General features: G+C 43.5%; 10 protein-coding genes and 1 long non-coding RNA gene across 20 annotated transcripts; 6 read left to right on the top strand and 5 right to left on the bottom strand.

Annotated features, from left to right (window-relative positions):
• Positions 1-2,482: 2,482 nt before the first annotated feature.
• On the top strand, positions 2,483-7,867 carry LOC123482261. The gene is made up of 3 exons (XR_006657640.1): positions 2,483-2,823; positions 5,372-5,525; positions 7,797-7,867. It is a non-coding gene; the product is annotated as an uncharacterized LOC123482261 (long non-coding RNA).
• Position 7,868: 1 nt separating this feature from the next.
• LOC123482260 (ubiquitin-associated protein 1-like) lies at positions 7,869-16,128 on the top strand. The gene is made up of 4 exons (XM_045209335.1): positions 7,869-8,404; positions 9,796-10,011; positions 15,004-15,105; positions 15,453-16,128. The coding sequence occupies exons 1-4, from the start codon at positions 8,021-8,023 to the stop codon at positions 15,585-15,587; spliced, it is 837 nt and encodes a 278-aa protein (XP_045065270.1). The 5' UTR covers positions 7,869-8,020; the 3' UTR covers positions 15,588-16,128.
• A 1,094-nt stretch (positions 16,129-17,222) lies between these two features.
• LOC121582980 (kelch repeat and BTB domain-containing protein 13) lies at positions 17,223-20,139 on the bottom strand. Its single transcript, XM_041899174.2, has one exon. The coding sequence runs from the start codon at positions 19,917-19,919 to the stop codon at positions 18,381-18,383; it is 1,539 nt and encodes a 512-aa protein (XP_041755108.2). The 5' UTR covers positions 19,920-20,139; the 3' UTR covers positions 17,223-18,380.
• A 1,130-nt stretch (positions 20,140-21,269) lies between these two features.
• On the top strand, positions 21,270-32,813 carry LOC121582981 (ras-like protein family member 12). The gene is given in 7 exon segments (XM_041899175.2): positions 21,270-21,413; positions 21,663-21,783; positions 22,081-22,137; positions 22,455-22,528; positions 22,993-23,183; positions 31,209-31,456; positions 31,459-32,813. Coding segments are annotated over 6 exon segments (780 nt in total). The 5' UTR covers positions 21,270-21,413; positions 21,663-21,671; the 3' UTR covers positions 31,557-32,813.
• A 390-nt stretch (positions 32,814-33,203) lies between these two features.
• On the bottom strand, positions 33,204-37,973 carry LOC121582982. Of its 2 annotated transcripts, none has more exons than XM_041899177.2 (6): positions 37,852-37,973; positions 36,930-36,996; positions 36,381-36,776; positions 35,846-35,974; positions 35,119-35,209; positions 33,204-34,712 (listed from the first exon to the last, which is right to left on the bottom strand). In XM_041899177.2, exons 2-6 carry the CDS (start codon positions 36,967-36,969, stop codon positions 34,358-34,360), a joined length of 1,011 nt encoding a protein of 336 aa, XP_041755111.2. In that variant the 5' UTR covers positions 36,970-36,996; positions 37,852-37,973; the 3' UTR covers positions 33,204-34,357. The 2 variants fall into 2 exon arrangements, with proteins under 2 accessions (XP_041755111.2, XP_041755110.2); XM_041899176.2 differs by having other exon boundaries at positions 37,856-37,972.
• Positions 37,974-41,286: 3,313 nt separating this feature from the next.
• On the top strand, positions 41,287-45,793 carry LOC121582984 (methionyl-tRNA formyltransferase, mitochondrial). Of its 3 annotated transcripts, XM_041899180.2 has the most exons (10): positions 41,287-41,644; positions 41,693-41,825; positions 42,024-42,221; positions 42,583-42,705; positions 43,614-43,716; positions 43,970-44,045; positions 44,205-44,296; positions 44,537-44,615; positions 44,894-44,967; positions 45,156-45,793. In XM_041899180.2, the coding sequence occupies exons 1-10, from the start codon at positions 41,569-41,571 to the stop codon at positions 45,357-45,359; spliced, it is 1,158 nt and encodes a 385-aa protein (XP_041755114.2). In that variant the 5' UTR covers positions 41,287-41,568; the 3' UTR covers positions 45,360-45,793. The 3 variants fall into 3 exon arrangements, with proteins under 3 accessions (XP_041755114.2, XP_045065524.1, XP_045065525.1); XM_045209589.1 differs by having other exon boundaries at positions 41,287-41,825; XM_045209590.1 differs by lacking the exon at positions 42,583-42,705 and having other exon boundaries at positions 41,287-41,825.
• si:ch73-314g15.3 (uncharacterized protein LOC368688 homolog) lies at positions 45,745-54,061 on the bottom strand. Its single transcript, XM_041899179.2, has 12 exons — positions 53,832-54,061; positions 53,593-53,681; positions 53,196-53,314; positions 52,614-52,716; positions 52,246-52,343; positions 51,847-51,996; positions 48,256-48,423; positions 47,821-47,890; positions 47,440-47,518; positions 46,992-47,145; positions 46,634-46,738; positions 45,745-46,274 (listed from the first exon to the last, which is right to left on the bottom strand). The coding sequence occupies exons 1-12, from the start codon at positions 53,936-53,938 to the stop codon at positions 46,242-46,244; spliced, it is 1,275 nt and encodes a 424-aa protein (XP_041755113.2). The 5' UTR covers positions 53,939-54,061; the 3' UTR covers positions 45,745-46,241.
• Positions 54,062-55,044: 983 nt separating this feature from the next.
• prc1b (protein regulator of cytokinesis 1b) lies at positions 55,045-64,491 on the bottom strand. Of its 5 annotated transcripts, none has more exons than XM_041899186.2 (15): positions 64,216-64,474; positions 63,572-63,704; positions 63,094-63,216; positions 62,289-62,522; positions 61,661-61,831; positions 61,152-61,301; positions 60,591-60,738; positions 60,209-60,345; positions 59,286-59,381; positions 58,939-59,085; positions 58,475-58,585; positions 58,109-58,222; positions 56,485-56,596; positions 56,241-56,281; positions 55,045-55,590 (listed from the first exon to the last, which is right to left on the bottom strand). In XM_041899186.2, exons 1-15 carry the CDS (start codon positions 64,224-64,226, stop codon positions 55,519-55,521), a joined length of 1,800 nt encoding a protein of 599 aa, XP_041755120.2. In that variant the 5' UTR covers positions 64,227-64,474; the 3' UTR covers positions 55,045-55,518. The 5 variants fall into 5 exon arrangements, with proteins under 5 accessions (XP_041755120.2, XP_041755118.2, XP_041755121.2 ...); XM_041899184.2 differs by having other exon boundaries at positions 56,408-56,596; positions 64,216-64,473; XM_041899187.2 differs by lacking the exon at positions 58,109-58,222 and having other exon boundaries at positions 56,408-56,596; positions 64,216-64,491.
• Positions 64,492-64,604: 113 nt separating this feature from the next.
• On the bottom strand, positions 64,605-77,404 carry vps33b (VPS33B late endosome and lysosome associated). 3 transcript variants are annotated; one of them, XM_041899183.2, is made up of 24 exons: positions 77,348-77,404; positions 75,601-75,745; positions 75,181-75,261; positions 74,988-75,049; positions 74,817-74,866; positions 74,119-74,186; positions 73,970-74,015; positions 73,789-73,883; positions 73,460-73,564; positions 73,027-73,117; positions 72,715-72,792; positions 72,427-72,500; positions 72,248-72,334; positions 71,943-72,033; positions 71,389-71,463; positions 71,212-71,276; positions 70,883-70,937; positions 70,731-70,777; positions 70,194-70,326; positions 68,357-68,430; positions 65,768-65,869; positions 65,591-65,666; positions 65,323-65,445; positions 64,605-64,975 (listed from the first exon to the last, which is right to left on the bottom strand). In XM_041899183.2, exons 2-24 carry the CDS (start codon positions 75,694-75,696, stop codon positions 64,896-64,898), a joined length of 1,854 nt encoding a protein of 617 aa, XP_041755117.1. In that variant the 5' UTR covers positions 75,697-75,745; positions 77,348-77,404; the 3' UTR covers positions 64,605-64,895. The 3 variants fall into 3 exon arrangements, with proteins under 3 accessions (XP_041755117.1, XP_041755116.1, XP_045065526.1); XM_041899182.2 differs by having other exon boundaries at positions 75,601-75,988; positions 77,348-77,394; XM_045209591.1 differs by lacking the exon at positions 77,348-77,404 and having other exon boundaries at positions 75,601-76,240.
• Positions 77,405-87,589: 10,185 nt separating this feature from the next.
• On the top strand, positions 87,590-91,113 carry LOC121582988 (guanosine-3',5'-bis(diphosphate) 3'-pyrophosphohydrolase MESH1). Its single transcript, XM_041899189.2, has 4 exons — positions 87,590-87,811; positions 88,461-88,516; positions 88,750-88,990; positions 90,851-91,113. The coding sequence occupies exons 1-4, from the start codon at positions 87,700-87,702 to the stop codon at positions 90,979-90,981; spliced, it is 540 nt and encodes a 179-aa protein (XP_041755123.2). The 5' UTR covers positions 87,590-87,699; the 3' UTR covers positions 90,982-91,113.
• A 13,443-nt stretch (positions 91,114-104,556) lies between these two features.
• LOC121583586 (guanosine-3',5'-bis(diphosphate) 3'-pyrophosphohydrolase MESH1-like) lies at positions 104,557-107,266 on the top strand (the record flags this gene model as incomplete). The annotated part of the gene is made up of 3 exons (XM_041899695.2): positions 104,557-104,631; positions 104,867-105,107; positions 107,004-107,266. Coding segments are annotated over 3 exons (447 nt in total), but the record flags the coding sequence as incomplete, so codon positions are not given.
• Positions 107,267-141,831: the final 34,565 nt, after the last annotated feature.

Raw genomic sequence — 141,831 nt, forward strand, 5'->3', positions numbered from 1 at the left:
ACATTGTAGGATTTGTAATGAATTTATTTGCAAATTATGGTGGAAAATAAGTATTTGGTCAATAACAAAAGTTTCTCAATACTTTGTTATATACCCTTTGTTGGCAATGACACAGGTCAAACGTTTTCTGTAAGTCTTCACAAGGTTTTCACACACTGTTGCTGGTATTTTGGCCCATTCCTCCATGCAGATCTCCTCTAGAGCAGTGATGTTTTGGGGCTGTCGCTGGGCAACACAGACTTTCAACTCCCTCCAAAGATTTTCTATGGGGTTGAGATCTGGAGACTGGCTAGGCCACTCCAGGACCTTGAAATGCTTCTTACGAAGCCACTCCTTCGTTGCCCGGGCGGTGTGTTTGGGATCATTGTCATGCTGAAAGACCCAGCCACGTTTCATCTTCAATGCCCTTGCTGATGGAAGGAGGTTTTCACTCAAAATCTCACGATACATGGCCCCATTCATTCTTTCCTTTACACGGATCAGTCGTCCTGGTCCCTTTGCAGAAAAACAGCCCCAAAGCATGATGTTTCCACCCCCATGCTTAACAGTAGGTATGGTGTTCTTTGGATGCAACTCAGCATTCTTTGTCCTCCAAACACGACGAGTTGAGTTTTTACCAAAAAGTTATATTTTGGTTTCATCTGACCATATGACATTCTCCCAATCCTCTTCTGGATCATCCAAATGCACTCTAGCAAACTTCAGACGGACATGTACTGGCTTAAGCAGGGGGACACGTCTTGCACTGCAGGATTTGAGTCCCTGGCGGCGTAGTGTGTTACTGATGGTAGGCTTTGTTACTTTGGTCCCAGCTCTCTGCAGGTCATTCACTAGGTCCCCCCGTGTGGTTCTGGGATTTTTGCTCACCGTTCTTGTGATCATTTTGACCCCACGGGGTGAGATCTTGCGTGGAGCCCCAGATCGAGGGAGATTATCAGTGGTCTTGTATGTCTTCCATTTCCTAATCATTTCTCCCACAGCTGCTTACCTATTGCAGATTCAGTCTTCCCAGCCTGGTGCAGGTCTACAATTTTGTTTCTGGTGTCCTTTGACAGCTCTTTGGTCTTGGCCATAGTGGAGTTTGGAGTGTGACTGTTTGAGGTTGTGGACAGGTGTCTTTTATACTGATAACAAGTTCAAACAGGTGCCATTAATACAGGTAACGAGTGGAGGACAGAGGAGCCTCTTAAAGAAGAAGTTACAGGTCTGTGAGAGCCAGAAATCTTGCTTGTTTGTAGGTGACCAAATACTTATTTTCCACCGTAATTTGCAAATAAATTCATTAAAAAATCCTACAATGTGATTTTCTGGATTTTTTTCTCAATTTGTCTGTCATAGTTGACGTGTACCTATGATGAAAATTACAGGCCTCTCTCATCTTTTAAGTGGGAGAACTTGCACAATTGGTGGCTGACTAAATACTTTTTCCCCCACTGTATGTTCTATATAGAGCTGACTCGAATCCCTATTCTATATGACAGATATAACCAAATAAAATGGAATTTGTCACGTATAACTGGTGTAGACTTTACTGTGAAATGCCCTTCAGAAAGATGCAAAATAAAACAAATAGAAATAGTAACACGAGAAATAAAATGCACAAGAATGGAGCTATATACAGTGAGTACCAGTACCAGATCAATGTGGAGCTATATACAGGGAGTACCAGTACCAGATCAATGTGGAGCTATATACAGGGAGTACCAGTAGCAGATCAATGTGGAGCTATATACAGGGAGTACCAGTAGCAGATCAATGTGGAGCTATATACAGGGAGTACCAGTAGGAGATCAATGTGGAGCTATATACAGGGAGTACCAGTACCAGATCAATGTGGAGCTATAAACAGGGAGTACCAGTACTAGATCAATGTGGAGCTATATACAGGGAGTACCAGTAGCAGATCAATGTGGAGCTATATACAGGGAGTGCCAGTACTAGATCAATGTGGAGCTATATACAGGGAGTACCAGTAGCAGATCAATGTGGAGCTATATACAGGGAGTACCAGTACTAGATCAATGTGGAGCTATATACAGGGAGTACCAGTAGCAGATCAATGTGGAGCTATATACAGGGAGTACCAGTAGCAGATCAATGTGGAGCTATATACAGGGAGTACCAGTAGCAGATCAATGTGGAGCTATATACAGGGAGTACCAGTAGTAGATCAATGTGGAGCTATATACAGGGAGTACCAGTAGCAGATCAATGTGGAGCTATATACAGGGAGTACCAGTACTAGATCAATGTGGAGCTATATACAGGGAGTACCAGTAGCAGATCAATGTGGAGTTATATACAGGGAATACCACTACCAGATCAATGTGCAGAGGTACGAGGTATTTGAGTTAATGTGTTATGGCTTGGGACTTATCATATCTGTTCTACCAAATATATTTATATCTGAACGCTCTGTAATTTTTCACCCTCCTTAACAGACCCTGGGTAGTCCCAAATGGCAGCCTATTCCCTATATAGTGCACTACTTTTCAAACTTGTGCACTATATAGGGAATACTGGAATAGGGTGCCATTTGGGACGCGGTTACAGTGTAATGGTAGTGTTGTTTTCCATGGGTCTTTCCAGTCGACATGTGCCTCGGCAGCAGCAGGTAAGCTGCTGAAGTCAGTGTGTTATATCAGTAACGTAGTGGTTCAGGAGGGTTAATCCTCCTGTATCCTCAGACCTCACGCCCACTGCTCTTAATTGCCAACAGGTTGGGAGAGTCAGCAGCAACACACACCACATCAGTAACCCACGCCTGAGAGAGGAAGGACGCACTACAGAGAAGAGAGGGACTGCTCACAGAAACAAGTACAGGTACGTAAACAAATACATTTATTTGAGTAGAAAATGTTTTGTAATGACTTATGGATTTGGTTGAGTTTGAGTATTTACTTGATGGTAGCGCCTCATGTCACGCCAACTTGTTTTTTTCACATAAGGATGTTTTGATATGCTTGTGCTATCATTTTGAGTAGCAAATGCTTTTCCAGAGGTTCATTGTAGGGATGGAGTACATACTGGATGATAGTTCCTCTGGTGATGAGAATAGTTACCATGTGGCAGGGAATGCTGCTGGGTGATATTAGTCAGTTATTTTATTGTGATTGGAATTATCTTATTTTTACTAGCCTACTTCATATTACCCTTCATTGTTAAGGTAGTATCTAGTAGAAGTAACCACTAGTTTTCCTCTTGCTTCTTTTGGGCAACTGTAACTTACTGAACCCTTGTTCATCAGTCAATGTCCAGTGTATGGCACTATTGTCGTCTTGGTACATAATACCTGTAATAGCGTTATGTGTTTCTCGTGTGTTTCTCATATTTCTCACTCACCTTTGCATGATGGCCATAATAGGCCTACAAGTGTTGAACAATATGGAAGGTGTTTCCCCACTCTCTGGAACCATACAAAATATTTGCTGAATAGGTTATTCATTTAAAAGGATAGATAGATAGTCCTACTTAAAAGAAACACAACATTTAGAAAAGACAAAGCATTTCCAGTGGTGTAGTTTAACAAAGGAAACAGACGACTATACTGTGCAATGTAGGTCTACTGTCATTGGCTTCTTGAACATTCCATTGTCTCGCTCTTTGTGCGCTTAAAAACAAGTTGATGAGCTTAACCGGCATCTGTCTGTTTAGGTCTCCAGCCTGGTCATTAGTCCAGCTCCATTTGAAGCTAGAGGGGCAGCCATAGAATTAAAACAAGTGGAGCTAAAATGGGTACAACCCCTCAGACCACAATTTGACTTGTCCACCCACCCATTGTGGCATTATTGACTTGAATGAGGACATTCATTCTACTTGTTATAGTTCTGTGGAGCAGACATTCCCATTCAAATTAACATCTCGTGGTGGGTACGTCGGTGGCCATATTGGTGTACCATTAGGAATGTTGGATCAATCGAGGCTTCTCACTTCAGGGCCAATGCCAATATTCATAAAGCAATCTTGGATCAGGTCCCGCATGTTCACATAGGCCTAATCTTATTCATTATGATCTTAAAGGCAAAACTGATCTTAGATCAGTACTCTACCCTGAGACATTTTATGAATACGGGCCCAGAATTCTGTGCTACATAAAAAACAAATATTTGCAACAATCATTTTTTTCAACATTTTGGCCATGCCTTAAATCACAATCTTTGATGTATTCCCTATATAGTGCTCTACTTTTGACCAGAAATAAGTAGTGTACTGTATAAAGAATAGGGTATTATTTTCCTTTCTAATCATTCTAATTCTACGGCAGCAGCCATATTGAGGTTGATGATCAGCTGTGGTGGTGGGAGGGACTTAGTGGTGATGACGCTTTAGCCTCGTCATAACACCTTCTGTCTGCCATAGGAGGGTTTACTGGTGTGTGTACGTGTGCATCTGTTTGCGTTCTTTCTTTCGTACGGCAGTGTGTGTGCAGGCGTGCATGCTTGCTTTCTGCCTTGCGTGCGTGTGTGTTTTCCGTCCCTTTCAGCCAATAGGAGAGGAGCATCAGGTGTTGACGACTGAGTGGGTCAGACGTGGTGCCTTATCATCCTTAATCCTCTACCCCCAGACTTCCCTCTCCTGGATTGTGTAACAGAATCTACCGATATAAAAAGGAAAAAGAGCCTGGGATTTCTGAGAACCAAGAGGAGAGTCTGTTTTGGTCTCTTCGGAGTTCCGATCCAATCCTGTTTAAATGTGACAGAGATACCAGGCAATTTATTTCAGGAGAGGCAATATAGCTCACTTGTCAAACCTTACCACAACACTTGGGGTGGATTTGCCATTACCAGTGGAATAGATGTCTTTAGACTGGCTGTTCAGTATTATATTAAACCTGTTCTGAAGTGCAACATGTAGCTCAACAATGGTTGTAGTCTCTCAGTACCAGACCTCAACACCGTATTCTAGTTACTAGAACAGCTGGAGTCGAGGTTACAATGATTGACAATAGTAGACTGTGTTGAAAACTGATATCTCTCTCCTCTCTCCCTCCTCCTCTTTCTCTCCCTCCTCCTCTTCCTCCCCATCCTCCTCTCCCCCTCTTCCTTCTCCTCTCTCCCTTCTCCTCCTCTCTCCCTCCTCTCTCCCTTCTCCTCCTCTCTCCCTCCTCCTCCTCTCTCCCTCCTCCTCCTCCTCTTCCTTCTCCTCCTCCTCCTCACCTCCTCCCTCTCTTTTCCCCTCTGTCCCTCCTCCTCCTCTCTCCCTTCTCCTCTCTCCCTCCTCCTCCTCCTCCTCCTCCTCCTCCTCCTACTCCTCCTCTTCCTTCTCCTCCTCCTCTCTCCCTTCTCCTCTCTCCCTCCTCCTCCTTCTCCTCCTCCTCCTCCTCCTCCTCCTCCTCTCTCCCTCCTACTCCTCTTCTCTCCCTCTCCACCAGTGACCAGAAGAGCAGCAGGAGGATGTCCTGTCTGGACGATATTCCCTTTAAGACCCTTCTGGGATCTCTGGAGGGGCCCAGGGAAGAGGTGGAGCTGATCACGGCCCCAGACATCACTGTCCCAGACTACCTCACCATACTGCAGGAGACAGAGGTTGGTGTGTGTGTGTGTGTGTGTGTGTTTGTGTGTGTGCGTGTGTGCGCAATACCGCGCAATACCACACAACCCCCCTCATACTGCAAGAGATTGAGGGTAGAATACACATCACTACCATTCACTTTTATCACTCCACATTATCACTGATCATTGCAAGGAGCTGTTTAGTATGATATGAAGTCAGAACAACACAGACCCTCTGCCATTAACACCTACTTCAGATCTCTCCCTGCCATCCAGTTCTGTTAGTTCAGTGATTATGACAGGTGAGATGTATAAAAAAGGCTTTTCTATACTGGGACAAAGACACAAAGCCTATCATTTATTTATTTGTCGATGACACCAGAAAGCTTTATTGCCAAACTACACATGGTTGCAAGGACTTTTTCGCTGTGTTACACAGGAGACAAAAACATAAACATCAAAACAGATAGAACATAACACATTTTTAACAAGGGGGTGGTTTAAACACGCTGTTTTCCAATGTTGTCATCGACTTTTACTGGGTAGAAGTTGAAGCCATGGTAAAATGGCTGACGTCTCCTACTCTTGTCTTAGTGTAATTAGGACTATTATGATACTGGGTGGCCTTTGACCCGTCCACTGCTACACTGCCAGATCTAAATCCCACAGTGACCACCGACATGGTTGTGTATTTAACGGTGAAGGGAAAATATCTCTCTTCGGTTCAGTTGTCAAAACCTTGGCCAAGCTTTCTCCTTAATTGTGTTAGGGTTTGAGTATGGTTAGTTTCTAAATTCCCAGAGGCCTCAACACACAGAGTGTGTAGGATGTTCTCCTACATAGCCCATAGGCTATAACATAGCTTAATACTGGGGCCAGAAAAACTGCTGGGAAGTTTTTTTTTTAAATCAATACCTTTACGGCATGGCCTTTATGTAATTAATTAAACATCAACAAAAATGGTGGTTTCCTGGTCCCAGTTCTGTTTGTGCTATACTCGCCAACTTCTATGGTCATTGGCAAGTCAGCACAATCAGATCTGAGAACAGGCTAATTTGTGGAAGTATTTGGTTGGATTTGAATTAATTTCATAGGTATTGTCCTAAATAAATACAAATCTATTAACTTCTGCCTTTGCAATGCATATAGTACGTACATTAGATGGCATTGTATACCTTAACATCTCTCTGACTTCTCTTGAAGCCCCAGTACTGCAAGTCTCTTTATTCTTCCAGCTGGTGGGAGACAGAGCATAGATCCCAAATGGCACCCTATTCCCTATATAGTGCACAACTTTTGACCAGAGGCCTATTGGCCCTGGTGAAGATTATTACACTATATAGGGAATAGGCAGCCATTTGCAACGCATACAGAATCTCCTCATTGTTAATATTACCCTAAAGCCATAGTCATTATGGTTTATGATCTGATAAACCCAGTGTGATTATTATAGGAGCCTTATTTGGAGATTTTCTGATTTTACTTTCACCTCCTCTGATCTGGAGAGAGTTGAGTTTGACAGCCTCATCCATCCAAAGCCAACAGAACCTGGGTTGTGTCCCAAATAGCACCCTATTTCGTATGTAGTGCACGGAATATAAAGGGAACAGGGGTGCTATTTGGTAAGAACTACTAGTCTGGGAATTGGAATTGTGAACACACACACACACACACACACACACAGACATACGCAAATGTGAACGTGCACACACACACCTCTATTGCAAGTGCCTGTGGGATCAATTCATTCATCTTGTTAACAGAGAGAATAGCTTCAATCTGATGTATGGTTTTGTGGTTTTTGGCATCACATGCAAGGCTATTTCCTACAGTCTGGGAAATTGATTGGAAGGCAAACAAAGCCAAAAATGTAGACAAAATGAAGGAATTGATTGTGAAACATTTGCTGTGATGCGTCCTTGGCCTTATTGGATCCTTCCTTCCTCACTTCCTTCCCTTAATCACATGATATTGGATAAGTGAAAGACCAAGTCGCTAAGGGAAAGCTGAGTGGGTGTTAGACATTGGCAGTCGGTGAGTCGATGAGGTGCGTGACACCTTAACAATGTGAAGTGCTTTGAGGGAAGAAGGAAGCATTTGCTAGACTGACTGCTTACCTTATTGATTGTTTGATTGATTGTTTGATTGGTTGGTTTGCCATTTGATTGGTTTTTATTCGAAAATATGTTAGTGACAATATAACATGATTCAATGGTTCTCTTAAAGTACACTCCATTTATCCATCCATCCACCCACCCATCAACCAACAACCATTGACCAACCCATCTTCACCTCTGTCTACAGTACATGTTCAGCTTGGAGAACTGGGTGCTCCAGGGCCTCCAGGGAGGTTACCCCAGCCAGCCCCAACCCCCGGCCCCAGATCCCCATCCGAGGTGCTCCCCTCCAGCCCACCCTACTGGCACCTCTTCAGCAGCCCCCAGGAGAGCCGCCTGGCCAGCCGACACAGCTCTGACTTCTGGGAGCCCAACCCCCGCCAGCGCTCCCACAGCCTGAACCCGGTCGACATGCGCACCCGGGTCAAGTTCGTCATCTCCGACTCCGAGGAGGAAGAGGAGTGCTCTTCGTCGGGAGAGGGTTCCTTGGAGTCCGGTTCAGGGTACGTGTCGGATCAGCGTGTTCCTGGGGTGAGGAACCCACGGCAGACCTGCACCCCTAACATCCTGAACCTACCTGTCTCTCAGAGCGGTCTGGTGACCTACCAGCGTAGGAAGAACCTCCGCCAGTCCTCGCTGTCCGTTCTGGAGACCTCCAGAGAGTGTAGTCAGGGGACACCCTGCCCCCCAGGAGGACCCAAGCCACCACCCTCCTCATCCCTGTCCAGACACCCATTGACCAGGGCCAACACGGAGCATGTCCCCTCCATCAGACACCACAAGCCAACATATCCGGTACGGACATGACCTCCTATTAGGAGAAATATAGTAGATAAATGGTATTGAAGGCTCAGAATACATTATTATTGTTAGATAGTTAAAGGGATAGTTCCCTGACATGACAAAATTACGTATTTGTTTACTTGCCTTGAAATTGCTTTGGATTGGTTTACCTAGCCACTGTCACCAACGTTAGTTAAGTTCTTTAGCTGTACACATTCATGAATTCGACACACACAAAAACCAGATCAGAGTCTCTTTGGATAAAAGTGTCCGTTTTACATTATTATTGTCCAACTGATGAGCTCAATATTATCTGGCATAGTAGGCTATTCTATTCCACAATCCCTTATTTCATATTTCTAGGAATTAGTAGCAATGGGTTCAGTTACACCCGGGTATGCCTCTATCAATAAGTGGGAATGTTTTCCCATTTCTTAAAAAAACATTTTCTCTAGGATGTGTAGTTCAAGTCCCCACTTCCTAGTTCCCATGGGCTATCTTTAAAACTAAAGCCCCAAACCAGATGTCCTCGGTGAGCAGAGTATGACGGTACTATAACTGGCTCTGCCTCGGAGCAGCGTGGGCCTGGAAAAAGATGAGGGAGTTATTTAAACCCCCACACTAAGTAACAGACCTATTCTAATGCCAACCACAGCTCAACAAGCTCATGTGGGATTTGCTCAACTTTAACTCCAGATACAGTAGATATTTTGAATGGAAATATGCGAGATTGTATTTCAGATTAACTTCATACTTTGAAATAGATTTGTAAAATACATTTTTACAAAAAAATATATGAAATTCATATTTTTGTAAAGCGAATTGTATACAGTATGTCAGTTGATAGAGAAAACAGATCCTCCTGAGTATATTAAGCTTTTTTTCCAATTTACATTTCTCAAATGTTTCAAGGGATGTGCGCTCTAAATATAGCTAGTGTAAAGTCTGTCCTTGGAATCGTCTCAAGTTATTACAATTTCATCAGGATTAGCGAGTGGAATTACTCGGGGAAATGTCTTTCTCAGCAAAGCAGTGTTTCAAGGTTAGCCAGCCATGTACGTTTCGGTGCTGTCATGCACTATAAATGTTGCCCTCATGTTGCGTGAATGTTGCCAGTTCCACGTACAGGCTGTCAGTCAGGTTGTCAGTCTACAGGCAAATAGAGAGGCATCACAGTCAGGCTGGGGTTTCAGGCTGACCCTCTCCCTGCATGGTGTTTTCTGACTTTCTTTCTGACTTTCTTTCTTTCTTTCTGACTTTCTTTCTGACTTTCTTTCTGACTTTCTTTCTGACTTTCTTTCTTTCTGACTTTCTTTCTTTCTGACTTTCTTTCTTTCTTTGTCAAACTCCCCACCTCCCCTCCCCTCACACTCTCTCCTCTGCTCTCCCCCCCGCGTGTGCAGTCCCTGAGTCCGTACTTCTGCCTGCCGGCCCTTCCCTCTGTGACCTCACGACCCCTGGGTTCCCACGCCACGTCAGTGCTGGACTCCTCGGTGGAGCTGCTGTCCGCGCTGAGCCCTGAGGAGAGAGAGCTGCTGCAGGCCATCACAGAAAGGGGCTATCCGCTCCGCACCGCCATCATCGCCCTGCAGAAGACCGGCCAGCAGAGCCCAGAACAGGTCCGTCTTAAAACACAGTCACAAACATTTCATAGACATATGAATTTGACCAGTTTCTAGAATGTAAGTTTCTCTGACCAAGATGGCCGTCCTGTAGTTGTGTTGCTGGGATGCCAATGTCCGCTCTAGTGCTCTATTTAATTCTGTGGTCAACACAACACTATGGACATTTAGCAGAGGCTTTTATCCAAAGTAATGTGTGTTGTGTTTTTACATGACATCATTGACACACCGGACAGAGTGATATGTTGATGTAGCAGCGTAATGTGTTCTAGCCTAAAAAGACATTGCCATCAAGTGTAGTTGAAACAGATCTCTCTCCGATCCCGTCAGCCACATCTCTCTGTTCTCTTTTTCAATAGCGCAGGTGCATAAAGATGGCGGCCCCAAATCCCTTGTTTTGCTAAGTTCGCCTTCATGTGTCCTTCTTCATGTGTTAGTATATAGACAAACAAAATAAGGATAGCAATTCAAACTATAAAGGCGCTTCTCATCTCAACCATATTGCAAATAATGTTGCACACTTGATTCATTAACCAGACATTCTATGCTTTACACTGAACATGTAAAGGGGGTAGATGTTTCCCACATTACCAATGGAGGTGGGTTGGGAAAGAGGGATTTGAATCTAGATCCGTCTCTAATACACAACAACAATATGTGTCCTGGAACTAGTATGTGTAGTCAGACTAGTGTAAAAAGGCCCTTAGCTCAGGCTTAGCGGTCCTGTCTCTAAGTAAAAAGAGCAGATCACTAAACATCCCTAATCCTCTGCTGCTTCAGCAGACGTGGTTCAAAGAGTCCACCATATCCCTTTATCCCCTGGATGTGTCTGTGTTATTCTGTTCAAAGCCAACCAAGTCTGATATCCCTAATGCTGCATCACAACTGGGTTCACATACTATTTGAAATCTTTCAAATAGTAATAGCGTTGCTTTAGCCTGCCTGGAATGCCAGATGGGCGGGGATTGTACTTTTGTGACTATTCTATTGGTTCCATTGCACCAAGCAAGCTCAATCAAGCCCAGCTAAAGTATTTGGAATAATTTGAAATAGTATGTCAACCTAGCTCTGTGCTTCATATTGTAAAGGTACAATCGCTCCCGACCCGTGTTATGAAATGTAATGTAATATTTTTTATTGTATATATACTGTAACTGCATGAATGTTGCTGGACCCCAGGAAGAGTAGCTGCTGCCTTGGCAGGAACTAATTGGGATCCTTAATAAATTCAAATACATACAACCAAAAGCCCCACGTTTATGTAATTTGCTACAGTGCCACATTTCTGAGCAATGAGCCCACGTAGCTGGACATGCTGCCAGCACTCTCAACTTTTCCCCATCCGACAGTGTGCATCTACCTCACTGTTGGCTTTGGCGTTAACGACCGAGCAGAACATATGGTTTTAGCTCCCCGCAGCCCGGCTCGTATTTGATGCCATTTGCCTATGAAGAGGGAGAGGGGAGGAGGGTAAAAAACACAATTGTAAAAATAGATACCAGATCCTCCAAAGTTTCCACAACCTGCTCAGTATTATGTGTGTTCTCAGCAGAGTCACATATACACTACCGTACAAAAGTTTGGGGTCACTTAGAAATGTCCTTGTTTTCGATAGAAAAGCAATTTTTTTGTCCATTTAAAATAACATCAAATTGATCAGAAATACAGTGTAGACATTGTTAATGTTGTAAATGGCTATTGTAGCTGGAAACGGCTGATTTTTTATGGAATATCTACATAGGCATACAGAGGCCCATTATCAGCAACCATCAGTCCTGTGTTCCAATGGCACGTTGTGTTTGCTAATCCAAGTCTATCATTTCAAAAGTCTAATTGATCATTAGAAAACCCTTTTGAAATTATGTTAGCACAGCTGAAAACTGTTGTGCTGATTAAAGAACAATAAAACTGCAAAGAAAAAGCCATATCTCAGACTGGTCAATAAAAATAAAAGATTAAGATGGGCAGTCTGAGATATGGCTTTTTCTTTGCAACTCTGCCTAGAAGGTCAGCATCCCGGAGTCGCCTCTTCACTGTTGACGTTGAGACTGGTGTTTTGCGGGTACTATTTAATGAAGCTGCCAGTTGAGGACCTGTGAGGTGCCTGTTTCTCAAACTAGACACTTTAATGTATTTGTCCTCTTGCTCAGTTGTGCACCGGGGCCTCCCACTCCTCTTTCTATTCTGGTAATAGCCAGTTTGCGCTGTTCTGTGAAGGGAGGAGTACACAGCGTTGTACGAGATCTTCAGTTTCTTGGCAATTTCTCACATGGAATAGCCTTCATTTCTCAGAACAAGAGTAGACTGACGAGTTTCAGAAGAAAGTTATTTGTTTCTGGCCATTTTGAGCCTGTAATCGAACCCACAATTGCTGATGCTCAAGATACTCAACTAGTCTCAAGAAGGCCAGTTTTATTGCTTCTTTAATCAGCACAACAGTTTTCAGCTGTGCTAACATAATTGCAAAAGGGTTTTCTAATGATCAATTAGCCTTTTAAAATGATAAACTTGGATTAGCAAACACAACGTGCCATTGGAACACAGGACTGATGGTTGCTGATAATGGGCCTCTGTACGCCGATGTAGATATTCCATAAAAAATCAGCCGTTATAGCCATTTAAAACATTAACAATGTCGACACTGTATTTCTGATCAATTTGATGTTATTTTAATGGACAAAAAAATTGCTTTTCTCTAGAAAACAAGGACATTTCTAAGTGACCCCAAACTTTTGAACGGTAGTGCAGTTTCAGGAGCTGCCTCTGGCTCCTCTCCCTCAGGGGCTACCTCTGGCTCCTCTCCCTCAGGGGCTGCCTCTGGCTCCTCTCCCTCAGGGGCTACCTCTGGCTCCTCTCCCTCCGTGTGATGCATGGTCCAGTGGGCAGGGCCCTGGAGGGGGGCTTTGGGAAGCAGCGGAGGGGGAGTGGATAAACAGGACCTTATCAAAGTGTCCTTGACCATGAATCAAGTGACACATTCAAGTTAGCTGGGCTAAATGGTTTAGAAAGTTGCCTAGCCTGCTGTGTGGAGGTTGTAGCCAGGGTTCAGCTCTTCTCTTAGGCCCCCCCTCTCTATGCCCTCTTCTCTCTCTCTCTCTCTCTCGTCAGCCCTCTCTCTACACCGCCCACCCCCTTTGCTCCTATCTATTTCTCTCTCCATCCTTCCTCAACCCTCTCTTCCATTTTATTTTTATCTCTCTCTCCTTCCATCTCTCCCTCCCTTCCCTCTCTCCTTCCATCTCTCCCTCCCTTCCCCCTCTCCTTCCATCTCTCCCTCCCTCCCCTCTCCTTCCTCTCTCTCCTTCCATCTCTCCCTCCCCTCTCTCCTTCCATCTCCCTCTCTCCTTCCATCTCTCCCTCCCCTCTCTCCTTCCATCTTCCCTCCCTCTCTCCTTCCATATCTTCCTCCCTCCCCTCTCTCCTTCCTCTCTCTCTTTCCATCTCTCCCTCCCTCCCCTCTCTCCTTCCATCTCTCTCTCTCTCCTTCCATCTCTCCCCTCCCTCTCTCCTTCCATCTCTCTCCTTCCATCTCTCCCTCCCTCCCTCTCTCCTTCCATCTCTCCCTCCCTCCCTCTCTCCTTCCATCTCTCCCTCCCTCCCCTCTCTCCTTCCTCTCTCTCCTTCCATCTCTCCCTCCCTCCCCTCTCTCCCTCCCTCTCCCTCCTTCCATCTCTCCCTCCCTCCCCTCTCTCCTTCCATCTTTCCCTCCCTCCCCTCGCTCCTTCCCCTCTCTCCTTCCATCTCTCTCTCCCTCCCTCCCCTCTCTCCTTCCTCTCTCCCCTTCCATCTCTCCCTCCCTCCCTCTCTCCTTCCATCTCCCCTCCCTCCCCTCTCTCCTTCCATCTCTCCCTCCCTCCCCTCTCTCCTTCCATCTCTCCTCCCTCACCTCCCTCCCTCCCTCCCCTCTCTCCTTCCATCTCTCCCTCCCTCCCCTCTCTCCTTCTTCTCTCTCCTTCCTCTCTCTCCCTCCCTTCCCTCTCTCCTTCCATTTCTCTCTCCCTCCCCTCTCTTCTTCCATCTCCCTCCCTCCCCTCTCTCCTTCCTCTCTCTCCTTCCATCTCTCCCTCCTTCCATCTCTCCCTCCCTCCCCTCTCTCCTTCCTCTTTCTCCTTCCATCTCTTCCTCCCTCCCTTCTCTCCATCTCCTTCCTTCTCTCCCAGTCAGAGTGTAGAAAGAAGGCAGCTGGAGAGTTACATCAACAGGGATCAACTCTTTAATCAATTACCTATTTAATCAGTGTAATCCCCCCGCCCTCTCTCTCTCTCCCTCCGTGCTCCTCATGTTAAAACAGGGCCATGGGTCACCCTGCTCTCACACATATTACCTTTCACTCTGCTGATCTCAGATCAGTTATTCTCCATTTCAGAGTGATGTCATTAGCACAAGATTGGCTTATCAGATTTTTTAAAATATATATAATGTGTCTATAGACTCACCTAATGTGTCTTCCTCATCCTGGTGTGTGTGTGACACCAAGTTGTCACTGCAGAAATATGATCTGACTTAATTATCATCGTTATAGATACTGCTGTGTTAGGAGTAATTGGACTCTTGCCATAATGGCACACATATTGATATAGAACACCACAGAGCACAGTGCCAGATTCACAAGAACCACATCAGTTAATACTCACAGTTACACTGAAACATTTACCCTTTTCACACTACCAATCTGTAATGCACTGACATGGTTACGCATCCACCATAGTTACTGAAGCCGTGCTGGAAAGGACAATATGAAAAGAAAATATCTAAGTCAGCACAGTACAGTTGAGATCAGTGTGATGGTGTGAAACGGGTATTCTTCTAATCATCTTGTCAACCATATTTGTGGCTGCTTTGTGTCTAATGCTCGTCACTTGAATATATTTTGTTGACAGACTGCTGTTGAGTGCAGAGACAGACAGTTACCCAGGCAACTGTTTACCTGCTAGCGACAGTAATGCTATTAGTGGTAGTAATCCGTGGTGGTGTGGTGGTTGTGTGCAGATCCTACGCTATCTGGTGGCCTGCGATAGACTGTGTGAGCGGGGCTACGACGAGGCGCAGGTGGAGGAGGCCCTGGAGATGTTCCAGAACTGTGAGACCAAGGTAAACATAATTGATTATTTATTTATTTATCTTGGTATTCTCTTTTACCTCACAGCTTTCCTCTAATGAACAACAAATCAATTTGAATTGAATTGTACTGCTGGATTTAAAGGAATAGTTCACCCAAAATACAAAATTACATATTGGCTTCCTTACCCTCTGAATGCTAAAAAGTAAGCAATTGGAGACAGTGGCCAGCTAAACAAAACCAAAGCATGGATTGGTGTCTTACCTTGTCCATAAACTACTTACAGGGTAAGGAAACCAACATGTCATTTGGGTGAACTATCCCTTTAACTGTAAAAGCTGCTCTATCATCTGATGGTTTCTCTCCTCTCTCCCCTCAGGCTGAGGAGTTTCTTCACCTGCTGGCTCAGTTCAATGAGATGGGATTCCAGCAGAACGCTATCAAAGAGGTTCTGTTAGTCCACGAGAACCACCGCGAGAGGGCCCTGGAAGAGCTGATGATGCGTGTGACGTGACAGGGCCAATGTCTACTCCCACAAAAAATTACCTTGTAGGCGACATACATGCACGAACACAAGCACAGTTCCTGTGTTGCCTGTTTACTACAAACATTTTGTGTTAGCTAATGTATCATATTAAAGGGATAGTTCACTCAAAAACTATATTTTACTATTTCGTTTATTAGTCCACAGTTAATTCAATCCCCATAAATGGTGCATGTCACCTGTGACGTTTTCAAGATTGAGCACTTTCAGTCCAGAGCAAAAACAGTGATGATGACTTTTCACTATCCCTTTTAATGATATGTCATTTTCAAATTGCAATTCGCATGTTGAAACAATGTTGATTCACTGGAGCACACTAAAACTATACATTCTAGCAAATCAGGAAATGAACAGTGGCCTTCTAGGCAAAGTAAAACTTAAACAATACCATTTACAGACAATCAATTTATTACATAGATTTATTACATTTCAGATTTGGACAAAATGTTTGTTATGTGATTTGCCCATTTTTGTCAATTTCCTTTGTCAATTTCAAGTGTCATAGCAATTGTCATAGTATTTTTTAACATAAGTTCGATCTGTAATGAATTCTTTTTTTCCAGTAAACTATTGTTGCATCCCAAATGGCACCCTATTCCCTTTATAGTGCAATACTTTTGACCAAGGCCCATAAGGCGCTGTTCAAAAGTAGTGCACTATATAGGAATAGAGTGCCATTTGGGATGCAACCTATGTTACTGGTCAGTCATATTATAAATAATAATAATATTATCTGTATTTGAAGGGTGTGTGTACGGCGTGAAAGATCGAAACCTGAAAGAAACTTGTCAATCTTTTTTTATATGGCAGGTTGCCTGAAAGGACCCACTTGAAGTTGTACATACTGTAACTTGCACTTTAAAATTAACTGAATGTATTTTGTATTTATTTGTTTTGTTTTTGCCTATGATACAGAACTATTGTATACAGATCAAATGCATATGAGAATTGAGATTTCTGTTTTCAGATGTTACAAAAAAACATTGACGATTAATATAAATGCAATAAACTTGTAAATCCTACTCATGTCTCATGGTACCCACATCATATTAGATCTTGATTTGTGTGGGAGACACTTCCACATTTTTGCCATGCTTTCCCCGCCGACGTGTGCTCATTTTGGATGGGGTTAGCACAATACAGGTTTGTTATTTGACTATCAAAGCCACGGCAGAACTTAGATGGGAGCAGCGAAGCGAATGGAAGAGTCGGCATCTATTAAAGATGTGTATCTTCTGTTGATGGACCGGGAAAGCTTTAGAGAACCACTATGTTTGTTCAGGAGAGCATTTCTTTTATCACTTTGCTATTAATGAACTTCACTCATAGACTGTACACCGACTGTAGACCAGTGGTGGCTGGTGGCACATTAAATGGGGAGGACGGTCTCATAGTAATGGCTGGAACGGAATAAATGGAATGGTCTTAAACACATCAAACACCTGGTTTCCATGTGTTTGATACCATTCCATTTACTCCATTCCATTCATTATTATGAGCCGTCCTCCCTCACCAGCCTCCTCTGCTGTAGACTAAAGAATGAAGGAAAGAACCATTCTTATATCATCAAGGGAGATTTTTGCCTGTTTGTTAACTTGTAGGGGAAATTAATGTTTATATAATTTGATAAGTGGAAAAAATCTGCACATCATTAGCAACATTCCTCATCCATTAACACATTATTTGAAGAGTGTTTTATTGGGTAATTACAAAGACGATTATTTCATATCTCTTCTGCCAAAGACAATCTATTAATTTGAATTCTCCAATCCTGTATTTACACAGGCAATCCCATGGAGAAGACAAATCTCTCCTTCAACGGATACCTGTCCTGAGATGGCAGCAAACATGCACTCGTTACCGAAATGTTATATTGTACAGCGTGAACACTGCCAGCCTTATCTTACCCTGTTCTCTAGCCATGAATGCCTTGGGGACCTGAGCCTGGGTTATAAATGGTTTGTTTGTTGTAAAAACAGGAAAAGTATTTCAGTCTTTACGTACATTACTGAACATGTGTTTGGTTTCCATGGAAAGAGCTCTCTGATATGGCTGTATCCACTCAATGTAATGAATCACTTAATTATAGTAAACTTTATAGTACACTACACTTGGATACCGAGTCAAATTACCCAGAAGGTTACTTGAGGCAACATTAACCAAGAACTATGGAAGTCAATATTATTATAGTTTCTTAAATGCTATTTAATTGTTCTTGGAAGATATGCTGCATTCATGACATGCCGAAACTAGGAAACTGATATTTCTGACTTAGAAACTCGTTGTAGAAAGACAATACCAGAGTTTACCACTTGGAAAGTATCTGAATCAACCAATAGGAAGCTCTACGCAAATAACTTAAGTACATTTTAACTCAGAGGTTCCGAGTTTTTGATTTGTTATGAATGCAGCAAACTTGAATGTTTTACAAATTACAGTTGTCTCTGACATTTACATATTTAGACCATTCAGAATGGTACAATGCTATGTAATATTCAGATATAAATATGTTATGAAGAGCAAACATGCCTCTCTGACATGTAGAAAAAGGAATCATGTCAGCTGTATTCAAGACATTTCTTTCTGCAATCTTCCACAACGTTTGCCTACTGAAAGTGGCCGAAGTAACAGACTAAACCAATTCACAGGAAGTCAGTCAAAGCGTTCTAGTTAATTGTCCTGTCTCTGAGAGTGAAACAACTGCACACAAAAAGTTGTTGGTTTGTCAGGAGATATTAAAAGACCAAACTTATTCACAGGAAGTCAGTCGAAGCATTGCAGCAGAGAGTCTCTGCGTCTGTGGTCAATCCGATTCCCAAACTCCAGCCCGTCCGTCAACACCTCAGTGTTTCCCACAGTCTTGGCCTTGGGCAGTCTCATGAGAAACGTGTACATGGAGCCGATTCGCCCGAAGCCTTTCGTCTCCCTCTTAGTTTTCCATCTGTAGTCCTCCACAGCAAACTCCGTCGTCCTCATGCGGTTGAGGGTGAACACTGAGTCCCCTCTTACTACCGAGGTGAACAGGGCTCCTTTACTGTTTGCGTATTGCCCTGGCAAGGCCGTCCACTGACCCATAGTCAGGTTATAGCAGTCCATCACGCACATCAGGAAGTCTTCGCAGGGCCCGTTGCGCATTACATACAGATTGTCCCTGTGGCCCAGCATGCAGTGGCCATAGCTCTGGTCACGGACCAGCGTGGTGACCAGGACCCATTGGTCCCTCTCAGGAACGTACTCGTGGATCTCCGTAGCGCCCTTGGGCTTCCAGAGGCAGATGAAGATGCGGCTCATGGCTTTGGTGGAGGCCACGTTGGCGGCTCGGCAGGGGAGATTAGCGGCGAAGCGCCAGGTGGCTGCGGAGACGCTGTACTTCTCCACCAATGCCATGGACTTCCTGTCGAACTCCCCACCGATGGCGTAGAGGCAGCCTTCGTGGCCCACTAACGTAAAGTTGTAGCGTAGCTGCTGGGGACTCAAAATAGTGGACCAGGAGTCACTCTCTGGGTCATAGCAGAAGCCAGAGTCCACGACTTTCTTGCTGACGTCATGGACGCCTCCTATAATGTACAGCTTGTTGTCTAGCACGGTCACACCTGCCATCGTGGTGCTTGTGTTTAAGGGTAGGTGACTCAGCACCTTCCACTCTCTATCTTCGTCATCCAGGTAGCAGACCGTCCTCTGACAGTCCTGGAGCTGCTCGACGGTAGGAGAGTGGCTGCAGACTGTGACGTACCGACTGGGGATGAGAGACTCAACGTACTCCACTAGGTCTTCTGATAAGGTGCTCACAACATCTTCCTTCAGGTCTGAGTACATGTCTTTAATGAATAAAGCAGCTTGATGGGCCAGATCCAACAAACCGTAGGTCGCGGCCGTGTGGTACATCAACAAGCAATTCTCTGAGTTGATGATATTGATCAGGTGCTTTGTCACGGACTCCATCTGTAGAAAGGCGGAGCACTCGATGGCTTCCACGATCTCGTCACCACCCAGGATGGGGCGATCCCCGTCCAGGACCCGGAGCGCCAACACAAATCCCCGGGCACTCAGCCCTTGCAGGTGGACCTCATCCTGTTGGCATTCCCGCATTCCCGACTGGAAGAGGGCTCGAAAGTACTCACAGTGCTGCTCGAGTAGGGCTTTGTTCACCACAAAAACGCTCCCGTCAACTCTCACTTTCAGGCTGTCCATCCCTGTGTCCAAAGGCTTGCAGAGGGCAGGCTCGTCACTGTCGGTCCCTGAGCCCGGGCAGCTGTTTGACTCCATCACCTCAATCGAAGTGTTCAAACAGCAAATTTGCATTTGTCAAGAGGGACGAAGGGCTGAGTCAGATCAAAATATCTCATGTCCTAGCATGGCATTTTATCCATGATATTTCCTTTAGGTACAGTAGCAGCTAGACCGAATCCCCCCTTTCCTCTCCTCTGCGCAGAGCAGATGCAGTTGACAGAGTATCCACTGTTTGTATCGCACTTCACAGCTACGAGAATAGCAGAGGCTATAGATAGCAGTTAGGCAACGTGTGGCACAGTTGTAATACATTATGATGGCATGCAGCCAGAGGGGAATCTAGTGTTGACCTGCTGGAAAGGGGAGATGGGTCGGATGGCAGTGGGTGGGTGAGTGGATGGGCACAGCAGTACAGTTATGCTGATGATTTATTGGTCTTTGTCTGTGAGGCTGACAGTTTGTGCCAGCGGAAAATGTCAGAACTCTTGGCCTTGGAGCGGTTGGGCAAAGGTGAGAGACAACAATAGATTGTTCCACGAGGTCACATTTGTTATACGAGACTATTATTCCAAACAGTTAAATTCTTAGTAACCTTGTCTGTTAGGGATCTGTTGCCCATGACAACAGCATGCTACCAGTCCTTGTTCCAATACAGTCCTGGCACCTGTGCAAATACTTACATGCACATGGACGGATTCACCTACTGTAGTATAAATCGCTCACCCCCTATAAAGATAATGTAAATGTTTACATACAAGGCTACATAATTACTCCTCTCTCTCTCGGCCATCCACCCAATACAAACAGGGGCGCTCTTCCAACAGAGACCAGAGACCACCTTTGCCACCAATGTAGAGATTGAGGGGGAAGTGGAGTTCTCATTCATGAAAGGGTAAAGGGGGAAACCAACTCCAGTATGTCAAAAGGTAGCTTTCCTTTGTTCTTTCTGTTCAAATATGTCAGGTTTGAATCTATTACACAAGCAGTTACCTTAACATGTGCAAAGTATTAACTGTGAAGTTATGTGATTATCTGTGAAGGAAAATATGTTGCATCAAGACTTCATCAGAATCACTCACTCACTGGATGCAATCCAACCATCTCAACAACTAACTGACATTACAACCATTTTATTGATGTCCTTGTTTCTTGTCAATGAAGTTAGTTGGAGATGGGGTAGGCCTACCTTGCCAAATCATATCTCACTGCATGTAGAATAATTATGAGAGACCTCACCTCGGTTCCCTTAAATGGAGTTTGGCAGTAAATCGTGTGCGTAAGCAGCAACATTCTTCAGCAAATGTTCATCGATTCCTCTACTCGACGCAAGGTCCTTCCAGCTGCGCACGCAGGGAGCCGCTCGCGCTCCTTTCACCATAGAGTATGAGCATCCTCATTATCGGACAAGATTTAAGAGCGCGTTCTAAAAACTCGTTGGGATGTTCTTATTGCATTTGGATTCATATTAATTTAAACGTAATAATGAAACATTTTTAACCACATCAAACCAACTAGCAGATACACTTCTTCTACAGTCTTCAAGGTACTCTGAGGAATTATTTTAAGGTAAGGTGCGGTTATATTGGAACGTTATGGAAACGTCCAACTTGGGCGTTATTTGTGTTTCCTGTATAGTAGCCTATCATCCATATGCATTAATATGAGTGTTTGTGATACCGTTATAAACATCTATATTATTTGGTTATGATGTGTTGTTGTTTTATTGTAAAGAATATTCGGAATAATGCATGTTGGCACTGAATAAAAATCATGTTACTTGGGTCTGTTTTGAAAACTTGTGTGCCTGGGTTTTAGTCTTTAAAGATGTCACTGATGTTTGGGAAGGCAAGGAGCTGTAACTTCTCTGCTATCCCTGAGGGGGGACAACCTGAGGTCAATGTGGTCGTCCTCGGAGTGATGGGCTCGGGAAAATCAGGTGGCCCACCCGTCTTACGATTTGATTTGATTTGATGCCTTGATTTGTCATCCCTAGTATTTGTAGTGGATTAGATCCCAGTTTTGTTGACATGTTATTTCAGTTTCGATAGTCCCAGTTTTGATAGTTTGTTATTCATGAAAACCAATCTACTCCTATCTGATATTTCATGGGGGTGTTTATATAAAAATAGGGTTCCCATGCCCCATTTGGGACACTAGATTGTACAGTGTGACAGACTGACAACAAAGAGCTGAATCTAAACAGGAAGTGAATGTTTCTCTTTTCTCTCTTCAGCGTTGACTGTCAAGTTTCTCACCAAGCGCTTCATCAGTGAATATGACCCCAATCTAGGTAAGCTTCCATTTGTTACCTTCTGAAATAAAATGCAATTGTCAAGAAATATCCCTGTTAAGTAAATAATGTAGGCGCTGTCCTAACACCCCCTCTAGTACCGTTTAGAATCCCACAGTGCATTGGGCCTTTTATGGTATGCTAATATGGACATTGGAACACCTCTGTAATAGTTTGCATACACTAACTATACAAGAAGTTGGCAGATGCACTTTCAGAGAAATGTACAATAAACGTGTTCATATTGACACATGAATGACTGTATTGTGATGTTGGGTCCATGTTGTGACCTCCATGTTGTGTTCACTGCCATCTAGAGGATACTTACTCTTCTGAGGAGATGGTGGACCAACAGCCTGTCGTTGTGAAAGTCATGGACACAGCTGACCAGGTGGGACTAGTCTATTTTGAAAGACTATACTACTGTCATTGTGCCTTTGAGGCACTGAACTGCTCCAGGGGCGCTCCTCTGCTGCTGACGCTGTGCTGCTCCGAGTACCAGCCTGTTGTGTGTTTCTGTGGGTGTTGTGTGCGGTTGGATATTGTGACAGAAGAAAATAAGGTTTTCAGATTTGTATTGAGAGAGAGAGGATGATAGTGAGGAAAGATAGAGGTTGCGTCAAAGGGCAGTAGGTCGGATTCAAACCTGTAGACGTGTGTGCCGGAGGCTGGGGCATTACCACCAGAAGAGCCAGGCCACGATGACAGAATTTCTGTTTAAATGAATCTATGTGCAAATGGATACCATTTGAAGACGTATTGATTGATTTAGAATAGAATAGGTCTTCTAAAGCCTTTGCTAACATGCCACTAATTGTTTTGAAGTGATTACCTTTTCTCCTTGTCTACCTTCAGGATGGCCCAGTGAACTGTGAGCGCTACCTCTCGTGGGCCAGTGCCTTCCTTGTAGTCTACAGCATAGACAACAGACGGAGCTTCGAGGGCTGCCAACAGTACCTGGAGGCCGTCACCGTCCACACCAAGGCCCTGCAGCCCGAGACCCCCATTATACTGCTGGGCAACAAGCTGGACATGGAGAGATACAGGTGTGCAGGGAATTGGGGGGGGGGGATGGAAGTCCGAGTGGGACTCGAACCCGCAACTACTCGTCTGTTAGTGTAATGCTTGAGGCATTATGCCAAGAGGTCCAAACAGCATTTAAAAGAAAAAGTTTTACCCCTTTTTCTCCCCACTTTCATGATATCCAATTGGTAGTTACAGTCTTGTCCCATCGCTGAAACTCCTGTACGGACTCGGGAGAGGCGAAGGTCGAGAGCCATGCGTCCTCCGAAACACAACCCTGCCAAGCCACACTGCTTCTTGACACACAGCTCGCTTAACCCGGAAGCCAGCCGCACCAATGTGTCGGAGGAAACACCGTACAACTGGCGACCGATGTCAGCTTGCAGGCACCTGGCCCGCCACAAGGAGTCGCTAGAGCGCGATGGGACAAGGAAATCATGGCTGGCCAAACCCTCCACTAACCCAGATGACGCTGGGCCAATTGTGCGCCGCCTCATGGGTCTCCCGGTCACGGCCGGCTGTGACACAGCCTGCGATCGAACCCGGGGCTGTAGTGACGCCTCAAGCACTGCGGTGCAGTGCCTTAGACCGCTGCGCCACTCGGGAGGCGGTCCAAACATCTTAGCCAAATACATTTCAACTCCGTTTTTCACAATTCCTGACATTTAATCCTAGTAAATATTCCCTGTCTTAGGTCAGTTAGGATCACCACTTTATTTTAAGAATGTGAAAGGTCAGAATAATAGTAGAGAGAATGATTTATTTCAGCTTTTATTTATTTTATCACATTCCCAGTGGGTCAGAAGTTTACATACACACAATTAGTATTTGGTAGCATTGCCTTTAAATTGTTTAACTTGAGTCAAACGTTTGGGTAGCCTTCCACAAGCTTCCCACAATAAGTTGGGTGAATTCTGGCCCATTCCTCCTGATAGAGCTGGTGTAACTGAGTCAGGTTTGTAGGCCTCCCTGCTCACACACGCTTTTTCAGTTCTGCCCACACATTTTCTATAGGATTGAGGTCAGGGCTTTGTGATGGCCACTCCAATACCTTGACTTTGTTGTCCTTAAGCCATTTTGCCACAACTTTGGAAGTATGCTTGGGGTCATTGTCCATTTGGAAGACCAAGCTTTAACTTCCTGACGGATGTCTTGAGATGTTGCTTTAATATATCCACATAATTTTCCTTCCTCATGATGCCATCTATTTTGTGAAGTGCACCAGTCCCTCCTGCAGCAAAGCACCCCACAGCATGATGCTGCCACCCCTGTTCTTCACGGTTGGGACGGTGTTCTTTGGCTTGCAAGCCCCCCCTTTTTCCTCCAAACATAACAATGGTCATTATGGCCAAACAGTTCTATTTTTGTTTCATCAGACCAGAGGACATTTCTCCAAAAAGTACGATCTTTGTCGCCATGTGCAGTTGCAAACTGTAGTCTGGCTTTTTTATGGCGGTTTTGGAGCAGTGGCTTCTTCCTTGCTGAGCGGCCTTTCAGGTTATGTCGATAAAGGACTAGTTTTACTGTGGATATAGATACTTTTGTACCTTTTTCCTCCAGCGTCTTCAAAAGGTCCTTTGTTGTTGTTCTGGGATTGATTTGCACTTTTCTCACCAAAGTATGTTCATCTCTAGGAGACAGAACGCGTCTCCTTCCTTAGCGGTATGATGGCTGCATGGTCCCATGGTGTTTATACTTGCTTACTATTGTTTGTACAGATGAACATGGTACCTTCAGGCGTTTGGAAATTGCTCCCAAGGATGAACCAGACTTGTGGAGGTCTATAATTTCTTTTCTGAGGTCTTGGCTGATTTCTTTTTATTTTCCCATGATGTTAAGCAAAGAGGCAATGAGTTTGAAGGTAGGCCTTGAAATACATCCACATGTACACCTCCAATTGACTCAAATGATGCAATTAGCCTATCAGAAGCTTCTAAAGCCATGACATCATTTTCTGGAATTTTCCAAGCTGTTTAAGGCACAGTCAATTTAGTGTATGTAAACTTCTGACAATCTGGAATTGTGATACAGTGAATTATAAGTGAAATAATCTGTCTGTAAACAATTGTTGGAAAAATTACTTGTGTCATGCACAAAGTAGGTGTCCTAACGGACTTGCCAAAACTATAGTTTGTTAACAAGAATTTTGTGGAGTGGTTGAAAAACAAGTTTTAATGACTCCAACCTAAGTGGATGTAAACTTCAGACTTCAACTGTAGCTACTAAGGATGTGTACTGCAGCTGCAGGCACTCAGAGCTCACTACTGGCTCATATCAGCATAGCAAGTAGCAGTGATACATACCACAGTAGATAGATATGGAGAGATACCGGTGTAGAAGTCTTGCATGCCAAGATGTCTGTTTAAGACTGTTAGAGACATGGCTGGTGGACATGGAAAGAGACAGGTGCATTTAATTAGAAATAGGCTTACTGTACATGCACGCTTCCCAATATAACCTGGTTCATCCCCACCAAAGCGGACCTGCGATTCAAACCCACACCACAACGACATAACATACTCCAAAAGCCAAGGCATGTCTTGGTCCGTGCCGACAGTGCTTCAAGGAGGAGCGATGCCATCTGAAAAGTTCTGTTTTGGCCCATAGCCTCTCAAGTAACACCAAAGCGTTTTGCAGCTGTAGGCCTACTTCTGGTACTCATCTGAAAGCCTGAAATGAAACATCATGTCAGTCCTACTCAATGTTAATGTACACCGCCACCACTGCTGCATGTGTGGCAACCCAAGGCCTCTTAGCTGGTGTTTATGGAAAGACTAATGTGTATTGAAGCACTTCCAGTAAAGTTGATTCATGGCAAGACTCCAACCACTTATATGTGTCTCCCAGTGTAAGACATCGTCATGTTGCTATATTTAACCAAAACATATCATGTGCATAAATTTATGAAGCAATAATGGCCAGCAGACTTATAGCCACTCCAACACATCTTATTTTTTTCTTCTAAGTGTAAGACGTTGTCATGTTGCTAGTAACAAAGCATGATGTGTAATTACATTTTTAGGGGAGACAACATTTCTTTGGTTCCATCAGATGACATCCTGACAACTGATAGACAGAAATGTTCTTGCAACATTGCCCATGAAATGAACATTAATATATTATTTTTAATATATTTTTTACCCCCTTTTTCTCCCCAATTTTGATCTTGTCTCATCGCTGCAACTCCCCAACAGGCTCAGGAGGTGAAGGTCGAGTCATGTGTCCCCCGAAACATGACCCGCCAAACCGTGCTTCTTAAATCAAATCAAATCAAATCAAATCAAATTGTATTGGTCACATGCGTCGAATACAACAGGTGCAGACATTACAGTGAAATGCTTACTTACAGCCCCTTAACCAACAGTGCATTTATTTTAAACAAAAAAAGTAAGAATAAAACAACAACAAAAAAAGTGTTGAGAAAAAAAGAGCAGAAGTAAAATAAAGTGACAGTAGGGAGGCTATATATACAGGGGGGTACCGTTGCAGAGTCAATGTGCGGGGCCACCGGCTAGTTGAGGTAGTTGAGGTAATATGTACATGTGGGTAGAGTTAAAGTGACTATGCATAAATACTTAACAGAGTAGCAGCAGCGTAAAAAGGATGGGGTGGGGGGGGCAGTGCAAATAGTCCGGGTAGCCATGATTAGCTGTTCAGGAGTCTTATGGCTTGGGGGTAGAAGCTGTTGAGAAGTCTTTTGGACCTAGACTTGGCACTCCGGTACCGCTTGCCGTGCGGTAGCAGAGAGAACAGTCTATGACTAGGGTGGCTGGAGTCTTTGACAATTTTGAGGGCCTTCCTCTGACACCGCCTGGTATAGAGGTCCTGGATGGCAGGGAGCTTTGCCCCAGTGATGTACTGGGCCGTACGCACTACCCTCTGTAGTGCCTTGCGGTCAGAGGCCAAGCAGTTGCCATACCAGGCGGTGATGCAACCAGTCAGGATGCTCTCGATGGTGCAGCTGTAGAATTCTTTGAGGATCTGAGGACCCATGCCAAATCTTTTTAGTCTCCTGAGGGGGAATAGGCTTTGTCGTGCCCTCTTCACGACTGTCTTGGTGTGTTTGGACCATGATAGTTCGTTGGTGATGTGGACACCAAGGAACTTGAAGCTCTCAACCTGTTCCACTACAGCCCCGTCGATGAGAATGGGGGCGTGCTCAGTCCTCTTTTTTTTTCCTGTAGTCCACAATCATCTCCTTTGTCTTGGTCACGTTGAGGGAGAGGTTGTTGTCCTGGCACCACATGGCCAGATCTCTGACCTCCTCCCTATAGGCTGTCTCATCGTTGTCGGTGATCAGGCCTACCACTGTTGTGTCGTCGGCAAACTTAATGATGGTGTTGGAGTCGTGCCTGGCCATGCAGTCATGGGTGAACAGAGAGTACAGGAGGGGGACTGAGCACGCACCCCTGAGGGGCCCCCGTGTTGAGGATCAGTGTGGCAGATGTGTTGTTACCTACCCTTACCACCTGGGGGCGGCCCGTCAGGAAGTCCAGGATCCAGTTGCAGAGGGAGGTGTTTAGTCCCAGGATCCTTAGCTTAGTGATGAGCTTAGAGGGCACTATGGTGTTGAATGCTGAGCTGTAGTCAATGAATAGCATTCTCACGTAGGTGTTCCTCTTGTCCAGGTGGGAAAGGGCAGTGTGGAGTGCGATAGAGATTGCATCATCTGTGGATCTGTTGGGGCGGTATGCAAATTGGAGTGGGTCTAGGGTCTCTGGGATTATGCTGTTGATGTGAGCCATGACCAGTCTTTCAAAGCACTTCATGGCTACAGACGTCAGTGCTACGGGTCGGTAGTCATTTAGGCAGGTTATCTTAGAGTTCTTGGGCACGGGGACTATGGTGGTCTGCTTGAAACATGTTGGTATTACAGACTCAGTCAGGGACATGTTGAAAATGTCAGTGAAGACACTTGCCAGTTGGTCAGCACATGCTCGGAGTACACGTCCTGGTAATCCGTCTGGCCCTGCGGCCTTGTGAATGTTGACCTGCTTAAAAGTCTTACTCACATCGGCTACGGAGAGCGTGATCACATAGTCGTCCGGAACAGCTGGTGCTCTCATGCATGCTTCAGTGTTGCTTGCCTCAGGCGAGCATAGAAGTGGTTTAGCTCGTCTGGTAGGCTTGTGTCACTGGGCAGCTCGCGGCTGTGCTTCCCCTTTGTAGTCTGTAATAGTTTTCAAGCCCTGCCACATCCGACGAGCGTCAGAGCCAGTGTAGTATGATTCAATCTTAGACCTGTATTGACTCTTTGCCTGTTTGATGGTTCGTCGGAGGTCATAGCGGGATTTCTTATAAGCGTCCGGGTTAGAGTCCCATTCCTTGAAAGCGGCAGCTCTACCCTTTAGCTCAGTGCGGATGTTTCCTGTAATCCATGGCTTCTGGTTGGGGTATGTACGTACGGTCACTGTGGGGACGACATCATCGATGCACTTATTGATGAAGCCAGTGACTGATGTGGTGTACTCCTCAATGCTGTCTGAAGAATCCCGGAACATGTTCCAGTCTGTGCTAGCAAAACAGTCCTGTAGCTTAGCATCTCCGTCATCTGACCACTTTTTTATTAACCGAATCACTGGTGCTTCCTGCTTCAGTTTTTGCTTATAAGCAGGAATCAGGAGGATAGAGTTATGGTCAGATTTGCCAAATGGAGGGCGAGGGAGAGCTTTGTATGCGTCTCTGTGTGTGGAGTAAAGGTGGTCTAGAGTTTTTTTCCCTCTGGTTGCACATTTAACATGCTGGTAGAAATTAGGTAGAACGGATTTAAGTTTCCCTGCATTAAAGTCCCCGGCTACTAGGAGCGCTGCATCTGGATGAGCGTTTTCCTGTTGATTAATGGCCTTGTACAACTCATTCAGTGCAATCTTAATGCCAGCATTGGTTTGTGGTGGTAAATAGACAGCTATGAAAAATATAGATGAAAACTCTCTTGGTAAATAGTGTGGTCTACAGCTTATCATAAGATACTCTACCTCAGGCGAGCAAAACCTCGAGACTTCCTTAGTATTTGATTTTGTGCACCAGCTGTTGTTTACAAATATACAGAGACCGCCACCCCTTGTCTTACCAGAGTCTGCCGTTCTGTCCTGTCGATGTAGCGTATAGCCTGCTAGCTGAATGTTATCATTGTTGTCGTTCAGCCACGACTCCGTGAAACATAAGATATTACAGTTTTTAATGTCCCGTTGGTAGGATAACCGTAATCTTAAATCGTCAATTTTATTCTCAAAAGATTGAACGTTGGCTAATAGGATTGATGGGAGAGGCAGTTTACTCGCTCGCCGCGGATCCTTACAAGGCACCCGGATCTGCGTCCGCGATATCTCCGTCTCTTCCTCACGCGAATGACGGGGATCTGGGCCTTGTCGGGTGTCTGTAGGATATCCTTCGCGAACGCCTCGTTGAATAAAAAATCTTCGTCCAATGCGAGGTGAGTAATCGCTGTCCTGATATCCAGAAGCTCTCTTTGGTTATAAGAGACGATGGCAGAAACATTATGTACAAAATAAATTACAAATAACGCGGAAAAACACACATAATAGTACAATTGGTTAGAGGGCTGTAAAACGGCAGCCATCTTCTCCAGCGCTGTTAACCTGGAAGCCAACCGCACCAATGTGTCGGAGGAAACACTGTTCAACTGATGACTGAGGTCAGCTTGCAGGCGCACGGCCCGCCACAAGGAGTCACTAGAGCGCAATGAGCCAAGTAAAGCCCCCCTGGCCAAACCCTCCCCTAACGATGCTGGGCCAATTGTGCACCACCCTATGGGACTCCCGATCACGGCCGGTTGTGACACAGCCAGGGAACGAACCCGGGTCTGTAGTCACACCTCTAGCACTGCGATGTAGTACCTTAGACCGCTGCGCCACTCGGGAGGCCCGAATATTAATATATTATGTTCTGAGAATATGGCAACCATGTTCTGTGTATGTTTGGTGGGACGTTGATGGAATATACTCTTAACGCTCAGAAAACTGGACACATGAATGTTCTTGCAACGTTCCCATGAAACGTGTCTAGAACATTCATATCTTATGTTCTGAGAACATGGCAACAATGTTCTATGTATGTTTGGTGGGACATTGATGGAATATTCTCAGAACCGACAGAAAACTGGACACATACATGTAAATGTTCTTGCAATGTTCCCATGAAACGTGTCTAGAAAATGTATATCTTAAGTTCTGAGAACATGGTCACCGAGTTCTGGGTAAGTTATATTTGAATGGAATGGTCTCTTGGAACATTCCTATGAAAACGTTAGTTCATGACCTAATGAGAATGCTCTCTAAAGTTGTGGGAATGTTTGTTGTTAGCTAGGGATGTAGGGTGTGTGATTTACTATTGATATGTGCAAAGTTGGCACATTATATTACTGACTAAAGTGGTCAGTGTGTTTTGGAGCTGTTTAAACTAAAGGGCTTCTGTTTTCTCTCTCTTCCTCTCTCTCTCCTTCTCTCTTTCTCTCTCTTTCTCTCTCGCTGTCTCTATCTCTCATTCTCTCGCTGTTATCACCTCTCTCTCTCTCCCTCTCTCACCCATTCTCTCTCTCTCTCTCTCTCTCTCTCTCTCTCTCTCTCCCTCTCTCCCTCTCTCCCTCTCTCTCTCTCTCTCTCTCTCTCTCTCTCTCTCTCTCTCTCTCTCTCTCTCTCTCTCTCTCTCTCTCTCTCTCTCTCTCTCTCTCCCTCTCTCTCTCTCCCTCCCTCTCTCTCCCTCTCTCCCCTCTCTCTCTCTCTCTCTCTCTCTCTCTCTCTCTCTCTCTCTCTCTCTCTCTCTCTCTCTCTCTCTCTCTCTCTCTCTCTCTCTCTCCCTCTCCCTCTCTCTCTCTCTCTCTCTCTCTCTCTCTCTCTCTCTCTCTCTCTCTCTCTCTCTCTCTCTCTCTCCCTCTCTCCCTCTCTCCCTCTCCCCCTCTCTCTCTCTCTCTCTCTCTCTCTCTCTCTCTCTCTCTCTCTCTCTCTCTCTCTCTCTCTCTCTCTCTCTCTCTCCCTCCCTCTCTCTCGCCTCACTCCCCATCACCCTGTCTCTCCCCCTCTGTCTTTCAGGCATGTGAGTAAGATGGACGGCTCGGCCCTCGCCTCTCGTTTCGGCTGCCTGTTCTTCGAGGTGTCTGCTTGCCTGGACTTTCTGTCTGTCCAGCGGGTCTTCCATGAAGCCGTGAGGGAGGCCAGGCGAGCGGGTGACAAGAGGAGCCCCCCGTTACGCCCCCTCTACATCAGCGAGGACAACAAGCCATTGGTCAGCCTCGCCACCGTGCCCCCATTCACCACCCCCTGCTACAAGGAGCTCCCGTGCCTGCCACTGCCAAGTTGGTGACAGTCAAGTCGTCACGGGCCCAGAGCAAACGGCGGGCACCCACGCTGACGCTGCTCAAGGGCTTCAAAATCTTCTGATGACTCGATGGAGAATGAGACCAGATTTGGAATCGTGCTTAAAGACTGGAGATTTGAGGCTTCACTCAAACTTGTGCTGAAAGACTTAACTTGGACTTGTGCTCAGAGACTTGAGACTTAACTTGGACTTGTGCTCAGAGACTTGAGACTTAACTTGGACTTGTGCTCAGAGACTTGAGACTTAACTTGGACTTGTGCTCAGAGACTTGAGACTTAACTTGGACTTGTGCTCAGAGACTTGAGACTTAACTTGGACTTGTGCTTAGAGACTTGAGACTTAACTTGGACTTGTGCTCAGAGACCTGAGACTTAACTTGGACTTGTGCTCAGAGACCAGAGACTTAACTTGGCCTTGTGCTCAGACTTGAGACTTAACTTGAACTTGTGCTCAGAGACTTGAGACTTGACTCTGAGTGACTCAGGCTCGAAGACTTGAGACTCAACCTTGACTTGCCTAAAGTGACTTATTGATAAATCTGCCATAGTGGCTTACAATATGGACAAGTGAGAGAACTGTGAAATATGTTATGAAAGAGACAATGGACTGTGTCAAATGCGAAAAACAGAACAAAATGGAGACAGAATAACATACAACCAAGCCATCAACATATGCAGCAGAAGCTGTCATGGTTGATATCACCATCACTAAGTTGGAGCGTGTACCAAAACACCGTCATGACTTACTGCATCTTCAAGTCAAGAGAAGGAACAGCAATTATCATAGCTCCTTGAGAGATGGACAGTAATGGACTGGTGTTTAAACTGTCATTGTGAGTGTTGAATTTATATTGCCAAAGTCAGTTACTGGGACAGAGTTATGTTAGTTGCCAAATGTATTGTGGGGATTGGAGTGCTTATGATGGTGATGGTATGTTCACTGTAGTGTAGATTACTAACACTATGCAAATCTATTTTGATATACATTTTAATAAGCTTTAAAGGAAAACTAATTTGATCAAATGAAGACATATTTTGTTTATGTAGATACATTGAACTTATTTGACGTTGTAAACACATAACAGTAAGTAGCAAGTAAATCTTTGAGGTAAAGGCCCAGTGCAGTCAAAATTCAGTTTTTTTCTGTGTTTTATATTGTATTGTATAACAGTTGATGAAACACTGTAAAAGTGTAAAAAATGTGATCAGTGTTATTTCCTGATCGTTGCTGGTTTAAAAAACAATCTACATAGGACCTTCTAATCAGCAAGTTTGCATGGGCGGGAGTTTCGGCTTTCCATGGTGACATCACCATGCTATAAATTGGTTAATAGACCAATAACAAAGACCATTCCAAACATCTCTGCCAATAACAGCTAGTTTTCAGTTTTCCCCTCCCAACTCAGACCACTCCCAGACAGTCTTAGCAAAATTCTTGCTTTAGAAATAGTTTAGCTAAAAAGCAATTTTTGGCAATTTTAATGGAAATCTATTACAGTAAGGTACTTAATTGCTACCCAGTAATGATTTTATATTGATATTAAAACGGTTGCATTGGGGCTTTAACTTCATATAGACATAGTTTTCATGAGTTGTTGGCGCCCTCCTCAGGCTCATCAGTGTAACAGCAGTTGCATTTTTTGTAACTAATAACAGGTTTTTATACTATTGTATGCTAATGCCATCCCAATCAAAATTACAAGACAGAGCTATTTTGGTATGAATAGTTTTATTTCCTTATTGTAAATACTGAAATGGGTGGAATGCTTTTATAACACAATGAAAATGTATCTTACAAAGGTTAACCCACTGAATTATGTTTTCTGTCCAAAACATACTCTCTCACAAGAGCTTTCCACATTTTACATTACATTTACATTTACACTATACTCACAGCAAGATAATTAGAGTTTGGATTATACTAGGATCCCCATTTGCTGACGCCATGACGTCGGCTAATTTTCCTGGTGTCCAACATAGAACTAAAAATACTTTACAAATAGAATTACAAAAGAGATGTATAAAGAGAAGTTTGATCTTCCAATCTTAATGCACTTGTGACTGAACATATGTTATCTCAGACCATGTTTAGTTGCCTTTATCAGTGTTTCCCAATAGACTACTCTTGAATAGCTTATGACACATGGTTTATAAGTGTCGCTGCATACTGTCACATGGCATACGAAAACTTTTCACTACACTATAAACAACACTTTGCACTTCTTCATGACCAAAAAACAACATTTACAAAATATTTGGTATCCCAAATAGTTTGTTGCGATGTTTCGCCGGCCAGCAATGTTTACAGTAGACGTATATTCCAAAAATTGCTGAAACTGCAACCAACAAAGTACTTGTTAATGATGAATGTGATACTACACATCTTGTACACAGCATTATTTGTAGTAGTTATATACCCTTTTCACACTACTGAGCCAAGTCAAGCTGTACTGCGCTGGCCTGGTTACGCATCCACCAAGAAAATATCTGAGCCAGCACAGTAAGGTCCGGCTCAGCAAAGTAGTATAAAAAGGGCATTACAGTAATTAAACAGACAGTGGTTGTTTAAGTTACAGGTAAAAATCTAATAAAAACTTAAAATGACAGTTATGCCTAAGTAAATGGGAGTTACAGGGTCCCCTGTAGCTCAGTTGGTAGAGCATGGTGCTTGCAACGCCAGGGTTGTGGGTTCGTTTCCCACGGGGGGCCAGTATGAAAATGTATGCACTCACTAACTGTAAGTCGCTCTGGATAAGAGCGTCTGCTAAATGACTAAAATGTCAAATGTAATGTTTCTGTTCTGTCTCTGCAGAGGAGCAGTACTGAGAAACTTGGCTGTTATCTCTCGCTCTTTCATCCCTTCATCACTGGCCCTCCTCCACCACCACCTCATCTACCTCCTCTTTCTCTACCTCTGCCAACTCCTCCACTTCCCCCTCAGGCTCGGGGTATAGGCTGGACACGTTCCCGTCATTCCAGGTCACCACAATGTCCCCCGGTTTGAAGCCCTCTACCTCCCCGTTGTCCTGGAGGGGCTTGGCCTGGCTCACCGGGCTCTCTGATTGGCTCATACTGACCTGGACAGAGGCGCTGTTGACGGGTTTGACCTCTGAGTTAGCTCTTTGACCTCTAACCTCCGTGACGATGACCTGTAGTTCTTCTGCCTCCGGCTTCATGGCCAGAGCTGCAGCCTTGTACTTGGCTATCTTATTCCTATTTCTGTGTGGAGGATGATGGGAAATGTAGTCACTGTGGTGTAAATAAAGATGGCAAGACCAGCACGCACAAATATGGCAATTGCTTTTGTTTCCTTCCATAACAGGTCCTGTATTTAGGTTCCACAGTGCCTTTGGTTGCATCCCAAATGGAACCGTATTCCCTACATAGTGCACTACTTTTGACAAGGGGCCATAAGGCTAGGAAATAGGGTGTTATTTGGGATGTACACTTTGTTTGGATCATTTACTGTTGCTGACAATAAGTATCTTCACCACACCATGTTTCATAATTGAAGACACATGGGATATTGCTTGTATAGAATTACAGTGTATTACATTAGTCTTTTTGAGTTGAGTGGGTAGACATTAGTCTACTTAAGTTGAGTTAGTGTTAGATAGGTGCTTACTTGTTCGCCATGGAGCCCATTCCCAGAAGCAGACAGCCCAGCAGAAGGGCAGCGAAGGACAGAGCCAGCATTGCAAACTTCCAGGGAGTTGCTGTGACGACAACAAAACACACAGTTGTAACTGCGGAAAATCTTCCCACTGTTATAATCCCACAGGAAATTTCAGTGGTGATCAAAGACAAAAAAACATTAGAACCTGGACCAAGTGTGCACTTAACAGCTTTTTTTTTTTACAGACTTGGAGCCTTGGAGGGAATAAAAGTTTACTACCATGTAAATCTGACTGAGAGACAAAGTGCTTCACTATAACCAATCCCTTTAATGGAGGCTTTGGGATCAGATCACATAAAAGACATCACCAGCACTACAGTGGTGCAGTGCCATGAAAAGTTAAAACGGATTAACTGAGTATATACTGTAAGAACAAACTGCTCAAGTAGGATAACGTAATGGAGCTGGATAACGTAATAGAGCTGTCATATCACATAGCCTACTTAAGAACAATTAATCATATCTATTTTACTTGTACTTTCCCAAACAATGGCCATGGATCAGTTCGCTACCCTGAAACAACATTAACCAAATGCAACACTAATAGTACCCTTTTCACACTGTCATGCTAACCTTATCTGTACTGTGCTGGCTTGGTTATTTTCCTTCCTCATTAGTTTGGCTCAGCTCGGTAGTGGGGAAAAAGTACAATAGCTCTGTAAAGATCGGCACTTACGGTCCTCAGTGCGATAGAACCATCTGAGGAACTCTTTCTGTTCATCGGTCATACCAGGAGGCCCTGCTTTCTGCTCTTCCGCTGGTCTCACCTCAAACTCATCGGGATCGCTCGATGCCCTTTTGGATCCTGCAGGGGCCAATACAAATATACAAACACATGTTGCGTCACCATCCCCTGTGTTAGTTTTTCTGCGGACAAAATGGTGGCCACAATGACTGAGGGACTGTTGTGGAAGGACATTGAGTTAATATCTTCTAGGCTAGGTTTGAGAGGCCCATACTGTATCAATTCACACAAAGTTCCGATCTAACAACTGCTAACTTGTGACAAAGTCAATCATTCAAAAGGAGATAAAGATTTAAAACTATTTTCAACATCAGGAGTACTTATTTGGCTCATTCTAGAACTTCACTCATGTAAGTCAATTTACACAAAGATCCAATTTCATGCCGTTAGGATTTGTTAAACAGTCAGTGAATTGAAATGTAAATTAAGTGATTTACAAAATATGGAGGTAACAACAATGACTTACTGAGCCTCTCCTGGCATATATCCCCTTCATCCAGAGACCTCCACTTGGTCTGCTTGCTCCTGTGGGACAGCGTCAGTCGTTTCCCGTCCGTGGAGAGCTCCAGAGAACTGTTCTGACTGATCAGCCTGTTCAACTCACACCCCCACCGCAGCACCCCATCACCCCTGTGTCCCCCGTCCTCTACCCCCTCACAGGGTACAGTCTGGACAGGTTCAGCGTGTTGGGCCGACAGGCACCTGGAGGTCCCCACACTCTCCAGGAGACTCTGGTCCCTCCAGATCCACTGCTGGAGCTCCGAGTCCAGGTTGCATTTCTTCAGCTGAACCAGGCCCGTCTTGGGGAAGTCCTCCAAGCACATGCTGTGGAGGGTGTTGTAGATCATGAAGCTGCTTACCCCTGGAAGTGCAGTACAGTGGACATGCATTGTAGTGAGCGTAGTGTTATGACACATCAAAAACATGCTTCCACTCGTAGTGGTGTTACGGCAAAATTAATCCGGGGATTTTTGATGTTTCAGTGAAAGGTGTACGTGTGGAGAGATAGCATTACCTGGCAAGAGGAGACAGAGTGTGATCCACACACGAAACATGTTTGAAGTGGATGGAACCTGCAATGACTGTTGACATGAATCAGAATTACAATTTATTCCCTTAGTCAAGAATACAAGATCAACACTTACACACAGTAATAATCATAGTTACGTAAATGTACATTTTATTATGGCTTGGTTCACATTAGAAAGCTGTGTTGTTTGTTCTATGCCTAAATATAGAATATCCATCTCAACCGGATGGTAGTATTCCAGCACACATTTTTACTGGGTTTCTCAACCGTCAAAAACAAAGCATTAGTCTGCATTGAATTAGTGGACCAAAGGGAAAAATGCAGATTCATCTTGTAAACTGAGAGTTTATCCAAAGCACTGCCTTCTTTGTGCCGCAATTCCATCTCTAAACTCAAAGCAACTTTGAAAGCATGTAGAGGCATTGTACCTTGCTTATTCCATTATGTACATGTATATTCCATTATGTAATAGTGTGTATTAGGCTACAATATTTGGTCCTGAAGAGAAATACTCATCATCTTGTAAACTATTTTGAAAAGTTGTCCATCATTGCACTTTTATGGCCGATAGCGAGGTGCCAATAAAATGTTGGAGGTTAAGTTGAAACATACTCCTATCCCTTAAACAAATTCAAATGTACATGTAGATAATCTAATGGTTGACTCTATGTGTGTACAGTACACATCAAAAGCTGATGGTTATCAAACGTATTACCCCAATTATCCAATTAAGTATGATCCAAACATCCTATTAATAAAAGTTGCTTTAAGCATTAACTGTCAAAATAAAAACTTATACACTACAAGTTATCCTAACCAATGGCTATATATCATTAATTTAAAAGTCCAAAAATGGATGTACCAATTGCAGACAGTAGCTTTAAAGTAATGAAAACTATTTACTCACTTACCAGGGGTTGTTTCTCTCACAGCCTGACTCGGAGAAGGGAAGAGAAGGGAGGTAGTGCTGTAGGGAACATGATTCTACCTGTTGAACATACACAACGCAGAGGAGAGGCTTTCCAAAGTGCATGTGGGAGGAGATTGTTTCATTGAGTCTCTTGACTATGGTTATATTGCATCTGTAAATGTGCCCTTTATAGCTGGGGATGTGGGGACTTTGAATGTGGTGGAATGTGTTCTTCATTTATTAAAGTATGCATAGTCTGGAAGTAGTTGGGGATGTTTTTGCTAGAGAGAGATTTTGAGACAGGTGAAAGCCTCGTTATAGTGATGGCAGTATTTTCTTTCTCAATAATTAGAAGTTGTGAACGCTTCATTAGGCCACTGTAAACTACTGCAGAGTGTACTGCACCATAACTGGGCCTATTTCATTACAATCTTCTCCTAACTAATGGAATGGAATGGATCCTGTGTGTGTGTGTGTGGGGGGGGGGTCATTGACCAGGGTTGCTTGGTTACTGTTTAGTTAGCCTTGCCATTGCAGTTTGTAGGAAAACAGTATGTGACTCATTGGTCAAACACCTGGCACATGTGGAACTGTCTTGATATCTGTCTGTTTAACAAGAGTCTTAAAGGGATTTTTATTTCTTTATGGCAAGTATGTTTTACAGTTAAAGGTGAATGACCTCCAGGTCATCTTTTAAGTGAGTGAGTTAAACTGTTTTGTGAACACAAAGACATCATTTACCAACACTTTAAATATCAATAGGATGATGACACTCAAATAACAAATAATTATGTTGGTTGGTTGTGAAGATTCCCTAAAAACATGCCACTTAGATACAGCTATGACCAGAAGTGAATTAACATAGCAGGTTAGGATAATTAACATAGCAGTTAAGGTGAATTCACATAGCAGGTTAGGAGAATTAACATAGCAGTTAAGGTGAATTAACATAGCAGGTTAGGAGAATTAACATAGCAGGTTAAGATAATTAACATAGTATGTTAGGAGAATTAACATAGCAGGTTAAGATAATTAACATAGTATGTTAGGATAATTAACATAGCAAGTTAGGAGAATTAACATAGCAGGTCAGGAGAATTTACATAGCAGGTTAGGAGAGTTAACATAGCAGGGTAGGAGAATTTACGCAGCATGTAAGGAGAATTAACATAGCAGGTTAGGAGAATTTACATAGCAGGTTAGGAGAATTAACATAGCAGGTTAGGAGAATTAGATTAAGGTTAGGAAAAGGGTTAGGGTTTGGGTTAGCGAAAGTGCTCTCATATCATAACCTGCAACGAAAAGTCACTTCTGGTCACAGTTGTATCGAAGTGGGGTGTTTTTAGGGAGTCCCATTGGTTGTGGTTGGCATACAGTCAATTATTTACAATTATGATATCCCTTCTCATTGAGGAAAATACACTACCGGTCAAAAGTTTTAGAACACCTACTCATTCAGGTTTTTCTTTATTTTTACTATTTTCTACATTGTAGAATAATTGTGAAGCTATCAAAACTATCAAATAACACATATGGAATCATGTAGTAACCAAAAAAGTGTTAAACAAATCCAAATATATTTTATATTTGAGGTTCTTCAAATAGCTACCCTTTGCCTTGATGACAGCTTTGCACACTCTACCAGCTTCACCTGGAAGGCTTTTCCAACAGCCTTGAAGGAGTTCCCACATATGCTGAGCAGTTGTTGGCTGCTTTTCCTTCACTGTACGGTCCGACTCATCCCAAACCATCTAAATTTGGTTGAGGTCGGGGGATTGTGGAGGCCAGGTCATCTGATGCAGCACTCCATCACTCTCCTTCTTGGTAAAATAGCCCTTACACAGCCTGGAGGTGTGCTGGGTCATTGTCCTGTTGAAAAACAAATGATAGTCCCACTAAGCCCAAACCAAATGGGATGGCGTATCGCTGCAGAATGCTGTGGTAGCCATGCTGGTTAAGTGTGCCTTGAATTCTAAGTAAATCACAGACAGTGTCACCAGCAAAGCACCCCCACACCATAACACCTCCTCCTCCATGCTTTACGGTGGGAAATACACATGCGGAGATCATCCGTTCACCCACACTGCGTCTCATAAAGACACGGTGGTTGGAACCAAAAATCTCCAATTTGGACTCCAGACCAAAGGACACATTTCCACCGGTCTAATGTCCATTTCTCGTGTTTCTTGGCCCAAGCAAGTCTCTTCTTCTTATTGGTGTCCTTTAGTAGTGGTTTCTTTGCAGCAATTCGACCATGAAGGCCTGATTCACGCAGTCTCCTCTGAACAGTTGATGTTGAGATGTGTCTGTTACTTGATCTGTGAAGCATTTATTTGGGCTGCAATTTCTGAGGCTGGTAACTCTAATGAACTTATCCTGTGCAGCAGAGGTAACTGTGGGTCTTCCATTCATGTGGTGGTCCTCATGAGAGCCAGTTTCATCATAGCGTTTCATGGTTTTTGCGACTGCACATGAAGAAACTTTCAAAGTTCTTGAAATGTTCCGTATTGACTGACCTTCATGTCTTAAAGTAATGATGGACTGTCGTTTCTCTTTGCTTATTTGAGCTGTTCTTGCCATAATATGGACTTCGTCTTTTACGAAATAGGGCTATCTTCTGTATACCCACCCATACCTTGTCACAAAACAACTGATTGGCACAAACGCATTAAGAAGAAATGAAATTCCACAAATTAACTTTTAAGAAGGCACACCTGTTCATTTAAATGTATTACAGGTGACTACCTCATGAAGTTGGTTGAGAGAATGCCAAGAGTGTGCAAAGCTGTCATCAAGGCAAAGGGTGGCTATTTGAAGAATCTCAAATATAAAATATATCAGGGTTTTTATTGACACTTTTTGGGTTACTACATGATTCCATATGTGTTATTTCACAGTTTTGATGTCTTCGCTGTTATTCTACAATGTAGAAAATAGTAAAAATAAATAAAGAAAAACCCTTGAATGAGTAGGTGTTCTAAAACTTTTGACAGGTATTGTACATAACCTCAAATAAACAGTTCAGTTTCATGGGAGAGAACTTGAATGTCTCTGACGGTTTGGACAACATAGTAGACCACTTTGCACAGTCCTCTTCTGAGGGACTCACGCCTCGATCACACCGACAGATGTTTGCATTTTGGTACACCAGAAGTACATTCGTTTCCAATGGAACGCTGCGTTTGCCTTTCATCATTGCTTTGCAGCGGCAATTGCAGTATGTTCTGTGTGGTGCTGGATGTATCTAACATATACGTCAAACTGTATGCATAGACGGCTTGACAGAAATGGTAGCAGAAGGTGAATGTTGAACTTTTGTTGCACACATATCCAGATGATGCCGCGTACTATTTCGCGAAAAACACAATCAGTGTGATCAAGGCGTCAGTGTCTAGTCGGAACTAAAAATCTCTGATCAAACGAAGGGAGACCTATTTTCTATAGAACCGGAAATATGGTGTATGTCACGAAAAAACATGGCGGCGCCCGTAGGTAGAAATACCTTAACGTTATAGCTGACATGAATCAAGCTAAATGTTGGACAATATTCATTAACGCTAAAGGTAAGCGTGTCACACGAATACATCTTAATTCTAGAAGTGCCCTCGTGTAATTGTCGAGCTTGTCTTGACGAATAAACTAGCCATATTGGAGTCGAGCATTGCTAGCTAATTTTAACACATTGGTAGATGCCCGCCCGACAAATGACTGAAGATGTGGAACAATGTCAAGGCAAAAGTAGTGGGTCTGAAAATACTGCATGGCGTTTGCAATTATTGCACCAAGAGGCATGCATCTGTTGGAGTGTGGGTCAAAAGAACGCCGGAGAAACATAGACGTTGTGGACAAATCCCTGGCAAGACCCGCGTACTTGTGACTAGGAACTACTCAACAGAACCACCTTGGAGGGTCCTTTTCTTTGGGACGGATGATTTTGCTGTAGAATCCCTCAAGCTGCTCTCTGCATCTAGGTATGACACACACAACCATTTCCATGCCAGTGAGCAAAGAGGAGAGATTCTTTGCAGTGAGTAACTTTAGCCTGGTCCCATATCTGTTTGTGCTGCTTCATAAGAGTTGGAGCGACAGTCCGAACAGATCTGGGACCAGGCTAGAGTAACTCCTTCTTGTGGCCTAATGTCAGTTGTCTGCTGTTTTAATTTTTGCAGGGAGTCCAATGACCGTGTTGTGGAGTCACTTGAGGTTGTCACACTATCCAATGACGTCCCTGTGAAGAAGTTTGCTGATCAAAACAAACTGCCCGTTCATGTCTGGCCTCTCAGGGATCTTCAAGGGCGGTTCGATGTCGGGGTGGTGGTGTCATTTGGCTGCTTGCTTCGGGAAGGACTTATCAACCAGTTTCCATGGTGAGTAACTTCTCTGAAAGTGACTCATGCAATACAAGTGTAACATTCTAGCTTGTGTCCCTGTCTGCCCCGAGCTGGGTGCCAACCAGGGACCTGCACACAACACTCTGACTCGCCACCAAAATAAGCATTGTCAATACCACTGGCCCAGAATGTCTTAGGGCGGGCGGGCGACATCACTTGCTCCATGGTAGCTACTAGTACACAGCCAACTACCTAGTGGTTCCATATCAGCTATACAAGCAGCAGACTCCCCAAGAAGTGTCAATCTTATGAACATCTCCAAGAGTCAAACCCTGATTGTGTCCAATCTGTTTGATTGTGAGAGTTGCGGCATGTGTGTCGGTTGACTCTATTCCAGTGGGATCCTGAATGTCCACCCCAGCCTTCTCCCCAGATGGCGCGGCCCCGCCCCAGTGTTCCACACCATCCTACACGGAGACACTGTCACCGGGGTCACCGTCATGCAGATACGACCAAAGAGGTAGGCTAACGTGACCCAGAGCTACTTTCTGTCCCCTCCCCCTTCCTTTTCTCTCTCTCTTTCCTCATGGTGCTGAGGGAGGAAGGGGAAGCCATGAAAGGGACCAGTCATCTACCAGCAACATGGACCTACTATTGACAAGCAAAACTGAGGGATGACATTAGCAGATGTTTGTTTGTTTGTTCAAATGCATATTTAGGGCTGGTTTCCCAACCTAATCCTGGACTGAAAAGCCCTTTTAATGGTGATTCCCCATAGAGCATGTGTTATAGTCCTGTACAGGACAGCTTTATCTGGGTCCAGGAAACTGGACCATAAAGTCTCCAGAGGCCACCAGATTGCAATAGGACTATATATATTATAGTGTACTCTACTACCGTATTCACTGTCAACGCGCATACTGCTATTCCTCAAGTCAAAGATCCTTTGAACCTTTGTGCCTCAGTGTATCTCTGGTCTCTGTGTTACAGTAAACCTCAGTGTGTCTCTGTTAGAGTAAACCTCAGTGTGTCTCTGTGTTACAGTAAACCTCAGTGTGTCTCTGTGTTACAGTAAACCTCAGTGTGTCTCTGTGTTACAGTAAACCTCAGTGTGTCTGTGTTACAGTAAACCTCAGTGTGTCTCTGTGTTACAGTAAACCTCAGTGTATCTCTGTTACAGTAAACCTCAGTGTGTCTCTGTGTTACAGTAAACCTCAGTGTGCTCTGTGTGATAAACTCAGTGTGTCTCTGTGTTACAGTAAACCTCAGTGTGTCTCTGTGTTACAGTAAACCTCAGTGTGTCTCTGTGTTACAGTAAACCTCAGTGTATCTCTGTGTTACAGTAAACCTGTGTGTCTCTGTATTACAGTAAACCTCAGTGTGTCTGTGTTACAGGACATCTCAGTGTGTCTCTTGTCACTGTTACAGGTTTGATGTGGGTCCCATTCTTCACCAGGAGATCTACCAGGTCCCAGACAACTTCACAGCTGACCAGCTAGGAGCTACTCTGGCCACCAAGGGAGCCCAGCTTGTGAGTGCACTTCACACTGTTTGTGTACTTATGACACCCTATTCCCATACAGTGCACTATGTGGCTCTGGTGGTCAAATGTAGTGCACTACATGGGTAATAGGGTGTGATTTGAGCTCACTCATTTGAGACCTACAACCACAGAGCTCAATCCATTTTAACAAAGGCTTGTCAGAAACCACTCATGGTTAATGTAAGCCCTCTTATATGTGAGCCTAGAGTGTAATGCAAGATTATTGTTTTTGCTTGAACAGTTGATTGACACATTAAGGACCCTTCCAGAGAGAATCACAAACCGAAGAGAGCAAGCTAAAGATGGTGCCACGTTAGGTAACATTTATTTACTCAACCAGACGTTTGATGCTAGTAGTAATTACAATTTGAATGGTACACAATCAGCAAGAATTGCAACTTACAGGAGGGTGAAAGCTGTGTGTACTTTCTAAGCATCCATTCATGCCTCAGCTTACAGTTGACTCTTCTCAACAGCCCCTAAAATCAGCACATCGATGAGCTGGATCATATGGGAGGAACAAACCTGTGTCCAGATCGACTGCCTGTTTCGTGCCATCGCATCCCGGGTAAGAATAAGACAGCAGTCATGTTCAGTTGGCACGAAACTAGAAAAGTCTGAAAACACTTTGAAACGTAAAACTATAGTGAGCATTCTTATTGGGTGAGTTCACGCCGTTCCTTACCTGTTTCAAGAGGATTTTCTAATTTTGTGCATACTATACATGACCTTGATTTACTGTGACCGGCCTCTAAACACACATTGTCCAGGAGTGTTAAAACAATGCTCTCCTCTTCTCTCCCATTAGATCCCATTGAGAACCATTTGGATGGGCAAGACCATAAAGCTGCTGGACTTTGCTGGCAAATGCAACATTTCACTATCAGGTAATTTCCTCTTTTAACCATGACTTGATCATCTTCCCTTTTTCCCAACACTACTTGGTAGTAGATGGTGGTTGACTCAGTCAGCTAGTTCAATCAGCATGCTGTAAGTAGATGTGTGGATCGGCAGCAGTATTACTGCTTGTTTCCACACACTGCAAAGACAATCACTGTCTGGTAACATCCGTTTGAATATTTTCAGTGTTTCAGGTTGAGAAATGTTGTGATTGTTTTAATGACAGGTCGAGGGTTGAGAAATGTTGTGATTGTTTTAATGACAGGTCGAGGGAGGATACCTGTGCCAGGATCTATGAGTTATCAGAAAGAGTCCAACACCTTGGCTGTCTGTTGTAGGGTGCGTGAGCCAGGCTTTTCATCCTTGACACTTTCCATGGTTTACTATTATGTCAAAACACTGTCATTTTTATCTTATTGAAATATGTCTAATATTAATGAAAAGTAATTTGCATAATACAAATAATTAATTTAATGGATCCCATAATAAAATGATGACAACCACTTTGTGTGTGTTCGGTGATCTAGGATGGCTGGGTGGGATTCAAGGCGGTGATGCTGAAGAAGAGACTGTCAGCAGCAGACTTCTACAACGGATATCTCCATCAGAGCTTCCAGAACAGATCTGGCCCTCCCAAGCAGGAGTGCCTGTTCCACAGTAACAGAGACAGAACTGAATTACATTCAGCTGGAGAGGAGAACTCATTGACACAGCAACACACTGTGCATTAAAACATCATGTGGTAATTGAACACAAAACAACAACCTACTTGAATGTTATTTGATTAGATACATTTCCTAAAAGTAAAATAAAATAAAAAAGGATCTATACTTGTCTGTTTTAAGACAACATATTTAAGAGTACTTAAGACAAGGGTAGTGTTCAGCAGGGACACCGTAGCAAAACGTTTTGAAACAGAAACAAAACATTTGCATTTCAGTCCAGGTAGTACCCTCTGTTTCAAAAACATTTTCTCCTGTTTTACACCTACTGGAAACTATTTCCTGAACCTATGGAACACATGATATACATGAATGTAAATAATAATAATAGTGATATAATGGAGTGGCTGATGTGCGTGAGTAGTTTGTGTTGTCCAATGAAAAACCCTCAAACCACCAAAATAACAGAGTTGTATTTGCATAAATAAACATTTACAAAAGTGTACTCTGAGATATTCACAAGGTTCTGTTGCCTTTGTCATTTGCTCTATGACATCATTCTTAACCATCCATTCCCTCATTACCATATAATGCATTGGACTTTGTAATATTTATATCACAGTTGTAGTAATGTAGAGATGGTGGGGTCTGTTTTAGAGATGTATTCTTCCCAGAGGAGTAAATGGTGCCGTTCCAGTCCGACTACATTGCAGTCGCGCTGCACAAATTAACCAACGATCGAATGCCACGTCATCTACATTGGGGTCAGATATTAGATTGCAATACCACATTGATACGGCCACTGACAGGTTAAAGTTTAAACCTTTATAATAGTAACAGTTTGACCTTTATCCAGGTGTTATGAGATTTGGTGTGCAACTGCTTCACCCACCCGCTGGGACGCGGCAATTGTGTTTGTCACAGCATGCTGGTCTCGGGGGACGTTGTCTGTCAACTGGGAGGCTTTACAAGAGGCACGTACCACTATGGAAGAGAGAAAGTATAGAATTGTAGCATTTCACTGGGACTAAGTTTTAAACAAAACATTGAAGGAAATTGATTTATTCACTTAACTTGATAACGTGGGAGTGAATTAGACCAGTGTTTTCCAACCCTCTCCAGGAGGATTAAATTATTATTTTTTGCACTGCTGATTCAACTAATCAAGTGCTTGATAGGCTAATTAGTTCATTAGTGATAAGGTTGTATCAGTTAAATGCTAGAACCAGAATGTCTGGTGGTTAAGAGAGGGTTGGGAAACACTGAATTAGACTACATGTTTCCTTTGAGTCATAAAGCTAGCTGCCGTTAGCTAGTGTGAATGTGTCAGGGTGTCATCATACCTCCTGTGTCATCCCTGCTGTCTTCCTACCCTCTGTGTTAAAAGGAGGCTTCAGGTAACCTTTAAAGTGCTGCTTCACCAAGTCATGGAAAGTAGATAAGCAATCCTAAAAAGAACATCAGGAAAGCTGAACATTAGCTACCAAAGTGTAGTCCACCTTTGGATGTAAAGTTAGATGAGGCACAGCTGCAGCAACGATGGTGGATGTGTAACCAGGCCATGATTTACTACATTTACCATAAACCCAATTGTAATGTGGCAGTGATTTCTTGAACAATGTGCGTTATAAAAAGGCAACTATTTATGTACTACTCAGTTTACTAAACTGTAGTTCAATAATTGCCTCCTTAAAGCCATACCCGTTCTTCCTGTGAACAGATGTAGGTGAACCAGCGGAGCCCGGCGGCCACGTGAGTGATCTCATCCTGGTAGATAACCTCCAGCACCTCCACAGAGCTGCAGTCCCCCTGGGCAGCGAAGCGGGACAAGGTCTGGGGATGCACATCCAGGCCTCTTGGGGGAGGAGAGAGAGAGACAGAGAGAGAGAGAGGGAGTTAGGTAGCAGTACTTTCCCAGAGCCCAGTTGATTGGAAAAGCCAAGAATTTCACCAAGTTTTTGTTTTAGCCGCCCTGTGGTTATTTGTGGCCAAGAATGTGTCCGATTTCTCAGACCTATCCAGACCTTTCAGATAATGTGAACACCATGGGTGTATTAGAAGATGTGTCAAGGTAATAGGGACCATGTTTCCACTGCACTGATAACATAGTCATATTCTGATAGTGCTGTAATTCAGGTGAATGCTGTACCTGGCTTCATGTACCATATGCACAATGGCTAGCCTCGCCAGCAGGTCGTGGGACGTATCCGTTGCTGACTGCCACAGTCCTGTATAGACAAGAGCGGAGGTTGCTTAACTTACACCGGCTGCACTGAAAATGTCATGTCTTTTTTCATAAAACCAACTGTGATGATATTAAAAGTCAGTTAGGCCAGGATTCAATCGGATCTGCATTATAGCATGTTTGATACTTCAAAGTGAATTTCCTGACTGAGCCAACATATGCAGTGTTTACTGTGAATTGGATCTCCACCAACGCGGGAACATTGCCTTTCCAAAGACGCATTGTCTACAAAAGAGATCGGATTGAATCTCGGCCTTAGTCTGGAGAAGCCAGCAAACCACCCACCATTATGAACAGGTAACGCGCCAAAGAAGCTGTCGAGTTCTGTGATCCTCGTCTCTAGTAAGTGATAATGCTGTTGAACAGAGTAGAAATGAATTGTAATACTAGGGTAACAGTCCATCCACTACTCCCAACTGATACAGTATTACCACTTCTTATCCTCCTTGAGGAACACTGTCTTGCAGTATTATACCAATATAAACATACTAAATATATTTGGACTACCAATATCTGAAGTATAGACATTTGAACAACACACATACAATTACAACAGATGTGCATCATTATTAAAGGACTGGTCCACTTTTTGGTTTCAGCTTGTTTTCAAAAATAAGCTGAAACTTCAGAAAGTGAACTATCCTTTTAAAACAACACGTAACATAGCACATTAATTAGATATATGGGATTCATCGAGGCCAGTGTTGTTAGGACACTGACCTTGGCCTCGTCTCCAGCCACTTTGACAAAGTCGCTGAAGAACTGGCGGGGAAGCGGCTCTCCAGTGTCCAGTCTGACCGCTGAGAAGCGAGCAATGATGTCCCAGGACAGGTCTATAGCCCACTGCTCTATGTTAGCCAGGGAGTGGAGGAGGGCTATCCTGCTAGCCTGGTCAGACACATAGTAAACACATACACTCATATCAACCATCATTGATGAAGCATGGAATGTTGCAGTTCTATAGCCTCGTCCCATACTGTATGTGCTAATGCCATGACAACGAACAAAAGAAGAGTTTGCTACAACAACACATCCTCAATAACTTTTACAGATGTACCATCAAGAGCATCTTGACTGGCTGCATCACCGCCTGGTATGGCAACTGCACCGCCCTCGACCGCAAGGCTCTACATAGGGTGGCGCGGACAGCCCAGCACATCACTGGGGGCGAGCTCCCAGCCATTCAGGACATTTATACCAGGAGGTGTCTGAGGAAGGCCTGAAAAATTGCCAAAGACTCCAGTTACCCCAGCCATGGACTGTTCTCTCCACTACCGTCTGGCAGGCGGTACCGGAGCATCAAGACCAATGGCATCAGACAGATTTTATCCCAAAGCTATAAGACTGTTAAACAGCTAATCAATGGCTGCCCACCTTCCAACGGACTATCTGCACTGACTCTATGCACACTCACAGGTCTCTACTCACACATTCACACACACTCTCACATACTGACGCCCACACATCCACCATATATTTTTTATCCTGCTGACAGTCACTTTTACCCCTGCTTACACATCTAGCTCAACTACTCCAGTATCCCTGCACATTGAAATGATGGTGCTGGTACTGATCCTGTATAGAGTTTACATTCTCTGGTTTTTCTTGTGTTTTTCCTTCATATTATTTCTCTTACCTTTGATATTGAATACTGCATTGTTGGGAAAGAGCTTGCAAGTAAGCATTTCACTGTACTGTTTTATAGTCCCATGTAGCTCAGTTGCACTTGCAAAACCATGGTTGTGGGTTCGATCCCTAAACCATTTCCCATGCATTGTCAATGGGGTTTCTAAACCAACCCGGATGTAATATATTTTGTTAGATACTACTGCACTGTTGGAGCTAGGAACACCAGCATTTCGCTACACCCGCAATAACATCTGCTAAATATGTGTATGTGACCAATACAATTTGATTTGATTTTTTACACCTGTTGTATCCTGTGCAAATAAACGTGTACTATTTTATTGCGACAGTGGGTAGTTAGCATGCCCATTTTGGTAATCTAGGGGTTGTGTAGTTCAATACTGGCATGGGATATGTTCCCTCCTTTTTCTCAACAGTACCATTACCTGTGTCTATTGTCATTCAGTCATGTTTGGTCTTCTATTTGTTAGGCTACATGATTGATTGATGTGATTTATTTAAGTGTCATACACCTACTGGTGCCCAGCCCACATGGGCTTACAAGAAACTACTAAACACAGCACAATTTTCCTTGTACTCAAAACAAAATAACATTGTACAAATGATATGCATATACTGTACAATAATCATGGCAAGTAAAGCTACCATCTAGCCCCACTACACAAACAGTACAGCTACCATCTAGCCCCACTACACAAACAGTACAGCTACCATCTAGCCCCACTACACAAACAGTACAGATACCATCTAGCCCCACTACACAAACAGTACAGCTACCATCTAGCCCCACTACACAAACAGTACAGCTACCATCTAGCCCCACTACACAAACAGTACAGCTACCATCTAGCCCCACTACACAAACAGTACAGCTACCATCTAGCCCCACTACACAAACAGTACAGATACCATCTAGCCCCACTACACAAACAGTACAGCTACCATCTAGCCCCACTACACAAACAGTACAGCTACCATCTAGCCCCACTACACAAACAGTACAGCTACCATCTAGCCCCACTACACAAACAGTACAGCTACCATCTAGCCCCACTACACAAACAGTACAGCTACCATCTAGCCCCACTACACAAACAGTACAGCTACCATCTAGCCCCACTACACAAACAGTACAGCTACCATCTAGCCCCACTACACAAACAGTACAGCTACCATCTAGCCCCACTACACAAACAGTACAGCTACCATCTAGCCCCACTACACAAACAGTACAGATACCATCTAGCCCCACTACACAAACAGTACAGCTACCATCTAGCCCCACTACACAAACAGTACAGCTACCATCTAGCCCCACTACACAAACAGTACAGCTACCATCTAGCCCCACTACACAAACAGTACAGCTACCATCTAGCCCCACTACACAAACAGTACAGCTACCATCTAGCCCCACTACACAAACAGTACAGCTACCATCTAGCCCCACTACACAAACAGTACAGCTACCATCTAGCCCCACTACACAAACAGTACAGCTACCATCTAGCCCCACTACACAAACAGTACAGCTACCATCTAGCCCCACTACACAAACAGTACAGCTACCATCTAGCCCCACTACACAAACAGTACAGCTACCATCTAGCCCCACTACACAAACAGTACAGCTACCATCTAGCCCCACTACACAAACAGTACAGATACCATCTAGCCCCACTACACAAACAGTACAGCTACCATCTAGCCCCACTACACAAACAGTACAGATACCATCTAGCCCCACTACACAAACAGTACAGCTACCATCTAGCCCCACTACACAAACAGTACAGCTACCATCTAGCCCCACTACACAAACAGTACAGATACCATCTAGCCCCACTACACAAACAGTACAGCTACCATCTAGCCCCACTACACAAACAGTACAGCTACCATCTAGCCCCACTACACAAACAGTACAGCTACCATCTAGCCCCACTACACAAACAGTACAGCTACCATCTAGCCCCACTACACAAACAGTACAGATACCATCTAGCCCCACTACACAAACAGTACATTTCTCCTTCTCCTCCAGGCATTGTAAACAAACTGAGCAATCTCAAACACCCTGTCTGGAACAAAATTCAAGCCTCTGCTTGTCCATTAACCAGAATACTTCAGGGTTAGCACCATACATTTTTTTTTACAGAAAATAGCATGTCTCAGATCGTCATACAAAGGGTCCCAAAAACACTAAATGGATTTTGTTTTTTGATTTCCCAACACAGTAGGGAAATTCTCTCCTCTTCAGGCACTCTGTTAAATCTACCCGTCTCTAAGCCAGAGGGTGAGTGCCGGATGTGAGTTGTGAACAAACTGACCTTTGGCTTTTTGTTAGGTTCAGGCGGACATATAGTTCAGGGATATAGTTCTCTTTGATGACAGTATGTTCTAAGTTTTTAGGTTTAAACCAAATATCAGCTGCCCATTTTTCCTTGTGGATCAGAAAAAGCTTGTCCTCGATTTGGTTTTATGCTAACAGGGGTTTCCTCATTGCATTACTGTGATTACCTCCCCTCTTGATCTAATATGGTACAGTTAATGAGACTAATCCCTCTATAGTTCAATGGGATTGAGGATTTCAGAGATTCCGGACTTGTTAGTTCATACTTCCAACCTGTCTGAGTGATTAGAGGGTGCTGTTAACACACTGACCTGTGTGCCACCTTTGCCACGCTTGATTTTGCCCGGCTGCAGCACGGTCAGGTTCTCCTTCCTGCTGGGCTGGACAGGTGGAGTAGCCTGACCCACCTCTGTTATCTCCCCACTGTTCCATCTCGCCTGGACCTGCAGCGTCATGGCTACCTGCAGGGATTGGATCAAAGTCAGTGAGCCAGTGAGATATGCAGGGTTGAACAAATCTCAGGCACCTGTGATAACATCTGCAAATCTGTGTACGCAACTATTTTTGTATGTTTTGCCATGGAAAGTCCAGGTAGTCTCCACCTGTTTCAGTCATTTTTTTCTTCATTTGGTGCCTAATGAACACAACCCAACACTCCATTCCCTCCCAGTTTAACACTTCATGTGGTGGTTAGTGTGAATGGGGCTTGCCTTCTCTTTGGGGTCCGGTGTGCACAGGATCTTTGTAGCCCAGAAGCACAGCGTGTCCTCAGAGGGTGATGGCTCGACATCATCTGCTGACAATGTGCCTGAGCCAAAAAGAGATCTCTTATAAATGTACTTAATATCATTCAAAGCTTTGCCAGAACAAAATATCTTACCTACTAGCCTGCTCTCAGATCTGTGTGTGTTCTTGCCTGCTTATCGTCAAGCCAACATGTTTGGCATGACAATTCCATAAGGAGATGGCAAGAGTGCAGAAACAGACTGTCACCCAGGCTACAGTACTTTCCTTTATGTAATTGTCAAAAAGAATGTTGATTGGTGTACATTGTTCATTAGGTATACTATCACCTTACCATTAGATGTTGTGTCTGTCTCTGACATGGGACTTAGACACAGCTCATTCTGTGTGTTGATATAAATCATGTCTTGGACAACTCTGACCTCATACACCTGGTTCTGTAGACAGAAAAACAAACTTTCCTTTTAGTCTACTTATATTATTGACTAATAAGCTTTTGTTATTCAATGACCAAATTCTAATAAAACATACATTGCCTAGTGAATGTCTTCACACCCCTTGCAAAGTTGTCACATTTAGATCCCTTATTTAAATATAAAAGGGATTCAATTAGATTGTTTTATCCACACATCCTACTCCACATTCTGAAAGTGAAAGAAAAATTACAGAATTTGTTAAAAATGTGTTAAAAAAAATAAAATATGTCTTGATAGTCTCAGGGGTGTGAGTACTTTCTCTAAGCAACTCCAAATCCCTGTCTCTTGCCCCTAAGGACACCCGTAAATGCCACATTGACTCCTGTATGATGCCAATGGTGGTAATACATATCAACCTTCCCTTTATCACATGGTTACAGGAAACCTATATTTAGAATACTATGAATAAATAGGCTCTGTTGGAGGCCATCTCTCTCTACCTGTAGTCCCATGGAAGAGGCACCGGTCTCCAGGCAGAAGTCAAAGTGATGCCAGGGACAGACCAGTACCCTCTTCCCATCTCCCAGGTCCTCGATGTCACCGAGGTCAAGAGGGCCTCCTACGCGAAGACGGTGGTTGTAATGATGAAAGACATCATAGTATGGTGACTATGATAATTTTTTTCTTATAGCATACTCTCATTCTGTCGGAGCTAGAAGCACAAGCATTTCGCGACACATCCTATAACATCTGCTAAACACGTGTATGTGACAAAAGTTATTTGATTTATCCTATAGCCACTTTGTCACGTAGTTGTTTATGAATTAATCATCATAACAGCAAGCTACCATACCATAGTGCTGAGTGATTAATGGCATGCCATCAATTAGGCTATACCTTCATGGGGACAGGATGAATCCATAGCCCAGAATCTGTCATCTTCTGTGTGAACCAGGACAATGTGTTCACCATCCTCAGAGTACAGCCTTGGGGAAACGTAGAGAAGTCATGCACCAAGTTAGACCATCTTTTCAGAAAAGGCAAGGGCAGCTAATGTGTATAAACCATATACATTAGGTGGGATAAACACAGTTAGTTAGCTAGCTGCTGCTATTCTAGCTAATTGGACTGCTTACTTTGTGCATGGTGAGTCAAAATCACACTTCTTTCCTACACATTGCCAGTTTCCGTCTTTGACAATTTCTCTTAATGCGGCGACTAAATCCTCCTCGAAGTGATCCATTTAAAATATACGATGCAGAAAATAGTAGTAAGAGTAATGTTGTGAATAACTAGCTTGTTACTGCTACCGATGTGTGGCAGATTTCAAAACCAAAATCTTTCAACCGGATGTTGATACTCCAATAATTTTGTCCGACCTAAAACCACTAAGGTTTCACAAGAACCTAAAACATATCCGAGAAGATCCTTTGACAGGCTATGCAAAAAGATAACACTTGAGACAAAGAATGAATGCATAGAAATGTATTTGTTGATTAGACAAGATTTAGAATGACAATTAAGCCATCTTCTCATTTTGATATGGTTGATTATATAAAACATATATTTTAACGAAATTACAACACATCCTCCATTCAGGCTGCAAGGGTGTCGAGTTCCTCCTTAACTTAATTTATTGGCGCTAATGGGGGGGGGGGACAGGGAAAGTATGTGTACTTGCTTTATGAAACACAATTTTCCACCGCCATGCTAGGGTGGCTAATGCGCGTTCAAGTCATGTTGGAAACTCTGAAATGTTCCACTTGCTAACCTAGGCGGAAGAGTCGGACCCCGAGTTTCCAACTTGGGAGGTACCAGAATCAACCAAAAGGAAGCTTTACGCAAATAACTTTTGTTCATTTTAAGTCAGGGGTCCCGAGTTTGCGACATGACTGGAACGCAGCATAATACCTAGGAATGCTATTCCCAGATGTTGCATATCGCCTTTAGCCATTTAGGTTGCAGCAGTCTGTTGTTTACCGCTGGCTGAAGAAGGGGACGCAATATCAGGAAGTAGCACCATGAAACACGCACATTTTTCATTTTTGAATGGAGAATGTTTTATGTACGAACCGGCCACGGGCGTATAGCCAGCCACAAACAATGCCTTTGGACATTAACGACTCAATATCGCCATCTGCTGGCCTTTGGGCTAGAGAACAATATGATTGATATGATCTACCGTACGACATTGTTTCTCAAAATTGCTAGGAGGAACACACAGACTGCAGGCATTCAATGTCAGTGAAACTGAACTGAATTGTAAAAACATCTACATAAAAATGCAGTGACCTACATACATAGAAAATCTACAGTTGCGAAAAAAAAGTGATGACGGCGCATAACTTATGAGTGTAAAAGAAAACGATTTAATATACAATAGAAAACATGTGCAAAATATTCATGATCAGTATGCTTCGAGTATAATAAAATAGTGAAAGTCTGGATTGAAGGAAAGTACGAACGCTGGCTATCCCCAAGCCTCTTTCAGCAAAACCATTTGGAGCACGAGACACAGGCAATACTATCTGCTCCATCTTAAATATAAGGAACATACTCATCCGTGCTATTTTAAAACTTTAAAAATTGTTTGTTACAATATGATACATTTCATAACATGACCTTAAATTTTTTTTTATTCCAAACACTTACATAGTTTACACAACATTATATATATATATATTTTTACCTTAATTTACATAGGAACGCAGACAACAATAAAAAACTAAAAGGTAGTGATCCACTTTAAGATGAGAGCTGGTGGGGACTTAATGATGCAGGATGTCATTCAACCAACAGCGTCGTTGTTTAGTGTAGGGGGGGTCAAAGGTGAGTGATGGTGGAGTTCAGTATGTCTGGCTTGCTCTTGGTGTTAGAGGCCTTGGAGAGGTCTCGCTGTGGACAGAGGTACAGAGATCAGGATAGATATTCCCTTCCCACCCAACATCAACAGGGTAGTGTTCAGTAGGAACAAAACATTTAAAAAATGATACAAAACAGAGTATAAATGGAGAGGTACGGTCTAAACTTGTCCAATTAGAAAATGCCAATTTTCATTGCAAAACATTTTGCTATGGCATATCCTAATGAACATGACCAAGGTGCAGAGGTAACAAATTGAGTAGCGACAAATAGCATTGGACACTACCTCCGTTTTAATTTGACAGTAAACAAACACAAATCTAGAAAATATGCAATTCTGGTAATTGCAGATTTCCCAAATACATTTTCATTCAAAAGGCAGAAACAATCACAAAGTGACAGCCAGAGAAAGACTGAAGAAAGGGTATTAGGAGTTTGGTTATAAAAAGGTTACATCAGTAAATAGTCAGCGACACAGCCTAGCCTGAGAGCCCTCAAGAGAGGGTTTAGAAGGACACACTAACAAGAGAGGGTACACTACTGTTACCTGTGAACATAATCAGGGATGAAGCATTTAAGAATGTATAATGCTTAGTGGTTAATGACATGCATATATTTGGATGCAGGAATAATGATTTGATGTGTATGGTTTTAGTTTAGGCAGTTCACACATTCAAACAAACCTTGATTGAACCGATTCGATTACTGTGTTGATTAAGCCAGTCTAAAAACAGAATACAGTTATCAATTAGTCACAATTCTCCACTTAAAACCCCTCTCATGGCTAGACTGTGTGTTGCTGCAGAGAATCAGTAAATGTGGAAAAGAACACAGAAAAAACACAATTTACCGCAAACTCTGAATAAGTGCTGGCGACAGAGTTAATGCTGAAGTTATGCTGCGGACTAGCCAGGGTTTTAAACCCACCGCTCTGAAGAGGGACTCCAAGTCCGGTCACCTGGCCCATGTTCTCCTTGTTGCGCTCCTGCAGTCCCGCGAGGGGGGGCTTACCGCGACCCGGGGTCCGTACTGATGGGACCTGGATGGGGGAGAACACAGAGAAAAAGGTGGATGAGGAGAAAAGGTAGCCTGGAATCCAAACTGATATGTTCCATTTCACCATCACGTCAACAATGGTGAAACGGAGCATCAGTTTGGATTCCAGGCTTGGGAACAGAAAACGCAACGGATGGTTTGCTTTGAGTGAATGTCAGGGTTTGGCCAAAGATGAGCATGTTACCCATACCAAATGGCTGGTCTAAATTGAGAAAAGTAATACTGAACAAAAATATAAAACGCAACATGTAAAGTGTTGGTCCCATGTTTCATGAGCTGAAATAAAAGATCCCAGAAATGTTCCATATGCAAAAAGCTTATTTCTCTAAAGAAATTGTCACAACACAATGCCACAGATGTCTCAAGTTTTGAGCAATTGGCACGCTGATTGCAGGAATGTCCACCAGAGCTGTTTCCAGAGAATTGAATGTTAATGTCGCTACCATAAGCCTCCAACATCGTTTTAGAGAATTTGTCAGTACGTCCAACCGGCCTCACAACCGCAGACCACGTGTAACCACGCCAGCCCAGGACCTCCACATCCGGCTTTTTCACCTGTGGGATTGTCTGAGGCCAGCCACTCGGACAGCTGATAAACTGTGAGTTTGCACAACCACAATTTCTGCACAAACTGTCAGAAACCGTCTCAGGGAAGCTCATCTGTGTGCTCGTCGTCCTCACCAGGGTCTTGAACTAACTGTAGTTCGGCATCGAAACCGACTTCATTGGGCAAATGCTCACCTTCGATGGCCACTGGCACGCTGGAGAAGTGTGCTCTTCACGGATGAATCCCGGTTTCAACTATACCGGGCAGATGGCGTTGTGTGTGCGAGCAGATTGCTGATGTCAATATTGTGATCAGAGTGTCTCATGGAGGCGGTGGGGTTATGGTATGGGCAGGCATGAGCTACAGACAACAAACAGAATTGCATTTTATCAATGGAAATTTGAATGCAGAGATACCGTGACGAGATCCTGAGGCCCATTGTCGTGCCATTCATCTGCCGCCATCACCTAATGTTTCAGCAAGATAATGTCGCAAGAATCTGTACACAATTCCTGGAAGCTGAAAATATCCCAGTTCTTCCATGGACTGCATACTCACCAGACATGTCACCCATTGAGCATGTTTGGGATGCTCTGGATCGACGTGTACGACAGCGTGTTCCAGCTCCCGCCAATATCCAGCAACTTTGCACAGCCATTGAAAAGGAGTGGGACAACCTTCCACAGGCCACAATCAGCCTGATCAACTCTATGCAAAATAAATGTATCGCGCTGCATGAGGCAAATGGTGGTCACACCTGATACTGACTGTTTTTCTAAGGTATCTGTATTCCCAGTCATGTGAAATCCATAGATTAGTGCCTAATGAATTTATTTCAATTGACTGATTTCCTTATATGAACTGTAACTCGGTAAAATCTTTGAAATTGTTACATTTATATATATATTTTCAGTGTAGTTAGTTATTGTGCAAACATGCTGCGCTGACCTTGTTGACTGAGTGAGGGGGGCGGGAGGGTGAGTGGCAGACAGTTCCGCCATAGGCTGAGCGTATGGTGCTGTTAGAGTTGGCACTAGAGAGGCTGGAGGTGGTGCCATTGAGCTGGAGAGAACGCACAGACAGAGAGTTAGTTAGTGATGCCAACAGCCCATGTAATTAATGCCCAACGAATTAAACACAAGCCAGTGATTGTGTTAGCCTGGGTTCCAGTCTTGTTTCTGCTTTAGCCACCTTTGTCATAAAAACATATGCAGTCCAGAAACAGACTCGATACCCAGGCTAAGATTGGGCCATGCAATTGTTACATGAGTATGAAGGCTAGAAAGAGCAGCAGCAAAGTTATTGAAGTGGTACCTTTCGTGCTTTGGTGGGGGTAGCGGTGCCGAGGAATCGCCGTTTGGTCGGTGTCCGGACAGCTGTCCCATACAGCATATCCACCTCAATCTGCTTGCTCTTTTTCAGTTGCTGATACAATGAAAAATATGAACGATATAAATCAAAGTATTGTAATCTCAGAGTTTAATAAAGTAAACTTTTAGCTACACAGCACTAAGCCTAACTTGAGACAAGAGTGTAACAAATTATGATCGTGCATCTCTCTCGTGGACATCAATACATGATTTACATTAAAGTACAAGTTGCGCTCAATGGCCCGGTTTCCCAGATCCAAATGAAACCTAATCATGGACTGAAAAACACTTCTCCTTTGGTCATGCTTCTTAGTCCAGGACTAGGTTTAATCTGGGTCCAGGAAAGAGGACCAAGACTGTATCTCTCAAGTTAGGATTCTGCCCTCAAATGAGTAGCTAGGTCTTTACCCTCTCCAGTTTCTCATTCTCTTTCTCGATGCGGTGCAACTCCCACTGCTCCTCCACAAACTGCATGAACTTCTGTCCATTCACCAGGAACTCCCTGGCCTGCTCCTGCTCCCACACATCAATCTGAGCCTTCAGTTTCTTCTCAAGCTGGACAAACAAAACACAAATATAGGGATATAGCCAAGCCTTTTACAGTATAGTATGCGTTTATATAGTATAGCATTATGTACGGCTGCTCAAGAAAAACTCAGAGCCTTGTCATGTTTGTATGTACTAGTATGTACAGTAGCTACCCGCCTAACAAGGGAAAAATACAGACTCCTGTCGTCTTTTTCAGAATGAGTTACCTTGGGCAGGCTTTTGTGGAGCTCGGCTTTCTGTTTCTCCTCTTTGAGCAGATTCCCTCCTCTGTTGGTGAACCTGGAGGGGTCTGTGGCTTTTTTCTGTGGGGATAAAAGGAAATGCCAAGGGTTAAAACCCCCTAAGGTCGATGTCCGCGCCCCTGTGGAAATATAATTAGCATAATACAAAAATCCCCATAAAAATCTGTCAGTTTAAGCTAGCGACATCTGTTTTATTTGCATGGGATGCATCTCAATCCACCGCATCCGCCTATGTAACACTTCCGCATTTGGGGTGAAAGGTGACAGAGCTAGAGCGGTGTTTGTCAGACCATGAGACATCCCGAAAATCGGTCTTCGCACAAAATCATCTGTAGCGTCCAAATAGACTATCATGATATTTCAGGTTAAATAAATGTTACAAATATTTTTTTTACAAATGTTTCCTGATCATTCTTATATCTCTGACACTTCAGAACAAACTTCCTTTAGATGTATTTGGGGGACTAGCTGTTGTTCCATGTAGTGAATCTGTCATTCAATGCGTTTGTATGGGCTAATAGCAGTAAGGCCAAACAATTTTTATTTTATTTTTGATAAGTCAAGGGAGCTTAAAATTGTATGTTATTTAACTTAAATTGTTTGGATGAAACAACATCCTAGGTAATTCGAAAATAAGCAAAAACCTTTTTTTTAATTGAACTATCCATTTAAAGCCCACTTAAAAAATATATAATTGCACTTGTCTTTTCTTACTAGCACTGACTTTGCTGGTAAGGTCTTTATTGAGAAAAATGTACTAACTACGACTGTGATATGTGGTTGTCTCACCTGGCTATCTTAAGATGAATGCACTAACTGCAAGTCTCTCTGGATAAGAGCGTCTGCTATATGACTAAACTGCTTATTGGTGCTTCGCCACAGCTAACCTCTAGTTCCAGGAAGAGTCTCCAGCTCTCCTCCCAGCGGTGAACCCCTTCAAACAGCTCCTTGTGTTCCTCATAGTGCTGCTTCAGCCTCAGGATCTCAGCGTCGTGCAGCCCCAACAGCTCCTCTGTAAAATCATCTGAAGGAGGGAAAAACAAATAATTCATTTATTATTAAAATCAGGAAGTCACATTGAGAAAAATATTGCCTTTTTAAAAGGGAAAACTAAATGCATGGGTATGTGATGCACCAGGTATGTGATTAATAAGTTAACAATTCTAAAACACACTGTTCACTAGAAAGACTTCTCGGAGTCTTCATTCATTGATTGGTCTACCAAAGCTTGTGTTGTACCTGTAATCCAAACCCTAAAACCCAACTTACCGCTATAATAGGGCACAAAGGCCTGTCGCTGGTCGCTGCTGAAGAAGCATTTCTCCCAGAGCACTGCGATCTCTGAGCGGATGGCCTCAGTTACGTTACGCATGTTCAGTAGTTTGAGCTCCACCAGTCGCCTGCCCTCTGCTTCTAACTGAGGTGTGAAAAAGAAGAGAGAACAATTTGGTTCTAACATTCTCTTGATTAATAGACAGACTTTGTTTAGAAACAGCTTTAGAATGCCAGATACAGACTACTGGAGACAATGATGACTAGCCAGAGGGGTATACATACTACAAAGCAGGATCAATGAGATAGCCAGCAAACTTTAAATAAACAACAAACAACTACTGACTTTCTGGATCATTAACAAAGCTAAACTTAGATGTGTGTTTTAAGTTGTTGAGTCAAGCTTATCTTTCAGAAATAAAAATAAACCGTTATTTCAGAATATTTAGGCAAGTAAGGGGCATGGTCAAAATGGGCCCATTAGGCTCTGGTCAAAATAAGTGCACTAGAAAGGGATTAGGGTGCCATTTGGGACATAAGCTAAAAGTTTTCACTAACAGCATCCAGGTTCTTCTTCTTGGAGACGACCATGTGCTCTGAGAAGAGCTCTCTCTCCTCCTGGGGCACCTGCAGTCTGTCCCACAGCTCCTGGATCTTCTCCCTGTGAGCCTCACACACCGCCTGGTTCTCTGCCTTCCTCTCCTCCAGCTAGACAGAACAACAGACACAGGGGACGGTTAGTAAAGGAGCACTACGGAAATGGGCATGTTCCAGGATGTCTGTATTGTCTTTACGTGGGACGCGACTGCAATAAAGAAGACCTGGAACACGGCCAATGAGAGATATTAGCAACAAAATGCAAATTAAGATATTTAGATAATCTATAGTGAAGTGATAATGAACTGATATAGTATTGTTGAAACGTAATGTGTGTAGGTCGACTGTTGTTGTTGTACTGTGGTGGTGAGCAGATCGACTGTTCACTTTGCACAGACATTGCAAAGTATCGCTCAAACTAAAGCATTCACTATCATCTCATAAACAAATTGGATTAGTTCCATTCTCACTTGGCCGAGGAGGAGTTTGAGCGAGGCGATGTTGTCTTTGGACAGGCAGAAGGCCTCCTGGTCCTCGCAGACTATGTCCTTCTCGAAGCTGGTCTCTGGCAGCTGGTCAAGGTCGTCCATGCACAAGATGATCTGCCTCTTGATGCCCACAAACTCAGCGTGCCGCCGCTCCTGCCCACAGACCGAGAGACATGCCGTTAGGGATCTCCTCAAATGTGTATATTAGTTTACATCAGTGTTTTTCCTCAATATTATTTTCCCTAAGGTGAGGCGCAGAATCAATGGCCAACCTTTTTTTGGCATTACTACAACCAATTCAACTAATCGTGCCTCTAGATTAAAGACAGAGATTAGTTGAATCAGCAAATAAGTGCTGGGTTCTCCAGGAGCAGGGTTGGTGAAGTATGCACCATCATTCAGATCTAGGTTCAAATAATATGTTTTCTTTCAAATCCTTTGAGCATTTGATTGAGCCTGCGTGATGCATCACATTGGATTTGCTCCTTTGGGACTATTCCATTAGTTCCATTGCGCCAGGTAAGCTCAATCAAGTGCAGCTACATTTATTTTTTACAAATACTACTGGTATGCGAACCCAGCTCTGCTTTTATTACAAATCCCTATCCACCTTCTCTGCGGTCTGGCTGGCGATGTGCTGGCGGAAGCCGTCCAGCTGCTCCAGGGAGGGCACAGCGTTGGGGTCGAGGGCGTAGGGCTCTGAACACAGAGTGTCACACAGGTCTTGGTCGCGCTCTGTCAAGGCCTTGAGCTGCTGCATCCTCTGGGTCCGCTCCTTCACCAACCCCTCCACCTGGGTCCGGATCTCCTTCTCCTGCTGCAGCATGGTGACGCCCCGCTCCTCCTGGTGAGAGAAAAGGTGTTGGGTGAAGTTGCCCCTAGGCACTGCATTTCCCCCACTAATGGTTAAGTTGAGGATTGGGGAGGGGAAACTGATCCCAGAGCTGTACCCAGGGAAGACACCAGGGTTGGGGTTAATGCCATTTCAATTTTGAGTATTCAGGGTAAAATAAAATTTCAGTTTACTTTCTGAATTGACCCCAACCCAGGAAGGCACAGGCAGAATGTTTCTCCAAAGAAATCTTCAAAATCGAAAATGGACTTCCCCAGAGGCATCATCTAAACAGTCTGGAATGGCCTCATTCCCTTATTTTCCGTAATAGCCCTTTTTTTTCTCCATCCACTGATCTCCAAGAAATGGACAGCAATAAATCCATAAATCCTCATAGTAAGCCATACACGCTTTATCCTAGAAATAGAATTACTAGAAAGGACAAATTCAATCAGACCATGGTAATTTTAGTGGGACATTGAGTTGAATGGGAATGTCTGTTCTAGTCATATTTCTATGATTTATGTCATTAGCATACTAGTATAACTTTGCAGACCTTGTTAGAAACTGTTAGGATGCTTACCTCAAACGGGGGTAGCTGCAGTTCCAAGCACAGCTTATCCAATTGTTTGCGACAGGCTTCGATGCTGCTCAACAGTCTGGTCCTAAGAGACTCCTCCTCTGTTATCATCATGTCTAACAAACCCTGTGAGAGATGTGCAGAAATGACTAGTCAGTCCACATATAGGAACGAATCCATAGTTAAAGAGAGTAGCTGGTTCTTGAATTAGCTACTTCTAGAAATCTCACATTTCGCAGACTAAATAGATAGGCTACATGACACATATTCCCTAGCAACATTTACACACCCCTCAAAAGTAGGTTAGCTAGCCACTGTACTAGCTCTTCACCAGGGCGTCGAGCCGCACTAACGCCCTGGACCAGAGCTAGCTAGTTAACTAGCTACAGCAGGTGCACAGACAGGTGTCACGGCTTTGAGAATGTTGTTCCTTGGAGAATAATTACACTCTATGCTTGAGTGTCAATTTGTTTTGACTCACCTTGATGTGATTCTTGACCACATTGGTTCTCTGTAGTCTCTGGTCTTCTGGAATTCCTATCTCTTCCCAGATGTCCTTTAGGTGGCAGAGAGCTTTATTCAGGCAAGCCACTGACTCGGCTGCGAGCACCTCACTGGAATGGGCCGGGGACATATATAAAAGGTTACATTTTTGGACTGGCATGACTAGCTAACGTTACTTGACTTTGCTGGACTGCTGCAAGTTGCAACGACAAGGGGCAGCACTGCAGCAATAATGTTAACGTTAGTGTCAATGTCGTCCTGCTATTGTAATTGATCAGTCTTTGAATTGGTAGCACACTAGCAGTCAATCCATTCAATTTTGCAGGCACACCCAATCGTTAACTGTTACAGGACTACAGTAACGTAAGCTAACGAGCTCGCAGCCGAGTCTGTCTTGCCTAACGTTAGTCACTCCTGGCAAATTGACATTAACGTTAGCTAACATTTTTATAAAACTGATCAGTAATCTTGCAGTCTTATTTCTAGATAGGTAACTAGTTTTAGCTAGCTAGCTATAACGTTAGTCACAAAACACTGCTGTTCTGTCAGTTAAGTTAGCTAGCTTGACATTTCAATTCTGCATGCCAAATGCAAGACTTTTTACAAATACAATTCACTTGCCTCTTCCTCATCGCGAAGTCCCAGTAATTTTTAAGTCAGTTGTGTTGTAACTAGCAGCAAAACTGCTCATAAATCCTGAGCGCGCTGTCCTTCAGCCTTGCCTGTGTTAAGTCTCTCTCAAGCCGTTTCTGACCGATTCAAAAATATGCATCAAAATGTGGTCTTGTCCCTCATTGGTTGAGGACGGCCAATATGTCATCGTCTAGACATGTTGGTACCATGAGCGCATGCGCAAGGGCGTGGACTCAAGAAAACGAACAGTAATTACCAGCAAAGTGACAGACATGCTTTCAAATGTCGCTGTACAAAAACGTCATTATTTATCTACATGTATTTGATATCCGTAAGATTCATAAATATAATGTATTATAAATCACAGACACAACAAATAAAACATCATATTTATTTTGTACTGTGGACAGAAAACAACATTATTTATACACCTTTTGCAGTTGGTATAGCACTATGATGGAATATTTTCCAATGTCAATCCATTGTTTTCTCAACCAGATCAAGTTGAGACTGCCTCCAATACAATACTCTGAATAACAGGTGCAAACATGTAGTTGTTGTCATATTGTAGATCCAAAATGTCCAAAAAGTCATCTGTATGTGTCCCCATGATGTCTTGGACCACAAGCTGGATGCTCCCATTGGCAATGATAGAAAGACCCCAGGACTCATGCATGGTTGTCCAACATAGACTCCAGAAGTCTGGCACTGTTTGTGATAGCTGTGGTCACCACAATGAATTTAAGACCTAGAAACACCAGAGACAGAATCCCAATTGAGACCAGGGTCTCTTTTTCAAATGGTACAAAGTTAATATGAAGAACCCGCTTGACCTATATAAAACGCTTATTGTAAACTTTGTAGTCACCACAATAAATGTCTAACCTAGGAGAAATAGAGGTAGAAATGGAGGCATGAATAGATATTTCCCTAACTCACACCCTCCCCATTTTTCCCTGTCAGCACTGGGATTCGAACCGGCAACCCTCCGGTTACTGGCCCACCTCTCAAAGCTTCTGCTGTCCCCTACATTGACACACTGTTACATTTCTAGTACCACCACCCTTCAGAATCCCAATAGAAAGCCTTCCTTACCTTTCTCTCTGCCCAGAAAGCGCAGTGCTGAGATCTCTGAGAAGGTGCAGCCACCCAGGAACATGACTAGGATGATACGCTGGGAATCGGTCTTCACCCTTGCGTCTGATCCGTTACTACCTGCTGAGAGAGGTAGAGAGGTAGAGAGAGAGAGGGAGAAAATAAAGAACTGGAATGCTCTGAGTGTTCCCCTTTACTCTATGGACTGTCCATTGAAACGTGCTTTTTACATACATTTCAGTGTCAATGTCAAGCCCACTTGTCTTACCTGTGACTGCAAATTCATGGCCGTTGAGCATGCGTGTGACTTCCTCGAGCCCTGTCCAACCATCACGCTCCAATACCTGCAGACGTAGAACAAGCGCAATACTTTTTATTATATCACTAATTGTAACACACTTCTGTCTTAGTACCCATGAGTTTATTCATGTTGGAGTCCACCTACCTGTTCGATGAGTTTGCAGCTCAAAGGAATGTAGGCTCCACTGAAGATATAGGCCATGTCTCGAGGGACACGGAGGTCATATTCTTCATCCGACTTGGGCACCTTGATGTAGATACAGTAAGGATATCCGGTTTCATTGCAATACTGTTTGGTTACAGAGTTATTTTAAGGCAGCGTTTCCCAAACTAGGGGTCGTGATTTGAAAATGGGGTCGCGAGAGAAACTCTGAAAAAAAGAAAATAAAGAAAATCGCGCTTGGTTCTTAGAACCAGGGTTACGTCAGTAACCTCCGGTAGCCGCTAGATGCGGTTGTAATAAACAGAGCGGTTTCTGTTTTCTTCATACAAATGTGTCTCTATCTTTTGAACGGTTTAAGCTACAAAGTATTATGACCCCATCACTGTAAGATTAGACTATTGTTTCCCTCTACAAAGCCCACAAGCCGCGCAGGACTCATTAGAACAGACTGGATAAGACCAGGCACTAAATCAGACTGAAGATCAGACTGAAGATTCAGACTGAAAATCATACAACACTATTGCCTGATGATCTTCTCAATTTATACCTTTCCTGATGCATTTCAGTCATTTCAAACCATACTTCCTTCAGATTGAAATACTGTCAAAAGTACTGTCAGACTGATTTGTGATAGACTGTCATAGCCCCAATTAAAAAAAGTAAACATTTGTCATTGATTAGATCACTTTTTTGACATCGTGCGGTCGCACATTTTTTTATATACAGTGGGGAGAACAAGTATTTGATACACTGCTGATTTTGCAGGTTTTCCTACTTACAAACCATGTAGTACATGGGTACACTTCAACTGTGAGAGACCGAATCTAAAACAAGAATCCAGAAAATCACATTGTATGATTTTTAAGTAATTAATTTGCATTTTATTGCATGACATAAGTATTTGATACATCAGAAAAGCAGAACTTAATATTTGGTACAGAAACCTTTGTTTGCAATTACAGAGATCATATGTTTCCTGTAGGTCTTGACCAGGTTTGCACACACTGCAGCAGGGATTTTGGCCCACTCCTCCATACAGACCTTCTCCAGATCCTTCAGGTTTCGGGGCTGTCGCTGGGCAATACGGACTTTCAGCTCCCTCCAAAGATTTTCTATTGGGTTCAGGTCTGGAGACTGGCTAGGCCACTCCAGGACCTTGAGATGCTTCTTACGGAGCCACTCCTTAGTTGCCCTGGCTGTGTGTTTCGGGTCGTTGTCATGCTGGAAGACCCAGCCACGACCCATCTTTAATGCTCTTACTGAGGGAAGGAGGTTGTTGGCCAAGATCTCGCGATACATGGCCCCATCCATCCTCCCCCTCAATACGGTGCAGTCGTCCTGTCCCCTTTGCAGAAAAGCATCCCCAAAGAATGATGTTTCCACCTCCATGCTTCACGGTTGGGATGGTGTTCTTGGGGTTGTACTCATCCTTCTTCTTCCTCCAAACATGGCGAGTGGAGTTTAGACCAAAAAGCTCTATTTTTGTCTCATCAGACCACATGACCTTCTCCCATTCCTCCTCTGGATCATCCAGATGGTCATTGGCAAACTTCAGATGGGCCTGGACATGCGCTGGCTTGAGCAGGGGGACCTTGCGTGCGCTGCAGGATTTTAATCCATGACGGCGTAGTGTGTTACTAATGGTTTTCTTTGAGACTGTGGTCCCAGCTCTCTTCAGGTCATTGACCAGGTCCTGCCGTGTAGTTCTGGGCTGATCCCTCACCTTCCTCATGATCATTGATGCCCTACGAGGTGAGATCTTGCATGGAGCCCCAGACCGAGGGTGATTGACCGTCATCTTGAACTTCTTCCATTTTCTAATAATTGTGCCAACAGTTGTTGCCTTCTCACCAAGCTGCTTGCCTATTGTCCTGTAGCCCATCCCAGCCTTGTGCAGGTCTACAATGTTATCCCTGATGTCCTTACACAGCTCTCTGGTCTTGGCCATTGTGGAGAGGTTGGAGTTTGTTTGATTGAGTGTGTGGACAGGTGTCTTTTATACAGGTAACGAGTTCAAACAGGTGCAATTAATACAGGTAATGAGTGGAGAACAGGAGGGCTTCTTAAAGAAAAACTAACAGGTCTGTGAGAGCCGGAATTCTTACTGGTTGGTAGGTGATCAAATACTTATGTCATGCAATAAAATGCAAATTAATTACTTAAAAATCATACAATGTGATTTTCTGGATTTTTGTTTTTGATTCCGTCTCTCACAGTTGAAGTGTACCTATGATAAAAATTACAGACCTCTACATGCTTTGTAAGTAGGAAAACCTGCAAAATCGGCAGTGTATCAAATTCTTGTTCTCCCCACTGTATCAAAATGGGATTGCGGGCCCAAAAAGTTTGGGAACCCCTGTTTTAGGGGCAGTTTCCTGACCCTGTCCTGCCCTAGTCCTGGATTGAAAACAAAGCTTAATGGAGAATCTCCATTAATAAAAAGGCTTTTAGTCCAGGATCTGTGTACGTGAAACTGCCCTATAATGTTTGTGAAATTTCATAAAGTTAAAGTAACTCAATACATGTAATGATGTTTTTGAAGGTTGTCAATTAAATTAAAAGACTGCGTACCAGATTGAGTCTCCTGCTCAAGGCACGGAAATTGCTCTTCTTGGCCAGGGAGGAGAAGGCGTCAGTCAGCTTTCCTAAAATAGAACATGTTGAAAGGTTAAAGTGCTGATATTTTGCAGAGCATCTTGTCATTGTCAGGACTCTAAGGTACAGTATATCTATGATGTACACTACCGGTCAAAAGTTTTAGAACACCTACTCGTTCAAGGGTTTTTCTTTATTTGTACAATGTTTCTACATTGAAGAATAATAGTGAAGACATCAAAACTATGAAATAACACATATGGAATCCTTTTCAAACAGTCTTGAAGGAGTTCCCACATATGCTGAGCACTTGTTGGCTGCTTTTCCTTCACTCTGAGGTCCGACTCATCCCAAACCATCTCAATTTGGTTGAGGTCAGGGGATTGTGGAGGCCAGGTCATCTGATGCAGCACTCCATCACTCTCCTTCTTGGTAAAATAGCCCTTACACAGCCTTGAGGTGTGTTGGGTCATTGTCCTGTTGAAAAACAAATGATAGTCCCACTAAGCCCAGACCAGATGGGATGGCGTATCGCTGTAGAATGCTGTGGTAGTCATGCTGGTTAAGTGTGCCTTGAATTCTTAATAAATCACAGACAGTGTCACCAGCAAAGCATCCCCACACCATAACACCTCCTCCTCCATGCTTTATGGTGGGAAATACACATGCGGCGATCATCCGTTCACCCACACCACGTCTCACAAAGACACGACGGTTGGAACCAAAAATCTCCAATTTGGACTCCAGACCAGAGGACACATTTGTACCTGTCCAATGTCCATTGCTCGTGTTTCTTGGCCCAAGCAAGTCTCTTCTTCTTATCGGTGTCCTTTAGTAGTGGTTTCTTTCTAGCAATTCAACCATGAAGGCCTGATTCACACAATCTCCTCTGAACAGTTGATGTTGAGATGTGTCTGTGACTTGAACTCTGTGAAGCATTTATTTGGGCTGCAATTTCTGAGGTTGGTAACTCTATTGAACTTATCCTCAGCAGCAGAGGTAACTCTGGGTCTTCCATTCCTGTGGCGGTCCTCATGAGAGCCAGTTTCATCACAGCTCTTGATGGTTTTTGCGACTGCACTTGAAGAAACGTTCAAAGTTCTTGACATTTTCCGTATTGACTGACCTTCATGTCTTAAAGTAATGATGGACTGTCGTTTCTCTTTGCTTATTTGAGCTGTTCTTGCCATAATATGGACTTGGTCTTTTACCAAATAGAGCTATCTTCTGTACACCCCCTCTACCTTGTCACAACATAACTGATTGGCTCAAACGCATTAAGAAGGAAAGAAATTCCACAAATTAACTTTTAAAAAGGCACACCTGTTAATTGAAATGCATTCCTGGTGACTACCTCATGAAGCTGGTTGAGAGAATGCAAAGCTGTCATCAAGGCAAAGGGTGGCTAATTGAAGAATCTCAAATATAAAATATATTTTGATTTGTTTAACCCTTTTTTGGTTACTACATGATTCCATATGTGTTATTTCATAGTTTTGATGTCTTCACTATTATTCTACAATGTAGAAAATAGTAAAAATAAAGAAAAACCCTTGAATGAGTAGGTGTTATATATAGTAACGGTATTGAGACCCAGCCTGTATTAAACACAGTAATGGTATTGGGACCTAGCCTGTATTAAACACAGTAATGGTATTGGGACCCAGCCTGTATTAAACACAGTAATGGTATTGGGACCTAGCCTGTATTAAACACAGTAATGGTATTGGGACCTAGCCTGTCTTAAACACAGTATTGGGACCCAGCCTGTCTTAAACACAGTAACGATATTGGGACTCAGCCTTGATCTGACCTGCAGTTTTGTCGTTGACCAGTTTGCCCACTCTGCTCTCCATGACAGTGAGGGTCTCTCCAGGCTGCTGCTCCACCAGCAGGCCTAGCTGCTTCAGGTTGGAGAACGTCAGGAGGTGGTCAGCGCCATAACTCTGAGAGAGGAAATAGGACAGAACTATATAACAATGAAAAGGCTCCAACAAAACAACAATGGAAATACAAAGATACAGAACTAATCCAGTCTAAATGCACATACACTGACAGTGTGACACAGTAACACACTAGTGGGCTACATTTGGCCTGGGATGTCATAATGACATCATTTTATGGTTGTAAAGACATATATTTTTCCTGACAATGTCAAGATGTCTGGGACTGGGAGAGGTCATATTTTTCTGGTCACTAAAAAGATTTGTAAAAATATATTTTTTTTTCCAACCAGTACACAACATGACCATGACATTACAAAAGACGTCAGCCTGACACCATTGCAACCAGTTTTTCCCAACCAGTGCTAGATATAATTTAAAACAATACCTGTGATAGCAGGACCCACCTGTAGAAACTGGGCTTTTAATGACCGATAATCTTTGGGAAGGAGGCCTGAAGGAAAATATAAACAGCTGATTTAAAAGGACTAAGAATCTTATCATGAGATCAATTATATTTTCATGTGTTTGGTTAAAAAACATCTCTGTGAAGACTCACCATTTTCTGTGAGAGACAGCAGACAAAGGAGTCTCATACTTTCCAACATAGAGACCTAAGGTGGATACCACAATAAGGCGGATGATAACACAATTGATTAATACAACCTGCAATAAAAAATGTTATTGGGCCGATTTAGCACTATGATTACCGGTATTCATGTACCATTCATAGAAATAGAGTGAATAGAACGGGCTTGGAAGCTCTAACCCTGGCAACTTGTCTGGTAAACTCATGGGTACACCCATTATGATGTAATTGACATGAATGGAGACGTCCTTTCTATTAACTATATTGCTATGGTACCATTATCTTGGAGACAATCTCACCTGTCTATTGATATGTTCCTCTATGTAGGAAATACATTCACGGATTTCAAACCCCTCCAGTAAGGCTGTCGGGTGGGGAAATAAGTATCAGTTATTATGCAACGCAGGAAATGGGATTCATATGGGGAAAAAACACATGCCTCAAAGTACAGTATAGCCTATGTAATGTAATCTTACAGTGCTCTGTCTTCAACAGCTCTTGGAAGTCCTGCTTTGTTTTCTTTTTCATCATTGACTCACTGGCACCAATATCTGAAGAGAGACATGTCTTTTTAAAGGGATACTTCGGGACTTTTGCAATGAAGCCCTTTATCTACTTCCTCAGAGTCAGATGAACTCATGGACACCGTTTTTATGTCTCTGCATCCAGTATGAAGGAAGTTAGAGGTAGTTTCGCAAGCCAATGTTAACTAGTGTTAGCGCAATGACTGAAAGTCTTTAGTATCTACTAGCATGCTAGCAGTTACCATAGACTTCCATTCATTGTGCTAATGTTAGTTAACAACTTTGTTCAAACTGCACGCAGACATAAAAATGGTATCCACCAATTCATCTGACTCTGGGGAAGTAGATAAAGGGCTTCATTGCCAAAATCCTGAAGTATCCCTTCTAACCTTTAAGGCAAGGATTCTAAAATATATCCAAGACTATAATTCTAATTCAACAGGTGAAGACAAATAACCATTTCCCTCAATGTCATCTGATTCGGATATATGAGACTCAATACTCACGCAGACTGAGGAGCCGATGCTCCTGTTTTAACCCTTTCAGCTCCTCCGACACAAACGTCTTCATCTGTTTAATGTCCATCCCACTACGCTTCTGCAAAGACAGAGAGCCGGAGGGAGATGAATAATCATCAAACATGAACTTCTACTCTTTGATGTAAAGAAAGAGGACATTTAAGACAAATATTATGCATCCACGCAGGGCAATGCTTCACCAGGAGGCATTGTTGTAAATGATCATGTGCTCTCAATCAGCTTACCATACCTAGCAAATAAAGGTGTAAATATGGTCAGAATGAAACACTCACATCATATGCAGTCTGGAGGTTTCGGGCCTTTTGACTTAGGAAGCCAAACACCTGGGAGAAATGCTCGTTCCTGATCTCGTTGAAAACCTGAGAGAGAAACACATACAAATTCCAGTGAGACTTATCCTTAAACCAGTGAAGGGGAAATGATATAAATTAAACCGTGTTAAAAGGCCAACCTTATCTTGAGAGTTTAGCATCACTTTTATACTCTTCTCAGAGGAGGTGACTTCTGGACCAAACTCTACACATCCTATATGACAAAGAGAAAAATTATAATTCCATACAGACAATGGACATACATTGCAAACAATGGCATTAAGATCTTATTGCAACTGTAATGGCATACAGCAATAAGAGGCTTCAGTGTATGTGTGGTCCTTGACAAGGACACAATATATAAAGACCACATGCCGTATAGCTATTTCAAAGTAGAGACTGTAATCAGAGCAAATATCATTGCTTACCACATTTAATTCTGAAAATATCATCTACAAGTCCTTCATAGACAACCTGGGAGCACAGAGGAGTCACAAGGTCCACATCTGCAAAGAGAATGAGAAAAACCATTAGTATGATATCAACTATTATTATGACGCGTCACCCTATTGCTATACTTAAAGGAGAATTCCATTCGAAATCCACATTTTCATACGTTAGTCCATGAGAATTCATAATAACACCATTATCCTATAGCATATTTAAAATGTCAAAAAATGAGAGCAACAAATAAGATAAACGTCACAACTGCAGTTATCCACAGTTCAAGGAAGATCTACCTCTGTCAATGAGAAACACATTTCCGATCTCCGCTTGACGCGCCCTCTGTTCCCCCTCCTCCACCTGCTCCCTCCACGATTCATACGCCATCTGAACCAGACAAGAGAACAGACATACTGTTAACACTTACTATATGAATCTCATCTAAATCATGGTGTTTGAAAAATCTAAATAATCTGTACTGATGCTGCTTTCTGACTGTGTCTGCGTTCAACAACAATACAGCTCTACCTTGATGAACAAGACAAAGACTGGTTGGCTGAAGCATAAACAGACTGGCACCCATAGTAAATCATTCATTCAGTACCATCTAGAATCATAATCCCAGATGTATTTTAGTGTCGTTTTAATTCAGTATACAAGGCAGCTATACGCTGAATTGTGGTATACAACAGCACATTAAAGAGTGTTGATGTATTGAGCTGATTTTACCTTGGAGCATCGTCCAATCCCATACACCTTAGAGAAAGGGCCGTAGACGGAGTGCAGGAGATGCAGGGCACTGCCCGCTGTTCTCACCCAGCGCTGGTCCCCCTCCTGTGGACACACAGGTCATGCGTGTTAGCAAAATATTTAGCACTATTAATACAACCACACTAGTCCCAGTACTAGGTTGTTAGTTATATGTCAAAATGTGTTACTAATTTGTTATTACACTGTACCTGCTAATGTAACTATCTGTAAATACATAATGTTTGCATCATAAAGTGGGACTTCTATTTCTAAATACAGCTCCCGTCAGCACTACTGTCTATCATTACCAGGAAGTTGTCTCTGAAGAATTCCGGAAGCTCCAAGCTGATGATGTCATCGTCCAGGGGCAGGAGGTAGAATGACCACTCATCAGTAGTCACATCTTCACAAGGGAGTGAAAAAGTGTCTGTTAACATTAAAACATCTGGAATACCAAAATATGAATACGAAATATCAAAAGACACCTACCACCAAAGATTCCCTGCTCCTCCAAAAGGTTCCCGCATGCATAAAACTGTAGGAGGAGACACGGAAATCAGGAGAAGAATGAGCAAAGAAAATAAATAAATACAAATATTACAGAAAACATACAGTAAATACTAAATACATATAATTACCTTCTGAGGGCTAAATATGATCTTGTATCTTCTGAATCTCCCAAATGCTTTGTCTGCATTGACCACATCTGGAAAAGGAAACCAATTTGTCAGTGGGTATAAGAAACAGCCACAAACTGTCCTGTATAACTGCCCGTACGAACCGCCTGTGAAACGCCACTCTACCCACTGCTGTCAGACTGTATAATAACTCTAGCTCTTAAATGGTTTCCCAAAAAATTCTATTTTTTACAATCACATTTTAATATTTCAATTTCCTTCATGAAAAATGTCCTGTAATGTTTCAAGTGTTCTGTATTCTATTTATGTCAAGTATTATGTGCTTTGTATTTTAAATTAGTCTTATGCAATTTTAGTAATGTAAATTCTGCATTTCTTCAGTTTTATCTGTGAGCAAGAATAAATCAACTCAAACTCAAAACAGAGTGATTTCCCTCATTGTCTTCCTGACCCAGGACATGAAATCAGAAGCATTTGTCTGCATAGTTAACACAATGTACTCCAGAAGCACTGTCAATAAAACCACTGACCCAGAAAAGGCATTTCAAAGTCTGGGACGACAGTACTTCATTTCTCAGGAAGGGAATAGCGTTGCTAACTTAATATTTCACTGCATTTGCATCCCAACAATTACACTTTAATGGAATACAATATGAATCAGTTGAATTTCAATATCAGCGTGCCACCATTCTACTTACCACATATCCACTTGACAGTTTGTATTCTTGGACGGATCAGGAAGCATAGTCTGTCAAGGAAGGCACATTGTTATGGCTTTATTACAACATTGTTATGGCGGTGTTACTTGTTCCTCCAAGACAAGAAAAGAGAAGTAGATCTATGGAACTACTATAGGATTAGCTACTTACTGATCTGAGGTGCTGACAATGGGTTTGTATTCCACTTTGTAAAGCTTGTCCACATCATGTTGCTACAAGGAGATGGGTGACAAAGATTGTATATGATTGAACCTCATCGTAACCTGGTAAACTGATATATAAAAGGACAGACATAATCAACACGGTATACAGAAATATTTAGAAACATAACAATGACATGTACCTTTAGTGTTGTTACATTAGCAATGCGGTCTAGGGGGCTCATCAAATCTGCCTCAATGAATAGGTCCTTTCTCCCAGGTAGCTTTGAATCAGGAGAGTAAAAATGCAGTATGATGATGATGATGCGGATGATGATGATGAATATACCTATTCAATCCCCAGAAGAGGAATTTAGGATTGCTACCAGCAGTAGAGACTAAAATGCATTTAGAAACACAGAGGGTCGGTTTCCCAGACACAGATTAAGCCTATAGAATCTCAATTGAAACAGATTTTTAGTCCAGGACCAGGACTGTCTGGGAAACTGACCCAGGCTTTACAACTTTAATAGGATCCATGACTTGTGTTGGTACTTGTGGATACTGAGAGCCAAGGCAATTGATAACCCGAGTGGGGGGGAATATGAGTGGAGTAGTCCTACCTGTTCCAGTAGGTAGATGAGCTGGTCCCTGGCCAGCCTCTTGAGCAGAGAGAAGTCAGGGAGCTCAGGGGCATCTCCCCTGACACTGTGAGCCATGGGGCCAGAGGTGGAACAGAGTAGCACACCTGCCCAACCATTCACCTCCCTGGAAAATACAATCCAGCTGTGATGGCGAGTGTTGCGGGGCTACCCACTGGGCACACACTGGTTGAATCAACGCTGTTTCCGCATCATTTCAATGAAATTAAGTTGAACCAACGTGGAATAGAAGTTGAATTGATTTCTGTGCCCAGTGGGTAGCTTCACAATGATGACGAAAGGTCTGCAGATACTGCACTTGAAAATGCACTTGAACACCTTATCTGGACACCCTCAACCTTTATATCCTCTGTAAGGGAATAAAGTGTAGTGGTAGTAGTAACGTTAGTAGTAGTAGCAGGCAGGTATTTCTTGGTAGGTAGCAATACAGTAGCCTAATTCAGCAACCAATGTGATACCTGTCATTCGCAAAATCCAAAATTAGATCTTAATGTATACTCTCTCATCACTATAATAACTAAGTATTAACATTATTATTAACATTTGCGAACGTCTAGCAACCTAAAGGTTGCGTGTTTGAATCTCATCATGGGCAACTTGAGCATTTTAGCAACTTTTCAACTACTTAATACTTTTTTGCTACTTTGCAACTACTTAGCATATTAGCTAACCCTTTTAGCTAACCCTTCGCCTAACCCTAACCCTTTTAGCTAACCCTTCGCCTAACCCCTAAACTTAACAATAACCCCTAGCTAACATTAGCGAGCTAGCTAACGTTAGCCACCTAGCTAGAATTCGTAACATATAATAAGTTTAGCAAATTCGTAATATATTGTACGTTTTGTAAATTCGTAACATGGAATACGAATTATAATTTGTCACATATCATACGAAATGGGTGATGGATATCCACAAATTAATACATACAATACGAAATGTAACATATCCTACTAAACTGGCTATAGGGTGAATGTACCAATTTGTAAGTCGCTCTGGATAAGAGCGTCTGCTAAATGACGTAAATGTAAATGTAAATGTAAATGAATGTCTCAGATTTAAGTACAGAATATTAAGAAATGCTCTGAGACCAGGCGCCCCTACCCTACACACACACACAGCAGTGGGCTCTGTCCATTGTGCTGACACAGCACAGCAGAGACAGATTTTGTACCAACCTGTCAATCAATCGAACTTTTAAAAAATATTTTTATATAGGGACATAAAACAAAAACTGAAGGGGCACAAGTTTCAACTGAGGGGGCTAATCCCCCTTTTGCCCCTTGGAACCGGGCAGCTACAGTATAGTGTATATTTTTAATTTAAAATATTATTTGTCACTGATATGAAAGATAAGGGGCATATCAGTATACGTTTCGAAAACCGGTTTGAAAGCGATTATTATTTACTTTCCTAAACGTTAAAACACAGCGTCGGAATTTTAGTTCACATGGAGCCAAATGCAGGCGAATGTGCTGAAAACCCTACATACAGAGAAGGGTTTTCGAGGGCTAACGTTAGCATACTGTAGCTATCAGCTGATTTAGTAGTCACACCATGATTAACTGTCTGTGGCAACTAGGGACCACGACAGTCATTAAAACCAAATGTATATACCGTTACTGTATAGTTTATTGGACGATTTAGACTGATTAAAAAATTGAAAAGAAACAAAAATCCTCTATCAACTCTAGCTAACTAGGGACATTACCTTGGATTGTTTCCGGATGTGCGGATGGAATGTTGCGAATCTTTGTTTCACTACGGACAAGTAAATAGAGGGCACCGTATGTCAAGACATGATTGGAGATTTAAATTTAAACTGTTTGGAAAACCTAGTCAATGCACTTTTCTGTTTAATGTATGCAACTTGCTACTATGAGTTCAGATTCGGTTATATTGTTGGAGACGATTACATTTTCTGCTGAAAAGCACCAAGATCAACGGCCTAAAGACCCCGAAGAAACCAACTATCCAATAGGGACCGCAGCCTCTCCTTATTAACTAATCAGATGTAGCTATATACAAATCATTAGGACTAATGTGGTGGAAAACTGGATTGTTGAAAGCAAATACCAAGTTGGCAGCATCCAGCACCCACCATGTTGCTTTCCATTATCCTGAAGATCCTCTTTAGACCATTTAGATGCACCAGGTCCCTAGCAGAGCAAACCTTCCTCACCTTAGTTCCAACATCATCACCCATGTCTCTATCATAACCATGTTCTCTTCTTTGTTGTCAATAATATGTTTACAGTTGTGGACCAAAGTCTCAAAAGAAGGAAAACAAACACAAAACACAGAGGAGAGGAGTGAAGAGGTGTCCAGTGGATGGCTGCCAGGTCACTGTCATTCACCTCCCTCGTCACCTGCGGCAGGTCCATGAGTGGGGCAGAGAGGAGGCCCAGTCTGCAGTCAACACATTCAGCCTCCGAGCACCAAGCAGACATGGTGGCAGTAGCAGCAAGGCTAAAAACTATCATCACTCCAGGCCTTGCCCCATGACAGGCTGTCATGAAGTGGTCAAAAGACTGCCAGCCCACCTGAGAAAGCAACACAGGCTTGACAAGAACTCTGCTCTATACAGAGAGCTTCTTACAGCATCCGGGACGAGAAAGAAGGTCAAATGTCAATGAAGTCATTTTATGAAGGTTACTGTGAATAATTATTCTACCTGATGTATTGAAGTTGAATGAGAAATATATAATTGAATTGAGACGTGATTGAACAAGAGAATATTTGGGAAAGGAATAAAGATAGCGCCAGAACTGCCACACAGCTCGGCTAACTTCGGTGTCCGTTTTCCTTTATCTACAGTGGGCTGACACAGACACCCTATCTGAGACCTGTAACAGATACAGCATAGAAAGGCCAGCATCAATTCATATCCGAAGTGGTCACACTCATTAACACACGGACATGTCCATTCTACTGTTTGTTACTGTAATTAGCCCACCCAACTACCTCATCCCCATATTGTTATTTACATTGTTATTTATTTTGCTCATTTGCACATCTATCACTCCAGTGTTAATACTACATTTTAATTATTTTGCACTATGGCCTATTTATTGCCTTACCTCCATAACTTACTACATTTGCACACACTGTATATATATTTTCTGTTGTGTTATTGCCTGTACGTTTTGTTTATTCCATATGTAACTGTTGTTGTTGTTGTTTTTATCGCACTGCTTTGCTTTATCTTGGCCAGGTCGCAGTTGTAAATGAGAACTGTCTATCATTACCAGGAAGTTGTCTCTGAAGAATTCCGGAAGCTCCAACCTGGTTAAATAAAGGTTAAATAAAAAATAAAATACTGGAAAACCATAGAAAGCGAATGGCAATGTTGTCAAAATTGATGAGCAAGAAATTAGCTATTTCTATTTTTAAGCTGAAATGAAGGTTGGAATGAAGCAGAAGGGTCATCGGCAGCTGCCAAAAGTGTGGACAAACCCAAATAAATATTTACATGCAAGCTTTGGTTACTGTTTGTCCTTTTCCGTCTGACATTTTCCATCTTTTTGGGTAGAGTTGACTTAGAAGATACACAAGTGATTTGACTGCAGTCTTCCTGTTTAGGTAAGAGGAGTGTGTAGTTGTGTCACACCCTGGTTCTGGGGACTCTATATGTTGAGCCAGGGTGGGTAGATTCCATGTGTTTATGTTCTGTGTGGGAGTTCTAGTTGTTGCTTTTCTATGTTGGCCAGAGTGGCTCCCAATCAGAGGCAACGAGTGTCAGCTGTTGCTGGTTGTCTCTGATTGGGAGCCATATTTAAACAGTCTGTTTTCCATTAGTGTTTGTGGGATCTTGTTCCGTTTGGGTTGTGTTTATCGTAGGACGTCACGTTTTCATTTTGTTGTTTTGTTCGTGCATTCATTTAAGAAATAAAGTATGTTTGCAACTAACGCTGCGCATTGGTCTACTCTCTCTAACGATCGTGACAGAAGATCCCACCATACCAGGACCAAGCAGCGTGTCCAGGAGCAGGCAGCCTGGACGTGGGAGCAGATCTTGGATGGGCAGGGGTCCTGGACCTGGGAGGAAATCCAGGCCGGGATGGATCGCCGGCCATGGAAGGAGACGGTAGAGGCGCGACGGAGAGAGGAGCAACGGCGTAATCAGTGTCGTCGTCGGACGGACGAGAGGCAACCCCAAAAAATTTTTAGGGGGGGGCACAGGGCATGGACGACGGGGCTGACGGAGGCAGACAAGGGGCAAATTCAGAAGGCCACCAGGTTACGGGAGCCATTGGTGAGAAGAGGGAAGGAAGATGTAGAGGCGCGGCGAGAGGTACTGAGGTGTATTGCCAGTCCGGTCCGGCCCGTTCCTGATCCCCGTTTAAGGCCAGTGGTGTGTGTTCCCAGTACGGTCCGGCCTGTTCCTGCCCCTCGCACCAAGTGTACGGTGCGCGTCGCCAGCCCGGCCCGGCCTGTTCCTGCTTCTCGCACCAAGTGTACGGTGCGCGTCGCCAGCCCGGCCCGGCCTGTTCCTGCCCCTCGCACCAAGTGTACGGTGCGCGTCGCCAGCCCGGCCCGGCCTGTTCCTGCTCCTCGCACCAAGCCTACGGTGTGCGTCGCCAGCCCGGCCCGGCCTGTTCCTGCCCCTCGCGCCAAGCCTACGGTGTGCGTCGCCAGCCCGGCCCGGCCTGTTCCTGCTCCTCGCGCCAAGCCTACGGTGCGCGTCGCCAGCCCGGCCCGGCCTGTTCCTGCTCCCCGCACCAAGCCTACGGTGTGCGTCGCCAGCCCGGCCCGGCCTGTTCCTGCCACTCGCACCAAGCCTACGGTGCGCGTCGCCAGCCCGGCCCGGCCTGTTCCTGCCACTCGCACCAAGCCTACGGTGCGCGTCGCCAGCCCGACCCGGCCTGTTCCTGCCACTCGCACCAAGCCTACGGTGCGCGTCGCCAGCCCGGCCCGGCCTGTTCCTGCCACTCGCACCAAGCCTACGGTGCGCGTCGCCAGCCCGGCCCGGCCTGTTCCTGCCACTCGCACCAAGCCAGGGGTGCGAGTCGTCAGCCTGGTAAGGCCCGTTCCTGCTCCACGCACCAAGCCAGGGGTGCGCATCGTCAGCCCGGTCCGGTCCGTTCCTGCTCCACGCACCAAGCCAGGGGTGCGTATCGTCAGCCCGGTCCGGCCCGTTGCTGCTCCACGCACCAAGCCAGGGGTGCGCATCGTCAGCCCGGTCCGGTCCGTTCCTGCTCCACGCACCAAGCCAGGGGTGCGTATCGTCAGCCCGGTCCGGCCCGTTGCTGCTCCACGCACCAAGCCAGGGGTGCGCATCGTCAGTCCGGCACAACCCGTGCCAGGGTCACCGGTGCCTGATCAGGTACCGGTCAGCTGCTCCACAACGGAGCTTAAGCAATCCGCTCCTTCGATGTCCAGTCCAGCTCCAGCCAGCGGGGCCAGACCGGACCAGGGGCGCTACGGGGGGATTATTGAAGGGTGGTGGTCAAGCCCGGAGCCGGAACCGCCTCCGAGGAGGAATGCCCACCCAGCCCTCCCCTGTTTGGGTTTTGTTGAGGCGCGGTCGCAGTCCGCGCCTTTGGGGGGGGGTACTGTCACACCCTGGTTCTGGGGACTCTATATGTTGAGCCAGGGTGGGTAGATTCCATGTGTTTATGTTCTGTGTGGGAGTTCTAGTTGTTGCTTTTCTATGTTGGCCAGAGTGGCTCCCAATCAGAGGCAACGAGTGTCAGCTGTTGCTGGTTGTCTCTGATTGGGAGCCATATTTAAACAGTCTGTTTTCCATTAGTGTTTGTGGGATCTTGTTCCGTTTGGGTTGTGTTTACCGTAGGACGTCACGTTTTCGTTTTGTTGTTTTGTTCGTGCATTCATTATATAAATAAATATGTTTGTTCATCACGCTGCGCCTTGGTCTACTCTCTACGACGATCGTGACAAGTTGGTAGAATGTGTGCACACATGTTGAGGTGAGTTAAGAAAGTGCTCTGACAGGTGGTCCTGGTCCACTTGTGTATAGGTGAAAGCATACTAGGCATTTAATTGGTAGGGCTGGGAAATGCCAGGGACCTCATGATACTTAGGTACAAATACGATATGTAGTGCGATTCTATACGTATCACGATTCTATATGTATTCCAATTCGATACTGCAATTTTATTGCGATTACGTGTTCCAACCACACTGCTGGACAAGAGAAAGCCGTGAGAAAATGAGTTTTAGATGTAAAAGCGCTTTAAAAAGAAGATGGGCAACTATCTGTAGGATGATAAATAGCTATGTTTTGGCACAGGTACACCTTCCTAGTGATAGCTAGCTTTAACAAACAAGAATTAAAAATGTAATAATTATTCAATAAAAATCGATACTTGGAGTCACAGTATCGATATTAAATCTGCAAAAATAATCATGATACTCAACTGTATCGATTTTGTTTCCTCCATCCCTACTAGTTGGTAGCCTGTGTGTTCAGGTAAATATAGGAATCACTCTGATTGATGGCTGTGGTACACATGTGATTAAAGAAAGGTCCTGGTGGTCATAAGAGCAGCAGCAGGGAACGTAGCTGTATACCATGTAGTCACAATCCAGGGTTGGCTCCACTCCACACTGACTGAGCACTGGGGCATCATGCAGAGGAAGAGCAGTTTCACTGGGCCCCTCATCACTGATCTGTGTGCAGTGGCCTCTGGTCTGCAAAGAGATTACTACTGTCAGTCATCCACGAATCTGGTCAGAGGCTCAGCTATACTGCCGCGAGCATTACACTGAGCTGGCCTTCATCAGCAACCAGAGGAATCTAGAGATACTAATGACCCAACAGGATGCAGATGGTCAGGAGGAGAGAACTCAGAATTTAGGTTTTGGGGGTAGATGATCATGGTAGTAATGAAGACTGTGCCATGGTAACGACATGGCATGATGCACCGTGCTTTTGGCAATTCTTCTTCTGCTACAAGGAGAAGCTGATCCTGGTTCAGGAGATGAAGACGTGGGAGGAGGCTCTGGAGTACTGCAGGGATCACTACACAGACCTCCCCAGCCTGCTCTCTGAGACTGAGCATCTCCAGGCCCAGAGCAGGATGGATGGTGCCCAGACGGACCACGTGTGGACGGATCTGATCTTCCTGGCCAGAGAGTGGCTGTGGGTGAACGGGGACCCCCTGAAGTACCAGGCCTGGACCGGTGGGAAGCTGTCCCACTGCCCTTCCCAACACTTCCAATGTGTGACCCTGACTAGAGAGGGAGGCGGTATTCGGGAACCTGGGACTGTCAGGAGAGGAGGAACTTCCTCTGCTATACAGAGTGAGTCCTAGAGGAGAGAGGCATGTAGAGGCTATATAATACACTAACTAAAACTCTGTACTATACTTATTATTACCACCGTGTGCTCTGTGTTTGCCGGAATGAACCATAAAACTACTGGTCATGTCAGTGTAAAGGCTAGTAAGCCTTATTAGTAAGCTTCGTACTATCATTGTCCCGCTCTTTGTATATTTTTGTAATATAGCAGTAAAACTGTTAAAGTGCTAGAGGACATATGTAAATCAGATTCAATTTGCAGAATCAATCTAAATTCAGATATTTATCTTGTATCATATACATTGCATCAGTTGCCTTTTGAATCATCAATACTGAAAATCAGAGGGTTCTTTGGCTGTCCCCATAGGATAACTATTTTTGGTTCCAGGTAGAACCATTTTGGCTTCTATGTAAAAGGCTTCTACCTGGAACCAAAAGGGTTCTACCTGGAACCAAAAAGGGTTCTTCAAAGGGTTCTCCTATGGTTACAGCCGAATAACCGTTTTAGGTTCTAGATAGCAGCTTTTTTTCTAAGAGTGTAGTGAAAAGAAATGTATTATTTCTCCCCCTCAATATATGTTTTTAAAATTACACTGCATATAAGTTCAAAACAATATTTCTGGTGTAGTTATGTTGATAGAAATATCCCTGCAGACTTCCTAGGCCCATGTTGTACATCTGGGTTAAAGTGTCATTATAACAGAATACTGTTTAAAGTATCCCTGTTCTTATGGCTTCACCTACAAAGTTCATCAAAACTCACTGTATACAAGTAACTTATATTAACATAGTCAGGGCATTCTATTTCAGTTTTGTTGTTGTAGCAAAACGTTTAATATGTATATCAATCTGAAGTTTTGTCCTATTTTGGCAAGTTAATCGTACATGCAGGTAGAACTTGCAAAGCGTTTATGATGACATCATATGTTATATTACACGTATGTTACTATTCCACACCAACATTGAGGTAAAAAATGTGTAAGGGCATATTGTCAAGAAAATGGACTTCTCTGAACTCTGTCTCTGCTGATTCTCTGTTGGAGGGATTTACATGTCAGCTTTGGTTAAAATGTATTTGTGTTCTTTGGACCGTGAGATTTTCCGAAGCTCCTGGGTAGTTTGCTTAGAAGATGCAGGAGTTATTTGACTGCGGTGTTCCTTTTTAGGTAGTGTGTGTACAGGGCCCTTGCTATATTGTCTTTCCCTGAATCCTCACATCCTTTTTCTTCACCTTCTGCTCAAAAACGCATTGGAGGAGAAGATCCAAGGTTGTCATCAGGGGGGGTTTGAGAAGGATACGTTGAAAGAGGATGTGAGAAATCAAGGACAGACAATTAACAAATAGCCCAGTAGAAAAAATAAAAGCAGTCTAATTGGTAACCTGAGTATACAGGTGATGTAACAAGGCACTCTGATGGTGGGCTGGCGCCTTTTCTAATTTAGGCAAAAGTCCGTCCTCCACCCTCTCTCCTCCGTCCTATCTCCTCCATGACCCGGAAACTGATAAGTGGTTGAGTGGTCTAGGAGATGTCAATTTGTTAGTAGGTGAACGGAAAAGTGTCCTCCCCTCCTTGATAGCCACCTTTCGCCAAAGATAGTTATGCATATCCTACCTGAGTCCTTCGCAGAATAGTTTTGAAATCTCCCACATCCCCCTTTGAATCAGATTTTGTTTTGTTTGAAGAGAAAAGCACACGTTTAAAAACCAAAAGTAGCATATTATCTATATAATGTCTCGCCCAACTATCATAATTCGTTTTTAAATCACTCTACACATTTATTTTAAATGTCATTTGCCTAATGACACACGAGTGGAGAAGACGAGTCTCCTTTCATACAAGCGCATTTAAGTCCACATTCCCTCTCCTCGCCACCTCTCCTTGATTACCGTTGACCTTTTTCAAAAGGAGGCAAGAGAGCAGGGAGGAGATAGGACGCAGGAGTTGAGCAAATCCAATTGAGAAAAGGCTTGGGTGTGCTCAGGCAGATATCTGTATATAATGATGAGATGCTCATGTCTCCGCCCTAACAATGGGAGTCGTTGTCCCAAAGGCGGGAAGGCACATGACAAGCTTAGGTCCAAAATGTTAAGGAGACACTCTGATTGGTTAGGTAGATGGTGGTGGTGAGTTAAGAAGGCACTCTGATTGGTTAGCTGGATGGTGGTGGTGAGTTAAGGAGGCACTCTGATTGGTTATCTGGATGGTGGTGGTGAGTTAAGGAGGCATTCTGATTGGTTAGCTGGATGGTGGTGGTGAGTTAAGGAGGCACTCTGATTGGTGGGCTGAGTGTTCACATGTCACAGGGGGCAGGTAGAAGGTGGTGGTCATCATAAGAGCAGCAGCAGTACCAGCAGCATGGTCATAATAGCAGCAGCAACAGGGTCAGCTCCACTCCACACTGACTGAGCACTGGCGGCATCATGCAGAGGAAGAGCAGCTTCACTGGGCTCCTCATCACTGCTCTGTGTGCAGTGGCCTCTGATAAACTCAGAGAATATCACTATGTGTCTGAACAGAAGACCTGGTCAGAGGCTCAGCAGTACTGCCGTGAGCACTACACTGACCTGGCCTTCATCAGCAATCAGGAAGAAATAGATCAGCTCTCTCCCATTTCAAGAGGACCTGGATTGGTTTGCACAGAGATGCTAATGACCCAACAGGATGGACATGGTCAGGAGGAGAGCAATTCAAATTTAGGTTTTGGAATTCAGGAGAACCAAACAATGCTGGTGGCATTGAGGACTGTGTCATGGTACAGTGGGATATGAGATGGTTGGATTTGCAGTGCTCCTAGAAACTCACCTTCTTCTGCTACAAGGAGAAGCTGATCCTGGTTCAGGAGATGAAGACGTGGGAGGAGGCTCTGGAGTACTGCAGGGATCACTACACAGACCTCCACAGCCTGCTCTCTGAGACTGAGAATCTCCAGGCCCAGAGCAAGATGGAGGGCGCCCAGACCGACCACGTGTGGACGGGTCTGATCTTCCTGGCCAGAGAGTGGCTGTGGGTGAACGGGGACCCCCTGGAGTACCAGGCCTGGTCCGGCAGGGTGCTGCCCCACTGCCCCGCCCAATACCTCCACTGTGGGACCCTGACCAGAGATGAAGAGCACTGGGGAACCAGGAACTGTGAGGAGAGGAGGAACTTCCTCTGCTACAGAGCGTGAGCCCCAGAGGAGAGAGATATTACTGTAGTAGATATGATCATCTATGTACGCTCTCTACTTATTACTAGTTAACTTTGTGATTGATTATTCACTCTATTTACTTGTGTGCTGCATATAACCTATTGGGTTTGTGTTTTATACAATAGTCTACTATTATTGTACCTATAGATGTTGTGGTTATAATAGTGTGTGATTTGTGAGTACAAAGACCAGACTAATGGGCACAGATGTCAGTTCAACGTTTAGTTTTGATTTACATTTAATTCGGTTGGGAATAAAAAATAAAAAATGTAACCATGTCATTCGATTTAGGTAGGGTAAAAAAAATCAGAAATTAGGAAATTCCTTCAGGTTGATTACTTTTTAGAAGATCCAATCAGTTTTCCCCTTTGATTCATCGTCAACAGAATGAAAAACATTATTTTGTTTCGGTTAAAAAAACAATATTGATTCAACCAGTTTGTGCCCAGTGGGAAGTCACCTAGCTCACATTATGTTTCATAATTATATAACATAATAAAACAGTAAAAATGCAAAGATGCTGCTGTATGCTAGTTACTAGCATCATGTTGGTACATGTAAACTCCATGTTAACTCCTTCAGCCTGTAGGCTGTGTATTATTATTAGCAAGTATTTACATGATTTATGGTTACAAAAGGATGTAATCCAAAATGGCTTGAAGGAAATATGGAATTGACAAAAACTGCAAATCAAATCACAATTTATTAAAAGTGGGGGACAGAGGGGGGAGAAAGGTATAGAAGGAGGAAGAGAGAGAGAGAGAGAGGGGGAGGAAGGTACGGACGGAGGAGGACGGATAGACAGATCCGGGAAACTTGTTGTCTGGGAAGTGTCCTTGTGTATCGCTTTGCTGTTGTTGTTGTTGTTGTGTTACTGATATTGTACACCAGAGATTATAGATGAATATTAACTTAGCTAACTATATCTGGTACAATGTATCTGATTTCAGCATCTGGGCCATCAAATAAAACATTAAAAATTATAATAAATGAATCAGTTTCATCTGACAGTTGTGTCCAGTACAATATTTTCAGAATCATAACCCTATTACAACATTTTGGTAAAGATTTTTCCTGATTTGGATCAATGCTTGGGTCTCACATGATTAAGTTCCTTCTCTCCTGACAGTCCCTGGTTCCCCAGTGCTCTCCCTCTCTGATCAGGGTCGCACAGTGGAGGTGTTGGGCGGGGCAGTAGGTTCCCCCGGTCCAGGCCTGGTACGTACTCCTGGGGGTAGCCTACCCGTTCATCCACAAGTCTCTGCTTCCTAAACAAATCCAGCCCCTGATCATGGGGACTTAAGGCAAAAACTTTGTCTCTAATGAACACATGGATATCAGGACTCTATTATGCATACTGCTAAAAAAACACAAAATATATAAAAGGGAAGGCTCATTCGTAGTTATATTGTTTCACAAGGATGCACACATTTTACCCCAATGCAACTTGTTACCCTTGCTTCTGTAGAAGCGGATAGGAATGTTGCGAGGCTTTGTCTGACTACGAACATTTAAAGAGAAGGCACCGACGCTCACTTGACTGGTGAGATCTGCAATCAAACGTTAGTAATAATGTGCGGTCTGTAGTGTGTTAGTAACTACTTTTACAGCATGAGTTCAGAATCGGTCATTCTGTTGGAGACTGTCAACTTTGCTGCTGAAAAGCACCGCAATCAACGACGTAAAGACGCTGACCAAACCCCATATATCAACCACCCAATAGGTACAGTTTTTACAAGAACAATCTCAACAGAAGCTAGCTAGATAGCGTCTATGAATGGGTTAAGGACCTAACTAGCTACCTTTAGCGCCTATTGATGATAGCTTGTATCTTCTGGCTGGGGAAGTTTTGATAAGAGCCCCGACGCTTGTTCTGAACGTTAAAACACATCTTGCGGTACGGTTTTGGAAACATAAGGAACATATCTTTCATATTAGCTAGACTTTTTTTTACTTTTTTTTTTTTACACAAAATGTTAAATTACTACACACCTTTTTAGGGTAAGTGTTCTCACGTCTTATCTCCATGGTATAGCGTTCATGTGCTAATTAGCTGTCTGCATCTGTCATTGAAAGATACTGTCAGCTGCAATTGTGTTAAAACAGTAAGTGTATATTTTGCATTTGGGAAATAATTTTTGTGATATGGAAGTTTGTTTCTAGAACTGTACTGCAATTGAGAATCGATTCACGTTTAGATGGAGTATTTTGTGGTTTTGGCTGCCAGAGCCAATTCGCCTCTACACATGTAAGGTCCTTAGACTATAAGGAGTAACGTTAGTCTCCTTTAGTCCATTATTGGGCTAGATAGGTCCTTAGACTTCGGTACATGGATATCTGCATTTACATTTGCCGTGTTTATAATTTTGCAGGAGTTGCAAGGATCCTAAGCCATGAAGGTGGGATCACAGACATTGAAGTTCTGCAAGTAAGTGTTTTACGTTTCAGAAAGACTCAATACTTTCTTGCATACATACTTGCTCCTGGAGGGCAACATTTTAAATCGTAATTAAATTATCTGATTAAGTATAGACCACAGTCAATGGGCAATGTTAAGCTCATGAAAACATTCAACATTTGTGTTAACAGAGTTTGCGTTAACCAGAGTTCGTTAACAAGAAGGTCATGACGGATATTTGTGTATTTTCCAACTGTCTGCAGGCAGCTTTGCTCCATGACACAGTGGAGGACACTGACACCAGCATAGGAGAGCTACAGGTCGTCTTTGGGCAAACAGTGGCGCGGATCGTTCAGGAAGTGACAGACGACAAGGCGCTACCCAAGCAGGAGAGGAAACGTCAGCAGGTGGAGCACGCACCTCATGCCAGTCACCAGGCAAAACTGGTCAAACTGGCTGACAAACTGTACAACCTGAGGGACCTCAACCGCTGCACGCCCACAGGTGATTGTAGGGTGTCCAATCAAAAACGCATATTTGGACCAATGGGTAAAATAATGTTATAGATATACAGTGCATTCGGAAAGTATTCAGACCCCTTGACTTTTTCCACATTGTTACGTTACAGCCTTATTTTAAAATTGATTAAATAGTTTTCCCCCCTCAATCTACACACAATACCCCATTATGACAAAGCAAAAACCGGATTTTAGAAATGTTTGCAAATTTATAAAGAATAAACTGATATCACATTTACATAAGTATTCAGACCCTTTACTCAATACTTTGTTGAAGCACCTTTGGCAGCGATTACAGCCTCGAGTCTTCTTGGGTATGACACTACAAACTTGACCTACCTGTATTTGGTGAGTTTCTCCCATTCTTCTCTGCAGATCCTCTCAAGCTCTGTCAGGTTGGATGGGGAGCGTCACGGAGATGTTCGATCGGATTCAAGTCTGGGCTCTGGCTGGGCCACTCAAGGACATTCAGAGACTTGTCCCGAAGCCACTCCTGCGTGGTCTTGGCTGTGTGCTTAGGTCGTTGTCCTGCTGGAAGGTGAACCTTCACCCCCAGTCTGAGGTCCTGAGCAGGTTTTCAACAAGGATCTCTCTGTACTTTGCTCCGTTTCATCTTTCCCTCGATCCTGACTAGTCTCCCAGTCCCTGCCGCTGAAAAACATCCCCACAGCATGATGCTGCCACCACCATGCTTCACCGTAGGGATGGTGCCAAGTTTCCTCCAGACGTGATGCTTGGCATTCAGGCCAAATACTTAAATCTTGGTTTAATCAGACCAGAGAATCTTGTTTCTCATGGTCTGAGATTCTTTAGGTGCCTTTTGGCATCCTCCAAGCGGACTGTCATGTACCTTTTTACTGAAGAGTGGCTTCCATCTGGCCACCCTACCATAAAGGCCTGATTGGTGGAGTGCTGCAGAGATGGTTGTCCTTCTGGTAGGTTCTCCCACCTTCACAGAGGAGCTCTGTCAGAGTGACTATCGAGTTCTTGGTCACCTCCCTGACAAAGGCCCTTCTCCGATTGCTCAGTTTGGCCGGGCGGCCAGCTCTAGGAAGAGTCTTGGTGGTTCCAAACTTCTTTTTGGTACCATTCCACAGATCTGTTCCTCGACACAATCCTGTCTCGGAGCTCTACGGACAATTCCTTCGACCTCATGGCTTGGTTTTTGCTCTGACATGCACTGTCAACTGTGGACCTTATATAGACAGTTGTGTGCCTTTCCAAATCATGTCCAATCAATTGAATTTACCACAGGTGGACTCCAATCAAGTTGTAGAAAACATCAAGGATGATCAATGGAAACAGGATGCAACGGAGCTCAATTTCGAGTCTCATAGCAAAGGGTCTGAATAATTATGTAAATAAGGTATTTATTTTTGATAGATTTGCAAAAATTTCTAAACCCGTTTTGGTTTCGTCATTATGGGGTATTGTGTGTAGATTGCGGGGAAAAAATAATTGAATCCATTTTAGAATAAGGCTGTAACGTAACAAAATGTGGAAAAAGTCAAGGGGTCTGAATACTTTCCGAATGCACTGTAGGTACCATTGACTTGCATTGGATGTGCCACAAATGCCAGGTGACCGATTTTATAAAATAATAAATAGCAAGAGCAGCACCATTTAGTGGTTAGAAGCTGGTAATATCAGGATGCATGATGGGACATAAACCTAACAACTTCAATGACTAATTTCTCTGAACTGGGGAAACAACTCTTATTTTCTTCCTATCTCTTTCTCTCTGGCTCTTTGCTCCTCTTCACTTGCTTCCCTCGCTGGTTGTCTGACTGTCCCTCTCTTTACCCCCATCCCATATCTTATATTTCTTCTGTGTTGTGGTTGCCAGGTTGGACAGCAGAGCGTGTTCAGGAGTACTTTGTGTGGGCAGCCCAGGTAGTGAGAGGGCTAAGGGGGACCAACCCAGCACTGGAGGGACACCTAGAGGAGCTCTTCAAACAGAGAGGGGTCGAGCTTTGACACCTCTCTGTTTCTGACACAGGGTGGCACAATGTACTTTGCATTCATTGTTTGTAGAACTGGCAAACCATCAATGTCACCTTTGAGTTTTATCGCTGTATTAAATAAAGCAATGCTATGCATAATTTTGTACATGTGAAAGGTTACTTGTTTTTAAAAAATCCCATTAATGGTGATGTAGAACCTGTAACTATTCTATTAAGACACATTGAACGAAAAATACATGATTGTGTGTATGTGTAAAAACGGCTAGCTGGAGCTCGTCTGATCGGTCGGCCGTTAATGGCCTACCCCGCTATATACTTAATACTGATTGGTTTGGTTCTGCCCACTATAGTGCTGTCCGGTTAGAACATGATGTTGAGCCCATCACTGTACTCTTAATAGTCACCACCACACAGACCCAGCTGTTTCCATTTGAAGATGTTTATATGATTGTGGTCTAAAATGGGAGAAACAATACAATCATGAGGACTGTTGGTGAACACATAATTAGGAGAGGAAGTACAAAACCAACGACGCTAGACAGAGGAATTTGCTTAAGCAAAAGGCAGTTTATTAAACACAGAGATATCTGTTACTGTTAGCTAACATGCATGGGATCCTGCTAATTAACATGCATGGACCTAATCATATAGCACTCTATTAGTGTCAGCTGAGAAGGATGTTTAAACAGAGTTTACAGCATTACTTTATACAATGTAACATAAAGGAAGGGGTCCTTCTTCTAGTCCCTTGATTGGTTCCCGAGGCGTAGGAGGCGGGTCTGCTCTGTCCAGAGTAGAAGGCCCATTGGTGCACGGCAGAGTCCTCTGCCCTTGGCACCCGACCAGTAGAAGGGGGGGGTTGAGAATGAGTGTGCGTCCACAGTGAGATGTCTGTGTGTGTCAAAGGAAACTCGTGAGAAGCAACTGGTGGGGGCCTTGGGCCTGAGGTGTGGGTGTTGTCCAGTTATCGTACTCCTGTAAGATTAGGCCATCTGGTGCGCTGTTCTTTGTTCGCTACTAAAATGTTATGCACAGACAACTAACACACTGTTAGTATCAGACACATGACACAGAACATTTATTGAAAACAAGCTCCTAACACAATTTGTCTTGCACAACCTCTTGCACAACATATTACTCAGATCAATCTATAACATTTTATATTTACTACGACAGGACCCATTATAAGATACTAAGACATACATGTACAGCATGCAATAATTGTAAAGCGATGACACAACCAACCCGAGAGGAACCTACCAGAATAATTACATCTAAGGCTATGCATCTTGCAGCAGTAGCATGCAAATACCTTAAATGGGGCTAATACAGGAATGTTGAATAAGCTAGTTGCACTCAATAAACACACTTGTAGCAATGATAACAATTATCGAACGAGGTAGCATGCACGGGGTAACGTTACACACAAACAATGCTAGCATTAGCTGGAAGCTAGCAAACTTATCTTACAAACTTACACAGTAACGTAACTATTCCTCACTAATATTGCCCCCCATCTTAGCCCAGTAGCATTTCCAAGACGTACTTATTGCAATAGACCCACACAGCACTTTGTTTAGGCAACAGCACGTGCACAGTCCGTCAGCACAATACTTTCTTCTTCTTGCGACTGCATGTAAACATGCAATAACTGAGGTGTCGGGGCGGAGCCCTGGAGTATGTCAAAGCGTTCTGATTGGTTGGGATGAGAGATGTGATTGACATGTTTGAAGGCCAATCAGATTGAGAGGGGTGGTCTTTTTTACAGTATGTGTCATAGATATGTTTGAATACAAATGAAGAGGTTTTGTGTTACAATCAGCATTACAGGGTCTCTGGAACTGGTAGGCCTATTCTTGCCTGGCTACCCATACACATTGCGCCGAACTGACGTTTCTTCTCCACGATGAATGTATGTAGCGATCAATAGAGCAGCAGAATTAAATTCAGGGTCGTCAGGCGAGGCCAATGACTGTATATGGGCGAGGCCTCCATCATAATGTTTCAGCCTATATTACCTTTTATTAGCAGGAACTGATCAAAGTAATGAAAAATATTTCACATTTGTACCTCATACAACTAATACTTGTCCTCAAATTAATTTACATGAGATGTCAACGAGTTAAAGATGTAAAGAAGCAGAGATTATTTTACAGTGGAATCAAAATGACCACAGCCACAAAGTCAATGGTAAACGGTACCCACTAGTTAACATGGCCACGAAGTCAAAACCGCAAAGTGCTAGAGGACATTTGTAAATCATAGTTTGCAGGATTCATCTAAATTCTGATATGTATGTTGTTTTATCACATACATTGCATCAGTTGCCTTTTGAATCATCAGTACTGACAATCAAAGATGGGGTCGTGAAAATAAATGTATATTTCTCCCCCTCAATAAAAATAAATAACACTATATATTTCTTTTAGCGTATTAGTGATTTAGCAGACCCTCGTATCCAGAGCGATTTACAGTTAGTGCATTCATTTTAAGATACAGTAGCTAGTTGGGACAACCACATATCACAGTCATAGTAAGTACATTTCTCCTCAATAAAGTAGCTATCAGCTAGGTCAGAGCTAGTAAGGGGGAAAGTCTAGTGCGAGGAGGTGGCGCGGTGTGAGGAGGTGGTGCGAGGAGGTGGCGCGGTGTGAGGAGGTGGTGCGAGGAGGTGGCGCGGTGTGAGGAGGTGGTGCGAGGAGGTGGCGCGGTGTGAGGAGGTGGTGCGAGGAGGTGGCGCGGTGTGAGGAGGTGGTGCGAGGAGGTGGCGCGGTGTGAGGAGGTGGTGCGAGGAGGTGGCGCGGTGTGAGGAGGTGGTGCGAGGAGGTGGCGCGGTGTGAGGAGGTGGTGCGAGGAGGTGGCGCGGGTGTGAGGAGGTGGTGCGAGGAGGTGGCGCGGTGTGAGGAGGTGGTGCGAGGAGGTGGTGCGAGGAGGTGGCGCGGTGTGAGGAGGTGGTGCGAGGAGGTGGCGCGGTGTGAGGAGGTGGTGCGAGGAGGTGGCGCGGTGTGAGGAGGTGGTGCGAGGAGGTGGCGCGGTGTGAGGAGGTGGTGCGAGGAGGTGGCGCGGTGTGAGGAGGTGGTGCAGAGGAGGTGGCGCGGTGTGAGGAGGTGGTGCGAGGAGGTGGCGCGGTGTGAGGAGGTGGTGCGAGGAGGTGGCGCGGTGTGAGGAGGTGGTGCGAGGAGGTGGCGCGGTGTGAGGAGGTGGTGCGAGGAGGGGTGCTGTGGGATTATTTAAAATGCTCTTTGAAGAGGTAGGGTTTCAGATGGTTTCTGAAGGTGGGCAGGGACTCTGCTGTCCTAGCTTCAGGGGGAAGCTGGTTCCACCATTGATTGGGGTGCCAGGACAGAGAAGAGCTTGGACTGGGGTAAGCGAGAGCTGCCCTTCTGTAGGAGTGGGAGGGCCAAGAGACCAGAGGAGGCAGAACAGAGTGCGTGGGTTGGGGTGTAGGGTTTGAGCATAGCCTGAAGGAGGGAGGGGCAGCTCCTCTTGCTGCTCCATAAGCAAGTACCATGGTCTTGTAGTAAATTCAAAACAATATCTTTGGTGGAGTTCTGTTGATACAAATATCCCTGCAGACTTCCTAGGCCCATGTTGTACATCTGGGTTAAAGTGTCATTATCACAGAATACTGTTGAAAGTGTCCCTGTTCTTATGGCTTCACCTACAAAGTTCATCAAAAACTCACTGTATACAATTATTATACCCACTTATTTTTAAGTGGTCATTGCATATACTCACTTCTTAATCCCCACTGATACTTATCAAAGTAGTGTAGTGGAGGTATATGCATACTCAATTAATAAGGCTGATGGAACAGATCAGAATGTTTAGCTTAAAATGTTGATAAACTATTCTTTCTTCACATTTTAGGTGCAGCAAGTTGCGGGAAAACACCGTTCTAAAATGTGCACCCCACATGCGAGCTTTCATGGTCAGAGATGGAAGTATCCGTTAGAAAAAGAGGGATTTAAAGACGCAACAACTATCATGGGTTGCTAATATGATTAGGATAATATCTTTGCCTGCTAGAAAATGAAAGAAAGTTGAAAGAAAACCAATAGAACAGGAGAATGCATATAAGTAAATCTTTATAAAAAAGAATTGCCTCCATGTTTATATGGTGGGATTTTGGCTATAGGCTACTTTGAAGCAAGGTAAGACATGCCTCATAATATGAAGTAAAACGTCCATGTTCCAAACTATTAAGGAACAGGAGAAATATAGCAATGCTAATGATAGGCCTAACCTTCTTCTGGTAGATGGAAAGGCTTTCCCATAAACCTTCTCTATTAAATGTTAATTAGCTACAAAGTACATGACCAAAGGTATGTGGACACCTGCTCATCGAACATCTCATTCAAAAATTATGGACATTAATATGTAGTTGGTCCCCCCTTTGCTGCTATAACAGCCTCAACCCTTCTGGGAAGGCTTTCCACTAGATGTTGAAACATTGCTGCAGGGACTTGCTTCCATTCAGCCACAAGAGCATTAGTGTGGTCGGTCACTGATGTTGGGTGATTAGGCCTGGCTCGCAGTCGGTGTTCCAATTCATGCCAAAGATGTTCAATGGGGTTGAGGTCAGGGCTGAGGTGTTCAATGGGGTTGAGGTCATTCCTTGATGGACCTTGCTTTGTGCACAGGGGCATTGTCATGCTGAAACAGGAAAGGGCCTTCAACCAAAATGTTGCGACAAAGTTGGAAGCACAGAATCGTCTAGAATGTCATTGTATGCTGTAGCATTTAAGATTTCCCTTCACTGGAACTAAGGGGGCTAGCCCGAACCATGAAAAACATCCCCTGACCATTATTCCTCCACGACCAAACTTGACAGTTAGCACTATGCATTCGGGCAGGTAGCATTCTCTTGGCATCTGCCAAACCCAGATACGTCCGTCGGACTGCCCGATGGTGAAGTGTGATTCATCACTCCAGAGAAAGCATTTTCACTGTTCCAGAGTCCAATGCGGCGAGCTTTACACCTCTCCAGCCGACGCTTGGCATTGCGCATGGTGATCTTAGGCTTGTGTGCGGCTGCTCGGCCATGGAAACACATTTCATGAAAGTGAAAGGGAGATTCCTAGTCAGTTGTACAACTGAATGCATTCAACTGAAAGGTGTCTTCTGCATTTAACCCAACCCCTCTGAATCAGAGAGGTGCAGAGGGCTGCCTTAATCGACATCCACGTCTTAGGCGCCCAGGGAACAGTGGGTTTACTACCTTGCTCAGGGGCAGAACAACAGATTTTTACCTATTCAGCTCGGGGATTCGATCCAGCAACCTTTCGGTGAAGGTCCCAACAAACAGTTATTGTGCTGACATTACTTCCAGAGGCAGTTTTTAACTCAGTAGTGAGTGTTGCAACCGAGGACAGACGATTTGTACGGGCTACGCGCTTCAGCACGCGGCGGTCCCATTCTGTGAGCTTGTGTAGCCTACCACTTCGCAGCTCAACCGTTGTTGCTCCTAGACGTTTCCACTTCACAATAACAGCACTTACAGTTGACCGGGGCAGCTCTAGCAGGGCAGAAATTGGACTTGTTGGAAAGGTGGCGTCATATGATGGTGCCACGTTGAAAGTAATTGAGCTCTTCAGTAAGGCCATTCTACTGCCAATGTTTGTCTATGGAGATTGCATGGCTGTGTGCTCGATTTTATACACCTGTCAGCAACGGGTGTGGCTGAAATAGCCGAATTCACTAATTTGAAGGGATGTCCACATACTTTTGTATATATAGTGTATCATAATTATTTGCATCAATCCAGTGGCCATTTATTTTGCAAACTCCATCTCATGTGCTACAGAAACACCTCTAAGCAAACAACAGTGCTAGGTGCCTGCACACTTGAATTAAAGGTTAACTACACAAAAACAAATCTTAGATTTTTCCCAAACCTCAAAAGTGGTCTACTGATGTGGTTTAAGCATTTTTATGGACTTAGATAATACAATTACATTGTTTTCTGTAAGAAGTGTGACAGAACGTAAACCTTACAGAAATGGGAAAAAATCTGAAACCTGTGAATTTGTGACTCAGTTGACAGCCTCATTTATCGGTTTCAATAGTAGGCCTACTAATAGCCTACTTGTACAGTACATCTTGGGTTGGTCTGACTGTGAAAGACCAAAATGGGATTTATAATTTTAGGTCATTCAGAGTGTATGTCACTGTTTCTCATAGAATTTTTCACACAGGGCACCTTTCCTTCGCCTGGCGGGACGTTTGGAAAAATGTTGGCAAAATGAGAGAATACCCACTTTCCCAGGCACCACTACACCCCTGATTGACGTTAAATACAGTGGGGAAAAAAAGTATTTAGTCAGCCACCAATTGTGCAAGTTCTCCCACTTAAAAAGATGAGAGAGGCCTGTAATTTTCATCATAGGTACACGTCAACTATGACAGACAAATTGAGAAAAAAAATTCCAGAAAATCACATTGTAGGATTTGTAATGAATTTATTTGCAAATTATGGTGGAAAATAAGTATTAGGTCACCTACAAACAAGCTAGATTTCTGGCTCTCACAGACCTGTAACTTCTTCTTTAAGAGGCTCCTCTGTCCTCCACTCGTTACCTGTATTAATGGCACCTGTTTGAACTTGTTATCAGTATAAAAGACACCTGTCCACAACCTCAAACAGTCACACTCCAAACTCCACTATGGCCAAGACCAAAGAGCTGTCAAAGGACACCAGAAACAAAATTGTAGACCTGCACCAGGCTGGGAAGACTGAATCTGCAATAGGTAAGCAGCTTGGTTTGAAGAAATCAACTGTGGGAGCAATTATTAGGAAATGGAAGACATACAAGACCACTGATAATCTCCCTCGATCTGGGGCTCCACGCAAGATCTCACCCCGTGGGGTCAAAATGATCACAAGAACGGTGAGCAAAAATCCCAGAACCACACGGGGGGACCTAGTGAATGACCTGCAGAGAGCTGGGACCAAAGTAACAAAGCCAACCATCAGTAACACACTATGCCGCCAGGGACTCAAATCCTGCAGTGCCAGACGTGTCCCCCTGCTTAAGCCAGTACATGTCCAGGCCCGTCTGAAGTTTGCTAGAGTGCATTTGGATGATCCAGAAGAGGATTGGGAGAATGTCATATGGTCAGATGAAACCAAAATAGAACTTTTTTGGTAAAAACTCAACTCGTCGTGTTTGGAGGACAAAGAATGCTGAGTTGCATCCAAAGAACACCATACCTACTGTGAAGCATGGGGGTGGAAACATCATGCTTTGGGGCTGTTTTTCTGCAAAGGGACCAGGACGACTGATCCGTGTAAAGGAAAGAATGAATGGGGCCATGTATCGTGAGATTTTGAGTGAAAACCTCCTTCCATCAGCAAGGGCATTGAAGATGAAACGTGGCTGGGTCTTTCAGCATGACAATGATCACAAACACACCGCCCGGGCAACGAAGGAGTGGCTTCGTAAGAAGCATTTCAAGGTCCTGGAGTGGCCTAGCCAGTCTCCAGATCTCAACCCCATAGAAAATCTTTGGAGGGAGTTGAAAGTCCGTGTTGCCCAGCGACAGCCCCAAAACATCACTGCTCTAGAGGAGATCTGCATGGAGGAATGGGCCAAAATACCAGCAACAGTGTGTGAAAACCTTGTGAAGACTTACAGAAAACGTTTGACCTGTGTCATTGCCAACAAAGGGTATATAACAAAGTATTGAGAAACTTTTGTTATTGACCAAATACTTATTTTCCACCATAATTTGCAAATAAATTCATAAAAAATCTTACAATGTGATTTTCTGGATTTTTTTTCTCTAATTTTGTCTGTCATAGTTGACGTGTACCTATGATGAAAATTACAGGCCTCTCTCATCTTTTTAAGTGGGAGAACTTGCACAATTGGTGGCTGACTAAATACTTTTTTTCTCCACTGTATATGTGAGAGAATATGGTCAAGAAGATTGAGTTCTCTGAACTCGCTACTGATTCTCTTTTGGAGGGATTTACATGTCAGCTTTGGTTAAAGTTTATTCATGTTCTTTGGACCGTGGGATTTTCCGAAGCTCCTGGGTAGTTTGCTTAAAAGATGCAGGAGTTATTTGACTGCGGTGTTCCTTTTTAGGTAGTGTGTGTACAGGGCCCTTGCTATATTGTCTTTACCTGAATCCTCACATCCACTTTCTTTGCCTCCTTCTCATTGGAGGAAAAGATCCGCTGTCCTCCAATTCGTTTAGAGAAGGCGAGGAAAGAGGATGTGAGGAATCAGGAAACCTATGAGGAAGAGCCATGGATTGGTTAGCTAGATGGTGGTGGTGAGTTAAGGAGGCACTCTGATTGGTGGGCTGTGTGGACACGTGAGAGGGGACCAGTAGAGTAGCAGCAGGGTCATAATAGCAGTAGTAGCAGCAGGGTCAGCTCCACTCCACACTGACTGAGCACTGGGGCATCATGCAGAGGAAGAGCAGCTTCACTGGGCTCCTCATCACTGCTCTGTGTGCAGTGGCCTCTGATAAACTCAGAGAATATCACTATGTGTCTGAACAGAAGACCTGGTCAGAGGCTCAGCAGTACTGCCGTGAGCACTACACTGACCTGGCCTTCATCAGCAACCAGGAAGAAGTAGATCAGCTCTCTCCCATTTCAAGGGGTGATTGGACCTGGATTGGTTTGCACAGAGATGCTAATGACCCAACAGGATGGACATGGTCAGGAGGAGAGAAATTACAATTTATGGTTTGGAAATCAGGAGAGCCAAACCATGCTGGTGGCATTAAGGACTGTGTCATGGTACAGTGGGATATGAGATGGATGGATTCGCCGTGCTTCCGGAAACACCCCTTCTTCTGCTACAAGGAGAAGCTGATCCTGGTTCAGGAGATGAAGACGTGGGAGGAGGCTCTGGAGTACTGCAGGGATCACTACACAGACCTCCCCAGCCTGCTCTCTGAGACTGAGCATCTCCAGGCCCAGAGCAAGATGGAGGGCGCCCAGACGGACCATGTGTGGACGGGTCTGATGTTCCTGGCCAGCAAGTGGCTGTGGGTGAACGGGGATCCCCTGGAGTACCAGGCCTGGACCGGGGGGAAGCTGCCCCACTGCCCTGCCCAATACCTCCACTGTGGGACCCTGACCAGAGATGAAGAGCACTGGGGAACCAGGAACTGTGAGGAGAGGAGGAACTTCCTCTGCTACAGAGCGTGAGCCCCAGAGGAGAGAGATATTACTGTAGTAGATATGATCATCTATGTATGCTCTCTACTTATTACTAGTTAACTTTGTGATTGATTATTCACTCTATTTACTTGTGTGCTGCATATAAACCGATTGGGTTAACCCACGGGGCGGCAGGTGTCCTAGCGGACCAGTAACCAAAAAGGTCGCTGGTTCGAATACCTGATCCAACAAGGTGAAAAATCTGTTGATATGCACTTGAGTAAAGCACTTAACCCTAATTTGCTCCAGGGGCACCGTACTACTATGGCTGACCCTATAAAACACGTGTCAAACTCATTCCACTGAGGGTTTTTGCTCCACCCTTGTACTTGATTGATGGATTAAGGGCACTAATTCCCCTCACCTGGTTGTCTAGGTCTTAATTGAAAGGTAAAACCAGCAGACACATGACCCTCCGTGTAAAACAACACATTTCACTGTATCTATCTGGTGTATGTGACAATAAAACATAGATTTTTTGTGCGTGTTTCCTACAATAGTCTATTTTTGTACCAATAGATACTGTGGTTATGATAGTGTGTGCTTTGTGTGTACAAAGACCAGACCACTGGGCTCAGATGTCAGTTCGACATCTAGTTTTGATTTAAATTTAATTGAGTTGGGAATTAAAACATGTTTTTAACCATGTCATTCGATTTAGGGAGGGTAAAAAATATAAGAAATCATGAAATTCCTTCAGGTTGATGACTCTTTGCAAATCCAATCAGTTTTCGACTTTGATTCATTACTGTTATTTTATTTTACTTCTGCTCTTTTTTTCTCAACACTTTTTGTTGTTTTATTTTTTTAAATAAATGCACTGTTGGTTAAGGGCTGTAAGTAAGCATTTCACTGTAATGTCTGCACCTGTTGTATTCGGCGCATGTGGCCAATAAAATTTGATTTGATTTGATCATCTGAATGGAAAACATAGATTTTTTGTTTTGTTAAAAAATGACGTGGAAGCAACATTGATTCAACCAGTTTGTGCCCAGTGGGAAGTCACCTAGCTCATATTCTGTTTCATAATTATATAACATGATAAAACAGTACAAATGCAAAGCTGCTGCTGTATTCTAGTTACTAGCATCTAGTACATGTAAACTCCATGTTAACTCCTCCTTCAGCCTGTAGGCCTAAGTCTGTGTATTATTAGCTTGGACAGTAACAGTAGATATGAACAAACATATCATGTAGTGTATATTATGTAATGAAACCGACTGTTTGAATGAAATAAATAATTAACTTAGACAAAGATTATACATTCCTTCTCATTTTTATTGGTGCACCTAGCAATAATAATAAATAGCAGAACATCTCATTGAAAGAGCAAAACTTCTCATTGATAACCTGTCATGTACCATATATTTATCTGAAATAGTGAAAATAGTTACTAAGTATTTACATGTTTTATGGTTACAAAAGGACATAATCCAAAATGCACTTGAAGGAATTGACAATAACTGCAAATCAAATCACAATCTATTTAAAGTGGGGGACAGAGGGGGAGGTATGGAAGTAGGGAGAGAGAGACAGAAGGGGGAGGAAGGAGGGAGAGTGATACAGAGGGGGGAGGTAGGTACAGAAGGAGGGAGAGAGACAGAGGGGGGAGGTGGGTGCAGGAAGGAGGGAGAGAGAGACAGAGGGGGGAGGTAGGTACAGGAAGGAGGGAGAGAGAGACAGAGGGGGGAGGTAGGTACAGGAAGGAGGGAGAGAGAGACAGATGGTGATCTGGGAAACCTGTTGTCTGGGAGGTGTCCTTGTGTATCGCTTTGTTGTTGTTGTTGTTGTTGTTTGGTATATTAATTTAGCTAACTATATCTGGTACAATGTATCTGATTTCAGCCTCTGGTCCATCAAATAAACGTAATAATAATAATAATAATAATAAATTAATCTGTTTCATCTGACAGTTTTGTCCAGTAATAGTCATTGTAACAACCACAAGCACTGTGAAGTGTGGTCTGTGTAAAATAACGGGCTGGACCAAAGATTATATTCTGAACACTAAACCAACTTTGTACATTGTCCCCTAAACCGGGCATTCATCTACTAAATTCCATAGGTTGTAATTATAATTATACATTTACAAACAGTATATTTTACCTCGTATCACAAACACCCATGTCATTCAAACAGTGCTCTTGAATTTCATCATAAAGACAGAATAAAACAAATGTAGTTAACGAAGCAGGAAATAAGTTCATTGGAGTGTTTTTCTGGTGCTGTGCTGGACTTCTGATAGAACCTGTGAGAGGATATGCAGTGCATTTGGAAAGTATTCAGACCCCTTGACTTTTTACACATTTTGTTACGTTACAGCCTTATTCTAAAATGCTTACCCAAGAAGACTCAAGGCTGTAATCGCTGCCAAAGGTGCTTCAACAAAGTACTGAGTAAAGGGTCTGAATACTTATGTAAATGTAATATTTAAGTTTTACATTTTTTATACATTTCCAAAAACCTGCTTTTGCTTTGTCATTATGGGGTGATTGTGTGTAGATTGATGAGGGGAAAAAAACAATTTAATCAATTTTAGAACAAGGCTGTAACGTACATTTTTTTGGAAAAAAGTAAAGGGGTCTGAATACTTTCTGAATACACTGTATTTGAGCATAATGTAGGCCTACCAACAAAACCAATGGAGCACATCCCATAACATTTTCACATGGAAATAGCTTTTGATTTCTATGATATAGCCTACAGTAGCCTATATGTGGTGTTCAATGCAGGCCTACATTGCATGAGACTTTAAAAAAGTTTTTACATTACGAAGGGCTTGACATTAATTAATTATTTTTTACTTGGTCTGTAACACCATGGGCCAAGTCGGTGACTGTAAATTGCATTGTATTGTATATGATGCAAGAAACCATTTTACAAAATACAATTAATTATTATTACCAAACAGAGAATTAGACAATGTAGGCTACCCCTCTGCCTATTGGCTTATTTGCATATTCAAGCCTGTCTCAAAATGCAACACTGCCTGTTGCGCTCTGGTTCTGCCTACAACCAAATCACAGAATCAATCTTGCAAAGTTAGATTTGTTTTGGTTTGTTGCATTGAAAAGGGGCTGATATAATGTTGATTCGATCACAGAAAAAACTTGATCTGTAAAGTAATGGGGCAAACTTTCAATCTCTTGCGTCTCTGCACAGCCTGGCATTTCTTCTGCACAGCAGTTCTGGAAGAGATGTGCGGCTGCACACTTGTAGAGGGAACATTGTCCACCACCCAAAGGACATCCAGCCAATTTGACATAACTGTGGTAATTACTGGAGTTAACATCGGCCAGCATCCCTGTGGAACGCTTTCGACACCTTGTAAGAGTTCATGCCCCGACGAATTGAGGCTGTTCTGAGGGCTAAGTACATTTTCAAATATAATCCCCAGTGGTGTAAAGTACTACTTAAGTAGTTTTTGGGGGCATCTGTACTTTACTTTACTGTTTATATTTTTCACAACTTTTACTTTTACTTCACTACATTCCTAAAGAAAATAATGTACTTTTTACTCCATACATTTCCCCTGACACCAAAAAGTACTGGTCACATTTTGAATGCTTAGCAGGACAGAAATTGACCAATTCACGCACTTGTCAAGAGAACATCCCTGGTCATCTCTACTGCCTTTGATCTGGCGACTCACTAAACACAAATGCTTTGTTTTTGAATGATGTCTGATTGTTGGAGTGTGCCCCTGGCTATCCGTAAATAAATACAAAAAACACGAACAATTGTGCCATCTGGTTAGCTTAATATAAGGAATTTGAAATGATTTATACTTTTACTTTTGATACTTAAGTCAAGTTTTGCAATTACATTTACTTTTGATACTTAAGTATATTTAAAACAAAAAATACTTTTAGACTTTTACTCAAGTAGTAATTTATGTTACTGGGTGACTTTCACTTTTACTTGAGTCATATCCTATTAAGGTATCTTAACTTTGATTCAAGCATGACAATTGGGTACTTTTTCCACCACTGCTAATTCCTGGATAGGTGTACAATAAAAACATTTATATTTGTGCCAGAGTCTGTTCTTGTGGTAGTGCTGCCGATGCCGGACCAAACATTGCCCAACTTGGGGTGGTTTCAAAACTCACCCTTCACGTTTAGACTGTCGTTCTTCATTCCTCTCTATATGAGTACATCCAATAAAGGAAACGTATGAATGTTGAATGGATGTCCACTCTTCATTACAAAAAAAAGCATTGATATATGAGGATTCTAGGTTTGAAATTAGTTATTTTCAATTGCAGCCATCAGAATTATGTAAAATATCTGTGTATATGTTAATGTCCTATCAATTCAACAGTGGTATAATAATATTAGTAATAGATTTTCAGTTATTGTCAATTCTATGTTTCCTTCAGGTGGATTTTGGATTACTAGTTGACTTCCCACTGTGCACAAACTGGTTGCAAGGATCCTAAGCCATGAAGGTGGGATCACAGACATTGAAGTTCTGCAAGTAAGTGTTTTACGTTTCAGAAAGACTCAAAATACTTTCTTGCATACATACTTGCTCCTGGAGGGCAACATTTTAAATCGTAATTAAATTATCTGATTAAGTATAGACCACAGTCAATGGGCAATGTTAAGCTCATGAAAACATTCAACATTTGTGTTAACAGAGTTTGCGTTAACCAGAGTTCGTTAACAAGAAGGTCATGACGGATATTTGTGTATTTTCCAACTGTCTGCAGGCAGCTTTGCTCCATGACACAGTGGAGGACACTGACACCAGCATAGGAGAGCTACAGGTCGTCTTTGGGCAAACAGTGGCGCGGATCGTTCAGGAAGTGACAGACGACAAGGCGCTACCCAAGCAGGAGAGGAAACGTCAGCAGGTGGAGCACGCACCTCATGCCAGTCACCAGGCAAAACTGGTCAAACTGGCTGACAAACTGTACAACCTGAGGGACCTCAACCGCTGCACGCCCACAGGTGATTGTAGGGTGTCCAATCAAAAACGCATATGTGGACCAATGGGTAAAATAATGTTATAGATATACAGTGCATTCGGAAAGTATTCAGACCCCTTGACTTTTTCCACATTGTTATGTTACAGCCTTATTTTAAAATTGATTAAATAGTTTTTCCCCCCTCAATCTACACACAATACCCCATTATGACAAAGCAAAAACCGGATTTTAGAAATGTTTGCAAATTTATAAAGAATAAACTGATATCACATTTACATAAGTATTCAGACCCTTTACTCAATACTTTGTTGAAGCACCTTTGGCAGCGATAACAGCCTCGAGTCTTCTTGGGTATGACACTACAAACTTGACCCACCTGTATTTGGTGAGTTTCTCCCATTCTTCTCTGCAGATCCTCTCAAGCTCTGTCAGGTTGGATGGAGAGCATCGCTGCACAGCTATTTTCAGGTCTCTCCAGAGATGTTCGATCGGATTCAAGTCCGGGCTCTGGCTGGGCCACTCAAGGACATTCAGAGACTTGTCCCGAAGCCACTCCTGCGTGGTCTTGGCTGTGTGCTTAGGTCGTTGTCCTGCTGGAAGGTGAAGCTTCACCCCCAGTCTGAGGTCCTGAGCACTCTGGAGCAGGTTTTCAACAAGGATCTCTCTGTACTTTGCTCCGTTTCATCTTTCCCTCGATCCTGACTAGTCTCCCAGTTCCTGCCGCTGAAAAACATCCCCACAGCATGATGCTGCCACCACCATGCTTCACCGTAGGGATGGTGCCAAGTTTCCTCCAGACGTGATGCTTGGCATTCAGGCCAAATACTTAAATCTTGGTTTCATCAGACCAGAGAATCTTGTTTCTCATGGTCTGAGATTCTTTAGGTGCCTTTTGGCAAACTCCAAGCGGACTGTCATGTACCTTTTACTGAAGAGTGGCTTCCATCTGGCCACCCTACCATAAAGGCCTGATTGGTGGAGTGCTGCAGAGATGGTTGTCCTTCTGGTAGGTTCTCCCACCTTCACAGAGGAGCTCTGTCAGAGTGACCATCGAGTTCTTGGTCACCTCCCTGACAAAGGCCCTTCTCCGATTGCTCAGTTTGGCCGGGCGGCCAGCTCTAGGAAGAGTCTTGGTGGTTCCAAACTTCTTTTTGGTACCCTTCCACAGATCTGTTCCTCGACACAATCCTGTCTCGGAGCTCTACAGACAATTCCTCCGACCTCATGGCTTGGTTTTTGCTCTGACATGCACTGTCAACTGTGGACCTTATATAGACAGTTGTGTGCCTTTCCAAATCATGTCCAATCAATTGAATTTACCACAGGTGGACTCCAATCAAGTTGTAGAAAACATCAAGGATGATCAATGGAAACAGGATGCAACGGAGCTCAATTTCGAGTCTCATAGCAAAGGGTCTGAATAATTATGTAAATAAGGTATTTATTTTTGATAGATTTGCAAAAATTTCTAAACCCGTTTTGGTTTTCGTCATTATGGGGTATTGTGTGTAGATTGCGGGGAAAAAATAATTGAATCCATTTTAGAATAAGGCTGTAACGTAACAAAATGTGGAAAAAGTCAAGGGGTCTGAATACTTTCCGAATGCACTGTAGGTACCATTGACTTGCATTGGATGTGCCACAAATGCCAGGTGACCGATTTTATAAAATAATAAATAGCAAGAGCAGCACCATTTAGTGGTTAGAAGCTGGTAATATCAGGATGCATGATGGGACATAAACCTAACAACTTCAATGACTAATTTCTCTGAACTGGGGAAACAACTCTTATTTTCTTCCTATCTCTTTCTCTCTGGCTCTTTGCTCCTCTTCACTTGCTTCCCTCGCTGGTTGTCTGACTGTCCCTCTCTTTACCCCCATCCCATATCTTATATTTCTTCTGTGTTGTGGTTGCCAGGTTGGACGGCAGAGCGTGTTCAGGAGTACTTTGTGTGGGCAGCCCAGGTAGTGAGAGGACTGAGGGGGACCAACCCAGCACTGGAGGGACACCTACAGGAGCTCTTCAGGCAGAGGGGCGTCGATCTTTGACACCTCTCTGTTTCTGACACAGGGTGGCACAATGTACTTTGCATTCATTGTTTGTAGAACTGGCAAACCATCAATGTCACCTTTGAGTTTTATCGCTGTATTAAATAAAGCAATGCTATGCATAATTTTGTACATGTGAAAGGTTACTTGTTTAAAAAAAATCCCATTAATGGTGATGTAGAACCTGTAACTAACTATTCTATTAAGACACATTGAACGAAAAATACATGATTGTGTGTATGTGTAAAAACGGCTAGCTGGAGCTCGTCTGATCGGTCGGCCGTTAATGGCCTACCCCGCTATATACTTAATACTGATTGGTTTGGTTCTGCCCACTATAGTGCTGTCCGGTTAGAACATGATGTTGAGCCCATCACTGTACTCTTAATAGTCACCACCACACAGACCCAGCTGTTTCCATTTGAAGATGTTTATATGATTATGTGGTCTAAAATGGGAGAAACAATACAATCATGAGGACCCATTATAAGATACTAAGACATACATGTACAGCATGCAATAATTGTAAAGCGATGACACAACCAACCCGAGAGGAAGCTACCAGAATAAGTACATCTAAGGCTATGCATCTTGCAGCAGTAGCATGCAAATACCTTAAACGGGGCTAATACAGGAATGGTGAATAAGCTAGTTGCACTCAATAAACACACTTGTAGCAATGATAACAATTATCGAACGAGGTAGCATGCACGGGGTAACGTTACACACAAACAATGCTAGCATTAGCTGGAAGCTAGCAAACTTATCTTACAAACTTACACAGTAACGTAACTATTCCTCACTAATATTGCCCCCCATCTTAGCCCAGTAGCATTTCCAAGACGTACTTATTGCAATAGACCCACACAACAATTTGTTTGGGCAACAGCACGTGCACAGTCCGTGAGCACAATACTTTCTTCTTGCGACTGCATGTAAACATGCAATAACAGAGGTGTCGGGGCGGAGCCCTGGAGTGTGTCAAAGCGTTCTGATTGGTTGGGATGAGAGATGTGATTGACATGTTTGAAGGCCAATCAGACAGAGAGGGGTAGTCTTTTTTACAGTATGTGTCATAGATATGTTTGAATACAAATGAAGAGGTTTTGTGTTACAATCATCAATTACAGGGTCTCTGGAACTGGTAGGCCTATTCTTGCCTGGCTACCCATACACATTGCGCCGAACTGACGTTTCTTCTCCACGATGAATGTATGTAGCGATCAATAGAGCAGCAGAATTAAATTCAGGGTCGTCAGGCGAGGCCAATGACTGTATATGGGCGAGGCCTCCATCATAATGTTTCAGCCTATATTACCTTTTATTAGCAGGAACTGATCAAAGTAATGAAAAATATTTCACATTTGTACCTCATACAACTAATACTTGTCCTCAAATTAATTTACATGAGATGTCAACGAGTCAAAGATGTAAAGAAGCAGAGATTATTTTACAGTGGAATCAAAATGACCACAGCCACAAAGTCAATGGTAAACGGTTCCCACTAGTTAACATGGCCACGAAGTCAAAACCGCAAAGTGCTAGAGGACATTTGTAAATCATAGTTTGCAGGATTCATCTAAATTCTGATATGTATGTTGTTTTATCACATACATTGCATCAGTTGCCTTTTGAATCATCAGTACTGACAATCAAAGATGGGGTCGTGAAAATAAATGTATATTTCTCCCCCTCAATAAAAATAAGTAACACTATATATTTCTTTTAGCGTATTAGTGATTTAGCAGACCCTCGTATCCAGAGCGATTTACAGTTAGTGCATTCATTTTAAGATACAGTAGCTAGTTGGGACAACCACATATCACAGTCATAGTAAGTACATTTCTCCTCAATAAAGTAGCTATCAGCTAGGTCAGAGCTAGTAATGGGGAAAGTCTAGTGCGAGGAGGTGGCGCGGTGTGAGGAGGTGGTGCGAGGAGGTGGCGCGGTGTGAGGAGGTGGTGCGAGGAGGGGCGCGGTGTGAGGAGGTGGTGCGAGGAGGTGGCGCGGTGAGGAGGTGGTGCGAGGAGGTGGCGCGGTGTGAGGAGGTGGTGCGAGGAGGTGGCGCGGTGTGAGGAGGTGGTGCGAGGAGGTGGCGCGTGTGAGGAGGTGGTGCGAGGAGTGGCGCGGTGTGAGGAGGTGGCGCGGTGAGGAGGTGGCGCGGTGTGAGGAGGTGGTGCGAGGAGGGGCGCGGTGTGAGGAGGTGGTGCGAGGAGGGGCGCGGTGTGAGGAGGTGGTGCGAGGAGGGGTGCTGTGGGATTATTTAAAATGCTCTTTGAAGAGGTAGGGTTTCAGATGGTTTCTGAAGGTGGGCAGGGACTCTGCTGTCCGAGCTTCAGGGGGAAGCTGGTTCCACCATTGATTGGGGTGCCAGGACAGAGAAGAGCTTGGACTGGGGTAAGCGAGAGCTGCCCTTCTGTAGGAGTGGGAGGGCCAAGAGACCAGAGGAGGCAGAACAGAGTGCGTGGGTTGGGGTGTAGGGTTTGAGCATAGCCTGAAGGAGGGAGGGGCAGCTCCTCTTGCTGCTCCATAAGCAAGTACCATGGTCTTGTAGTAAATTCAAAACAATATCTTTGGTGGAGTTCTGTTGATACAAATATCCCTGCAGACTTCCTAGGCCCATGTTGTACATCTGGGTTAAAGTGTCATTATCACAGAATACTGTTGAAAGTGTCCCCGTTCTTATGGCTTCACCTACAAAGTTAATCAAAAACTCACTGTATACAAGTATTATACCCACTTATTTTTAAATGGTCATTGCATATACTCACTTCTTAATCCCCACTGATACTTATCAAAGTAGTGTAGTGGAGGTATATGCATAATCAATTAATAAGGCTGATGGAACAGATCAGAATGTTTAGCTTAAAATGTTGATAAACTATTCTTTCTTCACATTTTAGGTGCAGCAATGTACACACGGCGCTAGGCCTACATGTGAATGTTCCAAAATGCAAGTTGCGGGAAAACACCGTTCTAAAATGCGCACCCCACATGCAAGCTTTCATGGTCAGAGATGGAAGTATCCGTTAGAAAAATAGGGATTTAAAGACGCAACAACTATCATGGGTTGCTAATATGATTAGGATAATATCTTTGCCTGCTAGAAAATGAAAGAAAGTTGAAAGAAAACCAATAGAACAGGAGAATGCATATAAGTAAATCTTTATAAAAAAGAATTGCCTCCATGTTTCTATGGTGGGATTTTGGCTATAGGCTACTTTGAAGCAAGGTAAGACATGCCTCATAATATGAAGTAAAACGTCCATGTTCCAAACTATTAAGGAACAGGGAAAATATAGCAATGCTAATGATAGGCCTAACCTTCTTCTGGTAGATGGAAAGGCTTTCCCATAAACCTTCTCTATTAAATGTTAATTAGCTACAAAGTACATGACCAAAGGTATGTGGACACCTGCTCATCGAACATCTCATTCAAAAATTATGGACATTAATATGTAGTTGGTCCCCCCTTTGCTGCTATAACAGCCTCAACCCTTCTGGGAAGGCTTTCCACTAGATGCTGAAACATTGCTGCAGCTTCCATTCAGCCACAAGAGCATTAGTGTGGTCGGTCACTGATGTTGGGTGATTAGGCCTGGCTCGCAGTCGGTGTTCCAATTCATGCCAAAGGTGTTCAATGGGTTTGAGGTCAGGGCTGAGGTGTTCAATGGGGTTGAGGTCATTCCTTGATGGACCTTGCTTTGTGCACAGGGGCATTGTCATGCTGAAACAGGAAAGGGCCTTCAACCAAAATGTTGCGACAAAGTTGGAAGCACAGAATCGTCTAGAATGTCATTGTATGCTGTAGCATTTAAGATTTCCCTTCACTGGAACTAAGGGGCCTAGCCCGAACCATGAAAAACATCCCCAGACCATTATTCCTCCTCGACCAAACTTGACAGTTAGCACTATGCATTCGGGCAGGTAGCGTTCTCTTGGCATCTGCCAAACCCAGATACGTCCGTCGGACTGCCCGATGGTGAAGTGTGATTCATCACTCCAGAGAAAGCATTTTCACTGTTCCAGAGTCCAATGCGGCGAGCTTTACACCTCTCCAGCCGACGCTTGGCATTGCGCATGGTGATCTTAGGCTTGTGTGCGGCTGCTCGGCCATGGAAACACATTTCATGAAAGTGAAAGGGAGATTCCTAGTCAGTTGTACAACTGAATGCATTCAACTGAAAGGTGTCTTCTGCATTTAACCCAACCCCTCTGAATCAGAGAGGTGCAGAGGGCTGCCTTAATCGACATCCACGTCTTAGGCGCCCAGGGAACAGTGGGTTTACTACCTTGCTCAGGGGCAGAACAACAGATTTTTACCTATTCAGCTCGGGGATTCGATCCAGCAACCTTTCGGTGAAGCTCCCAACAAACAGTTATTGTGCTGACATTACTTCCAGAGGCAGTTTTGAACTCAGTAGTGAGTGTTGCAACCGAGGACAGACGATTTTTACAGGCTACGCGCTTCAGCACGCGGCGGTCCCATTCTGTGAGCTTGTGTAGCCTACCACTTCGCAGCTCAACCGTTGTTGCTCCTAGACGTTTCAACTTCACAATAACAGCACTTACAGTTGACCGGGGCAGCTCTAGCAGGGCAGAAATTGGACTTGTTGGAAAGGTGGCGTCATATGATGGTGCCACGTTGAAAGTCATTGAGCTCTTCAGTAAGGCCATTCTACTGCCAATGTTTGTCTATGGAGATTGCATGGCTGTGTGCTCGATTTTATACACCTGTCAGCAACGGGTGTGGCTGAAATAGCCGAATTCACTAATTTGAAGGGATGTCCACATACTTTTGTATATATAGTGTATCATAATTATTTGCATCAATCCAGTGGCCATTTATTTTGCAAACTCCATCTCATGTGCTACAGAAACACCTCTAAGCAAACAACAGTGCTAGGTGCCTGCACACTTGAATTAAAGGTTAACTACACAAAAACAAATCTTAGATTTTTCCCAAACCTCAAAAGTGGTCTACTGATGTGGTTTAAGCATTTTTATGGACTTAGATAATACAATTACATTGTTTTCTGTAAGAAGTGTGACAGAACGTAAACCTTACAGAAATGGGAAAAAATCTGAAACCTGTGAATTTGTGACTCAGTTGACAGCCTCATTTATCGGTTTCAATAGTAGGCCTACTAATAGCCTACTTGTACAGTACATCTTGGGTTGGTCTGACTGTGAAAGACCAAAATGGGATTTATAATTTTAGGTCATTCAGAGTGTATGTCACTGTTTCTCATAGAATTTTTCACACAGGGCACCTTTCCTTCGCCTGGCGGGACGTTTGGAAAAATGTTGGCAAAATGAGAGAATACCCACTTTCCCAGGCACCACTACACCCCTGATTGACGTTAAATACAGTGGGGGAAAAAAGTATTTAGTCAGCCACCAATTGTGCAAGTTCTCCCACTTAAAAAGATGAGAGAGGCCTGTAATTGTCATCATAGGTACACGTCAACTATGACAGACAAATTGAGAAAAAAAATTACAGAAAATCACATTGTAGGATTTGTAATTAATTTATTTGCAAATTATGGTGGAAAATAAGTATTAGGTCACCTACAAACAAGCTAGATTTCTGGCTCTCACATACCTGTAACTTCTTCTTTAAGAGGCTCCTCTGTCCTCCACTCGTTACCTGTATTAATGGCACCTGTTTGAACTTGTTATCAGTATAAAAGACACCTGTCCACAACCTCAAACAGTCACACTCCAAACTCCACTATGGCCAAGACCAAAGAGCTGTCAAAGGACACCAGAAACAAAATTGTAGACCTGCACCAGGCTGGGAAGACTGAATCTGCAATAGGTAAGCAGCTTGGTTTGAAGAAATCAACTGTGGGAGCAATTATTAGGAAATGGAAGACATACAAGACCACTGATAATCTCCCTCGATCTGGGGCTCCACGCAAGATCTCACCCCGTGGGGTCAAAATGATCACAAGAACGGTGAGCAAAAATCCCAGAACCACACGGGGGGACCTAGTGAATGACCTGCAGAGAGCTGGGACCAAAGTAACAAAGCCAACCATCAGTAACACACTATGCCACCAGGGACTCAAATCCTGCAGTGCCAGACGTGTCCCCCTGCTTAAGCCAGTACATGTCCAGGCCCGTCTGAAGTTTGCTAGAGTGCATTTGGATGATCCAGAAGAGGATTGGGAGAATGTCATATGGTCAGATGAAACCAAAATAGAACTTTTTGGTAAAAACTCAACTCGTCGTGTTTGGAGGACAAAGAATGCTGAGTTGCATCCAAAGAACACCATACCTACTGTGAAGCATGGGGGTGGAAACATCATGCTTTGGGGCTGTTTTTCTGCAAAGGGACCAGGACGACTGATCCGTGTAAAGGAAAGAATGAATGGGGCCATGTATCGTGAGATTTTGAGTGAAAACCTCCTTCCATCAGCAAGGGCATTGAAGATGAAACGTGGCTGGGTCTTTCAGCATGACAATGATCCCAAACACACCGCCCGGGCAACGAAGGAGTGGCTTCGTAAGAAGCATTTCAAGGTCCTGGAGTGGCCTAGCCAGTCTCCAGATCTCAACCCCATAGAAAATCTTTGGAGGGAGTTGAAAGTCCGTGTTGCCCAGCGACAGCCCCAAAACATCACTGCTCTAGAGGAGATCTGCATGGAGGAATGGGCCAAGATACCAGCAACAGTGTGTGAAAACCTTGTGAAGACTTACAGAAAACGTTTGACCTGTGTCATTGCCAACAAAGGGTATATAACAAAGTATTGAGAAACTTTTGTTATTGACCAAATACTTATTTTCCACCATAATTTGCAAATAAATTCATAAAAAATCTTACAATGTGATTTTCTGGATTTTTTTCTCTAATTTTGTCTGTCATAGTTGACGTGTACCTATGATGAAAATTACAGGCCTCTCTCATCTTTTTAAGTGGGAGAACTTGCACAATTGGTGGCTGACTAAATACTTTTTTTCTCCACTGTATATGTGAGAGAATATGGTCAAGAAGATTGAGTTCTCTGAACTCGCTACTGATTCTCTTTTGGAGGGATTTACATGTCAGCTTTGGTTAAAGTTTATTCATGTTCTTTGGACCGTGGGATTTTCCGAAGCTCCTGGGTAGTTTGCTTAAAAGATGCAGGAGTTATTTGACTGCGGTGTTCCTTTTTAGGTAGTGTGTGTACAGGGCCCTTGCTATATTGTCTTTACCTGAATCCTCACATCCACTTTCTTTGACTCCTTCTCATTGGAGGAAAAGATCCGCTGTCCTCCAATTCGTTTAGAGAAGGCGAGGAAAGAGGATGTGAGGAATCAGGAAACCTATGAGGAAGAGCCATGGATTGGTTAGCTAGATGGTGGTGGTGAGTTAAGGAGGCACTCTGATTGGTGGGCTGTGTGGACACGTGAGAGGGGACCAGTAGAGTAGCAGCAGGGTCATAATAGCAGTAGTAGCAGCAGGGTCAGCTCTACTCCACACTGACTGAGCACTGGGGCATCATGCAGAGGAAGAGCAGCTTCACTGGGCTCCTCATCACTGCTCTGTGTGCAGTGGCCTCTGATAAACTCAGAGAATATCACTATGTGTCTGAACAGAAGACCTGGTCAGAGGCTCAGCAGTACTGCCGTGAGCACTACACTGCCCTGGCCTTCATCAGCAACCAGGAAGAAGTAGATCAGCTCTCTCCCATTTCAAGGGGTGATTGGACCTGGATTGGTTTGCACAGAGATGCTAATGACACAACAGGATGGACATGGTCAGGAGGAGAGAAATTAAAATTTATGTTTTGGAAATCAGAAGAGCCAAACAATGCTGGTGGCATTGAGGACTGTGTCATGGTACAGTGGGATATGAGATGGATGGATTCGCCGTGCTCCCGGAAACTCCCCTTCTTCTGCTACAAGGAGAAGCTGATCCTGGTTCAGGAGATGAAGATGTGGGAGGAGGCTCTGGAGTACTGCAGGGATCACTACACAGACCTCCCCAGCCTGCTCTCTGAGACTGAGCATCTCCAGGCCCAGAGCAGGATGGATGGTGCCCAGACGGACCATGTGTGGACGGGTCTGATATTCCTGGCCAGAGAGTGGCTGTGGGTGAACGGGGATCCCCTGGAGTACCAGGCCTGGACCGGGGGGAAACTGCCCCACTGCCCCGCCCAATACCTCCACTGTGGGACCCTGACCAGAGATGAAGAGCACTGGGGAACCAGGAACTGTGAGGAGAGGAGGAACTTCCTCTGCTACAGAGCGTGAGCCCCAGAGGAGAGAGATATTACTGTAGTAGATATGATCATCTATGTATGCTCTTTACTTATTACTAGTTAACTTTGTGATTGATTATTCACTCTATTTACTTGTGTGCTGCATATAAACCGATTGGGTTAACCCACGGGGCGGCAGGTGTCCTAGCGGACCAGTAACCAAAAGGTCGCTGGTTCGAATACCTGATCCAACAAGGTGAAAAATCTGTTGATATGCACTTGAGTAAAGCACTTAACCCTAATTTGCTCCAGGGGCACCGTACTACTATGGCTGACCCTATAAAACACGTGTCAAACTCATTCCACTGAGGGTTTTTGCTCCACCCTTGTACTTGATTGATGGATTAAGGGCACTAATTCCCCTCACCTGGTTGTCTAGGTCTTAATTGAAAGGTAAAACCAGCAGACACATGACCCTCCGTGTAAAACAACACATTTCACTGTATCTATCTGGTGTATGTGACAATAAAACATAGATTTTTTGTGCGTGTTTCCTACAATAGTCTATTTTTGTACCAATAGATACTGTGGTTATGATAGTGTGTGCTTTGTGTGTACAAAGACCAGACCACTGGGCTCAGATGTCAGTTCGACATCTAGTTTTGATTTAAATTTAATTGAGTTGGGAATTAAAACATGTTTTTAACCATGTCATTCGATTTAGGGAGGGTAAAAAAATATAAGAAATCATGAAATTCCTTCAGGTTGATGACTCTTTGCAAATCCAATCAGTTTTCGACTTTGATTCATTACTGTTATTTTATTTGACTTCTGCTCTTTTTTTCTCAACACTTTTTTTGTTGTTGTTTTATTTTTAAATAAATGCACTGTTGGTTAAGGGCTGTAAGTAAGCATTTCACTGTAATGTCTGCACCTGTTGTATTCGGCGCATGTGGCCAATAAAATTTGATTTGATCATCTGAATGAAAAACATAGATTTTTTGTTTTGTTAAAAAATGACGTGGAAGCAACATTGATTCAACCAGTTTGTGCCCAGTGGGAAGTCACCTAGCTCATATTCTGTTTCATAATTATATAACATGATAAAACAGTACAAATGCAAAGCTGCTGCTGTATTCTAGTTACTAGCATCTAGTACATGTAAACTCCATGTTAACTCCTCCTTCAGCCTGTAGGCCTAAGTCTGTGTATTATTAGCTTGGACAGTAACAGTAGATATGAACAAACATATCATGTAGTGTATATTATGTAATGAAACCGACTGTTTGAATGAAATAAATAATTAACTTAGACAAAGATTAGACATTCCTTCTCATTTTTATTGGTGCACCTAGCAATAATAATAAATAGCAGAACATCTCATTGAAAGAGCAAAACTTCTCATTGATAACCTGTCATGTACCATATATTTATCTGAAATAGTGAAAATAGTTACTAAGTATTTACATGTTTTATGGTTACAAAAGGACATAATCCAAAATGCACTTGAAGGAATTGACAATAACTGCAAATCAAATCACAATTTATTTAAAGTGGGGGACAGAGGGGGAGGTATGGAAGTAGGGAGAGAGAGACAGAAGGGGGAGGAAGGAGGGAGAGTGATACAGAGGGGGGAGGTAGGTACAGAAGGAGGGAGAGAGACAGAGGGGGGAGGTAGGTGCAGGAAGGAGGGAGAGAGACAGAGGGGGGAGGTAGGTACAGGAAGGAGGGAGAGAGAGACAGATGGTGATCTGGGAAACCTGTTGTCTGGGAGGTGTCCTTGTGTATCGCTGTTGTTGTTGTTGTTGTTGTTTGGTTACTGATATACTGTATATTAATTTAGCTAACTATATCTGGTACAATGTATCTGATTTCAGCCTCTGGTCCATCAAATAAACGTAATAATAATAATAATAATAAATTAATCTGTTTCATCTGACAGTTTTGTCCAGTAATAGTCATTGTAACAACCACAAGCACTGTGAAGTGTGGTCTGTGTAAAATAACGGGCTGGACCAAAGATTATATTCTGAACACTAAACCAACTTTGTACATTGTCCCCTAAACCGGGCATTCATCTACTAAATTCCATAGGTTGTAATTATAATTATACATTTACAAACAGTATATTTTACCTCGTATCACAAACACCCATGTCATTCAAACAGTGCTCTTGAATTTCATCATAAAGACAGAATAAAACAAATGTAGTTAACGAAGCAGGAAATAAGTTCATTGGAGTGTTTTGCTGGTGCTGTGCTGGACTTCTGATAGAACCTGTGAGAGGATATGCAGTGCATTTGGAAAGTATTCAGACCCCTTGACTTTTTACACATTTTGTTACGTTACAGCCTTATTCTAAAATGCTTACCCAAGAAGACTCAAGGCTGTAATCGCTGCCAAAGGTGCTTCAACAAAGTACTGAGTAAAGGGTCTGAATACTTATGTAAATGTAATATTTAAGTTTTAAATTTTTTATACATTTCCAAAAATGTCTTAAAACCTGTTTTTGCTTTGTCATTATGGGGTGTTGTGTGTAGATTGATGAGGGAAAAAAACAATTTAATCAATTTTAGAACAAGGCTGTAACGTACATTTTTTTGGGAAAAAAGTAAAGGGGTCTGAATACTTTCTGAATAAACTGTATTTGAGCATAATGTAGGCCTACCAACAAAACCAATGGAGCACATCCCATAACATTTTCACATGGAAATAGCTTTTGATTTCTATGATATAGCCTACAGTAGCCTATATGTGGTGTTCAATGCAGGCCTACATTGCATGAGACTTTTAAAAAGTTTTTACATTATGAAGGGCTTGACATTAATTAATTATTTTTTACTTGGTCTGTAACACCATGGGCCAAGTCGGTGACTGTAAATTGCATTGTATTGTATATGATGCAAGAAACCATTTTACAAAATACAATTAATTATTATTACCAAACAGAGAATTAGACAATGTAGGCTACCCCTCTGCCTATTGGCTTATTTGCATATTCAAGCCTGTCTCAAAATGCAACACTGCCTGTTGCGCTCTGGTTCTGCCTACAACCAAATCACAGAGTCAATCTTGCAAAGTTAGATTTGTTTTGGTTTGTTGCATTGAAAAGGGGCTGATATAATGTTGATTCGATCACAGAAAAAACTTGATCTGTAAAGTGCAAAGTAATGGGGCAAACTTTCAATCTCTTGCGTCTCTGCACAGCCTGGCATTTCTTCTGCACGGCAGTTCTGGAAGAGATGTGCGGCTGCGCACTTGTAGAGGGAACATTGTCCACCACCCAAAGGACATCCAGCCAATTTGACATAACTGTGGTAATTACTGGAGTTAACATCGGCCAGCATCCCTGTGGAACGCTTTCGACACCTTGTAAGAGTCCATGCCCCGACGAATTGAGGCTGTTCTGAGGGCTAAGTACATTTTCAAATATAATCCCCAGTGGTGTAAAGTACTACTTAAGTAGTTTTTGGGGGCATCTGTACTTTACTTTACTGTTTATATTTTTCACAACTTTTACTTTTACTTCACTACATTCCTAAAGAAAATAATGTACTTTTTACTCCATACATTTCACCTGACACCAAAAAGTACTGGTCACATTTTGAATGCTTAGCAGGACAGAAATTGACCAATTCACGCACTTGTCAAGAGAACATCCCTGGTCATCTCTACTGCCTTTGATCTGGCGACTCACTAAACACAAATGCTTTGTTTCTGAATGATGTCTGAGTGTTGGAGTGTGCCCCTGGCTATCCGTAAATAAATAAAAAAAACACGAACAATTGTGCCATCTGGTTAGCTTAATATAAGGAATTTGAAATGATTTATACTTTTACTTTTGATACTTAAGTCAAGTTTTGCAATTACATTTACTTTTGATACTTAAGTATATTTAAAACAAAAAATACTTTTAGACTTTTACTCAAGTAGTAATTTATGTTACTGGGTGACTTTCACTTTTACTTGAGTCATATCCTATTAAGGTATCTTAACTTTGATTCAAGCATGACAATTGTGTACTTTTTCCACCACTGCTAATTCCTGGATAGGTGTACAATAAAAACATTTATATTTGTGCCAGAGTCTGTTCTTGTGGTAGTGCTGCCGATGCTTGACCAAACATTGCCCAACTTGGGGTGGTTTCAAAACTCACCCTTCACGTTTAGACTGTCGTTCTTCATTCCTCTCTATATCAGTACATCCAATAAAGGAAACGTATGAATGTTGAATGGATGTCCACTCTTCATTACAAAAAAAAACATTGATATATGAGGATTCTAGGTTTGAAATTAGTTATTTTCAATTGCAGCCATCAGAATTATGTAAAATATATGTGTATATGTTAATGTCCTATCAATTCAACAGTGGTATAATAATATTAGTAATAGATTTTCAGTTATTGTCAATTCTATGTTTCCTTCAGGTGGATTTTGGATTACGTATTTTTGTAACCATAAACCGTGTAAATACTTAGTAACTATTTTCATTATTTCAGACATATCATATTTCATGGTACATGACAGGTTATCAGCGAGAATGTGTTCCCTCTCAACAAGATGTTCTTCTATTTATTTCCTTGTTATATCTGTTGTTATAGTGCCTTCAGAAAGTATTCATACCCCTTTACTTATTCCACATCTTGTTGTGCTACAGCCTGAACTCAAAATGGATTCAATAGATTGTCTCACCCATCTACACACATTACCCATAATTACAAAGTGCCAGTTTAGTATTCACACCCCTGAGTCAATACTTTGTAGAACCACCTTTGGCAGCGTTTACAGCTGTGAGTCTTTCCATACCTGGATTGTGCAACATTTGCCCATTATTATTTTCAAAATGTTTCACGCTCTGGTTGTTGGTCATTGCTAGACAACAATATTCAGGTCTTGCCATAGATTTTCAAGTAGATTTAAGTAAAAACTGTAGCTCGGCCACTGAGGAACATTCACTGTCTTCTTGGTAAGCAACTCCAGTGTAGATTTGGTTTTGTGTTTTAGGTTATTGTCCTGCTGAAAGGTGAATTAATTTCCCAGTGTCTGGTGGAAAGCAGACTGAACCAGGTTTTCTTCTAGAATTTTGCCTGTGGTGCATTCTGTTGATTTTTTACCCTGGAAAAACTCCCCAATCCTTAACGATTACAAGCATACCCATAACATGGTGTGGCCACCACTATGCTTGAAAATATGGAGAGTGGTACTCAATAATGGGTTGTATTGGATTTGCTCCAAATATAACACTTTGTATTCAGGACAAAAAGTGAATTGCTTTTCCACATTTTTTGCAGTATTACTTTAGTGCCTTGTTGCAAACAGGATGCATGTTTTGGAATATTTATATTCTGTACATGCTTCTTTCTTTTCACTCTGTCAATTAGGTTAGCATCGTGGAGTAACTACAATGTTGTTGATTCATCCTCAGCTTTCTCCTATCACAGCCATTAAACGCTGTAACTGTTTTAAAGTTACCATTCTATCACAGCCATTAAACTCTGTAACTGTTTTAAAGTTACCATTGGCCTCATGGTGAAATCCCTGAGTGGTTTCCTTTCTCTCTGGCAACTGAGTTAGGAAGGATGCCTGTATCTTTGTAGAGACTGGGTGTATTGATACACCATCCAAAGTGTAATTAATAATATCACCATGCTCAAAGGAATATTCAATATCTGCTTTATTTTAATTTTTTACCCTTCTACCAATAGGCGCCCTTCTTTGCGAGGCATTGGAAAACCTCCCTGGTCTTTGTGTTTGAATCTATGTTTGAAATTCACTGCTCGACTGAGGGACCTTACAGATAATTGTATGTGTGGGGTACAGAGTTGAGGTAGTCATTCAAATATCATGTTAAACATTATTATTGCACACAGAGTGAGTCCATGCAACTTATGTGACTTGTTAAGCACATTTATACTCCTGAACCTATTTAGGCTTGCCATAACAAAGGGGTTGTATACTTATTGACTCAAGAAATTTCAGCTTTTCATTTTTAATTAATTAGTACAAATTTAAAAAACATAATTCCACTTTCGACGTTATTGGGTATTGTGTATAGGCCAGTTACAAAAAATCTTACATTTTAAATTCAGGCTGCAACCAACAACATTTGGAAAAAGTCAAGGGCTATAAATACTTCCTGAAGGCACTGTAGGTGCACCAATAAAAATGAGAAGGAATATTTAATCGTTGTCTACGTCAATTATATATTTCGTACAAACAGTCGGTTTCAAGACATGATATACAATACATCTGTACGTTCATATCTACTGTTACTGTCCAAGCTAATAATAATAATACACAGACTTAGGCCTACAGGCTGAAGGAGTTAACATGGAGTTTACATGTACTAGATGCTAGTAACTAGCATACAGCAGCTGCAATGCATCTTTACTATTTTATATACAGAATGTGAGCTAGTTGACTTCCCACTGTGCACAAACTGGTTGAATCAATGTTGTTTCCACGTAATTTTTTTACGGAACAAAAAAATCTATGTTTTTCATTCAGATGATGATTAATCAAAGTGGAAAACTGATTGGATTTGCAAAAAGTCATTAACCTGAAGGAATTTTGTGATTTCTTGTCTATTTGTTTTACTCTACCTAAATTGAATGACATGGTTAAAACCTTTTTATAAATTCCCAACTCAATTAAATGTAAATCAAACCTAGATGTTGAACTGACATCTGTGCCCAGTGGTCTGGTCTTTGTACTCACAAACCACACACTATTATAACCACAACATCTATAGGTACAATAATAGTAGACTATTGTATAAAACACAAACCCAATAGGTTTATATGCAGCACACAAGTAAATAGAGTGAATAATCAATCACAAAGTTAACTAGTAATAAGTAGAGAGCATACATAGATGATCATATCTACTACAGTAATATCTCTCTCCTCTGGGGCTCACGCTCTGTAGCAGAGGAAGTTCCTCCTCTACTCACAGTTCCTGGTTCCCCAGTGCTCTTCATCTCTTTTCAGGGTCCCACAGTGGAGGTATTGGGCAGGGCAGTGGGGCAGCACCCTGCCGGACCAGGCCTGGTACTCCAGGGGGTCCCTGTTCACCCACAGCCACTCTCTGGCCAGGAAGATCAGACCCGTCCACATGTGGTCGGTCTGGGCGCCCTCCATCTTGCTCTGGGCCTGGAGATGCTCAGTCTTAGAGAGCAGGCTGGGGAGGTCGGTGTAGTGATCCCTGATCATTTTGGTTTCATCAGACCAGAGAATCTTGTTTCTCATGGTATGAGAGTCATTTAGGTGCCTTGTGGCAATCTCCAAGCGGGCTGTCATGTGCCTTTTACTGAGGATTTGCTTCCGTCTGGCCACTCTAGCATAAAGGCCTAATTGGTGGAGTGCTGCAGAGATGGTAGTCCTTCTGGAAGGTTCTCCCATCTCCACAGAGGAAGTCTGGAGCTCTGTCAGAGTGACCATCGGGTTCTTGGTCACCTCCCTGACCAAGGCTCTTCTCCCCCGATTGCTCTGTTTGGCCGGGCGGCCAGCTCTAGGAAGAGTCTTGGTGGTTCCAAACTTCTTCCATTTAAGAATGATGGAGGCCACTGTGTTCTTGGGGACCTTCAATGCGGCATAAATGTTTTTGTTCCCTTCCCCAGATCTGTGCCTCGACACAATCCTGTCTCGGAGCTCTACAGACAATTCCTTCAACCTCATGGCTTGATTTTTGCACTGTCAACTGTGGGACCTTATATAGACAGATGTATGCCTTTCCAAATCATGTCTAATCAATTGAATTTACCACAGGTGGACTCCAATTAAGTTGTAAAAACATCTCAAGGATGATCAATGGAAACAGGATGCACCTGAGCTCAATTTCGAGTCTCATAGCAAAGGGTCTGAATACTTATGTAAATAAGGTTTTTCTGTTTTTTATTTTTAATAAATGTGCTACAATTTCAAAAAACCTGTCAGGCCTTTATGGTAGTCTGGCCAGACGGAAGCCACTCCTCAGTAAAAAGCAAGACAGCTCACTTGGAGTTCGAGGGAACAGGATCGAGGGAAAGATAAATGGAGCAAAGTACAGAGAGATCCTTGATGAAAACCTGCTCCAGAGTGCTCAGGACCTCAGACTGGAGCGAAGGTTCACCTTCCAACAGGACAACGGCCCTAAGCATACAGCCAAGACAACGCAGAAGTGGCTTTGGGACAAGTCTCTGAATATCCTTGAGTGGCCCAGCCAGATCCCTGACTTGAACCCGATCTATCATTTCTGGAGAGACCTGAAAATAGCTGTGCAGCGACGCTCCCCATCCAAACTGACAGAGCTTGAGAGGATCTGCAGAGAAGAATGGGAAAAACTCTCCAAATACAGGTGTGCCAAGCTTGTAGCATCATACCCAATAAGACTCGAGACTGTAATTGCTGCCAAAGGTGCTTCAACAAAGTACTGAGTAAGGGTCTGAATACTTATGTAAACGTGATACTTCAGTTTTTTATTTTTAATACATTTGCAAATATTTCTCAAAACCAGTTTTTGCTTTGGCATTGTGTGGTATTGTGTGTAGATTGATGAGGGGAAAAAACGATTTAATCAATTTTAGAATAAGGCTGTAACGTGACAAAATGTGGAAAAAGTCAAGGGGTCTGAATACTTTCCTCGCCTGAGGACTCACCCTGAAATTAATTCTGTTGCTCTATCAAACGTTATATACATTAATCGTGTAGAAGAAACGTAAGTTTGGCGCGATGTGGATAGGTAGCCAGGGCAAGGATAAGCCTACCAGACCCAGAAACCCTGTAATGCTGATTGTAACCCTAAACCCCTACATTTGTATACAAAGAATAGATGACACATACACACAATAATTCAATAAATAAAATGTATTTTTTGTTCAGTGTGTGTACTATGTTTGTTGTGTACTTTGACATTCTACGCCATTTCCCTACAGTTCAGCTGGTTGGATCAAGATGGCTGAATAAAAGACAGACAGACAAACAGAAAGATAGACAGACAGATGGAGAGCACGCAAGGAAAAAAGAGCGAAATGAGAGAGAGAGAGAGAGAGAGAGAGAGAGAGAGAGAGAGAGAGAGAGAGAGAGAGAGAGAGAAAGAAAGAAAGAAACAATCACTAGGGTGTCCACCCACTCCACGCTTTAGTGATAAAATTTCACTTCCTTAAGTTATAAAATACATTTTACCAAGACAAATATATAGTTCAGTGGGGTCTTTCTCTAACATTTCATTAACAGATTATCCAAAAAGTTGGATTTCATAACCTAATACATCCGATAATAATTGGCTTGAAAATCTATGGCAAGACTTGAAAATGGCAACAACCAACTTGAAATAGCTTGAATAATTTTAAAAAGAATAATGTGCAAATATTGTACAATCCAGGTATGCAAAGCTCTTACAAACTTACCCAGAAAGACTCACAGCTGTAATCAATGCCAAAGCTGATTCTCACATCTATTGACTCAGGGGGTTAGAATAATGTGCAAATATTGTACAATCCAGGTGTGCAAAGCTCTCAGAGACTTACACAGAAAGACTCACAGCTGCAATCAATGCCAAAGCTGATTCTCACATCTATTGACTCAGGGGGTTGAATACTACAGTATATTAGTGTTTTATTTTTCATACAATCTTTACAAATGTTAGAATGTTTCTTCACTTTGACATTACAGAGTATTTTGTGTAGATCGTTGATAGAAAAATGACAATAAAAATCTATTTTAATCCCACTTTGTAATACAACAAAATGTGGAAATTGTAAAGGGGTGTGAACGGTTTCTGAAGGCACTGTAAATTGTTTTTAGTAGTATTTGGGTGTCCTTTCTGGCTAAATATCTTACTTCCTTTACCGTGAAATGAATGGGACTCAATGGCAGTTTGTAGCAGTAATACTAGTAGTAGTGGGAGTTAGTCAAATATTTGAATTAGTAATGTTGCTGGGATATTATGAATTACTTTACACCTGCCTTCTGTTACCTATATCCCCTCACAGGTTCTATCAGAAGTCCAGCACTGCACCTGCAAAAGACTCCAATTAACTTATTTCCTGCATCTTTAACTACATTGGTTTTATTCTGTCTTTAAGCTGATATTCAAGAGCACTGTTTGAATGATATGGGTGTTTGTGGTGGAGGTAAAATATACTGTTTGTAAATGTATAATTATAATTACAACCTATGGAAATTACTAGATGAATGCCAGGTTTAGGGGACAATGTACACATTTGGTTTAGTGTTAAGAATATCATCTTTGGTCCAGCCCGTTATTTTACACAGACCACACTTTCTCTACCTGCTTCTGTACCTTCCTCCCCCTCTGTCTCGCTCTCCCTCCTTCCGTACCTTCCTCCCCCTCTGTCTCGCTCTCCCTCCTTCTGTACCTACCTCCCCCCTCTGTCTCTCTCTCACTCCTTCTGTACCTTCCTCCCCCTCTGTCTCGCTCTCCCTCCTTCCGTACCTTCCTTCCCCTGTCTCGCTCTCCCTCCTTCCGTACCTTCCTCCCCCTCTGTCTCGCTCTCCCTCCTTCTGTACTTTCCTCCCCCTCTGTCTCGCTCTCCTTCCTTCCGTACCTTCCTTCCCCTGTCTCGCTCTCCTTCCTTCCGTACCTTCCTTCCCCTCTGTCTCGCTCTCCCTCCTTCTGCACCTTCCTCCCCCTCTGTCTCGCTCTTCCTCCTTCTGTACCTTCCTCCCCCTCTGTCTCGCTCTCCTTCCTTCCGTACCTTCCTTCCCCTGTCTCGCTGTCCTTCCTTCCGTACCTTCCTTCCCCTCTGTCTCGCTCTCCCTCCTTCTGCACCTTCCTCCCCCTCTGTCTCGCTCTTCCTCCTTCTGTACCTTCCTTCCCCTGTCTCGCTCTCCCTCCATCCGTACCTTCCTTCCCCTCTGTCTCTCTCTTCCTCCTTGTGCACCTTCCTCCCCCCTCTGTCCCCCACTTTAAATAAATTGTGATTTGATTTGATTTGCAGTTATTGTCAATTCTATGTTTCCTTCAAGCACATTTTTGATTACTTCTTTTTTTAACCATAAACAATGTAAATACTTTGTAACTATTTTCCATATGACAGGTTATCAATGAGAAGTTGTGCTCTTTCAAAGAGATGTTCTGCTACATTTTCTTGTTATGTTGCTAGGTGCACCAATAAATATGAGAAGGAATGTCTCATCTTTTTCAATATATATATTTTTTTCATAATTGTTTTGGGTATGATTTTATTTTATATTTTATAAACAATACAAAACATACACAAACAAACGACAACATCATACAAACATCAACTACATCACACCTGCCCAGACCCACTAGCACACACACTCATCTCCAGCGCCCGCATCACTTTCCGCCACATGGCCTCAAACTGCACAATTTTCTCTCCATCGCCCACACACATTTGTTTAGATAGTGAAGCATTTGACCTTTCCATTGCGTTAACAATGGAGGATTGGTTGATTTTTATTTTTTAAGTGTACGTTTTTTAAAGCTGATTGATGAGAAATGTATCGTCCAACCCATCGGGTGTCTCACTGCACCCTCATATACCATGTCTTGAAATATGCAGACAGACTGATTAAAAGTACATTTACATTGTAATATTTCTGACAGCCAACTTTCCAACTCCGCCCATAACTTTTGGACTTAATAACATTCCCAGAAGGCATGGATTATTGAGTCATTGTTAGTTTTACACTTCAGACATGACTCTGCCGTTGTGCTGTAGAATTTGTGAATTTTGTCTCTTGTACAGTGAGGAAAAAATTTATTTGATCCCCTGCTGATTTTGTAGGTTTGCCCACTGACAAAGAAATGATCAGTCTATAATTTTAATGGTAGGTTTATTTGAACAGTGAGAGACAGAATAGCAACAAAAAAATCCAGAAAAACGTATGTCAAAAATGTTATAAATTGATTTGCATTTTAATTAGGGAAATAAGTATTTGACCCCCTCTCAATCAGAAAGATTTCTGGCTCCCAGGTGTCTTTTATACAGGTAACGAGCTGAGATTAGGAGCACACTCTTAAAGGGAGTGCTCCTAATCTCAGCTTGTTACCTGTATAAAAGAAACCTGTCCACAGAAGCAATCAATCAATCAGATTCCAAACTCTCCACCATGGCCAAGACCAAAGAGCTCTCCAAGGATGTCAGGGACAAGATTGTAGACCTACACAAGGCTGGAATGGGCTACAAGACCACCGCCAAGCAGCTTGGTGAGAAGGTGACAACAGTTGGTGCGATTATTCGCAAATGGAAGAAACACAAAATAACTGTCAATCTCCCTCGGCCTGGGGCTCCATGCAAGATCTCACCTCGTGGAGTTGCAATGATCATGAGAACGGTGAGGAATCAGCCCAGAACTACACGGGAGGATCTTGTCAATGATCTCAAGGCAGCTGGGACCATAGTCACCAAGAAAACAATTGGTAACACACTACGCCGTGAAGGACTGAAATCCTGCAGCGCCCGGAAGGTCCGCCTGCTCAAGAAAGCACATATACAGGGCCGTCTGAAGTTTGCCAATGAACATCTGAATGATTCAGAGGAGAACTGGGTGAAAGTGTTGTGGTCAGATGAGACCAAAATGGAGCTCTTTGGCATCAACTCAACTCACCGTGTTTGGAGGAGGAGGAATGCTGCCTATGACCCCAAGAACACCATCCCCACTGTCAAACATGGAGGTGGAAACATTATGCTTTGGGGGTGTTTTTCTGCTAAGGGGACAGGACAACTTCACCGCATCAAAGGGACGATGGACGAGGCCATGTACCATCAAATCTTGGGTGAGAACCTCCTTCCCTCAGCCAGGGCATTGAAAATGGGTCGTGGATGGGTATTCCAGCATGACAATGACCCAAAACACACGGCCAAGGCAACAAAGGACTGGCTCAAGAAGAAGCACATTAAGGTCCTGGAGTGGCCTAGCCAGTCTCCAGACCTTAATCGCATAGAAAATCTGTGGAGGGAGCTGAAGGTTCGAGTTGCCAAACGTCAGGCTCAAAACCTTAATGACTTGGAGAAGATCTGCAAAGAGGAGTGGGACAAAATCCCTCCTGAGATGTTTGCAAACCTGGTGGCCAACTACAAGAAACGTCTGACCTCTGTGATTCCCAACAAGGGTTTTGCCACCAAGTACTAAGTCATGTTTTGTAGAGGGGTCAAATACTTATTTCCCTCATTAAAATGCAAATCAATTCATAACATTTTTGACGTACGTTTTTGTGGATTTTTTTGTTGTTATTCTGTCTCTCACTGTTCAAATAAACCTACCATTAAAATTATAGACTGATCATTTCTTTGTCAGTGGGCAAACGTACAAAATCAGCAGGGGATCAAATACTTTTTTCCCTCACTGTATAATACATTCTATACATTAATTTATACTGGATTACGCGTACATTTCTTTGACTGTAATCTTGTTAGCTATGTTCCAACGTTCCCTCCATCTTGTGCCAATATCAGTTCTTTTTAAGTCTTGGTTTTTTCTAATAGATTGTCAGTTGGATAGGCTCCCTGCAAGGTTTTGTATAGCTTACCTATAATATGAATATCCTTTTTTGACTGAAATAGGATTCCCTCAAGATTACTCTAAAATATTTAAAATCAACATTTTGTGATATAAAACTCCTAATTTGCATGTATTTGAAAATATCTACATTGGTCAATCCAAAATTGCTTTTTAAAGTTGTCATGGAAATACATTTATTTCCTATTACCAAGTAATTTACGGTTTCTATGTCTTTAGTTTTTCGATTTATCGGTGAATTCTGAAAAGCTATCCAAGGATTGTTCCACTAGGTTGTGTTTTTAGGGAGTGATATTGGTTCTTGTAGAATACGTTTAATTTTCTTCCATATTATTATAGTGTTCTTAACTATGAAGTTATTAATGTTCTTAGCTTTATCCTTTGAAAATAGACACGTAAAAAGATTCTGGGGATGAGCATGCGCATCTTCAATATGTACCCATTGTTCATCTTGAGTACATTTAACTATATGTTGCAAGTAAAAGCCTTGGGTAGTGAGTTGATACAATTCCAAGTCTGGAAAGTTAAAATCACCCTCAGACTTAGGAAGATGTAAAACGTTCCTTTTTATTTGCCCATATAAAGTCTGTTATGACCGAGTATACTTTTTTAAGGAATGTCTTCGGTGGGATAATTGGCATTACTGAAAATAAATACAAAAACTTTGGGAGCCATGCCATTCTGAAGAGGTTTATTCTACCTGTAAGAGTTATGGGAAGATTGTTCCATTTAATTAGATCTGCTTTCATATTGTTGAGTAATGGAATAAAGTTATCTTTATATATTTGTTGTTTGTTGTCACTTATTAATCATCCTAAGTATTTAATATTTTTTGTGGTCTACTTGAAAGATTGCTGTAGATCGTGAGTTATTATATTTATTTTTCCTATTGCCATTAGTTCTGGGGTTTTTCATGTTAATTTTAGATCCTAAGATTATAGAGTATTCTGAAAATATTTTTAGGAAGGGGGCATTGACTGGCCCTTCATTGGACACTGTGTTAACAAACCTCCAAACGAGCTTCAATGCCATACAACACTCCTTCCGTAGCCTCCAACTGCTCTTAAACGCTAGTAAGACTAAATGCATGCTCTTCAATCGAACGCTGCTTTCACCCGCCCGCCCGACTAGAATCACTACTCTCGGCAGGTCTGACTTAGAATATGTGGACAACTACAAATACCTAGGTGTCTGGTTAGACCGTAAACTCTCCTTCCAGACTGTCACGCCCTGACTCAGGGGACTCGTATATGTTGAGTCAGGGTGTGTATATTCTTTGTTGTGTTTATTCTATGTTGTCGATCTAGCATGTGTGGATCTATGTTGGCCGGTGTGGTTCCCAATCAGAGGCAGCTGTTGCTCCTTGTCTCTGATTGGGGCCCATACTTAGGCAGCCTATTGGCACTGTCTATTTGTGGGATCTTGTTCCGTGTAAGGTATGTTGTGTTGTCTACCTTAGGACTTCACGTTTCGTTTCGTTTATTGTTTTGTTGTGTGTTTATTAAGTTGAATAAACATGTACGCATATCACGCTGCGCCTTGGTCTGACCCGTCATTCAACGAACGTGACAGAAGATCCCACCAAACAAGGACCAAGCAGTGTGCCGAGAAGGAGCAAACGCCTGGGACTCAACAGGAGGTAACATTAGTAGATGTCCTCCTTGGTTAGGGGAGAATTACAGAGGAGGAGGCCGTCCGTTATCGGAAGGCGATAAAGGAGGAGGCCAGGGTAGGAGAGGAGAAACGGCACCAACAGTGCCGACAACGGAGACCCGAGAGGCAACCCCAAGAAAACATTTGGGGGGGGGCACACGGTGTGGACGACGAGGCAGCAGGAGGCCGTGAAAGGGCGGATCTGCAGGTTAGGAGAGGGGGCCACCATGATACGGGGGCTGTTGGCTCAGCGGGAGCAGGAGTTATTCGGTCAGAGGGAGGCGCTACAGGAGGCTAAAAGGGAGAAGGAAAAAGTAGAGGCACGGCGAGAGGAGCTGGTTAGGCAGCAGAAGGAGCGGGGGTTAATAAAGGAACCCAGTCCTGCTCCTCGCACCAAGAAAGTGGTGCGTGTCGCCAGTCCGGTCTGGCCTGTTCCTGCTCCTCGCACCAAGCCAGTGGTGCGCGTCGCCAGTCCGGCCCGTCCCGTTCTTGCTCCTCGCACCAAGCCTGTGGTGCGCATCGCCAGTCCGGCCCGGCCCGTTCCTGCTCCTCGCACCAAGCCTGTGGTGCGTGTCGCCAGCCCGGCCCGGCCCGGTCATTCAACGAACGTGACACAGACTCACATTAAGCATCTCCAATCCAAAGTTACATCTAGAATCGGCTTCCTATTTCGCAACAGAGCCTCCTTCACTCATGCTGCCAAACATGCCCTCGTAAAACTGACTATCCTACCGATCCTTGACTTTGGCGATGTCATTTACAAAATAGCCTCCAACACTCTACTCAGCAAATTGGATGTAGTCTATCACAGTGCCATCCGTTTTGTCACCAAAGCCCCATATACTACCCACGATTGTGACCTGTACGCTTTCATTGGCTGGCCCTCACTACATATTCGTCGCCAAATCCACTGGCTCCAGGTCATCTATAAATCACTTCTAGGCGAATCCCCGCCTTATCTTAGCTTATTGGTTACCATAGCAACACCCACCCGTAGTATGCGCTCCAGCAGGTATATCTCACTGGTCATCCCCAAAGCCAACACCTCCTTTGGCCGCCATTCCTTCCAGTTCTCTGCTGCCAATGACTGGAATGAACTGCAAAAATCTCTGAAGCTGGAGACTCTTATCTCCCTCACTAACTTTAAGCATCAGTTGTCAGAGCAGCTTACCGATCACTGCACCTGTACACAGCCCATCTGTAATTAGCCCACTCAACTACCTAATCCCCATATTGTTATTTATTTTGCTCATTTGCACCCCATTATTTCCATTTGCACATCATCTTTTGCACATCTATCTTTCCAGTTTTAATACTAAATTGTACACACACTGTATATAGATTTTCTATTGTGTTTTTGACTGTACGTTTTGTTTATCCCATATGTAACTCTCTGTTGTTGTTGTTTTTATCGCACTGCTTTGCTTTATCTTGGCCAGGTCGCAGTTGTAAATGAGAACTTGTTCTCAACTGGCTTACCTGGTTAAATAAAGGTGTAAAAAACAATGCCAGTGCAAACAGGAGGGGGAGAGGGGACATCCCTGTCTTGTGCCCCTTTCTAAAGCAATTTCTTCAGATAATGTATTAATTGTGTATATTTTTGCTTTAGGAAATTTATATTTTTATAAAATGTATTATTTCAGCTGGAAAGTTCAAAGCTTCCAAAGTTTTGAATAGAAAAGGCCATTCAAGACGGTCGAAAGCCTTTTCGGCATCAACAGCCATTATTGATAAATCTATATCTTGTTTTTTATTGTATTGTATTAAACTGAAACATGTTCTTATATTTGTTTATAACAGGGATCCAAACTAGTGACCTTTCGGCAAAATTCTCAGTTTTGAATCCTTTGGATCACTTCTGGCTGTAAGCGAACGAGTGATGTGCGTTTGGAGCAATACTGGCTGTATCCAAGGCTCAGCCAATTGTTCACATAACAACAGAATACAGCACGCGACTGAAGAGAGAAGAGACAACCAACTTGCTAGTTACAGCATCAGCGTGCGCACTGGAAAGACAGCAGAGAGTGGAAAGGTAGTTTGCCAGTTACAGCAGCGCGTCCCCTGAACGATAACGAAGAGGTAGGTGAGAAGCCTGACCACGGAGATGGGGGTGAGAAGGTAATGAAGCGTACTTCATGATTTGTAACTGAAAGTTTGAGGTGAGGGAGAAAGTGTGGTGGAACAAGCATTGTTAAGTATCTTGCTAGCTGGATCGAATTCTCCGTTAGCTAGCAGAAATGTTGAGCAACATTAGCCAACTTAACTGATCAAATAATTTAGTTTATGGTGTGAAAATTAGCTGGCTAATAGTCAGACAGCTAACGTTTGCTAGCTAACGTTATAACATCAGATGAGCTAACGTTAGTAACCAAATCAATTCGCTATAGTAATACCATTCCTCAAGTTATAACACGTTAGTTGCTTACTGGACCCTGGCAATCTGTGTGAAATGTTAACTAGTTAACTAGCTAATTAACTAATTACTATCTGTGAACTAATGTTTTCCCTCTACAGTATGTGGTTAATTTTCAGAATGAGAGAATTAGGTGATTTTGTAAAAATGTATTTAACCTTTATTTAACTAGGCAAGTCAGTTAAGAACAAATTCTTATTTACAATAACGGCCTACCCCGGCCAAACCCGGACGACGCTGGACCAATTGTGCGCCGCCCTATGGGACTCCCAATCACGGCCGGTTGTGATACAGCCTGGAAGCGAACCAGGGGGTCTATAGTGACGCCTCAAGCACTGAGATGCAGTGCCTTAGACCACTGCGCCACTCGGGAGCCCAATGAGGCATTGCTTGTTAAACAAGTGGATTCAGGGATCAAGTGTAGCTGGAGCCGGGACTGGTTTAAGCTGGATGCCACTATAGAGGTGAAAGGAAGACCACACACTTTCCCTCTTTCTCACTTTTTCAATACAGCGGATATAAAGGGGTATGCCAGGTGTACTCTCTGCCTGAAAGAGATCAATTATGCCAACAAAGGGTATCATGCTCTGCTGGCACATTGTAGAACAGATGTCCACAGGCAGAACATGTACAATGTAACAATGTGCAGTGTAGCCCAAAGATATTGCTTTTGTTGTGTTGAATTTGACAGTAACACTTGTGTTTAGTTTTTTACTCAGTGAACATTATTTTTGCACACATGTAGTCTTGTACACTTGATCGATGTCTACTATATTGGCCACTATAATAGAGCAAAAATAGAATGCCTGTTTGTTTCATTCTATTTCTACTTGAAGATGTTTTTTTCCCCAAGTGCAATATTTAGATGTGTGTGGTCACAAGCGTTCTATTGTAAAAGCTGTCATGGCTAACTGCAATATTAGTGTATTGTTTTTTCTCAAGACTTGAGTGTCATTTGAAGTAAAGTCCAGGCAACAACTAACATAGGATTGCTTTCTTTAAATTTTTTAGCTGTGAGTTAGGTTCACATTAACCACTTTTTATTTTACACACAGACTGATCATGTAGATCATATTCTTTGTTGTTTATTTAGTTAAAACCTGCATTTCCCCCTAGCGGGGATTTTTTGCATGTTTCAGTGCCAAAAAAGTGTGACCTTTTTGGGCCCTCACCAGTTTGCATCCCTGTTATAAGTGTCTATTTTTAATCAACCCTGTTTAGTACCCTGTACTGTACATTGGAGAAAGACTGCCACTTAAGTACTGTGGCCGGTTTGTGTTACCTTATAAATTAAATTAAAGTATAGTGGCTGGTGGGGGTTTACTTGGGCAGAGTATGTCCACCGAAAGACTGAAATGAGTGGAGGCCCCAACGCACTCCTCAGAGAAGAGTCTGATGTCCTCCCCGTCACCCATCCCAGTCCCCTGGCTAAAGCCCTCCTCCATTCTCACCAATAACCACAATTGAATCTTAGTTATTATGACAAACAAGGAATAATAATGATTCGACATCCTTTCCTAATCTGTCCAGAACTCTTTTTGCAAGTCAACTCTTTTTTATTTTTTATTTTCCTTGTTGTATGATTAGGTCCTTCCTTCACTCTCTCTCTCCCAAACCCAATCCATCGCTCTCCACCACCCACTCCCAGTTCTCCCCCCTTTTCCACACCCAAGCCAAGCTTGTCCCACCCTCCCATTCTTACCCACCCTTGCCCTCCCAAGCCAAGCTTGTCCCACCCTCCCATTCTTACCCTCTCTTACCCACCCAGGCCAAGTTTATCGCAACCTCCCATCTCTCCTCCCTCCCCTCCCCTCCCTTCTTCTCAAACACAATTAGACCCCTCTATATATTTACTTAGCCGTTGTTATGACGAGTTTCTCTGGTATCAAGTAATTCATGTTGCAAGAAGATATTTAACACTTAGATGGAGAGTTGATGCAAAGTCCATTGATGCAAAGTCCATTGATGCAAAGTCCATCTACATAAACAGCGCCGGAGAAGATGGCTGCCGTTTTACAGCCCTCTAACCAATTGTACTATTATGTGTGTTTTTCCGCGTTATTTGTAATTTATTTTGTACATAATGTTTATGCCATCGTCTCTTATAACCAAAAAGAGCTTCTGGATATCAGGACAGCGATTACTCACCTCGCATTGGACGAAGACTTTTTCTTCAACGAGTTGGACGCGAAGGATATTCTACAGACACCCGGCAAGGCCCAGATCCCCCGTCATTCGCCTGAGGAAGAGACGGAGATATCGTGGGACGTAGGTCGGGTGTCGCCTTGTAAGGATCCGACGGCAGCGAGTCAACTGCCTCTCCCATCAATACTATTAGCCAACGTTCAATCTTTTGAGAATAAAATTGACGATTTAAGATTACGGTTATCCTACCAACGGGACATTAAAAACTGTAATATCTTATGTTTCACCGAGTCGTGGCTGAACGACAACAATGATACCATTCAGCTAGCAGGCTACACGCTACATCGGCAGGACAGAACGGCTGGCTCCGGTAAGACAAAGGGTGGCGGTCTCTGTATATTTGTAAACAACAGCTGGTGTACAAAATCAAATACTAAGGAAGTCTCGAGGTTTTGCTCGCCTGAGGTAGAGTATCTTATGATAAGCTGTAGACCACACTATTTACCAAGAGAGTTTTCAGCTATATTTTTCATAGCTGTCTATTTACCACCACAAACCAATGCTGGCATTAAGATTGCACTGAATGAGTTGTACAAGGCCATTAATCAACAGGAAAACGCTCATCCAGATGCAGCGCTCCTAGTGGCCGGGGACTTTAATGCAGGGAAACTTAAATCCGTTCTACCTAATTTCTACCAGCATGTCAAATGTGCAACCAGAGGGAAAAAAACTCTAGACCACCTTTACTCCACACACAGAGACGCATACAAAGCTCTCCCTCGCCCTCCATTTGGCAAATCTGACCATAACTCTATCCTCCTGATTCCTGCTTATAAGCAAAAACTGAAGCAGGAAGCACCAGTGATTCGGTTAATAAAAAAGTGGTCAGATGACGCAGATGCCAAGCTACAGGACTGTTTTGCTAGCACAGACTGGAACATGTTCCGGGATTCTTCAGACAGCATTGAGGAGTACACCACATCAGTCACTGGCTTCATCAATAAGTGCATCGATGATGTCGTCCCCACAGTGACCGTACGTACATACCCCAACCAGAAGCCATGGATTACAGGCAACATCCGCACTGAGCTAAAGGGTAGAGCTGCCGCTTTCAAGGAACGGGACTCTAACCCGGAAGCTTATAAGAAATCCGTCACGCAGACCTCCGACGAACCATCAAACAGGCAAAGAGTCAATACAGGTCTAAGATTGAATCATACTACACTGGCTCTGACGCTCGTCGGATGTGGCAGGGCTTGAAAACTATTACAGACTACAAAGGGAAGCACAGCCGCGAGCTGCCCAGTGACACAAGCCTACCAGAGAGCTAAACCACTTCTATGCTCGCTTCGAGGCAAGCAACACTGAAGCATGCATGAGAGCACCAGCTGTTCCGGACGACTATGTGATCACGCTCTCCGTAGCCGATGTGAGTAAGACTTTTAAGCAAGTCAACATTCACAAGGCCGCTGGGCCAGACGGATTACCAGGGCGTGTACTCCGAGCATGTGCTGACCAACTGGCAAGTGTCTTCACTGACATTTTCAACATGTCCCTGACCGAGTCTGTAATACCAACATGTTTCAAGCAGACCACCATAGTCCCCGTGCCCAAGAACTCTAAGATAACCTGCCTAAATGACTACCGACCCGTGGCACTGACGTCTGTAGCCATGAAGTGCTTTGAAAGACTGGTCATGGCTCACATCAACAGCATAATCCCAGAAACCCTAGACCCACTCCAATTTGCATACCGCCCCAACAGATCCACAGATGATGCAATCTCTATCGCACTCCACACTGCCCTTTCCCACCTGGACAAGAGGAACACCTACGTGAGAATGCTATTCATTGACTACAGCTCAGCATTCAACACCATAGTGCCCTCTAAGCTCATCACTAAGCTAAGGATCCTGGGGATAAACACCTCCCTCTGCAACTGGATCCTGGACTTCCTGACGGGCCGCCCCCAGGTGGTAAGGGTAGGTAACAACACATCTGCCACACTGATCCTCAACACGGGGGCCCTCAGGGGTGCGTGCTCAGTCCCCCTCCTGTACTCTCTGTTCACCCATGACTGCATGGCCAGGCACGACTCCAACACCATCATATACGTTTGCCGACGACACAACAGTGGTAGGCCTGATCACCGACAACGATGAGACAGCCTATAGGGAGGAGGTCAGAGATCTGGCCGTGTGGTGCCAGGACAACAACCTCTCCCTCAACGTGACCAAGACAAAGGAGATGATTGTGGACTACAGGAAAAAAAAAGAGGACTGAGCACGCCCCCATTCTCATCGACGGGGCTGTAGTGGAACAGGTTGAGAGCTTCAAGTTCCTTGGTGTCCACATCACCAACGAACTATCATGGTCCAAGCACACCAAGACAGTCGTGAAGAGGGCACGACAAAGCCTATTCCCCCTCAGGAGACTAAAAAGATTTGGCATGGGTCCTCAGATCCTCAAAAAATTCTACAGCTGCACCATCGAGAGCATCCTGACTGGTTGCATCACCGCCTGGTATGGCAACTGCTTGGCCTCTGACCGCAAGGCACTACAGAGGGTAGTGCGGACGGCCCAGTACATCACTGGGGCAAAGCTCCCTGCCATCCAAGACCTCTATACCAGGCGGTGTCAGAGGAAGGCCCTCAAAATTGTCAAAGACTCCAGCCACCCTAGTCATAGACTGTTCTCTCTGCTACCGCACGGCAAGCGGGTCCGGAGTGCCAAGTCTAGGTCCAAAAGACTTCTCAACAGCTTCTACCCACAAGCCATAAGACTCCTGAACAGCTAATCATGGCTACCCGGACTATTTGCACTGCCCCCCACCCCATCCTTTTTACGCTGCTGCTACTCTGTTAAGTATTTATGCATAGTCACTTTAACTCTACCCACATGTACATATTACCTCAACTACCTCAACTAGCCGGTGCCCCCGCACATTGACTCTGCACCGTTACCCCCTGTATATATAGCCTCCCTACTGTCACCTTATTTTACTTCTGCTCTTTGTTTTTCTCAACACTTTTTTTTTTTTTGTTGTTTTATTCTTACTTTTTTTGTTTAAAATAAACGCACTGTTGGTTAAGGGCTGTAAGTAAGCATTTCACTGTAATGTCTGCACTTGTTGTATTCGGCGCATGTGACCAATAAAATTTGATTTGATTTGATTTGATTTGATTTGAAGTATTCAATTGATTACGGTACCGGGTTCGTATAACAAACGGCACGTGCTTTGCCTCTTGTCATCCGAACTCTGGACAAAGGACATTTCTCAGTTTATATACTTCATGTTAAACGTTTCTTCAACAACATCTGGTAACCATCAGTGGGCACTCCCCACTCTGATGTTATTACCTTGTACCCCAAGTCAGTATATTCCATCTATCAATCATTCTAAGATAAACCCTAGTAAGCTCCCTCAACATAATGGAACCCTTGGCATTCAGACTCTGTGGCACCATGTGGCACCAAGATTTACCTATTTAACAGATTTAACTTTGTTCCCACAACACTATGACAAGACGATATATCAGTCATCCATTCTCCTTCATTCACACACAACATACACCCTATGCCTCCGCACACCCATTCTCTCCCGCCCGCCCTCCTACACTTATTCATATTCATCCTCCTTCACTCTCCCATTCATATGCACAGACACATACACACACATTCACCCACTCACACCCTCTCGCCCACACACACACACACGTTCATAGAACAATTATTGACAATTATTGACATACAGTACATGCTATATTTCTTCAGTGTCCATGTATCTCATTGGCATCAGCTAATTCCATCTCTACTTCTTAGAAAATAACAGTTACTTGGGGACAATAAAGTCTAGATTGTATTGGGGGAGGGGAAAATAATACTGACTCAATTTACGATAAGCTGGTCTTGGGCATCACTGTTTGTAGCCTAGTGTGCTTATCACTTTTTCCCAACTCTTCCTCTCCTCAGGGCATTAGGCTCTCTTTCAACTGGAAAGGTTTCCTTCAGCCTGTTCAGGGCTTCATCGGTGCTTGTGAACTCCATCCTCTGTGTTCCCATCCATACCCACAGCACTGCCGGGAATCGGAGTTGAGATTTGATTCCTTTTTCCTCCAGTGACTGTCTGATCGGAATGAATTGCTTAAATGTTTTCCTCAGATTAGCAGACAGATCCAGATCCAACAGGTTTATATGCAGCACACAAGTTAATAGAGTGAATAATCAATCACAAAGTTAACTCCACTGCTCAAAAAAATAAAGGGAACACTTAAACAACACAATGTAACTCCAAGTCAATCACACTTCTGTGAAATCAAACTGTCCACTTAGGAAACAACACTGATTGACAATACATTTCACATGCTGTTGTGCAAATGGAATAGACAACAGGTGGAAATTATAGGCAATTAGCAAGACACCCCCAATAAAGGAGTGGTTCTGCAGGTGGTGACCACAGACCACTTCTCAGTTCCTATGCTTCCTGGCTGATGTTTTGGTCACTTTTGAATGCTGGCGGTGCTTTCACTCTAGTGGTAGGATGAGACGGAGTCTACAACCCACACAAGTGGCTCAGGTAGTGCAGCTCATCCAGGATGGCACATCAATGCGAGCTGTGACAAGAAGGTTTGCTGTGTCTGTCAGCGTAGTGTCCAGAGCATGGAGGCGCTACCAGGAGACAGGCCAGTACATCAGGAGACGTGGAGGAGGCCGTGGGAGGGCAACAACCCAGCAGCAGGACTGCTACCTCCGCCTTTGTGCAAGGAGGAGCAGGAGAAGCACTGCCAGAGCCCTGCAAAATGACCTCCAGCAGGCCACAAATGTGCATGTGTCTGCTCAAACGGTCAGAAACAGACTCCATGAGGGTGGTATGAGGGCCCGACGTCCACAGGTGGGGTTTGTGCTTACAGCCCAACACCGTGCAGGACATTTGGCATTTGCCAGAGAACACCAAGATTGGCAAATTCGCCACTGGCGCCCTGTGCTCTTCACAGATGAAAGCAGGTTCACACTGAGCACATGTGACAGACGTGACAGAGTCTGGAGACGCCGTGGAGAACGTTCTGCTGCCTGCAACATCCTCCAGCATGACCGGTTTGGCGGTGGGTCAGTCATGGTGAGGGGTGGCATTTCTTTGGGGGGCCGCACAGCCCTCCATTTGCTCGCCAGAGGTAGCCTGACTGCCATTAGGTACCGAGATGAGATCCTCAGACCCCTTGTGAGACCATATGCTGGTGCGGTTGGCCCTGGGTTCCTCCTAATGCAAGACAATGCTAGACCTCATGTGGCTGGAGTGTGTCAGCAGTTCCTGCAAGAGGAAGGCATTGATGCTATGGACTGGCCCGCCCGTTCCCCAGACCTGAATCCAATTGAGCACATCTGGGACATCATGTCTCGCTCCATCCACCAACGCCACGTTGCACCACAGACTGTCCAGGAGTTGGCGGATGCTTTAGTCCAGGTCTGGGAGGAGATCCCTCAGGAGACCATCCGCCACCTCATCAGGAGCATGCCCAGGCGTTGTAGGGAGGTCATACAGGCACGTGGAGGCCACACACACTACTGAGCCTCATTTTGACTTGTTTTAAGGACATTACATCAAAGTTGGATCAGCCTGTAGTGTGGTTTTCCACTTTAATTTTGAGGGTGACTCCAAATCCAGACCTCCATGGGTTGATAAATTTGATTACCATTGATAATTTTTGTGTGATTTTGTTGTCAGCAAAAATGTATTTGTACCGATCCCGGCAGTCTGAGTCGGGTCCTGTCTGGTGACTAGTTTTTCTGTTCGTGATCTCCAGTTTCCCGAGGGTTCGGGAACGCTCCGGGGAGCTCTCTTGATTTCCGCACCTGCATCCCATCAGCAATCTGCACACCTGGTCCTGATCATCACCCTTCTTAGGCTCTGGCCTAACATCCATTCCCTGCCGGATCGTTAGCCATGAACAGTAGGTTTACCAGAGTATCAGTCTTAGAGCCTAGCGTTAGTTTTGTTGTTTTTGCACCTTGTTGGTTTGTTGCTTACTTACCCCCGTTTTGTTCCATCTGCAGTCACCCGTCCGGAACCTTCATCCAACCTCTGCCTGGTGGTGGCGGCTGCCGACCCAGGATGGGATCAACCACTGCACCCCCAACAACTAATCAACGCCGCCCGCTCTGTTCCCTGGATTATTCAGCATCACTCTTGAACTTGTAAATAAACACTCACCTTCGTTTCAACTTACCTTGTCCTGGTCTGCTTCTGGGTTCTGGCTTAGCAACTCGTGACAGAACGATCCGGCCAGTAATGAACCCAGCGGACCTGGACTCTGTTCGCCATGCCATTACCCATCAGGAGAAGATGTTGGGCCATCATAGCACGGTACTACAGGAGATCGCGTTGTCAGTTGGAACCTTTCTACCGGTCTGACGGAGGTCCAGAACCAACGCAAGTTTCCGGTGGAGGATCCACTACCCGGTTTCACCCATCTCGCCTGCCGCTTCTGGAGCTGTGTCCTTCCGTGAGCCCAAGGTTCCGACGCCGGATAAATATGAGGGGGAGCTGGGAAGATGCCGTTCCTTCCTTATGCAGTGTGGATTAGTGTTCGATCTACAGCCCTACTCTTATGCCACAGACAAGGCTAGGATAGCCTTTGTGATTGCGTTGCTGCGTGGTCGAGCGCTGGAGTGGGCTTCAGCCGTTTGGGAACGACAAGACCCCTGCATGGCTTCATACCAGGGGTTCACGGCCGAGATGAGGAAGCTCTTCGACCATTCCGTCCGAGGGAGGGACGCAGCTAGGCGCCTGTTTTCGCTTCACCAAGGAACTG

The sequence above is a fragment of the Coregonus clupeaformis genome, chromosome 30 (genome assembly GCF_020615455.1).
Source record: "Coregonus clupeaformis isolate EN_2021a chromosome 30, ASM2061545v1, whole genome shotgun sequence".
Taxonomy (NCBI): Eukaryota; Metazoa; Chordata; class Actinopteri; order Salmoniformes; family Salmonidae; genus Coregonus; species Coregonus clupeaformis.

Excerpts from the sequence above, each read along its gene's own strand:
- prc1b (XM_041899184.2), bottom strand. Across the intron at positions 62,523-63,093 it reads TGCAGCTACCCCCGTTTGAG|GAGGAGCGGGGCGTCACCAT; the intron begins GTAAGCATCCTA and ends TTCTCTCACCAG. Across the intron at positions 55,591-56,240 it reads ATCGAATCGGTTCAATCAAG|CGAGACCTCTCCAAGGCCTC; the intron begins GTTTGTTTGAAT and ends CTCTGTCCACAG.
- LOC121582984 (XM_045209589.1), top strand. The coding sequence starts at position 41,569 with ATGTGGAACAATGTCAAGGCAAAAGTAGTGGGTCTGAAAATACTGCAT. Across the intron at positions 41,826-42,023 it reads AAGCTGCTCTCTGCATCTAG|GGAGTCCAATGACCGTGTTG; the intron begins GTATGACACACA and ends TAATTTTTGCAG. Across the intron at positions 44,968-45,155 it reads CCTTGGCTGTCTGTTGTAGG|GATGGCTGGGTGGGATTCAA; the intron begins GTGCGTGAGCCA and ends TCGGTGATCTAG.
- vps33b (XM_041899183.2), bottom strand. The coding sequence starts at position 75,696 with ATGGCTCACAGTGTCAGGGGAGATGCCCCTGAGCTCCCTGACTTCTCT. Across the intron at positions 74,016-74,118 it reads TCATATTTAGCCCTCAGAAG|TTTTATGCATGCGGGAACCT; the intron begins GTAATTATATGT and ends CTCCTCCTACAG. Across the intron at positions 72,501-72,714 it reads TATTTTCAGAATTAAATGTG|GATGTGTAGAGTTTGGTCCA; the intron begins GTAAGCAATGAT and ends TTTGTCATATAG.
- LOC121582982 (XM_041899177.2), bottom strand. The coding sequence starts at position 36,969 with ATGTTTCGTGTGTGGATCACACTCTGTCTCCTCTTGCCAG. Across the intron at positions 35,210-35,845 it reads GTTCTATCGCACTGAGGACC|CAACTCCCTGGAAGTTTGCA; the intron begins GTAAGTGCCGAT and ends TTGTCGTCACAG. Across the intron at positions 34,713-35,118 it reads ATGGGCTCCATGGCGAACAA|AAATAGGAATAAGATAGCCA; the intron begins GTAAGCACCTAT and ends TCCTCCACACAG.
- LOC123482260 (XM_045209335.1), top strand. The coding sequence starts at position 8,021 with ATGCGCACCCGGGTCAAGTTCGTCATCTCCGACTCCGAGGAGGAAGAG. Across the intron at positions 8,405-9,795 it reads ACCACAAGCCAACATATCCG|TCCCTGAGTCCGTACTTCTG; the intron begins GTACGGACATGA and ends CCGCGTGTGCAG. Across the intron at positions 15,106-15,452 it reads TCCAGAACTGTGAGACCAAG|GCTGAGGAGTTTCTTCACCT; the intron begins GTAAACATAATT and ends CTCTCCCCTCAG.
- LOC121582980 (XM_041899174.2), bottom strand. The coding sequence starts at position 19,919 with ATGCAAATTTGCTGTTTGAACACTTCGATTGAGGTGATGGAGTCAAAC.
- si:ch73-314g15.3 (XM_041899179.2), bottom strand. The coding sequence starts at position 53,938 with ATGGATCACTTCGAGGAGGATTTAGTCGCCGCATTAAGAGAAATTGTC. Across the intron at positions 47,891-48,255 it reads TGGCTGGAGACGAGGCCAAG|CATTATCACTTACTAGAGAC; the intron begins GTCAGTGTCCTA and ends TCTGTTCAACAG. Across the intron at positions 46,275-46,633 it reads CAGCAGGGATGACACAGGAG|TGGTACGTGCCTCTTGTAAA; the intron begins GTATGATGACAC and ends TCTCTTCCATAG.
- LOC121582988 (XM_041899189.2), top strand. The coding sequence starts at position 87,700 with ATGAGTTCAGAATCGGTCATTCTGTTGGAGACTGTCAACTTTGCTGCT. Across the intron at positions 87,812-88,460 it reads ATATATCAACCACCCAATAG|GAGTTGCAAGGATCCTAAGC; the intron begins GTACAGTTTTTA and ends ATAATTTTGCAG. Across the intron at positions 88,991-90,850 it reads CAACCGCTGCACGCCCACAG|GTTGGACAGCAGAGCGTGTT; the intron begins GTGATTGTAGGG and ends TGTGGTTGCCAG.